The sequence below is a fragment of the Eulemur rufifrons genome, chromosome 17 (assembly GCF_041146395.1).
Source record: "Eulemur rufifrons isolate Redbay chromosome 17, OSU_ERuf_1, whole genome shotgun sequence".
Taxonomy (NCBI): domain Eukaryota; kingdom Metazoa; phylum Chordata; class Mammalia; order Primates; family Lemuridae; genus Eulemur; species Eulemur rufifrons.
This window is the reverse complement of record NC_090999.1, coordinates 88,199,844-88,344,022: the sequence shown is the minus strand read 5'-3', so window position 1 is coordinate 88,344,022 and position 144,179 is coordinate 88,199,844. Positions and strand designations below refer to the sequence as shown.

General features: G+C 42.4%; 1 protein-coding gene and 1 non-coding gene across 2 annotated transcripts; both read right to left on the bottom strand.

Moving 5' to 3' along the window:
* Positions 1 to 42,058: 42,058 nt before the first annotated feature.
* Positions 42,059 to 138,381, bottom strand: PRDM6 (PR/SET domain 6). Its single transcript, XM_069492439.1, has 7 exons — positions 137,787 to 138,381; positions 128,435 to 128,742; positions 72,968 to 73,095; positions 69,354 to 69,478; positions 57,519 to 57,861; positions 48,893 to 49,069; positions 42,059 to 42,215 (listed from the first exon to the last, which is right to left on the bottom strand). The coding sequence occupies exons 1-7, from the start codon at positions 138,379 to 138,381 to the stop codon at positions 42,101 to 42,103; spliced, it is 1,791 nt and encodes a 596-aa protein (XP_069348540.1). The 3' UTR covers positions 42,059 to 42,100.
* On the bottom strand, positions 89,878 to 89,939 carry LOC138398512 (U7 small nuclear RNA). Its single transcript, XR_011235993.1, has one exon. It is a non-coding gene; the product is annotated as a U7 small nuclear RNA (small nuclear RNA).
* Positions 138,382 to 144,179: the final 5,798 nt, after the last annotated feature.

The following is a 144,179-nucleotide window of genomic DNA, read 5'->3' as shown; positions in this document are numbered from 1 at the left end:
TGTGAGATCAAGCAGATAGATAAAAGGGTCATAATTTATAGACCAGTATGGACTTAGGATTTGTGGAAGGCAACAGCAGAGGAAAATACTCAGGCTTGGAATTGCCTGGAACTGGGTGTGGCCCTGGGAAAGAAAGAACCTCAGTTATTTAGTCTTGGTTTCCTCAGCTATAAAATAGTAATAATTATGCCTACATTCAAGGTACTCATAGGAGTTTAAATAGATCAAATACATTAAGGGCCTAGAAAATGTTAATTAATTTGCTCCAAAATGTAAAGTTCAGAGTGCATTTGTCCTAGTGTCCCATATCTTTTGGCAATACTGTGAGGCCTAAGGGGTTCTGTGGTAATAAGTAATATCCCAGGGATGCTCTGAGGTGGAATGAAAGTCAAGGGCTCGGAAGTTAGGCAAACTTGTGTTTGAATCCAAGAACTGTCTCTTGTTAACTGTTGGACCTTAGGCAAGTTAACAGCTCTAGCCTCAGTATTTACATCTGTAAGCAGGTTAGTAACAGTAGCTGTGTCTCAGTCAAGATTCTTAGTTCCAGCAATTGACATCAACTCTGGCTAATGTAAGCAGAGAGAGGTTGTGTTAAGGGTATTGAGTAGTCATAGGTTTCCCAGCTGCACAGCCAGGAACAACGTCCAAAGTCATGCCTCAGCCAGTCCCACGGAAGTGTCACGCTGCCCCCAGTGCTCACTGGCTGCTGATACCAGAACCACTTCTGCTGTTAGAACCTGGGTGTGTCTCCCTTGACCAGAGCAGGCTCCAGTCTGTCCCTATTTCTTTGTGTCATTGGCTCTCTGGTCCAGGTCTGGCTGATTGAGCATAAGTTACTTGTTTGAATCCTAGCTGCAAGGGAGGCTGAGAAAGAAGTTTCCTGCTTCTATAAAGGGAGGCAAAGAGTCTCTGCCTCCACCCATACCTCCGCCTGGGAAGCACTGTGAGAGAAAGAAAGTTCAGATGCTGATTGGCCACAAAGAATGTCCACTACACCTGTCTCAAGGATTGTTGTGAAGATAAAACGAGCTCACAGATGTGAAGCACCTAGCGCAGCGTGTAGCGTTGGGTAGGCTTTCAGAGCTCAGCTGGAAGGCTTAGTGACAGAACACAGGGGACATAAGAGTAGTTTTGGAAGAAAAACAGAACATATTCTCACCAGGAAATGGCTGGATATGTTAGTAAAGCTCTTCTTGTGCTCCTATCAGCCAACCTAACAAATGTTTGCAGAGATTCTGACTCCTAAACTCACATGTACAACATGAAGGGCCTTGAATGACTTGAAGGTTAGGGAAGAAGAAAGGAAACTGTGTTTCGCTTCCTTCTGGAGGGGACTGGACTGTGGCCGAGCCAACAGAGAGCAATCTTGTTTCCAGCACTCCCAGATCGTCAAATGGCTGTGAGGACACGGCCTTTCTGAGCACAAGGAGTAAACATTCTTTTTATTCCTGTGAGCTTTCTTTTTAAAACAGAACTTTGAGGAGTTTTATGGCTATACTTTTAGACGAAACATAGAAACTCCTGCATTTTTGTTGGTGAAAGAAATTAATTCACAGAAAAAGGCACTGATTTCCAGATGCTTTTGCTCCTGCAAATAAGCTTAACTATTACTAACACATACTCACTAGGATTTTTCACGGTCAGTTCTTCAAATGCTTCCCTACGTCATAATGAGGCAGCACATATGGGTGGCTTGAAGACTCACAGGGATTGATGATGTGGATTTTTGCAATTTTATTAAAATTTCTTGTTCCTAAATGTATCTGTTCAAATTTTCTGTAAACTCTAAGATTTATATTAGACCATAAGCAGGTTTGAGGGAGAGCAGCCATGAGTTCTATTTTCTTGTTACTTCCCCCAAAACTGGGGCAGGGTTGCAGCACCCTCAAGGCAAGTGAGCAAATATTCCTTACTCTGAGCAGTACGTGTGCAGTGTCTGGAGGGCCACGGCCAACACGCGGCCTCCGGGGCAGGCTGAGAGCCCCACACGCGCATGCCAGGAGAGTGATCATCATTAGGCAACATAATATTTATTAAATAGCCCTGTGCACGTGGTGCTGGGCTATGTAATATGTAGAACAGTTGCCGCCCACGCCCTTTGGGAGCTTACAGTATCAAACAGGACACTTGTCAGAGCCTGAAGGTGCCCTGGCGAGGCGCAGTACTGAAAGCATTCATTCACACCAGAGGGCTGGACTTTTCTCTCCGCCAGAGGTTCACTCCGTCTGGCTTCCCAGGTTCTAGGCTCAAGCTCAGCTCACTTAAAAGGTCCATTATTGGGAGAATTCACTGAAAATCCCTGTGCAAAAATAGCCCCTGCACCAGAACCTCCACAAGCCTACTCAATTCCCTTCCACAAGATCCACGGAGCCCAGTGCAGGTTACAAAGGTGAATGTCACATCGTTTCTTCTGTCCTGAAGCTTATTGGTGACCCAAGGGGGGTGAGGCCTGCCCGGTTACCCTGGATTACAGAAGCAGCCAGCAGGTATAATACAGCCCCCATAACGTGCGTCTCAATACGCAACACAGGACATGCAGATGAGCACAGGGAAGGGAAAACTGTTAATTCTGACTTGTGGGGATCCGAGAAGTCTGCAAGGAGAGGAGGGCACTTGAATTAGCTCTCAAAGTTAGATGAGAGTTTGATGGGCACAGACCAGGGCCAGGCATTCCAGACTTTTGAATGGGTCCTGGAAGCGTCCGGGGAAATGATGAATTTATCTATCAGGCTTTCAAATAATTCCTTCCCACACGGAGTCTATTTCATCTATTTCAAAAATCCTTGGATCTATAGGTTGGAAGCAGAATTGGGACGTATTCCACTTGGGGCTAGGAGCCAACCTTGTTCTCCTTCTTCCTGCTGCTACTGCTCACTCCCTGTGTTTCAGGAGCACAAGAGTGATAAGGTAAAAGAATGGCTGTAACCCAAACGTCAGCTGTGCCAGATGAGCAAAGACTTTTGGGATCCTTCAGAAATATAAAATAATCCAGCCGTCCCTGCCATTACAGATCACAGTCAAATGACTGAGAACAAGACATTCCTACACATTGTTAAACACACGTGATCCTTTTCTCCCATACTGGGAGTCAACAAAGGGACCTCCAGGGACATTTTGTCTGCCAGGTGTTTGGCAGTGGCATTGACAGGAAAAGAAGTCTTATAAAGTTTAGAGGTCAAACAGCCCTCAGTGGGTCGTACAGTCTAGCCCCTTGCCTGTAGTCTGGGGAGCACACAGGCCGCGAAGTAGAGATGGTTATTTCTCACTCAGAGGGTTTCTCAGAAATTGAGGTGTCCAGCCTGATTCTGGATGCTTCTCTCTCTCTTGAACTTCCCTCTACCCCACGACGCCTTGTTTATTTTTCTTGTTAATTTGAGTCCACACATTCAAGTGGCACCTGCCTGTTCTTCCACTCCACATTGCCACCGTTATCGTAGAAAAGGACAGCCTTAACCAAGGGTCATGGTCTTGGAAGAGGAAGCATCTGCTTCTCCCCAAACTCCTCTGCCTGTGGTGTTCTCAAATGACAGCGTACAATCATACATAAATTTTTCTATCAAAAGTAAGCTATTCTTACCTCTCTCTTTGTTTTCCTAAAGCAAAAGGCAAATGATGCCTTCATCCAAAGGATTTCACAACTTCACCTACAAACCCAGCCAAGTTTGAAAGAAAACATTTTAGCTACATATAATTAGACCTCTACCATGTGAGCAGCCAAGTTTAGAAAGGACTCACTCTTTATGTGGATGAGGTACTCGAAATTCTCCCTGGATTTGCTGGAAGCTTGTGGCCTTCTCTCGTGTGTTTACATCTTAATAAATATGACTCACAATTTTTTTTTAATGTGGTCAGTTATTAAAACCAAATATATTCTGCTTCTCTAGTGTAGTAACAAAATATGTTTGGATTACATTTGTGCATGTTTAGAAGAAAATGGATAGTTTTGTTATAAATGAAATTCCTCTGGAAGCCTAATGACTTGTACACTCTGATGCCATCTTTCTGCCTACAAAATGGGACCAGTTCTAAAGATTTTGTGACATTAAGTGAGGAGCTGTACAGAAATTACTTGAAAATTATCTGGTTAATAACAAGCAGCATTGGGGGTTTTGTTGATGTTATTGTTGTAATCTTTAGGTTTTGTTATAATTATTCTGGCTGCACTTGTTTCTTTAATCTATAAGTTAGATGTTAGATAAAGTAACCCAGATACGAATTTCTCCACCAGTGAATGTGCAATTCAGATCCATCACCTCAGACTTAAACTACCAATAAGATTTTTCTTCTTTTGAAAAATAAATGGATATTATTTAACCAGGGTAGCAGGAGGTTATTAACTTTTTACTCTTTAACTTTATAACTAAATGGAAATTTATGGCAGATGAATAGTCAAAATCATTAATCTAATTTAACAGTCAAGTACCTACCATGGATGGGTGAAGAAAGGATTAGGCTAAGATGATTCTTTGTTGAAAAATAAAGATTCTTTTCCCTTCATCATAAACATTCCACATGTATAATGTACAGGAAAGTTAAGGGGAAAACCAACCATAATCCAAACATCCAAAGAGCAACGTGATTGCAGTGTTGGTCAATTTGTCTCTGATTGTTTCTGTATTCATGGTTATTGATTTGTGAATGTTTGTGATCACACTGTATTTAAAATTTTACATTATAACATGACACCTTCCCACACTTTTATTAATTATTTGTAAACCTTATTTTAAATGGTTGAATAACATTGCATTAAGCAAATGATTTATTTAAAGGCATTAGATTGCTTTGCTCTTTCAAATAAAATTACATTGGCCTCTTTGTGCATAAAGCTTTTTCCATCTTTAGGATTAATTTCCATTGGATAAATTTTCAAAAGTGAGAGTAAAATGCTGGTATATTTGTCAGCTTTATTTACAAGACATTTGAAGTTTGTAATTTTTTCATTTAATAATTTTGTCCCTGCCGCAGGGAGCACCCCCTTGCCTGCCATGAGAGGAAATGATCTCAAGGCTGCGACGTTGAACTCCATAATTTCAGAGGATTCCCTCTTGCAAGGTCCCTGATTTTTCAGAAAAATCACATCTTAATGTCATTGCACTGTTCTTTTTCAAATTGGGGACTTCTGTGTTCAGTTTTAGAAATATTTAGGGCTTGACCCAGTATTTAGTGCAGAGAAGGGAACTCATTAAAGACCTGAAGGGAAAAAGGGGCAGGGGAGAGAGAGAGAGAGAAGGAAAGAGAGAGAGAGAAAGAGAGACACAACTTCTCTTGGCAATATTAAAACATTATTTATGTGGCGGGACCAGAGTAATTTTATTTTGTTTTTGCACCATTATGTTATATAGTTCCCGGGAAGAGTGTGACACCAGGGTATGGGAACGTCCTTGTGCACACATTTCACATCTGCGTGGCCATGTGAACGTAACTACCAGGAGCCCTGGATGTTAGTTTTCAGCATGGAAATCATGATGCTGAGCTTTAGTTCCTCAGCAACTATAAGGGAGATTCCAGAGGGGCAAGTTCAAGAATGACTTAGAAATTATAGACCAGATCACACAACTGTCATAAAGCTATCATCAGTTAATAAAACAGGGTTTTCTTTTCATTTATAATAAAAAAAAAAAAAGCTGGCTTTTCTCCTTCTTAAAAAAAAATATTGATGTTGGAGTCTTTTAGAACTTTGTCTGACCCTCTTTCTGCTGACTTTTTCATTTCCTGTTTCTTCCTTTTCATTTTTTTTTTTTTTTTTGCATATAGTTGGAGGCTCTAAAACTATCTCCCAATGTGTTAAAAACAAATATACATCCCCTAAAATTAGTGTAGCTCCAGTGTCTTTGCCCCCAGAGCCTTGCTCTGTGAGGGTACGTTGCTTCTGTGAATCGAGTGTCTCAAAAATGTGGTCTCCCGCCCCTCCCCTCCCCCCTCTGCTCCCACAGAAACTAAGATGTGGAGACGTTTGTAGGAAGAAGTCCAAGAACAAACATGAGAACATTCTGAATGAAAAGCAAGTCTCTAGTAAGGATAACTACGGCAGTGTCTGTAGAATGCTTTATAAATGAGCTTGGTTTAAATGCAAATCCTTATTTATAGTTCCATAGGGGAAAACGGGGACACAGACAAGCCAGAATAGAAAATCTCACTCACACACACACTCACACACACACTCACACACACACACACACACACTAACACACTCTCTCTCTCCCCCACCCCCCAGCCCTTTGGTGCACCAAGTCACTCAGCAGTAAGATGGCACCTTGGGGCACCCGAGGCACTGAGAAAGTGCTTAGGGAGTAGCCAGGCCCAGGCTAACCACTGGGAACAGAGTAGTGAATGAGACAGACGCCATCACCACCCTATGGACTTACAGACGTGAGCAGCACACCACCAGTGGTTGTGAGCACGAAGGCCACGGAAGGAGAAGCGCAGGTGCCCTGCGAGATCACAGAACCGGGTACCAGACCGCGCTGAGGCCGCGTTTTAGCCAGACCCGGAGCTTGCAGGGCAGTCAGCCAGCTGGGGGAAGGGCGGCGGAGAGCATTCCAGGCCCAGAACCAATATATTTGAAGACCCCAACACTGCCCAGAGTGCCTGGAGCAGGGTGGGGGGGAGATTCAGACACAGGCAGGGATGACATGATGCAGAGGCCCCCAGACCTGGAGGGACATTTGAACTTGATCCCAGGGGCAGTAGGAAGCAAGGAATGGGACAGTGACAGAGGCAGATTCGCACCTGAGTTCTGAAATAGTTTAGGTGTTTTTCCCCTCTCTGCCTTTTCTTCTTTATCTTTTTCCCTTCTCAGTGGGTAGCTGACTGTGCTCTCCTTTACTTTAGGGGAGGTGTGTGGCAGGCCAGGGCAGTGAGAAGATACACCACGTAAGAATTTCTGGCTTTTATTAATACTTGCAAAAGCCTGTGCACTTAGGGGAACTTGGAGACTTGTAAAGGAAGTAGAAGGGGTCTGGGGAGAAGAGGGGCAGAGATAGGGGCTGCCCTGCCAATTAGAAAACTAGGCTCTTTTGGAGCAGAGGAGGAGGGGAGAGTGGTCTGTGGGTCCTAGAACAGTGGGACTATGGGGACCACCTCTCAGCAGGGGCCCCGGGGGTATCGCAGACCTTGGAGCACTCCCGAGACAGACACACAGATGAGGCAATGATGCCCGCAGGCCTCCCCAGCCAACCCCCAAAGTCCGACCACACGAGACCCTGGAAGCTTAAACGCGACTCCAGGGAGCCGGGGAAACCTCGAGAACACCTGGGGAGAAAGCGTCTATCAGCCCCAGGAGGACGGGGCTTCAAATAGAGAGACAGGTGACACGTGAGAGGTGCAGAGCTGTGAAGTTTCTTGCACGGCTGCGGCTGTGGACTGCATGTCATTTGTGCATGTTGAAAGGCTTACTCTGGCTCCCGTGCGAAAAACGGATCGGAGAGAAGCATGAGGGGACGCAGGCGAAAAATAGCAGTGGCCTCTACGCGGGAGACAGAAGCGAGGATGGAAGGTAGTGGCTAGATTTGGAAAAGATTGAGAAGATAGAAGAGCAAGTACTCAGGGATGGGTCACGTGTGGCGGTGAGTGAGACGGAGTATTTGAGGCTAACTCCTGGGTTTCGGGACTGCAGTGGGCTGGGTGGCAGCGTGATCCGTGAGTCCTTTCGGACAGCGACGGCGGCGCAGCGCGGTGTGAGCAGGCTGACCTGGGGATTTCACTGGGACAGCACGTGAACACAGGGCGAGTTAGTAAACGCTCCCGAAAGCAGAAACCATAGTTATTAGCTAAGGGTACACAGTCTCGGAGTTCAACACATTGCTGGCGACATCACCAGTCGACGTCCTGTCTGTTCGCGTGGCTGGAAGTGCTCCGCAGAGCAGGGATGTCCCCGCTGGGGGACGTGACGGCAGCCTCTGCTTTGCTCTCCCGGTGCCCGGGCTCGCCATCTGTGAAGCAAGACTGTGCTTGGGAGTCATTCCGACTTACGATAAGGTTCTTGCCTTCAGTGGAAAACTGCCTCATTCACCCGCTGCTCCCAGTGCTGTCCCCGAGCTACACAGAATACATCCAGTTCCTCTTCACGTTGCATCTAGAAGCCATCATCTGTTTTCTCTCTGAGTAAAACTATACAGCGTTTCCTTCATCTGTGATTTTCACCGGACATGCAGTAGTAAGAACAGCAACTAACATGTACTGAGTGTTGTGAGCAAAGCATTTTACACACGTGTGGCCGAAGCTGCTACGAGTTCATCAAAACCCATTTCCTTTCCCTCCCGGACACAGAGAGACTACGCCCTAAGACTGGGCTCTGGCCGCAGCGTGGCCGAAGCAGATAGGCAGCAGGGGCGCCCTCCCCACTGCGGTAGGATGGCTTCGCCATCTGCCGGCTAAATGGAGCGGACTCTGAGCACCAAGAGGTGGGTGGAGGCGAAAAAGAGGGTGGGATCCTGGGCCCCCTACACAGAAGGCCACCACACTATTACATCTGCATTAGACTCTCGTGTGAATAAGAAATAAACTTTCTGCGTGAAGCCATTGAGAATTTGAAGTTTTTCTGTCACAGCAACCTATGCTGCCTTAACTAATACAGAAATGGGTAGTGGAATCGGATGCAGCCATTACAAAAACCTAAAATGTGTGGCAATGGCTTAGCAGCCAGTTCTAGAAGCTCTGGAAGTAGTAGAAAGTGCTAGAGTGACGGGGCATGTTGGCTATAGGCTGGTTTTAGCAAGGTTTACAAGAAAGAGATGAGCTCAGAAAAGAATTGGCCAAATTTCAAGCACAAAAAGTCCAGGGATCAAGCATCTTACAAAGTTGGAAGGGTCAATTGCGTCTGGACTCCACAGAGTATGAGATGCTTGTACCTCAAAGAACACAAAGAATGCTTTGGTGATAATGGCCCAATAAGACTTCTTGGTTGAACAAGGTGACTTAGTGCTGGAGCGAAAACCGGACTAAAGGTATACCTGCCCACATACTGTGACCTCAGCAAAGCTGACGTTTCATCGAGAGAGAGGATGGAGTCAAGAAGGCAAAGGAATGACGGCTTGGGAATAATATCCAAGAAAGAACTTTGTGTGTGGCACTGGCACAAACAACTGATGAAAACAAATAAAGTAGAAGCCTCCTAAGTTTCTGAGAACATTCTCTTGCTAAAGAAACCCTGAGCCTGGACCAAAAAACAAAAACAAAAACTCTATTGACCATTAAACCTTAAAACCACCTCCCCTTAACTACACCATCTGGAAGCTGGACAGCCTGCAAGGAGGGCATACCCAAAGCCCGGTGCAGGTGTATTCACGGAGGATAGTGAATAGACAAGGAAAACTTCCCAGAGGTGCAGAACAATAGAGTTTCTCATAGAAAGCAGGACCACGAGGAGTCTCTTCTAGACCTGATGGGGAAAATCATATTTCACTGAGAGATCCTGGACTTTGAGCCTGATCCTGGGTGGGATTTGGGGTTTGTCACCTTTAGGGAAGAGGTGAGTGTGGAGGAAGAAGGAAATGGGTAACTGGCGACCAGAATGCGAATGCTAGGCTATGACAGAGATTGCTGTGTGTTCATTGAAACTCATTTCCTTTTTGCCTAGGCACACAGAACATACTTCGCAGAATCTCCTACATTTAGGTACGGCCATAGGACCCAATTCTTGCCAATGGAATGTAAGTGGAAATAATGTATGTCACTTTCCTGCCAAAGAGGTTAAGAAGAAGATGGTTTTTCTCTTCATCTGCAGGTAGAGTCATTTGACAGAAGGATCGTAGGTCCCTGAATGACCACATGGAAGTTCATCTAACAAGAACACCCATGTTGGACTACGATATGGAAAAGAAATAAACTTTAATTGCATTGGGTCACTGGGTCACTGAGAAGTTAGAGTTTTATCTGTTCCAGCAATTAGTCTTACCTTAATAAATCCAATGCATTATCTCATTTAATATCTATTTAGTAGATGAAAAATTAGAGAAGTTAAATAACCAGTTCAGGATAACTCATTTAGTAGGAGGGAATGCTGATGCTAGAGCCCCGGTCTATCTGGTTCTGAAGCCATGCTTTGAATCCATGTGCTTTACTGTTTCCCAGAAGAGCAGGCTTCCAGACCTTGTAGCCTCTGGGCCTCCCTCCTTTGGATGTTCTTAGTCTGTCTACATTTTTCTCAGACTCAACATAATGATTTATGTAGTAATTTAGGGGAGGTGTGACCTAAGTTATTTCTCTTCTCTGAAATCATCATCTATGAATGCAGTCCAGGAGATCACCAGTTTTTAATATATTAGTGACCAAGCCTCTAATCAACCAACCATTGACTTTAATCAACCAGCATTTCTAGACCTTCTCACCACTGCCAAGTCCCTATTCCTAATTGGAACTTGAGTCATTATTTTAAATTGAAGGGTAGATTTTTATAAGCAATTCTGTTTAATTTCTTCTTAAATAATTTCAGCCTAGTGTTCTAGCCTGTTAACATTTTTCTTGCATCATCTAGATGACAATCCAAGTCTAGATATTCCAGTCTGGGACTATCCCATACTGGGGCTGAATCATTCCAGTGTGAAGAGTAGTATCTTTGAATTCTTACTATGACCAGTCACGATGATGAGAACTTTACATGCTTATGTCATTTACTCTTTTCCTCATCCCAACGCTACAGGTGAGGACACTAAGTTTCAGAGAGGTTAAGATCACACAGCTTGTAAATGAAGCCCATCATCAGCCCTAACTACTGGGCAACCTGAATCTGTATGTTAATATAATATGACCAATGTTTCCTCCTAAAGTGGAAGAGAACTAGTAGTTACCAAGCACATACTGTATGTAAGATGCTTTACTTGCCTTAACTGAATTAATCCTCATAACTACCCACCAGCATGGCAAAATTTAGAATAATCTTTAAAGATTTTAAATGTGAAATAGAATTATTTTGAGAGGTTCTCCATACAGTAAAAGAATCTATATAAAAAATAATGGAAGCAGAAAGAAGTAACCGATTAGATACCTTGAGCCCAAGCTCACTAGACTGTGAGTCTATAAAGCAGAGATCTTGTTTCCCCTCTAGGAACATTGCCTGGCACAAAAGAATTCTCAATAACGTTTGTGAAAATGAATAAATGAATGAATGTGGATCTTAGTGGGCAGGCACAAAACTCTACATGAGACAAAACCTTTACTCATACAACAGCATTTGTCAGGCAGCTACTACATGTGAGACACTTTTTGGGGAGTCGTGGCTTCTTCCAGGAGGAGACTTGCAAAGGGAAAGAAGAAACGATACAAAAAAAGCACATGTGCACATCAAGACATAGATATTGACTGTCTCTGACCAATTTTCTTGGGTGCTGTAGAGCTGAGCTATACCCAGGCAAGCAGCACCGTGAAGTAGATATGCAGATTACAGTTCTAGCATCTCTGTATTTAAACCCAGTACAATTACCCAGACTTTAGCCTAGTGTTGGGTATTGATCCCCTTAAATCAACATTGGTAGATATTCCACTGGATTAGCATGATTTAAGCATCAGCACCCTAGATGACAGTAGGAAGACAATCCATCAGCCTTTCTCAATGCCACGGAAAAGGTGGGATCTCCTAAGTTCCTCCTGAAACAGACACTAGATAATGGATGTCATGTAAACCAGGTGGGGAGTGGGGGCATAAGACTCTCCTAAGTGGTGGCTCTTGTCCTTAGCAGTTTTCTTCCTTCTTGCTCCTGCCTATGTCCTTTCTTACTCCCCTTCCAGTCTCCTCTGTCTCCCTCCTTCCACTATTCTATTTCCTCCTGAGTCTCTATCTCTCCTTTGACTATTTCCCTTCCTCCCTCCCCTCCTTGTTCCTTCCTCCCTCCCTCCCTCCATTCTTTCCTTCCTTCCTTCTTTCCTTTCTCCTTTCCTTCTCTACAACTTCTTTAGTTTCTATTCTCTTTTCTATCACACTGTTCTTTATATGTCTCTCTGTACAAAACAGTGGAATTTAGAAACTCCAAGGAGGAGTTAAGCACCTCCTTGTCCTTGCTTTAGAGGCTGAGATTAGAGCTGGCAGGAAACAATTAGATTGTGATTTTAGGAGCAGCCATTCACAAGCTACATCATATTTCCTGCTCACAAATCCACCAGCTGAGCTATTCACATGCTGTCATTTTAGGCAAAATTGTTTATACATCACATAATGCTAGTCTATGTTGTGTCTGTTAGAGCCCTGGCGAGAAGTCTGCCCTGGATTGGACAGTTGGACCCAGGCACATGGTCCACACAAAACACGAGAGATCCATATTTGGGCATGAGTATGCCTTGAACACTAATGGAGTTTGGCACAACTGTGGCTCTGGAAATCCAGCCCACAGATCAGCTCACACATCAGGGAAAATCAAAACAGAATTAAGTTGGCCACTTTTTCTCTGCAGAGACACGAGAGGCATTTTGAGTTAAGTCTGCGAAACCTTGTTTTTCATGGTTAAGTCAGTATTTGGGCATGGCCAAATGTTATCAGTGCCCTATTTTATACAACTTTTTCTCATACACAAATGAATAAAACCCAGATACAGACCCAAGGCATGGTTTCAGAGGCAGCACATGATCTAATCGTACTTTCTTTCCTAAAGAGCTTTGAGATCATTGGATAAACACCCATCTGCCTATGATAGTTTGCATATGTTCCTGCTCAGTGGATGAAGAAGGAACAGGGTTGGGCCCATGATCCTCAAAAGTGGAAAGACAAAGCAAAAAAAAAAAAGCTTCAGAATAAATAGAACCCAGATCACTGGCTCCCCATTATCCTGGCCTTCCACAGACTCTGAAATTTAGAAACTTTTAAGACTTATCCTCCATGATTCCTCTTAATGAGCTCAAAATCTCAACACTGGTCAACTCTTTGTTCACCTAGATCTCCTTCTGTCCAGGTCTTAGCTAGGGTGATGTTTTCTCTTTTTATTTTCACATTTCCAAACTATAGTCATCCTTCAGTCCCAGGTCATATGTTACTTCCAAATGGAAACAATCCTTCTTCTCTCTAGCCATGAGGAACTGTATGTCTCTTCAAAGGTGCTTGTCATTTTCTACTGTGTGTTCCAACGGTAACCTAAGAGAATTCTGGTGTCACTACAGGGACTGCTAGACAAAAAGAATAGAAAGTCTTTGATTCCAGAAACAGGAGTTTGTGTTTCTTGGTGCCCCCAATGTTTCCACCCCACTCCCTCATCCACTCTGCGCCACTCTTCCCTAAAACATACTTTTTCCCTCTTAGTATTTTGGAAGGAAGGGAGATACTCAGCCTACCTGGAAAGAGAAAGAAAAAGAAAATAGCAGCTAGTGGCAGCTCAGGAACAAATCTTGAGAGAGTTTTCTCCTCACCATATACGTGGACCAAGGGCTTGCCTAGTGGCCAGTTTAAGAAATAAAGTGATCAAGGCCATCAGTGAGTGAGAGACAAGTACAGATCTTAGATAAGACCAACAGCAAGGCTTTAGACATTCCAGGCAACCTGCAAAATTGGGAGCTTGTCTACACAAACACTAGGATCAGGGGCTTAAATGAGAACCCTGAGTAGGAAGCCTCCTTCACCCTCCCCAGAGATGGTGAATGATGCTGACAGACACTTAAAGTTCAAGATCTCTGACTTCCCATGTAATCCAAAGACGTAATGTCTGTCTATATCCACACATGTGTTCTTTCAGTTAAACCCATTTCTTTACCCACACTTTGGAGGTGAGGGCATGGTAAAAGGAAGGGATGGTACTTACGCAAGTCCTGTGCAATAAGGAATTTGTCTGACCTTTCTTCCTGGTTCCTGGGATGTAGCCTCTTAAACCTTTTGAATTTCCCAGTGACAGGAGTGTATTTGTTAATCATGGTGGGCCCCTCAGATCACATCTGAGTTCATGCCAATGAGATGACTCAGGATGGGGCTGGTCATGCCAGAAAGACTAAACATGTAATTAGAGCGTTGGGGCTTGGAGCTACATGATATCAGACTGATCTATTGGAGGATATTGGAGATTGAGCCATGTGGACAATGATTCAATCAGTCATGCCAACATAACGAGACCCCAACAAAAACTCTGGACATTTAAGCTTGGGCATGCTTTCCTGGTGGCATTATTCTGCATATTGTCACACACTGATGTGCTGGGAGGGTGACACATCCCTGAGGACACAGAAGCTTTGCATTTGGGACCCCTCTAGACCTCTTCTTGTGCATGTCTTCTTTTGGGCTGGTTCTGATTTATATCCTTTTGCTATATAAAACTGTAATCATAAGCATAGCACTTTCCTGTGTTCTGTGAGTCATTCTAACAAATTATCAAACCTGAAGTGGTCGTGGGAACTCTCAGAGTTGTAGCCAGTTGGACATAAGTGCTGGTGGTCTGGTGACCCCAAGCTTGCAGCTTGTCTTCTAACGTGAGGCAGTCTTGTGGAGGACTGTGCCCTCAACCTGCGAAGTCTGATTCTGGGTAGTTGGTGTCAGAAGCCATTGCAGCAGGAGAGTAGATATCTACCAGATGAGATTTGTGTTAGAAAGGTACTATTTCTAAATCCAGAGACCTAGGCTTCCTATAAAAGAATCAGGACCCAAATAAGAACTCCATGTTTACATATACCAAGGGAAGGGCTATGTCTTAAACAGCCCTGTAGTTCCCTAGATAACCAGCACAAAATTTTAATCTGTTTGTTGAATGAAATCTCACAATTAATTCTATAACTTTTACCAATTTAACATAATCAAAGTTTTATAAAAAGTCATATGCCTTCTATGCCTGAGTTAAAAAGAGTGACATTATATGCATCAAAATATCAACAGTAGTTATTTCTGAGTAGAATAGTTGAGATATTCCAAAATATATATCACTTTTTGCTTGTTGGTGTGTTTGTTTGCATTATGTTTTGCTTTTATAATCTAATTAAAAAGGTGAGTTAGAAGTGGAAATGTGACAAGCTTCTGGGAATGAAGGCTTTTCCAAAGGCTGGATAAAATGGTGGGCTGGTTCTAGACCTGCTTATGCATAACTTATATAATAATGATTTTCTCCTCCTTTTGGTGTCATTTTGGCTCTGTGATCTTGGACAAGTCATTTCACCTCAGTTTTGCCATATGTTAAACTGGAGCTTAAACAAGATGACTGCTATGATTTCTTCCCACTCTAGAAGTCTAAGTGCACATCTAAAGACTTAAGTTTATGCGGCTATATCTCAAAAACATCCACAGATGTTGGAGGTGAGGGAGAGGCGTTCTTGAATAGGTGAGCCCCTCTGGGGCTATTTGCATAAAGCTGATTTAGCAAGTGAAAAATGAACTGTGACAGATTAATGCTGGGAGGTTTGATCTACTCAGTATCTGGCCCACACAGCCTGGTCTGATCAGATCTTCAAAGTCATATGGTCCCTATTTGGTTTTACAATAAATAACTCAGACTTATGAGTTAGACACCAATTAATGAAATCATCTAGCCCAGAGGAGAGCAATCCTCCTAGGCAGTCATTTTGGAAGCACAGACCAAATTAGGTTTGCCAAGCCCAGGGCTTTTATTCCCGCTGGTGATGGAAATTATAGGATTCCTCCCAATTCCAGATGACCTTTGCTCTGAAATATAACAATAGCTGCCATGGGGGTCGGGGGGGGGGGGGGGGGGGTTGGCTCCCACAGACTTCACTAAGGACAAAGGGCAATTCGAATTCCAGTCAGAGGTTAGACTCAATGCTGGGAAGTACTTGGGGTCCATAGGTGAAGGACAAGAAACTTCTGATAAAGCCACATTTACTGATTTTTTTTTTTGTTTGTTTATACCCATCCTGAAAGGATACAGGAATGACTCCAGGTAGAACTGTTTTGGAAAGTACTTAGGGCAGCATCTTCAATCATGTTTCTGGTCGGGAAAGAAAACTATTGATGTATTCATATATATTGAGAACCAAACCCACCATGGCTGCTCAATAAATATCAAGCAATTAATCAATTTTCCAGCCACAGAGAATCTTCCTGTTCCAAACACGTAGTCGTGGAAGGGAGCTTGGCCCAGGACCTATCTCAAGCTTCCAAATGATGTGTCTCCAAACTCCAGGAAAAGTTCTGGGTGGTTTTTTTTTCCTTCATCCCACAGCAACTGATGGCACAAGCCTTGGCAACAGTGGAAACAGTGATTTCCAGATGAAGACACCAAAGCAATGAGATCCTGCCACACGGTGGTCAAACTTTTACAACTTAATGGAAAGAGAATCTTAAATGATAGCTAGGCAGCTGATTGGAAGTGGCTATACCTGTTTTCAGAAATGCTCTAAGTAAAAATTGATGTGATTTTGAAAACAGAAATCCATTGTATGGAACTCTTTAGCACTGAAAGCACTTGCTGGAAGATAGCCACACGTTGCATTTATTTGAGTCAATTTTGCATCAATCTGTGTACCTCGAAGATGACATTCTGTGTTTTTATTTAGTGATCTATACATTATAAATTTCATTTCTAAGTGTTGGGAAAGAGAACATCAAAAATACACTGTAATGGTTGACAAGCTACTACCAATTTTTAAATACAGCTACCCCTGAAGTTTGAACATTTGGAGTTACCCACTTTTCAACTTCTAATACTGAGGTTTCACCAAATGTGAAATTCACATCCAAGGGTTCCCGGTCTACATTGCCCTTTAAAATGATGCATGTTTTAATGGTTCCTTGGACACAATGATTTGCAAGAGTGTTTCAGCTGTAACTTTATAGACCTTTTGATGGACCATTTATCTTTGGCTTTTAGAGAAGGGAGCTAAAGTTATATGATCATATATATGTTTTCTATTTAATAGCCATGTATCAAATCTCTACATACTTCTTAGCGTGGTGGGATAATAATTTGATATATTAGTTATGTGAGGTTTTTTCTTTTGCATTTTTTTAGCCTTATGACCCTGTGAGCGTCTCCCATTAGGACCGTTAGATGTCTGGCCTCCACTGGAGGGCAGTTTCAGAGGGGATGGGTGAACAAAGGGACACATTATGAGTTTTTAAATTCAAAAGCTGCTTATCCTGGAGTATGACAGAAGAAGTGGTGGGAATGAGACCAAACCAATCTCCCCGGGGTTCCATCCTTCACCCGAACCCAAAATAGTGATGCTTAGAGCTGGCTAAGGGGAAGAGTTGGCTGCAAGAGTCACGAGTGGCCCTAAGATGGGGCAGACGCTTTGCCCGGGACGCGGGAAGGGTAATCAGATGGAGAGAACTGGGCCTGTTTTCCACCATGGGTACTGAGAGGCGACCAATCCCCATAGAATTCCTTTTGTCACTGTGCTTCTGAAATATAATTTAAAACTTACGAATTGTTTATCTCTGGAATTTTCCATTTAATATTTTTGGCCTGTGGTTAACCATGGGTAACTGAAGCTGTGGAAAGCGAAACCACGGGTAAGGGGGGACTACTGTAATTCTCCTTAACTGGAATATTAGGAATGGTTGTTAGTCTGACTATTTTTCGCATTATGATTTTAACCACATCTAAATCCAGTAAGTGTGGAAGGCAAGACACCTCCCCTCCCACCTTCACCAAAAATGTCAGTAAAGAAGCAAGTAGAAATCGGTATTATCCTATCTGCTTTTGCCCCAAACAATGTGTTCATCTTTATTTTACAAGGCTGATTTCTGACTCTCTATAAAACTAGTTCTTCATAACAGAAGAATATACTAAATAGATGACAACAAAGTAAATAAAAAATGCCAATCCTCTTGTGCTTCCTCTCAAGGAAAGTCAATCAGAGGCCAAGAAACTACAAGATACTGCAAAGAAATGGGACCATAAAAACCAGAACTGGGTGATGGATAAACAAACTGTGGGAGTGAAGGTATGTGAACATAGAGGAATTATTCAGCACTGGCCCCAGCGCCTGTGTGGCCCACACAGACACACGTCTGCGAGAAGAGGCCATGTGTGCATACATTTAACTTACAACAGCTCAGCCACACATCACCAGACAGAATCTATGTCTTTGTGTGCAATTAGAAATATTATAAATTGTTTCTTGCATATGTAATCTTTATTATATATTGTTTGACCATATAATTAAACTTTTATACATACATACTATTATACTTTATATGCATTACAAGGGGTTTTCAAAGATAATTGGATTACACACATTTCTTGCCTTAAATACTGACGTTGGAATCAAGTCTCCATATAAAATGGGACTTTACTACATGTCTTAATAATCACTTCTCACTAAGTTGAACAGAATTTTATTTTATTTTATTTTGACACAGAGTCTTGCTCTGTTGCCCGAGCTAGAGTGCCATGGCATAAGCCTAGCTCACAGCAACCTCAAACTCCTGGGCTCAGGCGATCCTCCTGCCTCAGCCTCCCAAGTAGCTGGGACCACAGGCACACATGCCACTATGCCTGGCTAATTTTTTTCTATGTTTAGTAGAGACAGGTTCTAGCTCTTGCTCAGGCTGGTCTCGAACTCCTGACCTCAAGTGATCCTCCTGCCTTGGCCTCCCAGAGTGCTTGGATTACAGGCATGAGCAACCATGCCCAGCCTTGAACAGAATATTAAATATGAAAGAATCATTCAACCCTCTAAGGCAGAGTCATCTGATTCATATTTACCTACCTTTGGGGATTGAGATCCAAAATAAATTCGATTCCAAATTGATCTGGAAGTGAATGTCCATGCTAGATGTACAGACCTTTAGATAAGATTTGTACCTCTTTTGCTAACCTATTCATTTCACTTACAAATGACCCAATTCCAGGACTAACACTTTCAAAATCTATAGGAACTTGGCTTCAAGAGGCACTGGCTTCACATGTGGAACAGAAGGTAAGGTGAGTCATGCATCACATGTACAACCAAGGCCTGACATGGGGCAAAGGTATCTGATTTGAAAACCAATCCATTTTAATCACATCCCAAATTATGAAGATCAACATGCAATCCTCAGGAAGGGGCATGCAGGAAGTCAGAGAATAATCTTAAATGTCCTCTTTTGCTTTTGCTAACAGTCTCTGGAGACTCAAATGAATTTTTGTTGAGAATAATTCTATAAGTCCAATGATATGAAATTATTATTGACATTTTGAATAGGCAAAATTGTGATAAAATTTGTTTTTCTGATACCTCTTAGACTGGTTACCTCTAAACACCAGCAAATTCAGGAATTAGAGAGTGATTGTAACAGGTATCTCAGCACAGGAGAGACCCTGGGAGAACGGGCACTCCACGTTCATCGTTCCTTTGGGATGTTGGTACACAGAGTCACTGCCACACTACAAGGGAGGCCTTGGAAAATGATGGCAGCCAGTAGCATTAATTCTGTTCCGAACAGCATCATTCATGGAAAAATCAAGCCTAGAAGCTGTATCTCCGGAAACGCTGAGGCCATAAGCTTCATCAGCGATGGCTCCTTTGGAACCAGTTTATTGAGAATACCTGGTCCAATGCTTTTACAGTGACTAGCTTTTTAAATTATTACCTAAAACACAAATTTCCACACTCTGTTCTATGAAGCCATAGGTGCTTCAAGGGGCAAAGAGGAGACAATGTTTTCCCCACCCCCAAAAAAATTTCCACTTTTATACATTGTGATTTTGCTTAATATTTCATTTTTTTAAAATTCCACCTAAAAAGAAGTTTAAAAATTGCTGATCTAAACTGCAGTCCTAATCATTAATTGTCTTCTACTTCACTTGACCTTAATAATACTCCCAGGCAATAAGTATCATAGGTTAATTATTCATAGACTTAAGGAGTATATCCCTGAATCAATTTTCAGTGGAAGGCTTTGACTTAATTGAGTCTGGTTTGGGCCTTGAATTATGAGAGAACAAACTGGAAACACCTGTGTGACAGTACATTACTTCAGTGTCTGTCATTCCTCCCCGGACATGTCTTATTTGGCTAAATACTATAAATTGATGTCTTCAATTGGTCTTCTTTATTATTTTCCTATCTTTATATTTTAGTTTCCTTCTAATAATAAGATAAGCCCTGTAAAATGAAAAGTTAGCCTCCTTCTTCTCATCAACCCATGAAACTCATAGGCTTCGCTCCTCTTCTTGCTGGTTGGAAACTTCTTTTCAGCCCATCCTGGGTGATGAATTAGAGCTATGAGAGCAATCTTCACATATTTTCTTGATAAAAGTAAAACCCAAATGTGTCTCTAGAGTCAGATAAAGTCACGCAGTTTTGTACTTTCCCTGGCAGCAGGAAAAGACAGGTTTTCTACGCATGCATGCATCACCCCAATACTTGGATGCTGAGGCTAACCAATTGCTGGCCAGTCTTCACACCACATTCAGCCTTCAGTGCCTAACACACAGCTCTCTGCATATGAAGAGTCATGTTCACTGTTGAGTCCCATTGTTCCACTGAGGGACCCCACAAGAGGCAGAAAACTTGACACTTGCTTTGAGAGGAAGCTTCCTATGGGGCACGCCAGCTTTCATTAAGGAAATGCTCTTTGGCTTTCGTGAGGGACTTTGGGGCTCTCCCTGAAGCTAAGCCACTGCAAAGATCCACCCACCAGTCCTGTGCAAGAGTGCTCTGTGCCAACTGCCACACACCTGGGAAAAGAGGCATATACAACTTCACCAGCAGGTCATTCTGAAGAGGAAAATGTGGTCAGGCAGGGAAGGAGGGGCACCTTCTTATCACAAAGGCTCCTTTGATAGAACCAAGCACACTCGCCTGGCTGATGAACCCCAGGCCTCCCAGGGCCAAACTCTGCACAAACCGCGCTGATTCCTGCTCTCTGAGCATTCCTGCACCCCGAGGAGCAGCTGTCTGAGAAAGCCTCGTGAAACTGGAGCTGGTAATAGCCCAACAGAGATTGCTCAAGGCCTCTGCCAGCCACGACAGTGCTCAGGACCCCTGGTACTGCAAGGGCCACAGAAGACAGGCCTCTGATCCAACAAAGCTCCAAAGGGAAATTTAAAAATAAGGCCCACAATGCTCCTCAAGACCTGGCTCCTGACCTTGTCAGAAATGGAGCTGACCAAGCTGTTTCCACCCATCACACCAAACGCAGAAAAAGTGTTTGGCTGGACGCGCTGTTGAGTTTTTCTATTGGCTTCTCAGGTTGACCCACTGACCAAACATGATACCCCACCATTGCTTGGGATTTTGCAAGTTTATAATCCATATAGAAGAAACATTGTTATATAAACCTTGCCAAGACTATAGGCCTTTTAAATTCCCAACTAAGAAGCCGAAGAAATTTATGGCAGTGTTGCTAGATGGGGAGGCCAAGTAAACTCTCAATGTTGATCTTAGGTCTGTTTAAATTTCTCTTGCCTTCTGGCGCTTTAAGCGGTAGTGGAAAGAAATCATTTACTCACAGGGGCGTTAAGCCTTTGGAAACACGAGGACCAGGGAAGAGCATTAGGAACTTAACGGATGTGACACATGTGGTCTTGGCCTGTAGTGGCCAAGGTTTCCCTCCAACACCGCAGCCATTCCTGTCACAGTGGCACAAAAACCTAACAGCACCTTCATGCAATAAACGCAGTGAATTATATGGAGGCTCAGTTTTTCTCCCAGGGAAGTCTTGGTCATTAACCAGCACGTGGTCATAACGCCATTTCCCCGTAAAAGGACACACTGCTTGGAAATGGAGCAAGTCCTCATAATGGAAGATCCAGTTGGCCTCAAGGCATGAGGACATGGCTTTCTCACGCACATGGTTTCCTCTGCTCCTTCGTCATCAGTTCCGGGTCTCACTTCTCTATTTTCTGCCTGCAGTGATTGCCGGATTAGCAACAGGAATCGCACAATTTCAGATCCTTTTAGGACTGCAGTTGAAGAAGAATGAGTTGAACCCTAAAGAGAAAAATCAGCATTTAGCACATGGTTTGGCCTGTATTTGCCAATTGCATGTCTTGGTGGGAGAATCTGGGAGTCAATCAATAACAAATACTCTCAGCAAAAGGTCGTGATCCTGCAGACCGTGTGGAGGAGTGTGAGGCCAAATGCTGCAGGAAGCTCCACTCTTGCCGAGCGTTGGAAGTGACATTGGGGAGCCTATTTTTACATGCCGGGTCACCTTGATTTAACACAAGATGAAATGCAATCTGATATGTGAAGCGGTAATGGACTAACAAATGACTCGAGTAAAAAGTCATTTTAATGTAAAGTCCTGGACATGATGTATGACCTTCCCGAGAAGCCTGCTAACTGTGCACCCCTAAGGTTCATGGCTATAGGAATTTTCTGGATGTGACGCCTAACTCTTATCTACCCTCCTCCCCGCCGTCTCCCCTTTAGTGCTCACTTGTGTGTAATCTGAGCATTTTACATAGGGAAAACTTGCTGGAGTTGAAACTGAGGGAAAATATGCCTTAATAGAATTTATAATTTAACAACCCAATAAGTCAGACTAGAATTTATTACAATAACATCTCCTAAGAACCTTCCATACCCCAACTTCCATAATCAGTGACCTAGATCTTTAAAAGAATGCCTTAGAGTTTTTTCCACACTAAAGGAAATTGAACTTATTTAAAGCCTATAGGGTTCTTTATAGCCATAGGGAATGGCGAAAGGAGAGAGAGAGAGAGAGAACGAGTGAGCAGAGGTCTTGGTTTCTAATTTCTCTGTAGCACGAATGACTTTCTTCTGTTTTCGTTCCCTCTGGTCTCCAGCCTGCTCCCACTAAGTTCTGGGATTTGTGTATCTTTAGATGCAGACACTCGCGTGCTTTCTTTACTCAGGAAATTATTCTCCTCACGCCTTGTGAGGTCTTGGAACAAAAATTAGTTGAGAAAGAAACAACTGCTGCTCCTCTGTCCAGAAAAAAAAAATCATCACACATTGCATCATGTAGCTCAAAAAAAGCGTGGGTGTTTTGGGGGAGTGGGGATGGGGAGGAGGTGGAAGGGGAGGAGAATCTCATTTCCCACATGTGTAATTTTTCTCCCTAGGAGAATACATGAGCCAACAGTCACTGTCTGCAAACATGGTCCGTCGGGGAACAGAGCAGATATGAACAGAGAGCGTTTGACTGGCTACAACCTCCTGAGTCCGAACGTGTGGTGATCGTGCCCACAAGTATTTGGCTTAAGTCTCTCTTTGTTGTCTAAGTTCTGCATGCTATTCCTGCTTCTCATTCCCACTCTCCTCACCCCACCCCAAATCCTAAGGCTTTTCTCAATAACAAACAAAAATATTTTATGAAAAGTAGGCTTTTACACTCAGAAAGTTGATTGCTTGCTCTCTTGAAGGAGGGGAAACGTGGTTTGGAAAGGCTGTTTATGGATCTATAAATCACGGTCACCACGTCTGACCCAGCCGCTCGGGGGCCTGGGGTCAAGGAACCCTTTCAGAGCTTAGGAGCTCTGAAGCTTTTCTCTTTGCAGGGCTCTTAATCAACCCTCCCGAGACAGAAAGAACGTCAAACAGCCAAGACCACGGAGAAGGCCTGGTGGGTCAAATGCCTCAACTTCTGCTTGGGAGAAAGAATTTCTTAGATTCTGCCCCACCGGAAGTGATTTTTCTGATTCTTTGGAGGCAGGTGAGAGACTGTCAGGAGAAAGAAGAGATCCTTCCAAATAATACAAATGATTTAAAGGCAAGAGCAAAGTCAGTAAATGTCACCCCTCTGACCCAGTTCCCTCCTCTTTAAAATAGAGATAGTAATAACTGCTTCCTAGCAGCCCGGAGAGGATCCGGGAGCAGAAGCCCAGCATGGTGTGACGCCCGCCCAGCCAGTCTGCCTTGTCAGATGCTGGCTCTTTGTGTCTCTACTTTTCTCATCTGTAAAGTGGTCATAATTACAGCTCCTGCCTTATAGGGTTGTTGCGAGAATTTTGTGAGAGAGGACACAGAATGTGCTTAGAATAGCTTAGCATATACTAAGTGCTCAATAAAAGCTATTATACACAAGCCCCTAGCATGGGATCTACGCCCCTGCTGAAAGCTAGTTTCCCTACTCACAGTTCTGAATTATCTGGGAAAGTGCACAATGAAGCAGCATGAAATAATTACAAGAACATGACTTGCTACTCCAATCAGACCTGGGTTCAAATCTCGACTTTCCCACTCGCTAGCTATGTGACCTTGGACAGATTACTTTCTGGGAGCCTTAGATTTTTATCTTTCATCTCTAAACTAGATCACGATGCCTATCTCACAGGGTAGCTATGAAGACAAAATCAGAGATTCTGCATAAAAAAACGTTTCATTTGATATGACGTCTTCCTTAAAAGTTGACAGAAACCAAATATGGATGCTCAGGGTTCACTGTCTGATAAAATAAGCACAAGCTGAGCTCACGGTGGGCAGGCACTTTCGTGCTAGGCACTGAAGATACAAAGGTGACCATCACACAATCCTGTCCTCAGGGAACATCAAGTCTAAGGAGGAAGACATAAGGAAACACACCGTTTTAATTCTGCGTGGCTCTTAACACTGTCAAAGCACATTCAGAGGACCAGGGAAGACTGAATAATATGCTGTTCCCTTGCCTGAGACATCTTCCTCCAACTCTTTGCCAAACTAACTCCCGTTGATCCTTTAACTTTCAGACTGGAGCTCATTTGGTCCCAAACTGTTATACACCTCAAAGACACCCCAAATTTCCCATTTTCTAACACTCGTCACGTCTACAATGGCTTGTTCATTATACTCCCTCCCATCTCAGCCCACTAGCATTTTCAGAGCAGTATTACTCCCTCACTTGGAAAACACAGAATAGGTCTTTTTCCCAGAAAGAACTGATATGCCCCCAAAGCTGTTCATGGGTGAATGAACTGACTGAGGTGAACCAAGTATTCTAGGACATGGTGGCGGCTGCAGTGTCTAGCGTTTGGTCTAAAGGAGCAGAAAGCAATTCTGTGACCATCAACACAATCCAATGAGTCAAGAATTACTTTGACAGTCCAGAAATAAATCCTCCCAGATATGGTGCCAAGACCATTCAATGGGGAACGGACAGTCTTTTCTATAAAATGGTGTTGGGAAAACTATATATCTACATATAACAGAGTGATCTTAGGCCTTTACCTTACATTGTATACAAAAATGAACTCAAAATGGATCAAAGATGTAAATGTAAGAGCTAAATCTTAAAATCTTACAAACACATATGGAAAAAGCTTCATGACATTGGATTTGGCAATGATTTCTTGGATATGACACCAAAGGCACAGGCAACAAAAAGAAAAATAAATCAAACTACATCAAACCTTAAAAGTTTTTTGCATCGAAGTACAATACCAACAGAGTGAAAAAGCAACCCATGGAATCAGAGAAAATATTTGCAAATCATGCATCTGATACAGGATTAATATCCAGAATTTATATTTTTAGAAACTCCAACAATTCAGCACCAAAAACCTAACAACTTGATTAAAAAATAGGCAAAGGACTTGAATAGATATTTTTCCAAAGAAGATATAACAAATGGCCAAAAAGCAGATGAAAAGACTAGGGAAATAAATGCAAATCAAAACCACAATGAGCTATCCCTCCACACCATTAAGATGGCTATATCAAAAGAACAGAAAATAACAGTTTGGTGAGGATGTAAAAAAACTGGAACTCTTGTGCACTGCTGATGGGAGTATAAAATGGCATAGACACTATGGAAAACAGTATGGTAGTTTCTCAAAAAATTAAAAATAGAATTATCATATGATCCAGCAACTCCATTTCTGAGTATACACCCAAAAGAATTCAAAGCAGAATCTTGATGAGATATTTACACAGTCATGTTCATAGCAGGATTATTCACAAAAGTGAAGAGGTGGGAGCAACTCGCATATTCATTGATTCATTGAATAGATAAATAAAATGTAGCACATACATACAGGGGAATACTATTAACCTTAAAAAAGAAGGAAATTCTGACACATGCTACAACATGGATGAAATTTGAAGACATTATGCTAAATGAAATAAGCCAGTCACAAAAGGAAAAATACTGTACGATTCCATCTAATGAGGTACCATGAGGAATAAAGTCAGAGAGATGGAAAGTAGAATGGTGGTTTCTAGGGGCTAGTGGGGGCGGGGAATGGGCAGTTATTGTGGAATGTGTACAGGTTTCAGCTGGGGAAGATGAGAAACTTCTGGAGATGGATGGGGGTGATGGTTGCATAACAATGTAAATGTATTTAATACCATTGAACTGTGTGCACTAAAAATGGTTAAAGTGGTAAATTTTATGTTATACATATTTTCCACAATTAAAAAATAAAAATAGGAGAATTACTTTGAACTAAAAGCATTTTGGTCACGAAAGGAGTCTAAGAATCCCAGCCCAGGTTTGAAGTCAGAAGTTGTTTTCCAAGTGGGCCAAGGCAGGTCTTTAGAGGCTGAAAAGCAATGGCAGTTCAGGCAGCCGGGGAGGAGAGCAGGCAGGATGTGGCCCGGTGGTATCTGGAGCCGGGCTGCAGTTGGAAACCCAAAGACAGTGGTCTGCATGAGCTCCACTTTCTGCTTCTTTGGACACTCGGCTTTTTCGGGGAAATGGCCTCCATCTGGTCTGAGTCATTAGCACTTTTTGAAACATTGCTTTGAAGAGCTGGTTGATGTGCAAGAAAAGCTTAGCCTCTTCTTGACTCCTTTGTTTTTAATCAAAGAGGCTCTGTGATTGGCCAGAAGACCACAAAGCAGCAAGACTCAGATTCATCTCCAAAGCTCAGGCCTGTGGAGTTTGAGCACTTTCAAAACTTGGCCCAGAGGAAGAGGGCTGCAAGGAAATGCTGCAGAATGAAAGTCGCAGAACTCTGCACACCTAAAAGTGAGCTGGGAGAAACGGTAGCACCTCGAAGCTTCTCCTGTAAAAAGCAGGAGGGTAGGAAGGCTGAGTCCAGGCCTTGCCTCATGGCTGCCTCGGTCACAGAGACACAGCCTGCCTGGGAGTAACATGCCTCACCAGGCTAGTGTTCAGGGTGCGTGAAACAACACATTCCAGGAAGGCCATCTTAAATGGGAAAAGACGCTGGAAAGCAGGAGGAAGAGCAGATGCAGGAGCATTCTCCTCGCTGTGCAAGATGGTCTTTTAAAAGAAGATGAACCCAATCTGTCCGTGATTCTTCTAGTCTTACTCTGTGAGACTCAAGGAACCCCACACTGGATCCGGCTTATCTGCCTCATTTGAGGGACTAGTGGTCTTCTTTGTTATTTGGCCAATGCACATTCATCAAAGTTGCTCCCCATCAGTAGCAATGGGAGATACCAAATATATTTGTCCCATCGACAATGTCAACTTTTAGAAAGCAAACTATTTCCAAACCTGAAAACAGATCTCATCCAGCTGTGGATTTTGGCCTGTTTCCATATGGATTCATCTAAGAACAATTTCTCTTAGAGCACTTGATTTTTGGCCTGTGTTTTGTGGATGGTGCCCTCCTATTTGGGACTCGGTGGGTCAGGTTTCTTGCTACTCCTAACGGAGGAAGACCAGTCAAGAAGCCCTTGAAGACTCATGCCAGGGAAACTCTTCACCCGGGAGGTGCCCACTGAGGGGTGCACAGTGCACGAGGGAGATACAAACAGGGTGTAGTGTGAAGAAGGAATTTTTTCCCCAAATCATGTATGGAATTCACTAGGAGAAGTAGCAGGGCCAGGGAACAGCAACGAATTTCCCACGTCTAAGGAAAGGCTGAGTCAGTCTGAGGCAGTCCGTAAGGGGAGCTATCTAAATACCCTGTGGCCACAGCACTAGTGAGATCGCCAAGCTCCCAGAGAGAGAGAGGAATGTTGCTATCCATAGTTTGTAAGAAATTTCACTGGATTCTCCTCAATCTTTCAAAATTTTAGCTGATTTCTGAGTTCTCCTTGTTCTGGCCCTGGGATATTTCTATTATGAAAGGTTCAGAATAAACCTCTATAAATGGCCCAAGGATTAAAACATTAGACTTTTAAGAAAAAATTAAAGAAGCTAGAATTGAATAACCTAGGTGTACACATCCCAGAGGAAAGTTTCTGCAGATCTTTCATAGTTACTGGAATTCCATTAAGTGGTCTGTAGCAATTTAAAAATATGGCCCCAGAATCCTTTGACATTCCTCCCATTGAGAAGTGGGGCCAATGTCCCCTCCCTTGAATCTGGGCAGGCTTCAACTAACAGAATAAAATGGGAGTGATGCTATGTAACTTCCGAGGCTGGTCCTTTTGGGATGCTTACTCTGCAGTTCTTATTCGGAATGTTCACGCAATTGCAGCCAGCAGTTGGATGGTGCTAGATCCTTTGAAGGCTTGACTGGGATGAACATCCATAGTGACTCTCCAGCGTGGCTGGCAGGTAATGCTGGATGTCAGCTGGGAGCTTAGCTGGGGCTGTTGACCTGAGGGCCTAGACATGGCTGGTCTAGTGTGTGTGTGTGTCTGTGTGTGTGTGTGTCTGTGTGTGTGTGTGTGTGTATAAGCTGGGACATGTAAACCCAACTACACGATATCTGAAAATTAGATTTTATAAAATTATCTATCCATTCACCCCTTGTCTCTAGTACATTATATGTTAGGAAACTTTGTCATATAGGGTCATGAAGCAACTCAAGCCTTTCCCTTATTTTTAAAAACAGCATTAACAACCTTCCTGATAAACCAACAGAGTTTTTCTGGAACAAGTGCAAAGTAATACTAATACTTTCTAGTAAGACATTTACAAATTGTGCTGGAAGGCATAGATGAGACCGAAAGTATAGAGGTTTCATTTAAAGTGTCCCTCTCTACGGCAAAACAAGTCACACCATTGCCACAAGCCTGTAAACCAGCTATATGTTTGCTGATTGATACCATGTTTGGGAAGAGAGCAGAAAAGCCCCCCTTTCAGACGGCACGGTGGGTTTCACGTAACAATGATGTAAGTGTAAAGGAGCAATTTCTATCACGTGTAGTGATTAAGAATGTGGACCCCAGAGCCAGAGTGCTAAATTCATACCCCAACTCTGCCGTTTTCTAGCAATGTGACCTTGGGCAAGGTATTTAACCTCTCTGTGCCTCAGTCTGCTCATATATTAATATATAACAGGGATAATAACAGGACCTACCTCAGAGCTGCTAAGATGAAGTAAATCAATACTGTAAAGCACTTAGGACGGTGCTTGGCACAGGATACCTGCTACATGAATGTTCGTCAAATAAGTAAACCAAACGTGTGAACAGATATTTCACCCTGCCGGGGGACAAAACCCCTGATGTACAGTGTACAAATTCAGCATCTGCCTGCTACACATGAAGGACAAATGTGTGATCACTTTTTGTTCTAACTAACAGTAAAAGCAAATACTACAGAAGGGAGTTTTTGTTAAGTTGATAATTATTTTGTGAGCTATGTTATAAAGAGAAAAATGAGTCAGTCTGGGTATTGATGGGATGCTAGCTATGCGTGCAGTAAGAATAAGAGTAAAATAATTTGTCCTGAAGTGTCAATCCATATCTAACTTCATTCACAAAGAACAGTAGACAGACAAAAATATGTCTCTGAAACGTAATTAAATGTTGAAAGAAATACTGAAAATTGTAAACATAATCAACTCACAGCCACTGAAAGTCTTTTCCATGGGCTACATGGAAAGGCAGTGGGAAGTACAAACACTCTGATTCTCTACGCTGAGCTCTGTTAGCTATGGTATTGATTGTCTATCACCATAGTTAGTTATTCTGGGCAACAAAGAATCGCAAAATCTTTGTGGCACACGACAATCCACGTATTGCTCATGAGGCTGGAATCACCTGGGGATTAGCTTGGTGGCACTGTGGAATCTGGCCGGGCTCACATACGTTTAAGGGTTGGCTGGCAGTCAGCTGGGTCTACTGGGGCAACTTGGGTCAGTTCCAAGTGTCTCTCATCCCCCGGCAGACTACCCCAGCCGTGTCCTCATGGCAACGAAACAGGTGCAAGAGAACAAGCAGAAACACACAAAACGTCTTGAGGCCCAGGCCCAGAACCAGCCCACCAACACTTCCACCACATTCTATTGGCCAAACAGGTCAAAAGCCAGCCCACAGTTAAGGCATGGGGAAATAGACTACACCTCTTTACTGACCCAAATCACAAGCTCACATGGTAAAGGGAATGGCTACAAAGAAAGACAAAGCAGAAGGACATTTCAATGACTCAAAATGCTGCCTTCACCCCAGATTTCTTATCCCAGGAATGCATTTTTTAAATGTACTAAAATTGGTGGGCTGTTATTTATATGAATTGCTGACAATGGGCTCTGTGGTTACCAAAGGTTAAGAACACTCTGATTTTATAATTGGTGCTAAGATATCATGATTTTTAAACTGAAACCACAATTTGTTAAGAAGAACAAACTGGAATGCAAATGTCTAACTGTCAAGCTTTTCTGGTACTTGATCATTTTTATTGTTTGTTGGAGAGAAGAAAAAACGATGTATTATTGGACAAATTTTAAAACCATAAACAAATACAACAATAAAACAGGAAGAAATACCTTCTATAGCCATATGCAAATAGAGTGGATTAGGAAACCATTTGCCTTTAACTCTCAAATTGAAATGTCAAATTTCCAACTTTGAAACTGTATATGTTCTTTAGGTTAGAGTCCAGCAGAGTGCTGAAAGTAATTTTCAGTGAAAAAATTCTCCTTAATTCCTGCGTCTATGTTTAACCTGAATGTCAACGACTCTCACAGAGCCATCAAATACCTGTCGCCATTGCCAATACCTTACAATTGGGAAGTAAGGATTTCTAAACTAAAAGAAACAAAGAAAAATAAAAGAAACTGACAAGATGAAGAAACAGATCTAGAGTTCAGGCTATCCACCATGGAGCCAGATGACCACATTACCTTTCAGGAAGATAATTTCGGGGAAGTTTACAGACACTTTCATTCCTATAGTTTATATGAAAAAGATACAATTAATTTTAAATTTTTTTATTTATTACTTTAAAACACGTAACTCTTTTAAAAATACAACTAAAATTGGTGAGCTACATATATGCTCTTTGTCGTTATATGCTCTGAAGACAAGAAAAGTTTGAAAAACAAGTAATTGTCGTCAGTGTTATGGACAGAATATTTTGTGCTCCCAAAATTCATGTTGAGGCCCCAACCCCAATATAGAGGTGGGGCAAGAAGGCAGTTATCTATAAGCTGGAAAGCAGGCCCTTTCCAGAAACCAACTCTGTCAGCAGCTTGATCTCGGACTTCCCAGCCTCCAGAACTGTGAGAAAATAAATCTGTTGTGTAAGCCACCCAGTCTGTGATATGTTGTTATAGCAGCCTGAGCTGACTAAGGTCAGCAAGTGTGTGGAAAAGAGCTTTTCCCTAAGAGTCAGCAGTATACAAATTCTGCGTAGATCCAGGTAGTTACCATCATGTTTAAGAATAGTTGTCGTTAGGGAATGTGATCATAACATTGCAAAAGCAACGTGGTAAGCCTTATTGACCAATGTAAGTCAAAGGAAATAAAATTATCTTAATGAAGAGAATTTCCTAAAGGTAAATTTGATTGAAATTTGTTAATATTAAAAACTATTGCCCGCTATTGCAAGATGCTGGGTTATGAACTACAATGGTATATGAGTTTTCTAGGGCTGCCATAACAAATTATCAGCCTAAAACAACAGAAATTTATTCTGTCACAATTCTGGAGACTCCAGGGGTCTGAATCAAGGTGTCAGCAGGATCACACTCCCTCCAAAGGCTCTAGGAAGACTCTTTCCTTGCCTCTTTCAGTCTCTGGTGGCTCCAAACATTCCTTGGCTCGTGGATGCATAACTTCGATCTCCACCTCCACCTGCACGTGTTTCCCTTCTGTGTGCCTTCTCTTCTTCTGGCTCCCACAAGGACCCCTGCCACTGGATTTAGGACCCAATTGGGTAACCCAGGGTGATTTCAAGATCCTTAACTTAGTTACATCTGCAAAGACCCTTTTTCAAAATAAGATCACATTCACAGGTTCTAAGTGAACATAACTTTTTTGTGGAGGTGGAGTGCCATTCAACCCACTGCAAATGGTAAAGACAATAAAAACTCAGAAGAGAATATAAATAATGAAATCTTGGAAGTCTTTTATTAAGAATATTAAAAATAGATTATCTCTTATAAAATGCGTGTGTACTGGCTAAGAGCAGGGAAAACTGACAGGAAGATCGTATGAGATTAGTCCTCACTTCATTTTATTGGCAAGTTTGGGACTAAAAATTCTGTTTTATCTCATAGGTGCCAAATAATTTATTTTGGCTGTGACTGGGATTCCAAATAATTAGTATTCCCTTGCAATTGCGCACATGTCATATGTAATTTCTATATATACAGGTTTGCTTTTAACTTGGGGTTGGAAAGGGAGAATAATCTGGGATGACAAGTGGGAAAAGTCTCTGCCTGGCCATGAGTTTCCCCTTTAAGTGATAACAAACTGATCTCTCTGCCTTGTGGATTTGGCCTGGTTTCCTTTCTGGGTATCTGTGGGCCTCATAGCAAGTCATAAACAAGGAGAGAAGCTCCTGCTGCCTAAGCCCCTTGCCTCTCTTGCTGTGAGAGTGGGCCAATCAACCCTCTTTGTTTTTCCATGTTAGAGTTTTCACGTAAGGGAATGAAGATGTGCATCTGCTTTTATTATCTACTAGGAGTCTTTTATTTTCACCTCCACTCAATCTTTTGAAGCTATAATTGACTACTGACTGAATGGTACCATTACAAATGTAAGATCTTAGAGTCAGGGTTCTTAACTTGGAGTGCAGGCCCCCCTCCCTGAAATTCAATGTAAAGTTTGGTGTGTTTATGAATTTTTCTGTGCAGCAATCTATTTTTCTATCACATTCCCAGAAAAGTGCATTGTCTCAAAAAGGTAAGAATATTCACAGGTTGGCTTAATGCCATGAACCATTAGTTTGCTGTTGACTTTTGACAAGTTCTTTAGTTTCTATGCACAAAATTATTATCCGTACCGGGATAATAGCAATGATAAACATTTTTTTAAATATCAGAAAAAACTTTGATTCAAATATGAGACAAACATCTCAGGGAAGGGCACACCGGGTAGCCATCAACATAGGTGGCAGATCTTCCAAATGAGCCCACGTGGACAGTTCCTTATGGTGGCCACTTAGCAAGGGGGTCAAACACTTGTCTCTGTTCAACTCACATCCCAGACGGCAACTCCTTGGATTTGCCCAAATCCTCCCTCCAGGGAGAACTGACCATTCCCTCAAATCTGTCCCCCTAGTTCTTGTATAGCCTCCTATGATCTCTATATTTTAATTGATTACATGTCTTTTCTTCACTTCCAGGTTTTATTACCCACCATGTTCTATTCATTTTTGTATATAAGCATCTTAGCACATAGTAGATTTTAAAAACATGTTTGTTACGAGGATGTATGAATGAATGGATGAATGACAAACTCTAGTTGTCTATGGGCTAGATGTCTCATCAAAGCTGCTCAGAACTGTTCCAACCAGGAGGCTGAAAACCACCAACCGCTCCCTTGGCTGGCCCTGCCTTGCTCCCATCAAGAGGCGCTGACCTGAGCCTACAGCCTGACCAGAGAAACAAGCTACACAAGGAAAAGAGTTCATGTATGTTCCCAGAGCACCCTGCCCTTAAAGGTGCTATCCAGAGGGAGACTCAGGTACCCGGTGGCTGCAGAGTGCTACAATTTCAAAAGTGCATCTTCACTCTGATGTAATATTTTTCTCAAGAAACATTTGCATGTCATTCCTGGGCAACGGAACACCCATGTAGTACAACAGGAGCAGCAAGATAAAATTCAACTTTGTGTTTGCAGGCGAGACCGAGTGCTAAGCTTGGCCACTCTTGGAAAACCAGATGGCTGCCTGCTGTGCACAATCACTTTCACGTTTGTTATATTGGAATTGTCCTGGTACTTACGAAAAAGGACAAATAACCTAAAAACTGAGTGTAAACCCCCAAACCTGAAATCTCTATCTTTCCAGTTGTTTAGACCAATACCCTGTGGAGTCATCCTTAATTCTTCTCTTTACCTAATATCCAACATCCAATCCATCAGCAAATCCTGTTGAAACTTCAGAATGTGCCCAGATTTTAACCATTTCCTGCCACCTTCACCACCACCGCCCTGGCAGGAAGCACCACCATCTCTCGCCTGTGTTGAGATCTCCTCCTACCCATCTCCTGCCTTCAGTCCATGTCCCCCTACAGTCTATTCTCAACACAGCAGCCAGAATGAGCGTTTTAAATCAGATCACATCCTGCTTCCGCTCTAAAGAGGATGTCCCACCTCACTCAGGGGAAATGCCAAGTTCTCACATGGTTCCATATGGTCCACCTACCTTCTCTCTCTGAACTTACCTCCCACAATCTCCACCCCTTTTAATCCACACCAGTCTCGGTGTCATCCTCCTTGCTGTTCCTTGAAGCTCACATATTTTTTTCTAGTCAAATGGAATTTTATTTTCCAACAGAATAAGAAAGAGATCAAACAGCTGGTTTGGGCTTTCTGACTGAGCGCCCCGTGGTGACATATATCCAGAAGGGTCACAGGCCCAGGTCACTCTCAGAGCAAGAGCTTTCTGCTCTTCTCCAAGGCTCACGGGGCTGGAGATCAAATATCAAGTCCACCTGCCACTGATTCGTGGCTGGGCCTCTGTGCTTGAGTGTCCTGGAGAGTGGACCCAACTTGGTTGAGCAAATGAGCACGTGAGCACCTGAGTGAGGAAGACAGTAATCTCGAATACATCTGGATAAACCACAGGCCTGAATTTTAATCTTTCTGCCAGCTAGGTCTACTTTGTGGTTTATGCTTCCCTACAAGAGTTTGTTGACTGCCTGCTACCTAAGCTGCACACTAGAATCAAACAGTCTGCGTTTGAGAAATGACCACTGTGGAACCGGAAAGACAAAACCTGAGGGCAGATCAAGTCATCATAGAAATATTTTATTAATCAAATATATTTACATTTCTTGGTCATTTATCTCTAAATGTGTGCCTGTTTTTCATTTAAATACAACATAATCCTGGTAGATTCTATCACAAGAATACAGCAGCATGCATGATCTCATTGGTCCTTTGTAACATCGTTTTATTTTTTTTTAAGATGTGAGTTTATTGAAGTTTAAAAAAATGTAAGCTAATTGTTTATCATTCTAACCCAGGATAATCATTCCTGTCATGCCAGTGGTTCTAACAGCGAACCGTCCACACACTCCTCACCACCCACAGTAAGCTTCTTCTCATTCTCTTAACTGACTTGTTTAAACTTTCCAATTCCCGAAAAGCAGCACTGACATGAAACACTCACCCTAACCATTTTATTTGGCGGGAAGTTGGAGAGGGACTTATTTCTATTCCAATGGGGGAACATGTACAGTAAATTTAAAATATTAGCAACATTAAGGAAATTTACACAATGTCCCGATAGCATCTAAATAGCTTACTTCTATTAGCATCCTACAAAGCTGGATGCCTCCCCCTTGATATAACAAATTAACTTGGGAACATTAGGCTTCCAAAATAACTTTGCTGATCTGAGCCAAAGTTTTCCTTAATACCTTAGTCACCACCGTGGCCTTCTCATTTGAACCTGGGGAAGCCTCTTTCATAAAGTACTTGGAACTTCCAAGGAGAAGAATTTTGCCTCTGCTTTTGCTGTTTCTTTCTCTCCAGGTTGGGAGACACTTGGGGATGTGTCTAGACCGTTCAGAGAAAGCGAGTCTCCCAGGGTTGAGTTTGTTAGCATTCGACAACGCTCGAGTGTGGGTCAACAGGACTGTGAGCTGGTGGACGCTGATCTAAAGTGGCTGCTCTCCCCTACGTGTGGCGACCCCTGCTACGGCACGATTGTTTTTAAACACGAAAGGTTCTGCTATAGAAACATATCTCCAACTTGCTGAAGTTTATATCAAGATGCTTTCAGTTGGAAGTGATGTGCCACGCCTTGGGGGAGAAAGGCAGCAAGGGGGACGTTTTGCCAGACAGGAAACCGGAAATACAATGAGAAGCCCACTATGTTTGACTGACACGGAAAACGTATGTCTCATTTTAACAAACAAACGTGCCCACTGGAATCAGAATATGGAGTCAAACAGCACACGTGGTGGTTTCAGAACCACAGTAAAGAAGTGCCTTGCAATAAAGCCAGCTCAGGAAGAAGTTCTGTAAACTTACTTTCCGAACAAACTTCACAAACAGTTTCATCTAGACTGTGCTCCAGAACTTGAACTGGTTCCTTGAGTACTTCATGCACGTCACTATATTATTTGTGCCTTTGACAAACCAAACCTATAACGACGTCAGTCTTTCTACCTCAGGGCTTTAAACCAACAGGCTAAACACATGGGCCATGTGCCCAACGCACACGCTGCATCACTACTCCACTGATGCCCGAGAAGTCCCTCACTTAGCACTCAGAACAAGGAAAGGAAAGTAGATTTCATTTAGCCCCATTTAGGATGTGTATTCACTTGTCAATAGCGTTTGAGCCTAGTTCTTCTCTTTTGGCCACTATCCAATATAAACCACCCTTCCTGCATGTTGCCATTTGTCCTAATGTGAATCACTTTTTTTCTTTTAATGTGCAATTTTAGTTGCACATTAAAAAAAACAAAAACAATGCCTGCCAGCAATCGGATATTTGAAATTCTGCTTTCCAGCAACACAGATTTGGAGATAACAAAATCAGCAACCACAATTATGCATATTCTAAGAGTATTTTAGCATTGCTTCCACAAACACATTTTATAAATAGATTATACTTGGGTTTGTTAGTTAATTTTAAGAAGGTTTTGTTCTCAAAAGGAAGCTTTGCATAGAGAAGTATTTTCTCTTTTCACCAATTACCTATTTATGGTTTTGGAGGGGGATAAAAGTAAAAAAGCTGCAAGGATAAGATTAAGTATATATGAGACAGGGATAATGATAGTATCTCTGTTATCGAGTTACTGAGCATTAAATGAGATAATCCACATTAAGCAATTAGAACAGTGCCTGACAGTAATTGCACAATATAAGTTACTATCATTATCATCCCATCAACATCTGTGGGAATAAACTCAGAATTTCCTTATTTTTCCATTAAAATTTACTCAACAGATTCTTTTCTAAGTATAAGGGTAGCATGTTCAGTATACAGAGAAGAAAACTCAATAGTTTCATGTTTTTGTCCTGTTTTCTGATATATATATTTTTTATCATTTTACATATTGATCTGAGGAAACTTCTGACACATATTACTTAGAGAAGAAACTAAATAAATATTTTAAGTGTTCAACACAACCATGGATTACAGGCTGAGCATCTGTGGCGAGGCTTCCTCACATAAAGCAATGCTCTTTTCTGTTTCGCTGCCTCGAACCGCTTGTACCTGACAGCTGATCTTTAGCTTTGCAGAATTTAATCTTGAGGAGGGCTGAAATATGTGCCTCTTCCCAGGACTCTCTGTTATTCTGTGGTAGTTGAGATAAATGCTAGTGATGGGAAAATCTCAAACTCTTGGGTGGATAAGCACCACGTATCTAGTCACTTTGTAAAAAGTCTCCAGAGCTCTTTACCTTGAAAGGATCCTGACATATGAATGACATTTCTGGAACTTACTGTTATCACTTAAAGAAGCGAGTTTCGTGGTATCTTTAAGGATTTCATGTCAGGAACTGGTAAAGGTTACGGGAAATAAAGTTACATTCACATCAAGGAAGAAAACCAGAAACTAACTTTTTACAAAATGTGTTTATTTAGTTTACTTGTTATTCCTGATCTGGTTTCCGTAGGCACGTGGAGCCTTACTATGAGAGCAGTGAATTTGCTCCCAAACACGAGACTGCGGGTGTGCTCGGAGTGACCTACTGACCCTGCTTTCCTGGAAATGCTCTCCTTGTGAGATGTGCCGTGTTTCCCACTTTAAACAACTCAAGAGATACCTGCATTTGATATTTTAAACAAGTGCCAAACAAACAGAGTAAGGATGCTACTTTTACACACTGGGCACAGGACCTGCGTTGCCAAGCCTTGTCACATATGAGGCACCTCAGATGCAGTCAGGGTCTGCAGAGTTCCTGCCCCGCACCCCCCCCCCCCAGCCACTCCAGCCCTGCTCCATTTGTTGCCTTATCATTGGACGGGGGTCATAAAAACCCAAGACCCCGGCCTTAATCCTGGTCTCTTGATATTGCTGCTAACAACCAATAGCCCAGTGGGTTAAGCAAAGACAACATGTCGTGCATGTCAGTTTGTTTTGAAATATGCCTGTCTTCTGGCCCCCAGCTGGGTTTACATCTCCCAGATTCTCCCAGTCGCAGCAATCTCTTCAACCTCACTGAGATGATGGCCTAAAGAACTAAAATACCCATGTTACTAAGCCAGCCACTTAGGAGGAGAATACTATTTTCTCACCAATAGTCACTTAAGTAGTGCTGTTTATGGGGAACACTTAAAATGAGGTCTTTATATAAAACAAACATTCAATAAATATTTGTAGAATCAATGAATGAAACAGTGAACCAATCAATTGATTAAAAAATTGATGAGTTGATAAATGTTTATAAATCTTTATATTTCTGGACAAGAATGGAGTTTTTCCAAGATATAGTCTAATAAATTATAAGCTCTGTTAGGACAGAGAGGTATCATGATCTTTTGCTGTTCTAGCTTCCCAACAAGGCTACACTTGAATGGACACTCGTTAAAAATATACTAATTGAATCAAATTATATAAATTATTCAAGATTAAGTTTTACAGCTTTAATTACCCACACAATACCTTTGCAAAAGCATATCTTCTATGAAAAAAGTCATTTTTAAAGACAAAACCGGCCGGGCGCGGTGGCTCACGCCTGTAATCCTAGCACTCTGGGAGGCCGAGGTGGGCGGATCGTTTGAGCTCAGGAGTTCGAGACCAGCCTGAGCAAGAGCGAGACCCCATCTCTACTAAAAATAGAAAGAAATTATATGGACAGCTAAAAATATATATAGAAAAAATTAGCCGGGCATGGTGGCGCATGCTTGTAGTCCCAGCTACTCGGGAGGCTGAGACAGGAGGATCGCTTGAGCTCAGGAGTTTGAGGTTGCTGTGAGCTAGGCTGACGCCACGGCACTCACTCTAGCCTGGGCAACAGAGTGAGACTCTGTCTCAAAAAAAAAAAAAAAAAAAAAAAGACAAAACCAAAATGAAAAGCACATCAGAAAAAAAAAAAAATTCAAGCACATTTCCTGGGGAAAATATTCAGCTTTGCCTTAGGTTACTGAGATTGTTCTAGAAATGTGATGGTCCGCAGCTATACCCTTCATCCTCCTGCACCTTGACTCGTACCTGGAATTACCCTTTCGCTTACACTGCTAGATAAATGAGCTTATGCTAGGATGGAAAGTCTTATTCTGGAAAAAAAAAATTCCTCTGTCCCCACTGACAGAAAAGGGTCAGGAAGGACAGCTCTGAGGGCCAAACCCTGATTCAGCTCTGACAGTCTACCATCATCATCTTAGATATCCTCTTTCCTCAGTGATTCAGAGCTTTTATTCTCTTGACTCCACTGTTAATTAGGAAGCTGCTAGTAAGGGAAACTGGGAAATCTTTATGACTGCAGTTTCTACCACCCACTCACATAATCCCAATGGATTATGTGTCCATTTTAAACAGAAAAGGCCAAAGCAATTGTTGGGAGGTTTCAAGGAGAACCCCCTCTCCAGCACATACTTTGATGCAAAGCATTTGGGACCCAAACGATCTCAGTACTTGCTTCAGGGTTCCAAGTCAATTTCCAGGGGTAGGCCTGTCTCATGGACAGATGGCCTCCTGCTGGGCTGCTAGAAGCTGGCGACAGGTCAGCAATGCGAAAACTGTGAAGGTCCCCAAATGCCCGAAAAATGGGAGTATCCAATTTTCTATCTGTTAAGCAGAAAATATCTTCTGACCAAATTTGATGGAATATATATGCCAAAAATCTCTCTTAATAATATAGGAGAAAAATAGATTTAAATGGAACAGGTCTTTTGGTGTGGAGGTTACTTCCAAAGTTTGGAAGCAGCCAGCAAAGCTGCCACAGTAGCAGAGATCATTGTCAGGGAAAGTCTTCCCACGCCAGGTTTCAAGGTAGCAGTGACGGCTTCTCGCTCTCACGGGTGGCGCTCAGGAGAACTGAGCAGGGTGCTTTGTGCTCAATTGTGAAATGAGGCAAATGGCAGAGCTGATTTTTCTTACCGAAAAAAAATATATTAGAAGCATATAGGTGAGTCCCTTATTATCATTTTCAAAAAGTTCAACCAAATGGTTCAACCTTAATAAATGAAGTAGCTTGTTTGTCTACGTAACTTATCTATCATTTTCTTGCAGGTTTCAAGTTAATATAGTTACATATTCTTTCCACCCTTCCCAACGACACATCACTGTTGGCAAACGTCTCCATCACTTAGGGCAGGGAACTGGATAATCGCATTGCTACCTACCAGACAGAAGAGTTTCAATGAGCAACAGTTGCATAGCAGCACCGATTGCTCACACTTCCATGACAAACAGAAAGAAATGGGGGAAAATTCTAGGCAAATGATTTGAGATTGGGCAACGAAAGTCAGAATTAGCCAAGTTTCTCTTTGGAGCCCACGATTCTAGCAATTATTTTCAAAGCCCCACTTTATTTCATTTTAAACGTGGCAGTTGGGTACTAAGGGATAGAGAAGCAAAATTAAAAGGAAAGGAAGATTTTCTGATAACCAAATATGTTAACGATAGATTAAACTGAACCACCCAGTATCCCTGCTTTTCAGTAGTGAGTTCATTTACATGTCTCCTATTTTTATGGAGGGAGGAAAACAGGAGAGCCCAAAGACAAGGAGTTTCTTTCAAAGCTATGTCCTGCTGTCAGGTGGCAAAGAAATTTACAGAACAGAAATTGCTGTTATTAAACACTCTAGATAAAACCGTTCAGTTTTATCTAAAGTGGCCATCGAGGTATTCAGTCTCTGAGATGCTGCTGGGAGCTAAGGGACCAACACTGGATCATTTCAGGAAATGTGACCCAGTTTCAGTGAGCACCATGGTTGGACACCGAAAGGCTAGCTGCAATTAAACTCGCTTTCCAAGCCCTTGATCAAAGAAAAGTGAAATTAATCAATCTTGAAAGAAGATAAGGTAATTCCTGTGGATGAAATTATTTGCTCCTGGGCAATCTGTTCCAAGCACAACCCTGTTCGTGCCTCCTCCTCTCAATGTTTTCTTGGAGGGGCTACTTTTACCTATTTTTGCAGAAATGCTCCTTCCACTCTCAGGAGTGAGTAGAAGGGCCTCCCAGGCTTCACCTGTCTGAGGAAGATAAAACTGCTACAAGGGCCTTGACGGTGGGGCTTGGCACTGCCGTTGCTCACATATTCGACACTTCCACAGAAACAACAACAAAAATCACTTTAAGCCTGATACCTTATATCCAGCCTCAGACCAAAGAACTTTATTTTCATTTTCATTTTTTTAAGCTAAAATGTTACTGAAAACAAAATTTTCTCAACTAACTGCTTCGGAACAATATACTGTATTATGAAGCTCCGTACATTTTAAATGTTCTTGCAATCCTGACAGGACGAAATAAGTCCCCCACTTTTCCCTTTGAATTCTGAAAGCGAAACCACCGTCTTCCTTTTCCAGGCTCCCCTGCATCAGGGCCAGGTTGCTGGGCGGAAGGAGCCGCGGGAAAAGTGCACGAGAAGGGAGCGTGGAGAACAGGGCCACGGGACGCCTCGGGCGAGGGTGGCACCGCCTCAGCGAACGCTCTTGCTTCTGCCTCGAGGTCCCCCCGGGAGGCCTCAGGCCAGGCCAAGCCGAAACAGCGGGAAGAAGGGCTGTACAGCGGGTTCCCATGAAACATGCTACTAGAAAAAGGTGCAACGAGAACCAAGTCCCTGTGCATTCTTAGTCATGACTGTGGGCAGAAGAACCCCTACGATTCCTCCCTTTGGTATTAAATAACAGTTTTTAAAAAGCTTTTTAGAAACAAAGCAAATACATGGTGGGACTGGAAATGTTAGCCATCCCAGGTTAGCTGTCCACTGAAATAAGTCTCATCCCTAGTCATAAATAAATAATCTCTTTCCTGGTCTGACTTCCACGCCAGGATCAATATCTCTTAACATCTTACTTATTTTATTACTGCTTTTGGTTTTCTGGGACTGATTGAAAGTTGCTCAGAGGAAATCTTTGGTTTTGCTTAAGTGTCCGTGACATTTAATCATGACTTTCCTTGCAGTTTAATTCCAACCAGTCAATCAGTTAATCCACTTCGATTGATTCTGGGCTCTCGGTTATTGGCTTGCACTCATTGGGCATCCGCTGGTGTCGGCTCAGCTGGGTGGCCTGCGTGAAGCTCCTCTCACACCTCTCGCACCTGGTGGAGGCAAGAGAGAAAATTGAGACCAGGGAGCGGGCCTGCAGGGTGATGGGCTTCCTCTCATCCTGCCTAATCAGAACAGACACTCCAAAGTGGCTTCAGATTTTACCGGCTCAAGAGGTTTAATTGGTGGCTCCTTCCAAGGCCTGGACGCCTGTGATGGGACAAAGCCCGTCTGATGCAGAACAGAGGGATCTGTCAATAGGCAGGGGAGGTGATTTCTCCAGAGAGCCCTGTCCTGCTGCAGCTCTGATCACTGTCAGTTCAAATAGATAAAGAACAAAAAGAGATTTTTAGGAGTGAGCCATCAAAGCGGCAGCTTGTCTGCAGTTTTCTGCTCTGTAACCCCAAAGAGAAATTGATGACAAATAGAATTTCACCTGCTGCTAACTTACAATGGGGAATTCTACTCCCCTCAGCACAGCAGCCCAAGAGCGGCCATCTCGGAACTTGGAAACTGGAGGCAGCAGGACGCGAGTCTGCAGTGACCGTGGGGGTGGGGGTGGCGGCTGTATTTGTTGCAAAAGCTGGTTACAGTGTCACAGCCTAACAATTTACGTAACTAGGGTTTGTGGTAGGGGGCTCAGAAAGAGCAGGAATCGATGGATATTTGCGTGGTTCAAGAGGTTCACCTCTCTAGAAAGTACAGTAGAAATAACAGACGTTGGGCCACAGCTAAGGGCCAGTGTGTCTGATGAGGATAAAACTGGCTTCACAGTTCAACATTATCTCTTCTTCTTGACTTAAAATAGAAAGAGCAAAAAGATTGTAATTTAGAGACCCTGGGCCTGTCCCTATCTCCCATGTCCCTATCTCCCATGCAGCCCTCCCTCACTAGCTCGGCGGGTACCCAATCTGCAGAGAACACACACGCCCAATCTAGTGGGGCCTGCAACTCTTCTGTGGTTGTCATTCCCGGCTGACTGTGTGTGACTGTGTGTGATACACGCGCGCACACAGGTGAACTGTGGCAGCAAGCGGGCAGACATTGGCTGTGTCTGCACTTCCCCGTCTGGGCTGCCGAGGGCACCGGCCCGGCACCTGGTAGGGCCCAGCAGCCTCCTCAGCCACCGCCGAATGTCCTTCCCTTGAGCCTTTGAAGGAGAAGGTATTCAGGAGGAGCTGCAGACAATTGTCCCTCTGTTACATAATGCAACCCCCAGTGCGTGGGCCCCTGCGCTACACTAAGGCAAAAGCCGCCATGGCAAGTCCCCGCTGCCCTGTCACAGGTGAGGAAGCCACCTGCCCTGTCATCTGCCAGGCATTCCTCTCTTTCTCCTCTCTAGTAAATTACAGAAAGTTCCCTGTCATGGAAATAATGACCTATAAAAATAGGCCGCATCCATCCACCATGGGGATTCCTGCATGTTTTGGACACTGGGAGGCAGGAGCCTGGGTTTTCAGGGCTCCCGCACCGGCTGAGTGTGTCGGGGGAAGAAGTCGTGTTTCTCTGATTGTCTTTCAGGGAATACTTTTAGCAGCCTGTTCCACTGTTAAAAACTGCACTGTGATCTTGACAAATGTATAATGTCAGCTTTAATGTATCAGACCTATCAGCTCAATGGAAATAACTCAGAAGTATTGACCACCTAATGATTTCTGGTGTAGTCATTAACGTCCACGGGCAGCTCTTCCCCTCTCCAAGCTCCCGGGGTGCTGATGACACGTTAGCGAACTGCTGATTGTTTATTAGAAAACTGATTAGTTACTGGATTAGTGTGTCAAAATATACTACCTTTCACTGCTTGACAAACTTTCAAATTATTATATTCCTTTTTTTTTTTTATTTTGAAGTGCTAGAATCAATTTCAAAGACAGCAGAATAGCTGGAGCAATTGTGAGGAATGACAGTTTACCTGGGTCACGCTTTTGCATTTCTAGTCTTGTGTCTTAGAATATGAGGAACTCATGAGTGGGAAGTTTAGTGCTTCATATAAGGCAAAAGTCTATGTCCATATGTAACGTTCGAACATCCTGATTGGACAAAGATATTACGAGGAGAGTTTCATTTTCCGTAAGTGTTTGCCTACATGCCTCACAGGTACTTACATGCACGGAGCAGTTTGTCGTAATAGTCAGGAAATTTGTCCAGTATATAGGGCACAAGAGATTATTCCTGAAAAATTGTCTCTAGTTCCATCTGCCCACCATGCAGAATAAAAATACATGCAGATGTGTGGAAATTACCTTCACTTAAATCCTTTTCCCAGAAATTTCCCCTTCTTGAGGAAAGTGGGCTACTAGAAATAATATCTATGTGGTTTGGGAATTGTAAGAATATAATTTATATATTTGAGGAAGAGAGCTAGATATAAAAACGCTTTCTTAAAATAAAGGAAATGCCTCAGTTTTATGTTCATCATTTGAAACTTTAGGGAAATCTCCACAAAATATTTTCCTAGCTTGATGAAACTCATCAGAAGGACAAACTCAATCCAAGTGCCTGGGTTCCTGAGATCGGAGCAAGACTTCACCTGGGTTGGGACTTAATTAACCCTGAATCACAACTCTGGGCAAGTGACTGGGCACAGGCATCTCTGAGCCTAGACTTTACAAAGTGTAACAGAATAAAAAGGAGAGAAAGAAGCAGGGACTGAGCCAGGAGGACCGACACGTTCTTGCACACAGGTCTTCACTGTGTCTTCCTAGCATGGGTGCTCACGTCACAGCCTTGAAGGGAAGGAACATCTCAGGAACGCTAAAGTGGAAAGTCTTCCAAATGTTTCAGCAAAGAGAAGGTCCCCAACATTCTGAGAGTCTTAATTAGACTTGATTTCTTTTTAGGTTTGAGATCATTCTTCACTTACTGTGGTGGTTGACTAGATTATATGCACAGGGAGCTTAACAAAACGATGTAAAGTTCTGTTACACAGAAAACCTGCGAAAAGCTTTCTGTGCTTCTACCACGCGTCCTAAGATACTTTTTTAATTGGACCAAATTTCAAGGGCTTCGTAGGCATGATATGCTCAGTGCAGATCTGCTCTTTGGATTTGCTTTGATTTTTGCCTAGATCTTGTGCAAATAATAGATGTCCTCTGGAATCTCCTTTGATTTTTAAATACTGAGCCAAACTTCCTTTTCTTGGAAGGAAAAACATGGTGATGAATATTCCCCCCGCTTCTAACAAAGATGAAGAATCCCTCCTACGGGAAGTCCTGGCCTGTTCCTGCAGTTTCTCAGGCTCAGAAGCCAGGCACCCGGCAGCCCGCACAGAGCCTCCCAGGCAGAGCGGAGAAGCCCACCTGAAAGCTTGAGAGACTGCGTTCAGTAACAGAGAAGGAGAAAGGAGTCTTCACTGCAAAGAATGATTTTTTTGACTGCTTCCTTCTTTCCTTCCTTCCTTCCTCCCTCCCTCCCTGTAATAAGGCGCTCAGACATTGCTGTGAAGTGAAATGATGTCTCTTGCTCTTGCTCTTTGCTCTCCATGACTCCCAGTATCATAGAACAAACTAAAAGCCAAGACCTTCAATATGATCCCTCTGATTCTTATTTTTCCTGTGTGCTCCTTTACCTTAGAAATTCCAAGTCTACTGCCTAGGCTGGCTGCTGACAGGCCCACCTAGAGCTTGGGGGATGCCTTCTCTCAGTGGGATTTCAGCCAAGCAGACTACGAGGCAAAGCCTAGATTGAAACTCTGACCTCTTACTACCAAATTTTCTCCAGCCTGCTTTGAATGGCAATAATCTCGATCTGCCTTCACCAACCTCTTCTCAGCAAAAGATCTTAGAAGTTAGAAAGGGCTTTCCCTTGACATGGCAGGATGAATCTCATGTCACCCCTAAGAATCCGGTGAAGGCTTCTTGAGCTCCGGGCATGTGGGGCAATGTGGAGACGGAGCCATCTGGGGCATCTATTTGGAAGCTGTCCAAGACATACAGTTTAGGGTTTTGCATCTTTATAAGATTCTTCTCCTTCTTTGTAACGTTGTTTAAGCCAACACCCATTAGTTGAAGTAGTAAAATTAACTGTTGTGGTGAGACTCATTTTATTGACTAATCTGCAACAAAAGTTTTTTTGAATGTTTGTTTTATAAGCTTGTAAAAGGAGATCGTCATAATATTTACAAATGTCCCTGGGATGGATATCCATGAGCTATGGTTGGAAGATTCCCAAAACTCCCTTGGGACAGATCAATTCTGAAAGACCTGGTTGTATATACTAAAGAATTTAACTTTCCATTTTCTAGAAGATGTTTAAATCTTGTACTTTAAAATAAGCATACACTCAGCTCTCCCCTGGGAATCTATATCTGATAAATTAAAAAAACTGTAGCATGTGGCTATCTTGATAAGAGTCGGAGCAGAAGGAACTAAAACATGCACGTTGAATCTAGTCCAACAACCCTGGTTGTTTCCTTATTTTTTTTTTTCCCAGATGAAATTAGGTATGGTCACAAAAAACCACTTTTGAAAGGAAAAAAATGTAATCACTAAAGCCCTTTAAGTATTAATCTGATGAATTAAAATTAAGTTAAAGTGGCATCTCTATTGGAAACATGCCAAAAACAGGATGTTAAAGAAAAAAAATTGGGTGAAGTCAACGAGGTTACACATAAGTAACACCTTAACATTAATAGAAATCTATTTCCCATTTTGACCCTGAAACCTCTTCAATTAATTACTAAAATCTATTTACACAGCAACGAGATAAAAATCAATCTGATTCCTGGCACCGTATCCAGCTGGCTGCCCTTTCTAATGTAAGGGGCCAGACAGATCCTCAACCCTCCTGATCCTCTGCTTTTGAAAAGCTCTCTTGCTCAGAGGCAGGGCACTGTGCCATGGTCAGCTTCCACCTCCAGAGCAGTGGTGTCAGGCCTGACGGTGATGACAAAGTCCACCAGGAAGGACATAGACACTGGGGATGGGGAACTCCTAGGACTGTGGTAGCCCAGCTGGCCCCTAGGGGGGATGAGGACAAGGTGCCCTCTCTGGGCTATTGCAGCCTCAGGGGGCACAGCCTGGTTGGCGAGCGCAGACGCAATTTTAGACCCCACGCTACCCCCTTAGCCAGATGCCTTTATGCAGTGAACAAGCTGTGCCTATGTACCCAGACAGAAATCATCACTATGTTGATTATAAATATCATAAGTTAAACCATGATGGAGAATAGTAAAGAATGATGAATACAGGTAACTAATTCCTGGGGAAGCGAGAGGAGATGACGGCCTTTTCTGAGCTCCTCCCTTCACTGCCAGACGCAGAGGTAGGTAAGACCAGACCACAGGACTCTGCCACCGTGGCAGGGCCAGAGGGAAGCCCTGGGTAGTGAGACTCTGGGGAGACTTCTTGGCTGAGACTGAGCATGGGAATCAGTCTCCTATAGCCTGAATCATTTCTTCTCTGGCTTGATCTTGTCTTATAGAAGGTAAAAAAGGCCATACTTCTATGCCCTTTTAATTTTCCTTCTCAAACAGGGAAAGCTAGTATGGCAAGTGAGTGAAGGGAGATTGAAGAGGATTGAACAGAAAAGAGTTCATCACGCAGACGGTAAAAACTCTGAGACCACCGACCAGTCATGCATGCTGGTTCACACTCCCAAGCCTTTCCATATGCTGTTTGGACTGCCAGAAATACCCTTTCCCCTTATATGTCTGGAAAACTCCTACTTATCCTTCAAAACATATCTTAAACATCATCTTCCCCAGTTAGCACTGATTAATCCATTTCTGTGCTACTCTGACACCTTGTATGTACATGTCTTATTGAGGTACTTTTTAGCCTGTAATGCTTATTAATTGGGCTTCCCCTTCGACTATGAGATCTTCAAAGATGAGGCAGGGGAAGAGGGGCTCAGTCTCATTCTCACTTGTATCTCTTGTACCTAGCAGGGTGCTAGGTGCAAAAGTAGGTGCTCAGTAAGTATTTACTGAATGGATGAACACATACATAATTGGATGAGTAAATGAATGAACAAATGAACAGATGAATGAATAGGCCACCTTGCATGATTCCGATGTCCACTGTTTTGATGACTGCGCTAAACGTAGAAACACATTCTCTTGCTCAGATGTCCTTACCTTGCCAAAGCCCTCAGAATTCAGTTCCACCTCTTTCCACATTCCCTGAATCCTCAAAAAGTCAATGTACCCTGTATTTGGTTTTGCTTTTCTTTTTTCACCAACATGGTAAATCTGATGTCCAAAGTATGTGCTGAAAAGTCACAAGTTGGCTGCTATAATAGGTTCAAACTAACACATAGGCAAAAGAAGGAAATAGTTCACCAGAATCCCAAAGGGTTTAAAGGTCTCCAAGAGGCGATTACTCAGATGTCCTAAACTTGTGGCCACCTTTATGATGGTACTTGGGCTTGCTGGTGGCCGAAAGAGCTCTGTGTGGCTCCTAGACAACATTTTAGAAGCACAGATCCTCAGGAACTGGAAAGAATATCAAAATTATTTACTCCTACCTCTTTATTTTAATAATGAGAAAATAGACCCAGAAAATTCATCTCATGTCCAAGGTTGTGAAACTTGAGCCAGGACCAGTATATAGGTTTCCTGATGTCAGTTTCCAAATGTCAGCCACTAAACAAGGAGACTCTTTTGCAGCCTGCTCATTCTAAGCAGCCTTCTCCACCACCTGGCTGAGCCAGGCGGCGCTGTGCCGACGCACCTGCCGGCTCTCGGGCAAGGCCGAGAGAAGGAGAGGGTGGAGGGCTGGCCACTACTTACTTGAAGGGCTTTTCTCCAGTGTGGGTTCGGATGTGGTTGTTGAGGGTGGTGGCCCCGGCAAAGGCACGACCACAGTAGCCGCACTTGAAAGGCCGGTCACTGGAGTGAGTGACCACGTGGTTCCTCAGTTCTGAAGGTTGGGAAAAGGACTGGGAGCAGTGACCGCATTGGTAGGGTCTGAAACAAATAAAGAGACTGCCTGGTCATTATTTCCTACGTTGGTCAGTGGAAGTCAGAATCATGACAAGGGGCCAGAACTTTTTGGTGACATTTTCTCAGTTTTTAAGACAGAGCATAGGGCTCTGGCCACTGGGTTCCCACTACTTTCCTTGTTGCCACAGGAACAAAATTTACAGAGCTGCTGAGACATGCCAATTCCCAAAAGAATATTCCTTTCTAGCATTAATCACGCTGCTTCAGGAACCCCTGCTTTCCTGTTTTTCTCTCCCCCAGGCAAATATTAGTGTGCTTTCGTGAGCACTGACAAGCACAGACTTGATTAAGCAGAATGTTACAAGAGAAAAAGATATAATTGTCTCTTAGGCTTCCATGGCCCTTTTAACTTTTCAAAGTGCTTCAAAATCAATTATCTAGTTTAATCTTCACAATAATCCTCTGGGACAGGGAAAGCAGTTGCTATGATCCCTGTCAGTTCAGAAAACTGAGGATAAACTGTCCTCACAGGACATAAGGTCTTAATGCCAAGGTCATTCCAGGGTGTCTGGACCTCATTCTAAGTACCAGGTAAGCCAGCAGGCAAGTGAGCAAGTTACACGTGTTCTATAAATACTAAACCGTCTTGGAGTCTGTCTGTAGCACCACCACTGGCCTTGCACAGGTGAACACAGATGTGCACCCAGATGTGTCTCTCTGTAAAAGAAATCCTGACTTCCACTTGCTATTCCCCCCTCCAGATATTTATCCATTGGGTCTTTTTCTTGAACCTCAGCTCTCTAGTTTAATCTGGTAGCACGGAATGATTTAGAGCGGCACAGAAATGACGGGATGTCACTATGCTTGCAGAAGGATGACTGTGATGCAAAAGCAAATGGAAGGAAGTTGTGACAAATACCTGATAATTAGCAAGATTATCAGAGCATATTCTTTCCAGCTAATGAGAAGTCAATCAATTTTTGGTTTTCATAAAATAGATTAAAATTCTGTCTTCCCTACAGAAGTTCTTCTGCTTACTTAAGCAGAATCTGGTGAGTGATATAAAACCTGGGGAGTTTTCCCTATTCGAAGCTATTTCATATCATTCCTTGACAGGGCTCTAATTTGTTTATCAAAAATTCTGTTCAGACAATTACTAATCTGTCATGAGGGATATTAACAGCATCCACTAAACCCTGGCTTGTGGGCCAGACGTTTCTGGCTGCATTTAGAAACCAACGGTGAAAACGGACTTAACTGCTCAACCTTTAACAAATGTATAAGCTTCAATGACCAGAAGCCAAAATGAAGGACCAGGAGACAACAGTGACCGAGCGTGTACAACAATTCAATTAAGTGCAAAATAAAGTGTACCCTCTCATTTGTCAAGTGAACTGCTTAATTGTGGCTATTTGCCTCACTGAACACAAATACTATTATTTTACCAGGCTTCAGTACACTGAGTTCTGATTGTAGAATTTTTTAGCTTGATTAATAGTCCAGGATTGGTCAATAACTCAATACTATACAATTTTAATTACTTACATTTAGAAATCTATCTAACTGCTCTCAAACAAGTTTCAAAGAAATACATAAAAGTCTCTGGTAAGGAGTTTATCAATCTTGACAAATTACACATGCATTTTATTACAATTGTAAAATAACACTTTTAAGCCATTAAAATTACATGTAGATGAAAATGTCCTCTTGCCAAATCTGTTCTTTGTAGTAAACATTAACCTTAAAGGGTTCTTCAACAAATAATTCTCTCAGGGGTGAGTTTTTAAAAATGTTACTGAAGATTATAAACAAAATAATATATTAATATATGCTATATTCACTGACAATCGATTTTTCTAATAGTGAAGGGACCATTAACATTTATTAGCCTCTGGTTATCTATTTTTAATAGCTATCACAATAAACAATAAGCCACTAACTAAAACCAATTAATCTTTTCTTTTTTTTTTCTACCTCTGCTGTCAAGTTGAGGTGATTTATTTCTTACAGTCAGAAGTCAATCCATCCTTTTTATGTTAGCAGTCACAGTGGCAAAGATTTATGCACAGAAGAGCAGAAATGACCACAGAGAGGCTTACGTTGAACTCTTATAACAAGGTAAAACCAAAGGAAGGAAAATAGGATTCTAAAACATCATCATCATCTCTGCCCAGCACCAGCCTGGGCGGCATGTGCTAGGGACCCAGTGAGCTATATGGCACGGTTATTCAAACTTTGCAGAATTCAGCTTGACTGAATGGAAGGGCCTAGAACAGGAGACATAAGAGAGGTGCGTCCTACTTCAGCCCCTGACCCGGATCAGCTGTGGGACTCAGACAAGCCACTCGGCTTCCCTGACCTCTGTTTTCTCATCTATCTGACAAGGAGGATGGCCTGAACACGGTGCTCTCTCGCACCTCGTCATGCTTTGTTCCTGCTCTGAGGTCACAGACAAACGTACGTTGCCCGAGTATCTGTCCAACACACAGCTCACAGGAGACGGCATCATCAATGTGATCTCAATCTTCCATCACGTGCACTGGCCAGTGCCCTGTACATGGAGCTTTCTGTGTGTGTGTGTGTGTGTGTGTGTGTGTACATGCTCGACAGAGTATGGAAAATTTAAACCTATTGGTAAAAAGCTGAGAATTCAGAGCAACAGAAATTCTAGTACCAAAATGTAGGACCAAACCTTATTTTAGTTAATCTCAACAAGCAAAGTGATATTCCTTCATTCTTAGGTGCCTCGAAAAGTAAGATCTTAGACCATCTAGTCACATCCATCTTTGCAGAGGCCGAATTTATGCAGAATTTAGAACTAAACTATGTACCTCACCTGCCATGTAACAGCAGTGTCTCGCTCAGCCTAGAAACGTGTAGAAAGCCCTCAGAAAGTACAGAAGTCACACAGCAAGTAGACAAGATTTAAATCTTCTTTTCCTGTATTTTCAATATTTCCTTCAACAATTGATAAAAAAAATGATTAAAAAGTAATTTTAAAATTGACTGTGTGCCTAGAGTTTTATCTAAGGACAAAGGAAAACCTTCAAGACAGAATTAACTCTTCAAGCCCAGGAGCAGGGCTTAGAAAGCATTATCACCACTTTGGAATCTCAGGCATCACAACTCCTTTTGGAACAGCCGGCCACAGGAGCTGGGAGTATGTGTGCATGTTTCATTTAGCGCACTCTAACTCCACACCTCTCGATTTACAGCCGAAAGGCCCCTGGGGCACAGAATTAGTTGTCATTACTCAGCTTTTTGTTCTGACACCCAACATTCCCACCAATATTTCAAGGGGTCTGGCTGAAAAGTAAAAATTTATTAAACTTTTGCATACAATCAATTTCAACTCCAAAGTTTCTGCCTCTTTTTGATGCGTCATATCAGAAGGAGTTCACAAGGATCGACATCCAGGAGTGCTGTCTGGCTTTACTCTTTCCAGGAGCAAAGCTAAACACCGCATGTCACTGCATAGCTAAACGGTAATCCCCTTTCTAAAGCGCTTTCTTCTCCCCAAATCATCATAGACATACAGCATTTCATGCTTCTCAAAGCAAAGGCAATGGGCATACCTCACAAAGGGATAACATCTCACAATCACAGGCATCTCATGGCTTTTTGCCACTTGAGGCCTCTAACAAGCAGTGTTGACCAGTCATGGAGGTGTTCTGTACCTGAGCTACCCAGCACGAGGAGCCACCGGCCACAAATAGCTGTGGAGCACTTGAAATGTGGCTAGAGCACCCGAGAAAGTGAGTCCTATTTTACTTAATTTTGATTAATTTAAATTTAAAGAGCCTCGTGTGGCTAGTTCCAACACAGAAATATCTGGCTTCATGGAAAACTAGAAGGTACTCCTTACTCAGCAAAGGAATAGGGAAGAACAGGCAGAGCCGGGGTCGACCGGGTTAGCATGCATCAGCGCTGGTAAGCGTTCCAGCAGAAACAGGCAGACAGACGACTGTGTGCAGGCCCCGCCACGCTCCGTCACCGGCAGCTGCTCTGCCAGAGATTACTCCAGTAAAATGTGCAATTCATTTGCTTTGAATCTACAATTGGTTTGGTGTAAACACAGGAAAAGGAGGAAACATTTAAAAAAATTAAGTGTGGTTTGGTTTAAAATTATTAATCCTTCTTTGATTTTTCTCTCGTGGCCTCCAGGATGAAAGTTGTTCAGTTGGGGCCACGTTCTCTCCTTGCTCCGCGTCAGCCAGCCCAAGTCCAAATCTCCCAAGACTTCAAAGGGAGACGACTTAGGTCACTGCTGGCCGTGTGGAGTGAGAAGAGAACTTAGCCCTATGTAAGGAGGAAAATATTTTAGGACAGTGACAAAAGTGCAGAACCAAAGGGCCTGGAGAACATCAGAGCTAGAAAGAAGATAACCTTCACACTTGGGGGTAGGGGGAAGAAACAGCACAACACAAGGACGCTGCTGCATTCTACGAAACTACTGTGCTGATGGACTGTCTCCAGGCTCTTCCCACCAAATAGCACCTTCCTAAGGTCATTTTTTCCTCTGGTCTCACCACAGCCCACTGCAAACAAGAATTCTGAAAGCACCCATGTGGACGGACGGTGTGCCCTGGAGGCTGAAGGCAGACCTTCCCTATGTGGCATACTCAAAAAGGAGAAAGGAAAAGAAAAAAGATGCAAAATAAAGATAGGCATTATAAAGACACTTTCTGCAGAAAATAAAAGAGAATGTATTCATCAGAAAATAATCCACTGTGATTGAAGGCTTTGCTTACCCCTTTCTGGACGCCCCCCGCCCCAGTGAGAGTGTTGAGAGTTTCTGCAGCAGAAAAACAGAAGAGAAAAGGGATTTCTAACTTCTCATTCAAGCAAAAGTGAGTCAAGCTGCCCTGGCCTAAGCAATAAGTTTATGCAAAAACCAAAATGTTAATGAAGTCCCTACATAAAATCTTGCTTGGTCTAGATTCTAAAGCTTCTTTCCTTTGAAATCACTCAGAAAAAGTCAGTAACCTGGGAAAAAGGAAGAAGAGATTTTTGGTTTTGTTTGTTTCATAGTAACAGAACAAAATCAAGAAATAACAGTTCTGTGGCTCCTGGACCCTCATGGGTGTGTTTTTATCTTCAGTGCTTATTTCTACTTTGAGAGGTCAGACAGAAGTCCTTTCTGTGTTCAATGTGAGTAACGCAGTGGTGGAAAACAGAAATGCTGGCAGCCCACGGCATCCACCGATCTCGTTCCTTTATATTGAGGCATAGCCTTTTGATGGTACCTCACATGAAAAAGCTCATGATTATAGACAAAGTCTCTTTGATGAAGGTTCAACTATCTGGGGTTTCATGGTCAAATATTCAGCCCATTGAATGAAAACTCTTTTGGACCTCAGATTCAGGGGCCTATTTCAAATTTGGACCTGTTTGAAACTCTAACCTGTTCATCTTCTGACTTTGTCTTCTATGTCTCCCTTTCTTGCCTCTGGTTCTAGCAAGATTTTCCTATCAAAATATAAGCATTTGAGTTTTTCAAACAAGGGAAATGCTTTCTGACTTTTAAGCTTTTCCACTGTACATGGCTGAATGGGTACACACTGCCAAAGACTAAAAACTGACTGATTTATGGAGTCAGTCACTAAAGAGTATACGTATACAGGTTGAGCATCCCAAACGCAAAAATCAAAAAATCCAAAATCCAAAACTTTTGAGCACCAAAATGACACTCAAAGGAAATGGCCATTGGAGCATTTCAGATTTGAGGTTTTTGTATTTGACATGCTGAACCCATAAGTATAATGCAAATATTCCAAAATCTAAAAAAAATCCAAAATTCAAAACACTTCTGGTTCCAAACATTTTAGATAAGGGATACTCAACCTGTACTCAGCAGTTGTAAGTCTCTGCATAGATAACAAAAAAGATTCCAAATTTAGCAACTACCTTGAACAAATTTGACATTCCATTGTAGTTCTGCATATTTCTCCCATTTAGCAATTCACCTATGTGATTAAGAATCATAGAGAATATCTTTTATTTCCAAATTTTCTGATACAAAGAGAGCATCCTGAGCTCTGGCACATAAAAGTCATTCCAGTCCTATATACTAAAAGAAAATTATGTATCTAGACTAAAACTAGTCAGCCAAAGTGACAAGGCCCTCTAGTCCTCTTATCTCCAATAATCAACCCAGACGTGATGGTGTAATGCAAGCATCTCCCCATTGTTACTAAGAAACATTGTACTTTATTACTTTGCCTATAAAGGGACTGATTTGTTTTAAATCATAATTTTTAATTTTAACTTACTCATGAATGATGGTGGTCACCTCTCCAGTCTTCAGCAACAAAGTGCAGGGAAGGGAGAAGCAGGAACCCACTGCTTGAGGAACTCGATCCTACTCCGGCTGTTTCCCAGACACCAAGCACCCACTGCTTCCCCTTATCTGGGAATGCCGGCCACACCACACCCGGGCGTCTGAGTCAACTAAGCCCACCGGGGTCTAGCACAGGACAGGAGTCTCAGGCCACCTAGGTTTTTGCCAATGACTCTAAATTAGCTTGGAACCAGCACTGATCTAACGAATCTCTCTTGGAAGTGTATTTTGTACATATAAGGGTTTTCTTTAGATATTTTTCTGATAGGATACATAGATGTATTATAAATCATGACACTATTATTTTACAAGACAGACTTCACAGGGACATACTACATACATATGATTTTCTAAGTTTAACTATGATCAGACAAAACAGTCTGTCTCAGTATCTTTCTGTTTACCATGAAATAGTTTCATTGGTTTATATGACATTCAGCATGAACTCATATCCTCAAAGCTAGGCTTTGAGTTCCAGTATCCAGAAACTTTAAACTATTATTTCATGTTACCTGGCACGATTAGTTATTATGACTACAATGAGCCTTTGCAAATAATAGATCTGTAAATCTGAACTCACTCAATTTAAAAAGCAAGTTTATAATGATAAGCTTTTAATGTCATCTTTCATATTTAAAAAAACTACTAAAATGCATGGTAAACTTGGAGAAGATATATCTTGAGGTTACATGTATACTTGCAAGGAAGGCAAACTTTAAAAAAAATCCTTTCTGAATGAGGAAAACATTTTCAAACTTTTGTATCACCTCTACAACCAACAGTACTAAGATGTGTAGAAGTTTGCTGATATTTTTACTAAAGGGGTTCTCCTATTAAAAATAAAAGATTGTGAAGATACAGCTGCCTTCACAGCCCTAATGTAAATGTTTCAACATTAATTAATTGCAGCAGTGCTTGAAGCTAAGCAAGTGGTTTCTAGAAAAGCACAAATAAAAATGTATACACATGTAAATGTGTGTATGTACCCTATAACTGATGATTATTATTTTAGAAAATATCCGTGCCCTGTCCACCACACCTGCATCCTCCCTGCACTTGCTTGGGTTTTCTAGGCACACTGTTGTATCCTGCAGATCTGGGAGGGAAGAGCTGGGTGTATATTATTAGGCAAGAAAAGCCAAATGGCTTGCTTAAGGTTAGTAAGTGGCAAAATTAAAAGAAGAATTCTAGAGTCCTGCTTTTAAGTCTCCTAGTTTCAAAAATTATTTTCTGCTTTTATATTCAAGGTGCATTTTAATGGTCTTCTTAGATATTTTGGTTTTAATCAAGTTTTCATAGGACATGAAGGAGAGATAAAACACCAGCAATGCTTTCTTATTGAATTAATTTGATTTTTGTCTTTTGCGCTCCCGGCTATCAAGACTGTCCAATAAACCAGTTTTGATTCATAAATAATAGTTCCATTATATCTACTGTGCCACTCGTCAGAGTACCTGAAATTTTAATTCACTTGTTCAGCTAAATTTCATCCTCAGTTCATGGCCATAAAATTCTTTATTGACAAACTTTCAAACCAACTTTGACTCTGAGGTATCTAGTCAACATTTTTCTTCTGTGTGGATATTAGTTTATTGAATAAGTGGCATCTGTTTTCCTCCACATCACTAGCAGAGTAGGTATTTCCTTTTGACAGCTTTGCAGGATTTATAGGTTTGCATGCTCTGAAGAAAAATAGTACTAAGCAAAAAATTCCAATTCATTACCTCTTAGTACTTAATTAAGTTCATACCCACTGCACACTGGAGGTGAACCCTGAAATGACTGCAACAGCAGCACAGCAGCCAGCTCCATTATCTTTGGAAGACAGAGAGGATTCTGATTATCCTGACCTCATTTTTCTATCTATGATATTCATAAAGGTTCCTTCCATTTTGCTCCCTTTTAAACTGAGACAGAATTGTCTGGGAAGCAAGTGCAGACTCCTCTCGGCAGCCACCAGGCTGACTGTGCAGCCCCTAGAAGCAATAAAGCCAAGCAGTGGCCTAACATTACTCTCCAACCTTCCAGAACGCAGAGGCCTCCTGCCCTGCGCCGGCGATCGGCAGCTGGCAGGAAGGCAGGCAGTGGGTCTCACTAGGCAAACACACCGTGAGCAGCGAGGGTCGGGGTTACCTGTCGGGGTTCTGCGTGCACACGTGCATCTGTAGGAGGATCCGCTGGGTGAAAGTCTTAAAGCACTGCCCACATTTCCAAAGATGCCAGTCACTGAACTCCGAGTGGAGCTGGCTCGTGGAAGTCGGGCTCGCAAGGACTCGCTGGTTTTTCACGTTGATTTGATTAAATCCTGACTCGATGGGCCCAGACTTATCCAGCAGAGCGAAGTTCCTGCTGCACGGGGTCTGTGGGAACACGACGGAGCGCTGCTGGGTGGCCGGGGCGAGTTTGCTGCTCTTGCTGAAGGGCTGCAGGGCGTCCTGTCTGCACATGGCTTCCATTACCGTCGAAGGGACATTTACTAGGAGAACAGCAACGGTTTAGAAGATCAGTTTTACTAGCTCTTAAAACAAGCACAACACGTACTTTTAAAAAGTCCTATAAATCAACATTTTAAAATTTTGTTTTTCTGGACTCAGAATTAACATCATAGCAAACAATTTGATTTGAGGGGGAAGGCACTCTTATTACAGATTGGTAACTCATCCAATGTCTGTTTATTAAGCAACTACTCTTATATATGCTCAGGATTGTTCTTACATGGTCTTTGCCCTCATGGATTTCGCTTATGACTTGACACACACAAGACTCCGTAATGAGGCTCCACACTGCACCCCACGTCTGGAGGGAGTTCAGACAGGAGGCTCAGCAGGGGAGAGGGGAGGGGGTGGAGCGGTGCTGCCCAGAAAGGGTAGCCGCGGCCAGTGCAGAGAAAGCGGATTCAGCTTGACTGATGGAGAATTTCAGGCCTTCCACCAGACCTTGCCAGCACAGGACAGGCATCCAGGAAAAGCTGATTGAAGAGATGAAGGGAACAAGATGAAGGAAGCTGGGGTCAGGAGAGTCCTGGTGCGCTGGTGGGATGGCAAGGAGGACAGGCTGACTGAGCAGGGCATGGGTTCTGGGCGCTGCAGGAATAAGGGTTGGGGGTTGGGAGAGACCTCAGAGGGCCTCAAATAAATAAAGAAAAAACTTCAGACCTAGGAGATAGACACAGGCTGCTTCTGAGCAGAGGAATAGCCAGAGAAAAGTACCAGTGTGCAGGGAGAGCTTGAGTGAGGCCTGACTTACAGACAGGTGCACAGGGGACAAGGTAAGAGTGGGAGGCAACAGAGTGAGGTGCGTGCAACTCAAGCTTTGGAATCTGACAGCCCTAGATTCCAATCTTGACTTTGCCTTTTGTTAGCTTGGTGATCTTAGGAAAATTATGAAATTGCTCTGTGCCTCAGTTTCCCCATCTGTAAATGAGGACAATGGTAGTAATCAATACTCCTAAAAATAACAGCAGCATGGTGCATGGTGGGTGAGATGGCCTCGATTTTAACTCCACTATTTACTAGCCTTGGGCAAGGATGGAACATCTAAATCCATGATCTGGTCCCTGGTAAAATGTAAAACAGTCACTCTAAGGACTGAATGAGACAACGCAGAGATAGCATCTACTAAAGAGCTTGACCCCAGGCTGACACACCATAGGTGTTAGGCTCTGTGAGCCCTGTTTCCTCCTCTTGGAGCCCCCTTTCCTGAGGTTTAGATGAGACAATGCAAGTCCTCATCACAGGCCCCCCTCAACAGCAGCTGCCACTCCTCTTATCCCAGAAGGGGAGGAGACTGGCATGAGAGCGATGGCCTCAGCGCTGGGGGAGGGGCGTGGGGGAAGAACTAGAAGTAAGAAACACTGTTGAGGAAGGAAACCTAACACATTTGAAATTCACTTTTCCTTTTAAAAACATTATATTGTGGTAATATTTATCAAGGATTGTCTGGTCATTCCATAGGTCCAGAGGTGATTAGAATTTAATAGGCTTAAAAAATTATTCTTTTTTAAAGTAACTACTGTATTTATTGGTCCTTTCAGGGGGTCAAAGAGATTAAAAATTACAGGGTAGTCAAGAGAGTGAAATTAGAGACCAAAAAGTTTGAAAAGGATGATTAGCAAAACGACTGGTGACAGCAAGTAACAAAATCACGCCAACTATGGCCGTTGGCCGCTGGTTCAAGGCCACAGGGAAGGAAACACGTGAACGGGGAGCTTTCATTGCACCCTGCCACAGACCACCACTGAGATTCCTGCGTGGCAGGAGGACTCAAGCGTCCTCAAGTAGAGGTTGCCATGAGGCTCTGTGCTTGCGTGGACAGGTAGGCACTGTGTGAGGACAGAAAGGGGGATGTGTGCTGCCTAAGGGTTCTTCAGCTCAGAGTGTTCCGCAGAATCACATGTTAAACAAATCCGACAAGAGGAATACCTCTGTCTGCAGGGCTCTGGTCAGCATGGCCCAGCCTGTCTTAGGAAGGGAAAATAAAGCAAGAGACTTGCAGACCTGGAGAGAGCCTAGAGCTTGTCTGATTGGCAGTTCTTACCCCTGGCTACTTCACATTAGACTCAAAGAAGAGAAACGTTAAAAATTAAATCAGGCCAAGTGCAGTGGCTCATGCCTGTAATCCTAGCACTTTAGGAGGCCAAGGAGGGAGGATTGCTAGAGCCCAGGAGTTCAAGGCTCTAGTGAGCTATGATCGTGCCACTGAACTCTACCCTGGGTGAAAGAGTGAGACCTTGTCTCTAAATAAATCAATAAATCAGAATATCTCAATAGGGCTCAGGCTACATTTTTAAAGTTTCCTAAGTGCTTCTAGTGTGAAATCAGGGCTGAGAATCACTGATCGAATCCGACCTCTCCTGTTACAAATGACAAAAGCTGAGTCCCAAGGAGGTCCAATAACTTGCCCAGAGTCACACATTCAGCTAAGGACACATCTAGGCTGCAAGCTTTAGCTTTCTGACTTCCAGGAAATGTTTTTTCTGACCGTATACCCATACCATCTCTGCTCATTAGCTGTGTTTCGAAAATCAAAAGGACAATTTACAGCTAGTACAGTGCTTTGTGTGTGTATCATATACATAAACATATATGTTATATATACAAGTAAGTTATATATATCTATATACACATACATATGTATGCATATATGTCTATGTTCCATATATAAATATTTATGTATCATTTGAACTTCTGAGGCAAAGGAGTATAATCCATAAGGAATTTATGGACCTTTTTTACACTTTGAAAAATCGTTTTTGGCACACAGATTGTTACTTTGTAAGCAGGCTTTGAAAAATAAGAAGGTATGTTTTACCATGTTTTGGTACTTTTTTAATAAAAAATAAAAACATCAGCACTGCCAGAGATCAGGGTAAAACCATCTTGTTTAGCCCATTCATTACTAATCTAAAGGAAGCAAAACACAGGGAAACCCACAAGGTTTCAGGCAACACCAAGCTCTTGCAGGCCAGGAAATTTTAGACTAACAGGAAGGGACGCATGGCGGGAAGACTGTGGAATAAAGATGTCATCAACATGCAGGAGAGCGGGAAAATTGGCCAGAAGTGTCCCTGTTGGAAAGAGGAATATAATGCCTTCAGGGAGAAATAATACAAATAGTACTCTAAGTATCGATGATGGATGCTGGCTTCTCACTCACACTCCTAGAAAGTAACCTAATCGAACAATTTTTTAAAATTCTTAAGGTCACATAACCTTTATATTAAAACAAAAGAATTTGTGGGCCAATGAATTTTTGTAAGTTTTGTAAGTTTACTGATCAATGTCAAATGATAATAATGAAAAATTTATATTTATATATCTAAAAGTTTGCATAATAATCTAAGATGTGTGGGATCTGAGTGAATGATAATAGCATTTAAGCAAAAAGAGTAGAAATGGCTGGAATAGAATTATTCTCCATTTTATTATTTCCTTTTCTAGGACACCCCAAAACAAATATAATATGTTTTCCAGCTATAGGTGGCAACACTTGCACTCTACTTTTGAAACGGTCCTTTACCGTACTTATGAATAAATTCAAGCCCACAGAATGAAAGTGAGCACATAATTTAAAGAAAAGAAAAAATAAGGATAGGAATCAATAATTTCACAGAATCAACTATATTTGATCTTAAGCTGCCCACAGGGTTCCTGTACACTTCCACAGGACCCTAGAAGTCTAAAAGGTATAATGTTTTTCAAAGCAGAACTTTTTTGAAGACACAGAAAATTATTCTTCTTAAATGTCAGCCTCACTGGCTATAACAAGCAAAAGTTTAACATAGGAAATTATCCGAAAAAGGACAGGACATGAAGCAGAAAACACTATCTCATCCCAACTCAAGAAAGATAATACAGACAACTGGGAAAGTTGCAGAGATGGCTAGCTAGCATGACCAGAAAGATTAAGTGGTTTCTGCATGAAGCAACATTGAGCTAGCAAATCCTTTCAGGCTATAAAGGCAAACATTAAGAGAAAGAGGACAACTCTCAAAGCTTTGAAGGATACAGTCAAAGAAGAATGTGAATTCATCAATAAAATATCGAAGCTGGGCATAGTGGCTCACGCCTGTAATCCTAACACTCTGAGAGGCCGAGGCAGGAAGATCACTTGAGGTCGGGAGTTCGAGACCAGTCTGGGCAAGAGCAAGACCCCATGTCTACAAAAAATAGAAAAAATCAGCTGGGCGTGGTGGCACACACCTGTAGTCCAGCTATTCAGGAGGCTGAGGCAGGAGGATCACTTGAGCCCAGGAGTTTGAGGTTGAAGTGAGCTATGATGAGGCCACTGCACTCTAGCCTGGGTGACAAAGTGAGACTCTGTCTCAAAACAAACAAACAAACAATAACAACAACAACAACAAAATAAACACTAAGGGAGGCAAATTCAGGATCCATAAAACCAAGTCCTACTTTACTCCTCTGTCCATTCGGTCAGTCCACAAATGCTTATTGAGCACATGTGACATGCCTGGCACTGTGCTAGGTCCGTGGATATCGGGGATCAAGAAAGCCACAGTCCTGCCCTCATGGTACATGAACTCTAGTGGGAAAGACAGACATAAGCTGATGTTTTTACAGATAAGTAGTTACTCACTTCCATCAACTCTATCATTCCAGTAATTTCACCATTATAATTGTCAGTCACCATTAAATTACAAGACACCTACCAGTTTCAGCAAGATTAAGATGTGAAAAATATACAAATTTTAGAATCGACAAAATATAGAACCACAAGTGTGGCACGTGCTAGGAGAGAGAAGAAAGGGATGGCAGGAAATGGTAAATCAGAGATGGCTAAACTTGGCGTCGGAGGGTCCCCGAGTCCTGAAGGGTGCACGGGCGCCAGACAGGGAGGCAAAGGCTACGCAGGGAGACGGAGCATCAGCAACTCCGCGGTGGGGTCCGTGTGCCACGCGTAGGCGGGAAGGAGCTCAGGGCGCCGAAGGAGCTGAAGGAGAGCCAATGGCGCCCGAGAGAGAAGGGGAGATGGGCTGCAGCCGAGGCTGGAGAGGAAGGCAGCGCAGTCGCCAGTGCCCGTGGGAGCCGGACGGGCCATGGAAATACGTGACGGGGTGGGGAGCCAGGGAGCACAACAAAGGACTGCAGGGCTGCAGCAAACCCAACAGGGCAGGGCCAGTCCAAAGACACTTGGATTCCGACCCTGTGACACACTATGTGGGCCACGCAAAATGTCTCTGGAGACCGAATGCGGCCCACAAGCTACCCTATCAAGGAACTGGGCATTTAGCACAAGAGTAATGGCAAGACAAAAAAGGGTTTTAAGCTATGTTGTTAGATGATCAAACTTAAGCTTTAAATGCATCATCACTCTATATTGATAAACGAAAAAGCAAAGTGCAGAACAATGTATAAACAGTATGCTCTTATCTGCATAAAAAGGGGAGCGGGGGAGTGAGAGTCAGAAAAGGAAAGGGAGAATATACTTGGATGCTTGAACTGGCAGAAATTATCTCTGGAAAGAATGCCTGAGAACCTGTCAAGATTATGAATCGCCTTTTGGAAGGAGACCTGTGTGTCCACAGCACTTTCTGGGCTTTGATCTATGGGACCCAGCCCCCTATGTAACAAGCGAATAAACTGAAACAATAAAATCAGCAAGTCAATGAAACTTCACTCTGGCTGCCATGATACTAAAGCGGCAAAATGCGGAGACCTTGGGAGGAGTCTGCCGCAGGGGACAAGCCCGAGTGGACGGTGACACTGATCACGCAGTTGTAGCAGAGATGAGGAGAAGAAATGCATTAAGAATACGTAGTCAACAGGACCTGGTGAATGAATGGACAGAAGGGCCGGCACGAGTGAGGTGCTGAGGCTTCCAGCAAGAGCACCCAGGTGAACGAGAGTGAGAAGTGCTGGGCTGGAGTGAGGCAGTCTGTGGGAGTGAACAGAATGGGGTCAGTGGCACATACGCTCCGTTTGAGGTGCCTGTGAGACACGCAAGTGAAGATGTTGCAGACACGGTTGGACAGGAGTCTGGGGCCCAGTAAAGAGGTCAGCACTGAAGACATAAATCTGGGAGTACCTATCTTAAGTCAGGTCACCTGGGAGGCAGACTCTGAAATGGAGATTTGGGGTTTGGGGTTTGCGCTTGGCATCCACACCTGTTGGGGAGGACTAGGCTGAAAGGAGCTTAACAGCTCAGGGCTGGGAAAGTCCTCCAGAGTTGTCCCGCCTTGAGGCAAGGGGGCTAGTCCCACAGTGAGCAGTCATGGGACATGGGCTACCACTGGGAGGAAGGATGGCCAAGGGTGAGGTCGCTCTCTTGGGCTGAAGGTGACTCCTAGAGACAAACTCCTCTCAGAGACGTCAGCCATGAGCCTGGAGAATGAGAACCTCTATCCTGTAGCAAGGATGGAGACAGCAAACCACAACATCCTACAGTCCCAGAAAGTCAAATCTCTCATGACAGTGACATCCCTGAGTCTTCTGCCATGTTTCTCTGTGATCACATTTTCAGTGTGTTGCCTCTCATTGGCATCCCATGCAAACACATTGCTACCCTCTGGCTCCTCCTCTGCTTCATCTGGGAACCTACAGGTTTCAACAGTTCTAGACCAAATTGTATATCGGTTTCTTGGCCCAGGGTTGCCATACCTGGCAGGTGGTGCAAAATCAAGCCTCACACCATCCTACAGCCAGGGCTAATTTTTCTAGTGTGCCTGTTTTCACCAATGGCCCAAGATGGACAGTTCATTGGCTTGAGGGCAACATATTTCCAGTCCCCATTCAGGGACAGGATAGTACCCTCTGGTTCCTGGTTTACACAAGGAGTCCAATTTCCACTTCAAATGGTACACAAAGGGCTGGGAACCTTGACTTCTTCCAACTGCATTAACAGTCGGCCTGGCTCAGGCTTGGTGCTGTGGCCATCTCACGCCCCGTTGTGTTTTCCATTGTAGCTGTGTGCTTATGTGCCTTCTTCTACACTGAATTCCTCTAACATAGGGCCTGGGTTTTTGCACGCATCACAACACCTCCTGCAGGGCCCTGCACACAGGTCGTCTCACGGGCTGAATTACACTGTGATCTTCTGAAGGCTGCAGGCGAGGGCTTGAGCAGGGCCTCCTTTACCCTGCCCCTGCTCTCACTGTTGGTTGACTAGGGGTGGGAGGAGAGGGGCACTGTGCAGAGGGCTCCCTTTTTGTTTTCTGCTCTTTAAAATCAAAGGAACCAGGCTGGCCTCCTCCAGGCAGGGTTTATCCAGTGCGGCAACTCCCGCATCGCCTTCGAGTTTCACATTCTGCTACCTCAGCTTCATGTGCCCGGGCAGAAAAAGCAGCAGGAAGACTTGTTTAACATTTATTCCCAGGTTTTTTTTAAATTTCCTCTGAAACGAATATGAATACACTACGGTCTTTGGACTCTGCAGGAGCTAATCCCCCTGGAAGCCTTGGGGAGCCTCACTCCTCCTCGCGGATGCGATCTGTCGACACAGGCGGCCTCCGGGCTCTCTTGAAAGCCCGCAGTGGCCGGGGCGGCTCTGTCTTTGGGGCTCTATTACATTTATAACCATGACTTTTTAAAAAAGAAAATAACATAGGAATTGCTTCCAGAACCCAAATGCCTGTGTGAAATGCTCTCTTCTCTTTGAGTCAAGCCGGCTTTCAATGGCCCGTCGGGCGGTAAGCGTGCCACGGCCGCCCCCTGCTCCGGCTGCGACAGAGGGGGCCTTGCAGAGCCTGGGCCCCCGCACACGCTCCGTGGGAAATGTGTACTCTCAGTGTTGAAAGAACCATGGGAAGAAAATTATATTTTTATAAATGAAAGTGCTTAATAAGTATTATTCACTAAGTAAAATCATATTTCCCTGAATATCTTGGTCCAGGTACCAATTTCACTAACAAAGAAAAATCCAGTGAAAACATTTAATCCCTTCTAATAATGGCAATAAAAATTCTCAATATTTATCCAGTGAGCATTTATTAATTGTTTACTGTGTGCCTAGAACTATAAGGAGGCTCTGTGGAGGTATTCTATCTAATAAGTCTTTGATCTCAAGCTTCTTTCTAAGGTACCTAATTTATTCTGTGTTTATCTCAGTGGGATAAAAATTGTCTTAGAATTGCTAATCTGGTGGAGATGATTTAAATTACTCAGGCCTGTGGAAGGCTATCTGTTAAATTATTCTGTCCATGCCCTTTCACACATTTGTGCTTTAAATCACAGAGTATTTTCTCAGCACGGAATAAGGAATCCTCATTATACAGCATTCCCAGGTCTCTCCGTTCATCACATGCAGTGAGGATCCATCTCAGGGCAGAGGCAGAGTCATATATCTCCCCACACTATCTGATGGAGGCTTCTGCTGGTTTCCTGGGTGGCCAATCACATGACAGATATATGAATCTGAAACAGGAACTGAAATAAAATTCCTGTAATACTCTCAGGGGAAAGGAGGATTGTCCCTGTTGAGCATTTTAGTTGATGGCTTAATTCCCTTTAAACTTCCCTCCATGCTTACTTAGTGCTCTGAACTGAACCCAAAAGAGCTGGTTGGTTTTCCTACTGAGTCCACGATACTTCACGTTCCTGTGGCTTCGGCAATTTTCTTTCAAGGATTTCAGGTGCTAAATGATATAACATACACCCTGGTAGAATTTATTCAATACTCTAATCATCACCCTCAAGGATGCTTCACACAGGTTGGACTATAACAGAAAAAAGGCCTGAAAGCAAACCATGCATTGTTTCCAGAAAGTACATTTCTGGCACTATTGCACTGAACCTGAAGACCAGGTGGGACACTCTTTGACACCCACTGTCAGGTGCTGTGACCCCAGAATGCTCCACCCCAACCTCTCAGTCCCTCCTGTCCGTGTAACAGCATCGAGAGGGAGAAGCAACGTGAGGATGTGAGTGTCCCACTCACAGGTCCGTGTCAAAGGTGAGAAACGCATTCCCTAAGTGGTCAAGCCACGGTTTCCATTTCTGCCTGCGATCCTCAGACCAAAAGCCTCAGAGTCAATCCTCAACTCCTCTTTTTTTCTCACTCGGCATCTAATGTGTCAGAAAATGCTGCTGGCTTTGCTTTCAGAATATATCCAGAATCCAGCTACCTCTCAGCACCTCCACCTCCACCACACTGCTCCAAACCGCCATCATCTTCCCCTGGATTCCTGCGAGGGCCTCTAGCCGGACTCCCCGCTCCCCCCGCACCCTTACTGTCCAGTCTCCACTCAGCAGACAGGGCGACCCTGTTAAAACTCCCGTCAGGTCACTCTGCTGCCCAAAACTCTACAACAGGCCACTTCGCCACTGGGCTTACACAGAGGCAAAGCCAGGGTCCTGACGATGGCCTCCAGAGTCCTCCAAGGTCCCTGCCCCTGCACCCACCCACGTCTAAGTTAACTTCTCCCTACCCTGCTCACTCTGCCTCACCCATGCTGACCTCTGTGATGCTCTTCCAACACGCCAGGAACATTTCAGTCTTGGGGCCTTTGCACTTCTAGTCTGGCTGCCTGGAATGCTCTTCCCCCCATTAACACACAGTTTGTCCCTCCACCTCCTTAAGTCTCTGCCCAAAGGCCACCTTGCCATGGGGCCTAGCCTGATCACTCTCTGAAATGGTAACTCCCAACTCCTGGCACCCCTGACCCCTTTTCTGCTTTATCCAGTCCTACTACACTTATCACCCTCTGACAAACTATGTGTTCACTTACATACTTGCTGATAATCTGCCTTTGTCCACTAGAATGTAAGCTCCATGAGGGTGGGAATTCTTGCCTGCTTTGTCCACTCTGTATTTGCAGCACCCAGCAACGGCACTGGCTCATGGTAAAATATCTGAGCAATGACTGAATGAATGAATGGGTGACTATTTGGACTATGTGCTATGTACTTTGGAACTCTAGGCCTTGATATGTTTACTCCTAGACATTCCTCGACACACACACCACACATCTTCAGGGCATATAGCAGGTTGTATTAAAGGAGGAGACAGAGGACCTCAAAGGATTTCTGGAATCCTTTTGGATCAAATTCCACACTTTAGAAGGTGAGGTTATGTCAAGGTTCCAACACACAGACAAGCCCATGTCAGCAGATTAGGGGGCTGAAGTTGGTGTTTTTCTGTGTGTGGACCTAGATCTAGTTTCAGGAGGGTTTCAGGAATGGAGCAATTCTGGGCAAACCAGAGCACAGTGGCCTCCATGTCCACATCTGCCTCTGACTCCAACCACATACTCATGTCCAACACTGAGATTTTCTCCTATGAAAACAGACACTCCCTCAAACAGCAGTATCACTGTAGAAAAGAAACTTTCCAATGGAAACTTGGGAAGTAAGAGGAATGTACTATAGGTCCAAAGATTCATTTTTTGATTTGAGATTGGTTTGGGGTTAGGGTAAAATAGAAAAGGAACGTTGATAGTAATAGGCTTTTCGAGGATTTTACTTTTGATAAAGAAATTTAAGCCAATATGGGAAAAAAATATCTGATCAGAAGTAATATGAACATTTCTAAATCAAGTTCACGTGTGTGTGTGTGTGAGAGAGAGAGAGAGAGAGAGAGAAAGTGGAGAAGAAAAAAGGAAAATTATACTTTTTTCCGAAATGAAGTTTCTTATCCAATAACAAAATATATCTGTTATCTTTGTTTCTTTTGGTAGCATAATATCAAATTATCAGTTCACAAATTAGTCAATTTGGTGACAAGAAAACACAGCATCACTGAAACCAGTGTTTCTCACTGAAGCACATTAGAATTACATAATTCTGTTCCCAAAACTGGAAATTATTTAATAATACTTTCCAAAGAATTGATAAAACAAAAATATGAAGTTTAAGTGAAAGTTGCTGCAAGCTCACATTTGTCTACATGTTAAATTATTTTTTTAAAGATAATGGTTAGCATGATTATAAAGATGTAAGAAAATTACCTGGTTCTAGACACGATTTTAGACAAAAAATTTAGAAAGACACAAATTCCTCAGTCACATATCTACAGTTTTTACTATCACTTCTCATTCCAGTGACTTCATAGGAGGAAGCATGTACCCAATTGACTGCAGGGGTTCTTACCCCTGATCAAACGGCATTGTTTTCTTATTATTTCATTTTTGCATACAGTATAGCTCCAAGAGGACTGTGGATCCCTTCAGAGCAGAAGTCGTATCTTTCACTGCTCTTCTAACCTTCTAAGGTGGCAAGCATAGAACCAGGCACATAGTAGGTGCTCAGTGGCTTAACTTTGCCACCAGCTATTATTTAAAACTCGGCAGTCTTTGAAATTGTGAACAGGGAAGAAGAATCGGCCTGCGCAGACTAAGGTGCCCGGTGAGAAAGCAAGCGACATACAGGGAAAAGAAAACGATGGAACAGATTTGCGCATGTTTGCGTTACACATCATAGCAAACCATGTTTCAGGAGTTTCAGAAAACACTCTTAAAAAGTTAGCTTTGAAAGAGGTATTTTGAGATGTGAATTCAGAGCTAAAATAAATTCTTACAGTTTTCATCCTGGGCAATGCATTGTAAGGGGATCCCAAAGAAAGACGTATAGCTGTCATTGTACCACACCAGAAGCTCGGTGCCCCTGGGGATATCTACACAGGCTCGGTAGAATATATTCGACCTATGCAAAACAAAAGAAAACCCAGCTTAGTGATACATAGGACTCATGTATCCCCATCCACATTTTTATTGCCCCCCAAAAGTTCTGCCCAGCTCCACCTAAACAGTTTCTGTTTGTGATAAATCTACACCTACCTTTTTGTCCCCAGCAAGCAATTAGAGCCCATAACTCAGTACGATAAACAGTGCACAGTTTATTTCCACAGTGTCCCTCCATAGCACGTCTTGGCTAAAGAGACAGATATTTGGCCCAAGAGACAGCAGAAAGGAAGAGTTCATTTTTTAAAAAAAATTCCATCTCACACTAATGAGAAAATTCTCTCTCTTGGCAAATTGCAAAGACACTGGTGCCCCAATCTCATATATAAATACATACTATTGATTTCTTATTTGAAGGAAAAGCATTAAGTGTATTCTTGCAATTTGGCATGGGGAGTTCCCGAATTTGTAATAAAATTAAGCAGCTTTGTGATATAAGGACTAAGAGAAATAAAAATCCTCTTCACTGCCTTTCTTGTAAAGTTTGATACAGGAGAAGAGAAAAACTCTCTTATTTGAAATGAATGGAAATTCAATAAATACAAGACGAGCACTTTACTCTGGCTGAAAGATTACACTCTGAAATGATACAGTGAAGGAACCAAGAAATAAACATTTTTTATAACAGCTTTGGTACTGTAAAGAAAAATCTTCAGATTAAAAAAAAATGAGGAGAGTGCGACTGGTTTTCTCAATGAAGAATTGCTACAAATATTAGCCTCAAGTTCAAGATAAAAGTGTGTAGGGTTGGTGGGCCTTAAATTTCTCCTTTCTGTAAGGAATTGGCTGTAGCAGGGCAATTTGTTCCTTGTATAACAGTGCAGACATAAGGCAAACCCTTCTCCACATTTTTCATGGCAGTGAGATATGCACTTGTCAACATATTTTGTCACCACAAAGTGGCTCTTGGCAATAGGATCATAAAGATCAATAAAAAAGTGCAGATTCTCAATATTTTACTTGCAGCTGCAAAAATTTCATTTATCTTGTTATTTTCCTTACTTGCTGCCATTCTGTCTCACGAGGGCACTGCTAGCTAAGCAGAATGTTTTTCCCAACATTCTATGAATATCTGACAAAAACTCCAGCCAGTTGTCCGACCCCGCTACCCTTCCTCCCTCTGCATCTCGAAGAGCTGTGCATTTTATTAATTCTTTCCACTGCTACATAAAAAAATCAAAATTGGAGCCGGGCTATAAATCACTGGCATCTCCTAACTTGAGAAAAATTGAGTCTACTTTGTACTTCACCCTTGTAACATTTCATCTCTCGGTTTGGCTTCCCTTAATATAAACACAGCGCCCGGCAAATGAATGTGCTAAAACCAAATGACACACTTTGCCGCTGAAAGAGCAGAACTGTTTTCGAGCAATGGGTGGTCTTCTGAGACACAGAGTAGGCCGAAAGGGGGAAAAAAATGTGTAAGCATACACCGTTCCTTACAAGCGGGCAGAGCTTCCAAAACTCGCAGAAATCTCTGCATGTTGAAGCACATCAAAGGGATTTTTCCCTTTTCAGATAATATTTCCTTTGCTGACATGTATTTAGTATTGTGGTTGGATGACTCATAAAGATAGCTTCATGGCGTCCCAACGCAGTTGAAGCAGAACACATGCCAACAAACATTATTGTCAGCCTCAAAATAAAAACAAAACGTTCAGCTAAGGGTCAATCAATCAAGGGTGCTTTGAAGAAAATTCCATTTAGATATTACAAATCATAACAGAATGAATTTAAACCAGCTGACTTTTTGTGAAGAGGACATTCATGTACAATAAAAATTAGGCTGGCTCTTCAGGGTCCAACTTTTCTATTTTCTTACTCTTGGACTTGGTCACTGGTGATGGATGCCAGTTTTTAAAATTGTGTTTTTGTAGTTCATTTTATAAAGATCTGAAGTAATCGAAAACAGATTGGCAGAGAGAGCTCGTAGTTTAAGCACCATCATGAAAGGGGAGTTGTAAAATCCACTTTAATATTGACAGATAGGCGATGACTTACTCGTGCCCACCTTCCTCGAACGGGTTTCTTGTTTTCCCAAATTCGGAGTTCACCCCAAGTGTACCCTGGGTACTCACAACGGAGCCAGCCAAACTATCTCTGGCTGAATGGACAAGTACAATCTCTACTAATTGTCTAGCTCAGAGTTTTATAAAAACCTCAGGACAGAAATGCAGCTGTAATAAAGGTGGGCAAAGCCCCTATACAACAGTGTAACAGAATACCGTCTTGCACTGCTTCATTTAAACCATCATTTAATGAAATAAAACTGCAGTGGAAACCAAGGCAGTGAGTCGCACGCTCCCCAAATATGTTTCTTTTGAACCGGAGACCTTCAGAGAGCAAGCCAGATTTGAGTAGCCTTTAACCTATAAGGGGAAGACGATAAAAAAAAAAAAAAAAAGCTTCATTTTCTTTTTTTTTTAAAAAAAAAGGAAAGGAAAATAAATAGCCATAGGCAGGACTCCAAGTTGCCGAGCGCAGAGCCCTCCGCTTTGATGTGTCCGTGGTGCCTAATAAAGCTAAACAGTTGCTTCTGATTCTAAAGGGAACACGGCTGTTTATAACTGAGGTCATATATTTATACGGCACATGTTTTCGAGGGATTTTGAGAAAAGAAGGCTCAGTGGTAGGGATTTTTTCCTATTTGATTTGTTTCTGCCCTCTCGTTTCTACCGCAGCCTTCTCCAGCACTACGTGGAGGCGCCTGGGCGCAGGTGCGCTGAGAGCGGCTTAGCAGGGGGAGAGCGCACCTTGGTCCCAGCGCCCCGAGGCCTCCCCGAGGAACTCCCTGCGGGAAATGGGGAGGGCTCCGCCTCGCCTCCATCACCCTTGGGGCTTTGCCCATACATCTCAGGAAACCGGGGCTTCTCTACACTCTGGAAGCGCCTTATCATCTGCAACGTACCCTACATCATCAAAGGGCCAAACCCAAAGCTCTGGCACCTTTTAGGGAGAGCACGAGAGTTACTCCAGCTCCGCCATGGCCGCTAAGCATAACGGTTTTGGAAGGGTGGCCTTGGGAAGGTAGAGAGTTCTTGCTTTCCCATGCCTTTGTGCAAATGAAACTGTTCCCCTTGGGGAGACAGCCTGAAGGAGACTGAAAGCAAGGGGCCCGGAGCTGAATCTCTGAATTCCCACTTATCTGCGTACACATCTGCTGGGGGAAACCACCCACGCCAGTGGGTTTGCGGGACTCATTTAGGCCACCGTGCAAGTTCAGACAGTGACGTGGAAGTAACGTTACCATGTGCACTGAGTGAAGGAAGTTGTCTACTGGCACTTTGAATCCGAATGCTCATGAAAGTACTGTGATAAGAACCTACCAAACAGTGTCTGCCAGGCCCTGCAGAGGTCTGCAGGATTTTTCCAACCACTAGCGGCAAGCCTGAATTTGCATATGCAAGCCAAGGCTTCAGCTCTATAGGTGGTAAATCAAGATATACGTTACCTGTACTGAACTACTGTTAGATTCTGCTCTCCGCAGTGCCTTGCACATCGGATATACCTCATCCAGCTCGACTTACTAGGTTCCCCACCATCAATAAAGTGCTGTAGTGTCCCATCCTGGTCATATATCTGGAGAAGAGGTCAGAAGGTCAAGTAGTTAGAACGAATCATCAGCAATCATTTTCCCTGCTTCCCTTGGTGTCTTTATGTGTCTGCTGCACAAATTTATTGCCCTTAGGTTTGCTGGTGCTTATTGATGCTTGTAGAAACTCAACCAGAATAACAGGAAAATATTTTTTGGTGAAGCAAGTCGATCATGTTTTTCTTATCAAGCCAATCTTCCCTGTATTAAACATATTTGTGGTATCTCGAGGATGTGACCGTATTTCCCAAAGAATATTTAACCTATTTTGACAGGCTAGTCTTAAGTAATGAGCTGCCGGATAAACAAAGCAAGCTGAAGGAAGAGGCCACACTGACATGGTTGGAACATCCACATTAAGAGGCCCCGTCTCCAACACACAACTGCTTGAAGGCATTTAGGAGGCAGTAACTGTTCAACAAGCTGGGTGACACCTAGCAGAAGGCAGACTCGGCTGTAAGGAACTGGTAAATCAGAACCTGATTCAGATGAAATAAATGGACTCTCACCTCGCAGAAGATGTAGGACTTCTTCTGCTGTCAGGACCTGAAACTATTAGGAGAGGAGTCATCAAAAAAGAGAGACCCTCAAAAAGGAAAAGAAAAAAATAACTGTTTCCTATCCTATGGATTTTAAATTTCTTAACTGAAGTTGGTCTAATAATTATTGCCTTAGATCAGCTCAAGCAGATTTTATTTCAAGATCACATTCAAGAAAATGAAATCCACTTCAAACCATGCAATAGGCATGGGACAAAATGTCTTATGCAAAACAACTAGCTAGCCAAGCAATCACGGAGTTAGTGCCGACAGCAGAGACAATAGCTCATTCTTCCAGAAACCACTTCAGATCCAGGGCACTTTGGGGGGATGTGGTTTCTAGGGGAGCAGGAGATGAGAAGGTTACATGTCCACAGCAGTTCTAGACAGTCATTTCAGTCCCAGTGGCATCCAGGAAATAAGGGGCAGTTAAAAGAGTTTCTTAGGGGTACAGTTCTCAGAAGGACCATTGTACAATTGGACCTTTTCAAATGAAATCAACAGTGGGATCCTTCTTCTGGTAGCTACTGAGGTGTTCCCCAGAGTAGCCTGAGAAATCGTGTCTCTTACGCTGGCTAGTCAGCCCTTCTGCTTTTCCTTCCCAAACAGACACGGAGAATAAGTCTTACAGAGAGCCTCACTGGTTACATTCAGGCCCCCAAATTAGTATAATCATTCATATTAATTTAGCTCAGTATTTCTATTCTGGGGGCACCAAAGGGCTTAGTGATGACAGTTTCTTTTTCCTATCACCATTTTAAAACAGCTGAGATTTGTGGGTTTTTTTTTTCTTTTCTTGAACTCATTCCTCTCCACACCGAACCTTTCCACTAACTCCCACAAATAAAAGACAAACATTAATCTAATAAAAATAATTGTTTGAGAAGTTATGACTTGGTAAACGCACCAGAGTGATCACAGCTGATGATAAGTTTAGCCTGAGGAGAATGAAGAGATTCTTGGATTACATTTAAGGCTAATGACTTCTTTTTCGTAGTTTTTGGACAATGGAAAACATTTCATGTGTTAGATACATCTGCTACATGAGCAATCTAATTACAAATAATATATTTAGGTTAGATGATACTGCAGTTGTTTCTGTTTTTATTGTTTTCTTTTTCTTTCGTTTTTGTTTTTTAAGAAGCTGGTTAAAATTCAAATCTCAACTCTGAGTCTGCTGTTGACAGACAATGCAATATTGAACAAAGCCATCGGTCCCTTAATGCCCCTATTCATCTTTAATGGAGTAAAAAATGTTGATGGCCAAACGCCTGCCCTACCCTTCCCCCATAAATAGACCTTCCATAAGGACTGCTGGTGAAAAGTGCCACGAAGCATTTTGAGAAGTACATGTAATTATCCTCCTGTGTGTTTCCAGCCAATGTCCTCAACTGCAAGTAAAATGCTCTAACATTGACATGTAGTAGGGGCCATCTTAACTGTTAGCTCATTTGAACACTAGCCACTAACTAACCAGTCCATCTTGAAGATGAGTATAAAACATGTTTCCTCCTACACTCTTGTTTCAGCAATAACTTTCCTCACTAAGTATACTGTGACTACAAGGAAAACTACAATTTTTGCTTGCCTAATGTAAATTGCTACTTGCCTTGAGGAAAAGTAGAATGCCATTTGTCGGGCTTTTCCCAGCTATCACACAATGTAGCAAATGGCATGCAGCTGGGCTTCTCTGGCTTCAGCTAATACTGCTATGATAATATTTCACACGAACCTGTGACGTGAATCCCATGCACCTACTTAAATCCCATAACTGCATATCCAGAGTTGAGGAAACTCATTCTACCGTGATACTGCTCTTTCCCTCAGCCCCCGAGCCCAGCCATCGCCAGATCCAATTGAATTTGCCTCCTACGTACTTTTCATGTGCATCCACCTCAGCCTCTCCACTGTTACCATCTTAGCCCACGAGCTTCCTTCTCACGGGAATACAGCAAGAGCCTCTTAGCCGATCTCCCGCAGCCTCTCCAGGCCCCCTCCCGGCCATTCTCTAAACCGTAGCCAAAGGGATCTTTCAAAACACACATCTGATTACATTCATTTCACTCAACTTCCCCAAAAAACAAAAGTTTCATAAATGTTATAAATGTCAAGTCGTAACAACACATATTTATAGCATGTGAGGTTTCCTCAAGGAGGCTCAGCTTGCTAATATGACCAGCACCTCCTACCAAGGTTATTTAGAGAGGCCGAAACACAGTGCCTTTGTATTTGGCTCAAGACAATTCCCAGCTCTTTCTGGTCTGCCTTGTGAAGAGTTTTATAGTAAAACTCAGTGTTCCTTGAAAGAGCAGCAATGGGTCAGAGGCTCTGATGCCTGTTTCTGTTCATTCCTTTAGTATAATGAGAATAAAATGTTTAAAAAGCAGGATACCTGAATGTGAATGCTAAACAGGAACTAAAAACAACTTCTCAAAAGAGTTCCAGATACTTATTGGGGCCCTATCATTAGTCTCTACCATTAGCTCAACTTTGTTACCACTTAAGAGCTCAGTTTAAAAACATTTCTGTAAGTACCTGAACTTCCAGACTGGGGCTGACACTCTTCCTGGTAGGAGCAAAGGAACTACAGGGGGAAATGTTTCAACAGGTTTCAGTCTAGATTTGCAGCAACAGTTTTGGGTTCAGGAAGTTGTTCTTGGAGGTTGCATTAACATCTACATTTGTGTGACACTAAAATGAAATTTTAAGTTAGATATCTGATAGGTCTAAAAAACTCAAGGAATTTAAGGAGATGAACTAATGCCAACATCAAGAGTTATTTTGTTTTTATTACCTTTCAAAAGATTTAAAATAGAAAAATAGCAAAAATTATGCACAAAGTGTTCAGACAACCCCCCCCAGGCCCTGTGAAAATGTGGAAAAGGTCAGAAATATTATTCATTTAAACAGTGAGAATGGAGGAAAGAGAGTTAAATTTAGATTAAGGAAAAGATTCTGAAAGAACACCTGAATACAGCAAAATTTTGCTAAAAATTGTGTTCATTATTCTGAATGAACACGAACAACAAAGTTTTGCTATTTGTTCTGTACTTTCTAAGAAAGCCAAACAAATGAACCTTTGAAGGTGGGGGAAATATTAATACATGTGAAGAAACATACAGGACGCTTGGGAAAAAGGTTAAATTTCACAGTGCAAAACCCTCAAAATTATAGAAAGTATACTTGGCATATTTGTTTTAGAAAACTAGTTCCAGCATTGCTAAAAAAGAGTGTAACTTGGCATGGCCATGTGAGGGAACAATTTGGCAATACCTAAATAAAGTTGATAATGCATATATCTTATGGCCCAGCAATTTCATTCCTAGGAAATTACCCCAGTGAAACTCTGATTCATGTGCGTAAGGAGACAAGTTCAAGGGCACTCACTGCAGCACTACTTGCAACAGCAAACAATTAGATGTAACAGAAATATCCGTTATCAAATAAGTAAACAGTGACTTATCTATTCAATAAAATAGTGTAAAACACAATTAATGAACTAGACCTATTTGTATTATATCTTGTTGATATAAATATCAAAATATAATTTTTATTGAGAAAATCAAGTTCTAGATTGTTGATTATGATGCCATTTGTTAAAATTTCAAAATATACAAAATAACATTCTAAATAGTATATTTTATAGTAGCATATATTGTAATATATATATATAGAGAGAGAGAGAGAAAGTGCAAAATTTTGAAGACACACTAGAAGGATTTCTGACAATTTCCTCAGAGTGGCAGCCTTTGAAAACAAGGGAATGGAAAGAAAACAAAGGAACTTATATTTTATCTGAAATGCTTCATTTCTTTAAAAAAACATTCTCACACAAACATGTCAAAGTGCTAATACTCATTCACTTTTTCTGGGCCCTGTATGTGGGTACCTGTGTATTATACTTTGCGCTTTTCTGATTTTTTCCCCCCCCCAAAAAAATGTAAGAAAAATAAATGAAAAGAAAATCCAGCCCCTCCACCCCGCCTTTTTTGTGATGCAGTTTTGCATGCATTGGTTAAACAGAGAAGCTCTGTTACACAAGGTTAAAATCTATATCTGTGTTATCTTCCTGGGAAAATATGTGCAATAGGTATCACTACATTATCAGCCTCTGATTCTGTGATTGTTGTTGCTGCTATTTTCAAACTATTGCTTTCGGTCTGTACTTTCTCTTTTATCAGTGGGAGTAGCAGGATAAGCAAGGGGGAGAGCTAATTCTCACCTTGTAAAGGGGATTTTAACCATTCTCAATCCAGTTGTATTTATTGGGACACCATACATATGGTTGAAATAATACCACACAAATTCTCGTTCACTGCAAACCGTGCATGGAACTCACTAAAAACCACCAGAAGAAAGGAGTTTTATTGTGATCTTGGATTTGGGGAAGCACCACTCTCTTCCATGATCTTATTTCCCTTGAACAAAATCTACTTTAAATGAGAACAGCAGGAGTAAAATAGTGTTGTGTGTTACAACAACTGGTCGTCGGTGGCTTGTCCCCGGCTTTGTCATTTATGAAGGCCGCCAGTCAATATTAGCAATAATAATCCTAGAAACAATGCAAGCCAGTGACTGATTTAAACCCATTCTAACATAATAGCAAGAAAACCAAATTCTGGATGATAAGAATTTGTGTGTATTGGTCATTCTGCGCAAAGGGTTTCTCCAAAGCAAGATCTGCAAACTAGTGGATCTCAGGCTAAATTCAGGCAATAGAAAAACTTTGTTTTTCCCTCACAGTGTATTAATTTTTTTTTAAATTCCAGAATATTACAGGGGTACAAGCGTTTTGGTTACATACATTGCTTTTGTACCGTACGTGAGTCAAAGTTGTAAGTGCGCCCTTCACCCAGATAGTGTGCATTGTGCCTGTGAGGTGTGAATTTACCATTTTACCTGATTTAGATTTCTAAATTCTCCTGAAAAATCAAAAGATGAGTACCCAATCTTTGGCAATAATCCACTGAAGCTGAGAAAAGGTGGCCCCCTTTAGGCTGGGCAGGTGCTTTTCCAGTTCCCTAGTCCCCACCACCCCCTATTGTCTTACGTGCTACTGACTTCACCAACTGACTTCCCCGCTTGGCCTCGCTAAGCATTTACATCTGTAACCCTAGCTGCAAAGGAATTACTGCAACCACTGAAAATCAGTCTGTTACGGCTGGGGACACTTTCAAAGAAAACTATTTGAAGTAACAGCTTAGAAACACTGCAAACATTCATCACTCCTGTGCTGCCCAGAAGACATCATCTGACCCAAGATCCAGGCTCTCTGTTCTGTAGTTTTCCAGTGAAGGGGAGTGCAGGGTTCTTTTTTTTTTTTTTTTTTTTCATTTTTACCATCACAGGCTTTCAAAGATCTTTCTTAGCAAAGGACACCTTTTAATACAAGGAAGTCTTAAATACAATTCCACTAAAAAAACAGATGACAGTCTTTGCCCTAGTTAAAGACGGAGGGGTTGGTGGAAGTCCCTCACCAGCACAACTGCTCTTTGAGACAGTTCCCGGGACATATCTAGGGACCCGCAGTGAACTGGGGGACCCTGTGTGAAAACCACAGCAGAGCATGTCCTCCAGCAGATAAGGCCCCCGTGAATATTTCAGTCATCAATTCTTCTACTAGAACGCTGAGTGCCGTGGCTAAATTTAGAGCCCAGGAATATCAGATTTGGAAGGGACCTCAGAGACCATCTGTTGCAACCCGGTTAGTTTACACATAAGGAAATTGGGGTCTCCAAAAGAGAGTGACTTCAGCAAAGTGAGACTACCAGTCCCTGACAGCATCAGGCCTTGTCTCCAGGCCTTCTCCCGTGCTCTCCACCTCTCTGCCTCTCGGCCTGGGAATGTGCTGAGGCCTCCCTCTCCCAGTTTAGTGCTGTGAATGCCCTGAAGACAGCCAATGACCTTAAACAAAAGGAACTTGAATTACAACTCACACCGGAATCTGTTCCTCCCAGAACGTGGGTCCCTAAATTTTGGCATGGTGATAGGGTAGGGAGATCCAAAGGTTTCATGTAAAAAGGATTGGCCAATTCACAGGGAGTGGGGAGGCATTTCAGACTCCCTCTCCTATGTTCCCAGTCTTGGCATACCCCTGTGCCAAGGCTCCAGACACCGGCATTTGGTTGTGTGTTGAAGTGCCAGCCTCCTTCGGTTTTTGCCAAGCAGCTGAGGTGAAGGAGCATATTTTATGCCCAAACATCTAACACAGGGCCCAGAACGGAGGAGGAACTCAATACTTGCTGAAGTGAACTGAAGTGAATTCTCACAATAATTCTATAGGTTCTTAAAGATCTTGGACTTTACTCAAAGCTTAGAAGAAATTACCATTAAATGCAATTAAACTTTGATTCTAAGTACTAACAACTAGGGTTTAAAGGAAAAAATTACAGCCTCCTTGAAGCCGACCTCTTTCAATTCTATGAAATCAAAGGTGAATTTCACCTGATGATTAAAAATGTAATAAACAATTACTACAGAAAAGGGCCAGGTCATTGAAGTTTTCTAGTTTAGACCTGTGAACTCAGCCCTATTTAAAATCCTTGCACAGCTCATGGAGGATCCAAGGAAGAAGAGATAAAAAAAAAAACAAAAACGGTTTCTCAGAGCTCCTCTACCTATTTTCCACACACTGCCTTTATGCAGCTCCATGGTTCTATAAAATTCAGAAAATTGGGGTTCAATAGTCAAGTATATTAGTAATTTGAGAAACACAACTGAAAAACCAACTGTGTGCCCAGGTGAGATTCCTCTGTGTGTCAGGAGGTACAAGCATAATATTTTGTAGTCCATGGACAGCTCTACAACCATTTACTTAAAAGAACAATTCTTGCTGGGCACAATGGATCATGCCTGTAATTCCAGCACTTTGGGAGGCTGAGGTGGGAGGATCCCTTGAGGTCAGGAGTTTGAGACCAGCCTAGGCAACATAGTGAGACACCCATCTCTACAAAAAATAAAAAGTTAGCCAGGCATGGTGGTGTACATCTGTAATCCCAACTACTTGGGAGGCTAAGGCAGGAGGATTGCTTGAGCCCAGGAGTTCAAGGCTGCAGTAAACGTAAGATGTAGAGGCGTATGATGATGCCACTACACTACAGCCTGGGCAACAGAGCACGACACTGTGTCTTTAAAAACAAAAAAGTGTGAAAAGTGTAATTATTTGAGGAGAACTTCTTAAGTATTATCAGTGAAAACACACAATATAAGCCACTACAATTATGGGATACCATAGGGGTAGAGTGCACAAGGTCAGTTTCAATGTGCGTGGGTTACAACTGTAGCTCTGCCATGAGTGGTGAGTGGCAATGTGGCTTTGGGAAGATATTTAACCTCTTGAGGAAGACACCTTCTTTAAAAAAAAAAAAATGGTGCTAATGATAGTCCCTACCTCAAAGGGCTGATTTGAGAATCAAATAAGCAAGTACAGGTAAAGGACTTAAAATAGTGCTAGGCACCAGTAAGAGCTCAAAGAACATTAGCTATCCTTAGTAGATGAGAAATGTCGGCCCAGCCATGATCCACCAGCCTGCTCCTGGACACTGGCCACAATACAATATGTATAGTGTATACAAATAAATCATTGCTAAGGCTACTAGACCATAAGCTCATGGAGGGCAGGCATACATTTTAATCCTTTTTAAAATTTCACTCATAGGCACTTTACACAAGGCTTTGTACACACCAGGAAATAAACTTTTGTTGAAAGAGAAAGAGGGAGAGAAAAGAAAGAAAAAGACTTGGGAAGACATCAAGGGGGTATAACAGTAAAACAGTCGTTTATACTTTTACCTCCCACATGAATCTTTTTTAAAAAACAAAATATAACAAACAAACAACACCATATAAATGTAACTACTGTCCAGAAAACACTAAGGAATTTCCTACAATTTCCAGTTCGTACATTTAATCAGTTTACAGTTTAATGCAGTGTCCCTTTGTCATCCAAAAAGCACAGGCAGCTGCCACGCCTTAAGAACATCTCTGGAGCACGCTGGAAACTGACAGCATTTATCACACGTGTTTGAGTTAGTTGTGGCTCAGGACCCCAGTCGTCCTCTCGCTGAACATCACCTGCCATGCGGGATTGCCTGACCTCCAACGTCACTGACGTTTTTGGCCAAAGGAAGCCCCAGTGAGGTGCCTCCTTTCCACATGAACACGCCACGTGCTCAGATGAAGGGCAGGGCCTTCTAACCGCTTTGTTTTTAAAGTTTCAAATCAAGCTAAATCAAGACTTGAGGAGAGAGATCACAAAGCAAAACTTTCAAAAGGAGCGAAAGCATCTGCCTCCACCTGAACACAAAGAGAGAACAGCTGTTCACAAGCGTGTCATACACACAGATGTGGCGCTTGAGTTTATAAAATGCTTTCACAGGCTTGTCTGAGTCTTATAACTGCCCCTGTGGGAGGCGGGGAATATTGCTGTTTTACAGATAAGAACCCACGGGCTGAGAGAGGTGAGGTGACTTGCCTGCAGGTACTGCCATACATTGGGTAAATGTAAAATCCTCCGGAATCATAGGCTACCATGTTACTGCTTTTTTTCATCACATTCCATTTGTCCTATCAGGGAGAAACAGAGCTCTTGCTTTAAAAGCATCCGAAATTCTCCAAATGAGAGTCATAAAAATGTTCATAATGACTAATAATGTCATTTATCAAACAAATTCCTATTTTCAGAGCAAATGTCAATTTGGTGTGAATTACTTAATCTGTTAATAAAATTTACACAACCAGCAACCACGCAATGGATAAAGGCACAAATCTCCCGTTCTAGGTAAAGCCTCTCTCCGCGCACTGGCAATGGGCCATAATGACCAGGAACATCATAAAACAGGCAATGCCTAAGACTATGGATGCAGATGCTTATTTTATAATAAAAGCTTTCTCATTAAAGCAAACAGTGGCAGCGTGCCCATATGATTTGTGTTCAGTTTTTCAATTTTTTCACAAATATACGATACTATAGGTTTTTTCATTTTGATAATTTATTCCTCCTCCTTTAGAATTAACTTATTCTGGTTTTGCTTCTAGTAACAAAATCCTGTCTCCTCACTCTGGTTTGGAATATTTTGGAATGTCCGGAATGTGAAGATTCTAAAACAAGGCTTCAAGGGTCAAGTAATAAATGCCCCATAAAATAAATGAGTAATGGTTATATACACCGTTGCTGTATTTTCAGTAATGCTGATATAAAGCTATATACTGTACTTAGTCAATTCACATTCATCAAGTTCCAGAAATATTAGAAAATCATTAGAGGTTTATGTTGAGTCTGCAGATAATACTAACATATAAGTCAAGACTGAAATATGGTAATCAGAAAAACAGTTGAAAAGTGTCAATAAACTGTAAAACACCCGTAGTGGCGTCTGCAGAGCCTTCATCAGAACTGGCCATGTGAAGAAATGGAAATGGGTATTTTGGTCACACTGTGGGTCAGCTGCTGCTAAGAGTCAGGTTAGCAGAGGAGAGCTGGTGACTCTGAGGATTACGACACGATTCAGGAGCTCCTGGGAACTGCTGAGCAGGGGGTGAACCCCACTTATCTCTGAGGATGGACTGGCCGTCTGTACGAAGCCTGCCATCCATCAATCTGGAGTCTTCCTCAGACATCCTCCGTCTGTTGATCAGAGGAAGACTTTGGGGAATTAGGCTTCCCCTATCAGGATTTTGTCTGTGATCTGAACAAGCCACTGAACCTTTAACTTTTCACTTGGCAAAAGCATATATGCTGGAAAAGTCCTGACAGTTCATTCATTTTGCTCCATCCTGGAGCCAGCTGATGTCTGACTGGTGAGACCCGCCCTCTTTGATGTTGTACTCTTTTGAGAGTGCCCTGCTGTGAAAAAATTTTATCCATCCAAATTAAAGAGAAATAGTTCTGCATCCAGCTGTTAGCTGTGACATGTTTGCCATTTTTCAGGGCACTGGCTTGGTGCCATCCACAGGCACTGCTGCAAACCTATCTTTTTCTCTCTCCTCCGTTGCAGCCATACTATCCACAGTGCACAACTGTCTCCAGTGTCCACACAACATCAACACTAAAAAGGAAAAAAATGGTAGACTGACATTGCTAAGAATAACCTTGGAAATATTCGCATGCAGCAATTTCTTTTTCATTTCTATTCTTTTCTTTCTCTTTCTTTAGTATCAGTGTTAATGCATATCACAAACTTAAAATTCTTTGTCACAATCTACCCATTTAAAAATTGCTTAAATCCAGTTTTTTTTAAAACCCAGTTTAAATTAAAGCAACCAAGTCCTAGCCTCTACTAAATACACTTACAAATGAAATGAATTTCGCTCCTGTGAAAACTTGGTTCACCCGTACTGTGCCCACATTACAAAAACGGACATTTGATCATTCTTTCTGTGCAGAGAACTCTGTGTGATTGAAGAAAAACTCTTAAGAAAGCTTGAGTAAACATTTAACTCTAAATAATCAAGAAAATCTGTACCTTATATTTATTAAATGCCGTTGGGGGCTTGTAAAGATCGCTGCCATGCATTGTGTGTACCGGAAACAAAAGGCAGCTTTCATTGTTACCACGTTTTTCTCCATATACTGAGATGAATGAGCGAAACACCACAGTTTCCAGCTCCCCTCCCATTCTGGCCTTTCTCGCGCTTCTCTCGTTTTCACTTTTGCTGAGATGGAAGCAATGATCTCAGCCCCGGCATCAGAGAATGCTGCTTGCAGCTGATCTCAGACTATGACGAGCAAACGTGAATAGCTGCTCACCATCCTTTCTCGACTAAGTGAAAGGTAGATTTTGAAAAAATAAACAACAAAAACATTCTATATGTGAGAAAGTATCAGTTTTATAAAGTAAACCACAGAGAAATTTTAATTTGCATCCTCCTCCTCTTGGAAAAACAAAGCCTTCGTTATCTACCAAACAGAAAAGGGGACCATTATTTTCTTAAAATAATCCTAGAAATAATAGCGGTGTGAACTGATGGGATTTGTATGTCACCTATAATGGTATGCCACACAGTTCTGCACTTGAGAACTGGGAAATAACACGCTCAAGTTAATGCACACGTGGTGACGCACTTAAAATCGTCATATGGCCTGTGCAACACATCTTCGGGAGAACTATTTAACTCTTTGTTGTAGTGGAAACTTTTGGTTTATATAATCTAGCGGGTGCAATACCGAATAGACCTTGGTGGAAACTGTCACTGATTTTATACCTCAGCACAGTAGCTACTGAAGAATATGATTTCCAAGAGGCAGCTTAAACCAAAGCCTAGGTGCAAACTCCTATTGTTAGCCAGCAATCATATTAAATACTTACATTGTACTAAGTGGGAAATGTCTGTAAAAGGAACGTCCTTTAAAAATCAGAGACACTACTTCCATGTATGTGTAGACACTCACACATCATGCCCTAGAGCTCACCCGCTGTTTTTAGTAAGAACTTTCTAAGGACACGGAATGTTTGTCCCAATGAAGTAATGGTTTCCTATGGTTTTACTTCGATTCGGAGCCGTCTACAGCTTTATTTCTTTGCTGAAATGTGTCACTCTTTAAATTATTATGTTTTTCTAAGTCTACGACATTCTTTGCCTAACCACACCAATGAAGTGTGATTGTCAGGCATGCTTTATTAAGGGGCAAATGACCATCTGCTGAGGATGGAAAACGTATTTGCAGATCTTAAATAATTTAGAGGACATTCCTTATGTCAAGTCAGGACAGTGCTGAACATGCACTCAATTCCCAATGTCTACCATCCTGCCCTGGATCGTAAGACAGTGGCAGAGAGGAAGCCAACCCTCCGATTCAGGGCACTCAAGAAAGAGTTCGAGAGCCCCCACTGGCCAAGATCAAACACCTTTGCTTGCCATAGGTCTCCTCCACATCAAGATCCAGGAGATGAGGCACCAAGGATAGAAGGTGATGACAGCAAGAATGAGTCTCAAATTTAGACTTTTGACCTCCTAGACAGCATTCTTTCAACAAACATTTAGCGAGCAGCCACTATGTGCCAGCCACAGTGCGTGGTGTAGGGCATTAAAAACATAAGTGTCTTTGGCCAGGCGAGGTGGGTCACGCCTGTAATCCTAGCACTCTGGGAGGCTGAGGTGGGAGGATTGCTTGAGCTCAGGAGTTCAAGACCAGCCTGAGCAAGAGTGAGACTCCATCTCTACTAAAAACAGAAAATTAGCTGGGCATCATGGTGCATACATACAGTCACAGCTACTGGGGAAGCTGAGACAGGACGATCGCTTGAGCCCAGGAGTTCGAGGTTGCTGTGAGCTAGGCTGATGCCACAGCACTCTACTCAGAGCAAAAGAGTGAGACTCTGTCTCCAAAAACAAACAAACAAACAAACATAAGACCCAGTCCCTGCTCTCAAGTAATTTACAATGTAATAGTGAGAGAGACACAAAACAAATCATTAGATATTTATTCTGGCACCAAAATATATAGATTTTCCCATCCAATCTTTGAACATTTGTTGTCTAGAATGGAATTCTTAAGGTATGGAAAGGGTAATCCCTTACAACTTTCAGAAAGGACATCAGGACTTAAGAAGAGAGAGTCAAAGCCAATTATTTAAAACAATTCTGGACTTTCAAAGTAGCATTAAACCAACAGTCGATTAAAATCTGTCAGACTATAACCTCAATGAGGACAAGGATAAAATTGGCCTTGTTCGCCATGGTGTCCGTAGTTTTTAACATAGTGCTTAGAACACCATAGCGCCTGGTGTTCGGTAAACGTCTGTCCGTTGGTTGGTTGCTTGGATGGATGGGCGGATGAATGGATGGACAGTCAGGTGGATATGGATGAAAGGGTAGGATGTCTCTAGGTACCCAAGTACTAGGGGCTGGACCATGTCTCCCCACTCTCTGGGAGGGCCAAAACAGCTACAGCAGAGTTGAATATCCAACTGGAGAATTTTATGGAGTGCAATGTTATTTTTAAAAGTGTGCCTTGCCTCCCTGACTAAAATTAACACTTCCTTAAAAAATACCCAGCAATATCTGCAGAGCGGGCAGCTGGATAAGACTTCAGTCAGTGGACAGGCCAGTGGCTCCCCAGAGCCTAGCATGGACCTGCCTCTCTCCAAACGTCCCATGCTGAGATCACTGTTACCACCCCCAGCCTTTCCTTTCCGTGACTCTTTCTCAACACTCCGTCATGCTTCGTCATGCTTCGTCACGTTCCAGTGCCTCCCTTCTGGGCCCAGGGCTCTCCTAAGGGTCCTGGCAGCTGCGACTTACACCTGGTTGTGCAGGTGGCTCAAGGGGCTACTCCTGAAGAGAACACTGCATGTTGAGCTTTGTCCTTAAGTGAAGCTTCAAAGGGGACAATGACCTTTTAAAGGAATTTGAAAGACCATAGTAAGGGCTGAGGTTATCTGTCATCGGGGAGGACAAATGACCATTCCCGGGACCCTTCCTATCTCACAGATGGCTGTTCTGGTCCTTACAAAGACGCAGGGGAAGGCCACGCACTGTGCCGCTGCAACCCCGGGACAGGAGCACAGGCTCCCCGTCAGGGCGGCAGCTCCCGGAGAAGGGAAGGGATTCAGGTGACAGGGGCAACCCCACGTTGTCCTCAGAAACGCTGTCTGCACTTCCTCTCCAGGGGACCAGTAGGGCCATTCAGCCCCCCTTTCACCAAGAGCCTCGAATTTAGACCTTTGAAGTCATTTCCAACTGAGGTTACACATACGAGCCCAGAGGCCGGCTGACAGGGTGAGAGGAGGCGGCCTTCACAGCTCTGCACTTGGGTCCTGGGACAGGACCACACTCCCTGCAGCAAACCACAAATTAACATTTTATAAATCCTGCAATTAATTGATGAATAGCACAAGTCTATGTTTCTGGTATTAAAAGCATTAAGTTGTTAAAGGTAAACACTTAAAGTACACCACTGTTTTTGTAACCCTCTTTTGGCATTTTTTCATTTTTCAATGTATCAAGAGTCTCAAGAAATGGAAGTGGCCCAGGCCTCTAAACAGCCCTGGTCGGGGCTTGTTAATAAAGCTCCTTTACACAGTTGGGCCAGAGGCCTGGCAAGGGTGCCGCCGGCACCGGGACGCCACGGTTTCCCACAGAGAGACAGCCCTGTGTCTCTGGATAGGTGTTCGAGTCCACACGGTGTGATTCCCCGGAAATCTGACCAAGAGATCCAGTAAACCTGAATGTCTGGGACACAAGGTTTACCAACGCTTTGGTTAGCAGAAGTTATGACTAACGTCAACACCCAAAGAAAAGCAGCCATCTAATTACTGGATTGTTATGACCTGTACACTTCCTAATTTTTAGATGAAACTTGAGATTGCCTTCTTTCCACAGGAAACGTCTGTGGGGTGAAAGGAAAGAATGAAAAGGAATCTCTTACATTGGGGTCCATAGAGAGGTTTCAAGCAAGACTACAAATACCTTGAAACTTCAACAAAACAGTGTATGGTATATGAGTAATCTTCTGGGAAGAAGGTTCATAGTTTTTATTAGATTCTCAAAGGGTGTGTGTATACACACACACATGTTAAAAACTACTGCCAAAGCCCACACTTTCAGATAAAAGGAGAGTACCGAATGGAGAAATAGAAATGAGAACATCTGTGGATGAGTTAGAATTCTTGGGGTGTTTTATGTACTTTCGAGGAGGTTCTCTTCAAAGACTGACAGGTTTCTTTGGTCTCTGAAGTACTCGATCGCACTCATTTCCTCCTTTCCTGGGCTGCAGACCCTGGGCTTCCTGTGTTCCTTTCACTGCACTTTCGCTTTGTATTTCATTGCAATTGTGTTTTGATGTACTGGTTTTACCTAAATCTCTGACCGCATTTATAGGACCACTAAAAAAGTAAACTGGCACAGAGTCCTCTGGTTGGTTGATTTCATAAGACAGATATTTTTAGGTTAGAAATCATGTGAATGGGCCAGATTACACTGGGCAGCTCTGTGTTTTAGCTCTGTGAACGTTTAGTGCAGCTTATTGCTGGATTTAGTGAGTCAATGGTTATTAAAACACCAAAGCAGTCCCTTTCAGCTTTGATAAATCCTCTGATGCCACCATTTTTCCTATTAAAAAGAAAACATAAAAATCACATTAAATTAGCCCACCCAATAGAATCATTTGCCTGTAAAGTTTTTATAAATTAAGACATTGTTTATTTTCCTCTGGCCTATGCTCTCATATTTTCTAGTTAATTAGTTGGTAGATGAACTACAAACTAGGAATCCTGGGTTCTAATTCTCACTCTGGCAGTACTAACTTTGTGACCTAGTAAATCACTTAACCTGACTCTTCATATCCTCCAGTGTGAAGCACAGACACTAAATCTGGTATCTCTGGGTTCTTCCAGCCAACATCTATGATCCCACGAATTGATGACTACGTAAATGTGTCTTAAATATAAGTACTTGCCTGCCGGCACCTAGAAGGATAAAAGCCATAATGTAACCATTTCAAGTATATTTAAAAAATATTTCAATACCCAATAAGGGGGAGGTAGGATAACATAACCCTAAGTCACATAATCTTTTATTAGGCCTATGCAAATTCAATCATAATTTATGCCTTCCAAGCTGTAGAGTATAACTAGCTCATGAATAAACTGTTAAAAAGTTATATTTCCTTAAAATTCCATACAACTGAAAGTGAATTCAATTATATAAATGTATAATCTATACACTTAGATTTAAATGGAAAGGAGGCATGGTAGTAGAGTGAATCAGATAGCCTGGGCCTGACTCTTAGATTCAGTAAAACATGTAACTCATTTAGAAGATGAGGAAGATCTTAATATCAACTTCAAAGGGTTCTGTGAGGATGAGATAAGAGAATCCATATACGTGCCTGACACATAGTAAGTGCTCAGTAAACAGCACCACTGTCATTATTTTTTACTGGTGGGTTTCAATTTTCCTTTCCAAAACAAATTTCCTTCTGCTTCAATATTTCGGAAAAACTAAGTATCAAAGAAAATGTCAGAGAATTTTGGACCCTCAAGTATTGTGTGTTAAGTGGAATTGGGCACAGCAGGAATCAGCCCTCAGCTGTGTGATTTTAGACAAGTTACTTAGTTTCTCCACACTCATTTTCTCATGTATAAAAACAGAGTATCAGCAACTCTACAGGGTGTGTAAGGATTAAGATAAATATGGCATATTAAGTGCTGAGAACAGTGCCTGCTATACAACTACAAAAGGGAATTCCTAGAAAAATAAAAATTACTTTTTCTTTTTTTTTTTTTTGGAGGGGGTTTTCCGGTAAGGACTGGAAAACCTGCTAGACAAATTCTAAAAGAACTGTAACACTAAAAAAAATTAGTTTTTCTATAATTCAGTGACTCCCATTACTGTATAGACTAAAAGTTCCTTTCACAAGTCATAACAAATTCTGAAAAACTTTAATACAATCATTTTAATTGTACAATGAATTAAAAATATAAATAGCAAAGTATCAAATAATGTTTCATTAATTGAGGCATATTCAAACTTGAAAATCCTTTTTCAAATTTCTAAATCATCTCAAATTTTTCTCGTTGGATCATGCCATATTTTTTAAGTTAAAATAATATTTTAAAGAGGGAAAATAATTTTACTCCCATATCCTCAATCAGAATTTGATGTATTCATTTACAGAACAATTTTGAACATGAGATAGAATTACTCAAAACTGGGTTTATAAACCAAGAAATCATAATCATGATAAACTGCCCAAGGTTTATATTTTCTAAGTTTAGTTTCTACAATCACCCTTGTAACAGTGACGAGGATTGACCCTTAAAAATAATTGACTTCATTAAAAAAAAAAATTTAACTTAGAATCTGAGGTTCATTTTAAAAGGGGGACATGTCTGATGAAAGAATAGGCTAATAAACAACTTTAAAAACAATAATATCTATAATTATAATTTATTTAAGAATTAACAACTTGCCTCTTCTTTATCAGCAAGCCATTTACAAACCTAAGTCTCAGCAAGAGTAAATATGTAAAACAATTCCATGCACCAGAGAGAAGGCTGAATACAAAGATTCTGTCTTATTCATGAAACATATTTCTCAGAACTCTGCTTTGTAATAATTTCATCAGGAAGTAAAAATATATAGCCTTACCAAGATATGTGCCATTTTTTTATCAGGTAATATTTTTTTCTATAAGCCATCTTTGCATTTCTTTTGCCATAAATTAAATACATGTCAATTTTTAAATGGTATAATTAAAACCCAGCAAATATCTTTTTTTCTCCTTGAAATTGAATAATTTTGTCCTGCTGAGAAGCTGCATAAATCTTTGCTAGTTTGTACATTTTTACTTTCAAAGATGTAATGTAACCATCAGAACTGTTACATCATGTAAATAAATTTCAAAGATGGTATTAATATAAAAACTATATCACATAACCCTAAAAATTTAATATATCTGCCATGGCAATAACCAGATCATTTTTCCAAACAAATATATATTCCATCATGTCATTTTGAACTTTTTCTGACCTTTTTTTTTTTTTTTTGAAGAAAGAAAACTACAATTGAGACCAAATGTTTTGTGAAAGAAAATACAGGCAAGCTGATTTGGCCAAGTACAGTTAATTTCAGATTAAAGATGTTATTATATATTAGAACCTAACCCATTTTTTCATAAGCTGGAGTAATTGTGATATAATCACGATATCACTTAGGAAGTCTATGAGCTTGCGATAGTGCTTAGAGTGTGTTTTTTGAATGGTTTGATATAAACTATGACTACCAATTACACAATTTCTTTTTTTAAACAAATCAAATGCAAGGTTTACTGCAGTTTGAATAAGGGCTACAACTATGTCAGCATCTTTTCACAAATTATAAAAACATTTATATCAAATGGAGACCGTTCCTGCAGCATCCTTTGTGCCACCCATCCTTGCCCCTTCCAGGGCATCCGTCCACATCACCCAGCCCATCTCTCATGCTCCTCTCTCTTATTTAGTTCAACCTCATCTTGGTTCCAGAGTCTCTGGCTTCTTTCAATTCAACTCTGCACCTGTAATAAACCCAAAGTCCCCAAGTCCCCACATTTTAAGCACTGGTTGGATCAGTCAAAGGAATCTAAACAGTAGATGCAGTGACTCTATAGAAATAAAGTCACGAGGGGCCAGCACAACCTGTACACTGTGAGTGAAGCCTGTGTGCCTGAGGACTGGGTCAGCATACAACAGTAAAGAAATGATTCTCTAAAGACCCTTTCAAGAATGGCAAAATCCTACGAACCACACCATCCACATCCTCCGCTCTCTGGAGCTCACCATGCTGAACTACACACAAACACACACATACATACACACACATATATTAAAAACATGGATGCAAAACCTAACTTTCCCTGAATATCATCTGTAAATTATACCTGTGCCTCTTCTGAATGTTCCCATGAGGAGATCAGTTCATAGACTACCTCATAAAGGACATAATTCCTACTATGGGATTTACTGAGAGATTCTGTACTATATTTAATACTTTAAAGCTCATTTCAGCCAAGTGAACACATTAACTGCCATTAGAGTTGTATTTAACTCACTCTAGTTTGGACCCTGGGGCCACGGGAAGCATATATAATGTCTTGTTGACGTTCTTATTATTACAATTAACGTCGACAATTTAATTCTAAAAACATGGATTAAATGAATGGAAGTCAATAAATTTTGTTTTTCTATTTTTGTTTACCTTTAAATTACACTTGAGGTTTTTATTCTATTTTCATAATAAAACACTGTGGCCCCAAGGAAAAGTTTCTGGTTTTTCTGTGTGGCAGCCAATGTGTTAAACCTCTAGTTTGAGGGATAATAAACTTCTCCTCTTTCTTATTTGCCAAAGAACTGTGAATTTAATAATAAAATTTTCATTCATTTAAAAAATGACCTAGTGCACTTTAAATGGGGGCGGGGGGGAAGCGCAGCTTAACCAGGGTTAGGACGGGCCAGGCGGCTGCTCTCCACCAGACCAGCTGACATCCCCAGTAGCTTCTTTCCATGCTTCAAAAACAAACAGCAAAGAGCACAAACTGAAACAAAACCAAACGCTTGTCATCTTAATAACTCAGATATTGAATGTTCTATGATTATGTCTGCTTTGCTTTAAAAAAATGTGGCATATAAAAATTCAAATTTACAAAAGAGATAAAGGAATAATTTTGCTTGACAAAAAACTTTTCCTTAGAACATCCAACTTCTCCAGAGCCCTAAAGTATGACTCAAATAAAAAAAAAATTCAGAGCATAATATTTCAAAAATATAGCTGCTGCATCAAATAGGGTTTACCTGTGTATACACACAGATAAAGAGAAGAGATGACATAGGAACTTAACAATCTTTGCTGAAAGCAAATGGGTAAATGCTCATATGCATGTGATAAGATAACCTGCTATCAGAACCATTCCTGACATTTTGGTTTTCATATCTGCCTTTTCCTTCTAAAGTACGTTTGACACTTTCCTCAGCTTGGTGCAATTGCCAACAGCTTCTGCTCCTCTTTGCACTTAGGATTCCAGAACAGTATGTCATATGGTTAACCAATATTCACTCATGAGCTTATTTTTTTTAAGTTATTAGAATAAGAAACTCCACAGGCGTAAGAAGTTACCTATCTTTGGGCACAAAATCATGAATGAAAAAAGAATCTTGCCCCAAAGAAAATCATGTGGGCTGTCACATAATCCTGGCCTCTGTCCATATCTGAAAGGGAGGGGGGTGAACCTGGAGTAGGCAGGGTTTCCCACACCTCAGCACCAGCATTCGTGGTTTGTGCTATATCTTTACACTGCCTGTACCATTACGCACTTAGCACTTAATACTCTTCTGAAATGACTTTAAATCAATGTGTTCATAGTACTTAGACTCACCTTAAGCAATACTATTTGTAAAGTAGTGGATGTGATGTACAAGATATATCAAAAACATTTTTCTGTATATTATCTAAAATTACTTTGACTACCACAACATGCCACATGCTGGAAAATGCTGGCTTAAAAAGCAAGAACACTGCACTGGCTTCCGTGGCCAGCTCTGCCCTAGCTACGTGTGCCATAGGGTGAGTCGTTTTAAGCTCTGGGGATCTCCTGGTTTGCTCATCCATAAGTAAAATGCCAGGATAACCTCAAAAGTTTCTAAATCCTAAAATTTGATGATCCCGAGACTCCGAGAGTGATTTGTACAGTCACCTTGCACAGTAAATCAAAGCAGAATCACACACAGGCCTTGGGATTCTTAACTCCCAATTTAATGCTTTAATTTCATCTTCCACATCCTAACGTGCACACAAATGTGCGCGGAATTTGGAAATACTGGGAAATGACAGCAAGCACGTATCTAGTGCTTATCTTGTGTCAGGGACAGTTCCAAGAATGCAACATACATTATTTCACTTCATCTTCACAACCATCTGATAACCTATTTCACAGATAGGAAACTGAGGCACGAAGAGGAGCAGTACTTTGTACAAGATTATGGGGTTAGGAAGAGATGTAGCTGGGAGTTGAAGGCCTGGGAACTTGGCTACAGTGCGGGCTTTTGCCACCAAACAACACTACAAATTTGGGGTGCCTCTCAGCCGCTGAGGGCCCATGCAGGCATTGCTAGCAGGACTTTAGAATGAGGACAGCAGTGGGAGAGACAGAGAGAAAAAACACCAAAAATAATATGGGAAGTAAATGACAGTTGGAAAATGATATGGAAACAGAGAAGAAATACACTGCAACATGTATTCTTTTGTCTAAATTCAGCATAAATAAAATCAGCAACATAAAACCTTTTTCTAGCACAAAGAGCAAATAATAAAAATCTGAATAACATTACATCTCCAGCCCTTTATGCCCAAAAAAGGATGATTAAAATCAAAAAGAAAAATTATGGTCAAACGGCTCTCCAAAATAAAGTCAAATGTGCTAAAATATATATGAAATCTCTTAAATTTACTGGCTACTTAAAAACAACTTCTAATTGGGTATTTTTTCTTTTTATATTTTCATTCTTTCTACAAAAGAAAAGGAAATAATAACAATGAGAACACTTGAACTGGCCTCTTGGGTATTCACTTTGTAAAGCAGTCTATTGGGTGAATAATGTCGTGTATCTCACTGCGGTTCTCAGCCACCATGAACCCTGTAAACACATGAAAACGGCCAGAGCAGAAATCAAATAGAAGTGATGTGGGTCACCATGGAACATGCTGAAGAATACATTCAAAGTTAGAGTCACGATCATAGTCTTAAAACTCATAAATGGAATGATTTCTAAAAGGAGATAAAGGTCTAATTTCAGAGTTGGATGGGGCTGAAAATATAACCTTATAATTGAAATCGTCCTCGAAACTCTCACGAGAAATCTGGTCACTCTCACTTCAAAGAGGCCTCTGCAAAAACCAACAGAACAGTGAGAGTTGGCCTAGGAAGAAAGTTTCATTTCTCCTGTAAGATCTTAGACCATCTGCAAATATAATTTTAATACTTTAATTTCCTTTACTTTAGTGAGAGTGAAAAAGTAATAAAATTTTTTCTTAAATATCCCAAGGCAGTGTGACAGTTAACAAAACAAACTAATGAAACTTTAAAGTAATTATGTTGAACTCTGCTGTCCAAGTGGATTGGTCTGGTTATTTTAATATTTGTGTATCATGGATAAATATGTGGGGGTGAGGGGTAAGTGTGTATGAATAGATTCTCAGGAATTTAGAAATTCATCCAAAATTCAGCAGTTTGAGATGACTTAATGAGTTTGATAATAGGATACAGAAACTTTAATTCTTAAATCATTTGTTTTGTTTCAAAGCAGTCAGGGTTGATTAATCAGCTTTAGTAATAGTTGAGTGGCTGAGATATAGTTCCTGGGGTTCTGGTAGGGAGTTGTGGGGGAGGTCGTGCTGCATTACCAACTTCCTATCTACAGCAACCATTAATGGACACACTCTCAAGTTTTATTAAATCCACAGGTTTTTAATACCAAGCTGAGCTTAGCCCTCGGACATGTGTACAGAGTGGAGCCACCTCGGTAGAGAAATTTCTGCATTCATTCTTGTAGCCAGTGATGCCTTTCTGTTTTATTTTATTTTGTTTTATTTTTGTTTTGGGGAACAGCTTTAGTTATTTCGGAGCAGTGAATTTCACAAGTCTTACGCAGCCTTAAAGGTGTTCCACTACCACTTTTGTCTGAGTTGCTGATTTCTAAACATCTCTCTGATAGGACGAGTAAAATGTTTTAAATGCACATAGGTAAAGGTAGCTTTGTTCATATGACCACACTTCGCACTTGTGTAGGACTTTATTGTTTTCAAAATATTTTCATATATTTTACCTCGTTATGGTTTCCAGCCTGTGTAAACCATCTAATAATTACTAACTCTGGGATGATCATGATCTTTTAAATCAAGACAATCAGAGATCATTTGTTTTCAACAAAAGTTTTAATCGCTTAAGGAGTGTGGGATCAGTGAGTTGTTCTATTTTTTTGTTTTTTTCCAAAGAATACCTCTGCTCCTTTTAAGCATTATTTTGATAAGATCTGGTTGTCCTTATTGCCTGTGGAGGCTGAATGTGTCAACCACTGCAGGTTAAACGTCCCCGCATTGCGATGTGATTAGCTTCTTAAAACACTGATGTCTTACATAACACTCCACTGCACATCTCTGCCTGCAGAGTGGTAACTTGAGATGATCCAATTTATTGAAACGTACTCAAAGAATTAATTCCTGGGAGCTAAACCACATACTATTTAGCAGAAATTCTCTGTTAAAAATGATTGGTAGAGATATGAGGTTAATAGTTTTTGTGTTTGCTTACAGTTATTCTGGCTTAATTTCATTTAATTAAACCATTTTATGACAAACACATGAAAAAACTCAGTACCTTTTAAAAACGAAATCAAATATGCCCATAAATTAGCTTTCTGTGTGTGCTACTGTAATTTAAAATACATAAAAATTTTAATGCTTTCTAAATAGATCAAGGGGATCTAATATCTGAATCTATCTTCTTATATCTATTCATATTTGGTTAACAGACCAAACCAATTCTCATCACTAAAATAAATTTAATATACTTTAATTGTGCATGAAGTTAACATGTACAATTTTTACTCAGTTTTTTCTAGATGCTAGTTTCAGGCACTAAAATAAATATCTCTACTGAAAAGCTTAATTGACTTTTCATGCATCCACATTCTTTTTGATGTTACATTTTGGGGTTAAGGTCTCCAATAATTAAAGCCATTGCAATTATTAGGAAAAAGACAACAAGGAACCCAAATGTAGTAGGAAAATCATGCTGGGAAAAATATTATTTAAATCCCACATTTATCGTCCAGACACATTTTGAGTTTTTATAAGGGGAAAAGAAGTACAACTTGGCTAACAATTAGAGAAAGATATTTAGTAAAAGAATATGACTTTGAGTTTTTGGCACTATTTACAAAGAAGTAACCCAAAAGTTTGTAAACTGACCCTTAACTGGTTTGATTAAAAGAAGGTAATTAATAAATGACAAGACAGAATGAAAAGTTCATTGTGGCATTTGATAAACCACCCAAGAAGTTAAATCAATGCTTTTCTGTTTAATTTCACTATTTGTTTTTCCATTTGAGCTGCCAACTTTCTAACACGCTACAGAAGAGGCGACTTTCCTTTTTTTTTTTTGATTGATAAACATCACATATTTTTGTTTCAAATCAATTGAACTTTTTCAAGATGATCCTTGCATTTGCTGTCACACTTGTGGTGAAGCCATTATTCCATCAAAACTCTTAAAATAGCCCCCCCTTTTGTAGCTACTTTGACAAGAACACCATAACAGTTCACATCACCCTTGACCTTCAGGGTGTATATCATCTTGTCAACATATAAACAAACACACTATTGGTTGTATTTTAATAGATTTTTGGTAAATATCAAGATCCAATTTATCAAAAGGTTCACCCTAAGTGACAGCTCTGAAGTTCTGGATTGCATTTGCAATGCTAATTCTGACTTTTAATAAAAAAAGATATTTGGGTTATGTTTTTTCTTTTGTCTTTTTTTTTCAGCAAAATGTAGTACACTACTACAACCTTTTTTTTTATTCTTTCTATGATGGAAGCTTTTACTCATTCAGTTACAAAAGGCTAAGATTACTAGTACTATCAAAGGTGGTTTTGTTCTCTCAGTTATAGGGGAAACAAATGTTTGCACAGGAAGAATTTATGTGAGATTCTTAGTACTGTCCCCCTAGCTTGCAAAATGCATAACCTAGGATAATAAGAAGACTTTATTTTAAATGGAAAAGGAGATGATAACAAAGATGACTAACACTATTTCTGCAATCAATTAACTATTTCCTTTTTACTTTCATATTCACAGCCCTCTCGCACTGGGTGTTGCTGACTTTGTATCTTCTTTTAAAAACACAAAATGTGTTACCAATATTAATGTGCCCTCTCTCCTTACAATGCCTTGACTAGAGAGATAACCATAGGAATGTTGTACACTTTGTGGACTAGGAGAATTGGATGGACAAAATGTACAGGGAATAGCCTTCAAGATAAAATACGTTAAACATAACATGTAAGAGTTTACAGACCATGGATTACAGGCTTATGCCTGTAATCCTCCTCCAAGGCAGGAGGATCACTTGAGCTCGGTAGGTAGAGACCAGCCTGAGAAGAGCGAGACCCTGTCTCTACTAAAAGTAGAAAAATTAGCCAGGCGTCATAGCGCACGCACACCTGTAGTCCCAGCTATTTTGGAGACTGAGGCAGGAGGATCGCTTGAGCCCAGGAGTTTGAGGTTGTAGTGAGCTATGATGATGCCACTGCACTCTACTTGGGGTGAAAGAGTGAGACTCTACTCAAAAAAAAAAGTTTATCAAATTTCAACAACTGTAAAGATATATTATCTACATGCTGACAAAATAGAAAAACAATATCAAAAAGCTAGTATATCTGGGAAAGAAAATTTTTTAATAATTAAGACCTCTAAAATAACAATATTAAGAAAAAGACAGGGCCTCTAAAAGATATTGACTACATCCACACACACGTGTACAACTGTAGTTCTATCATGTCAGAAATCATACTTGGAAACTACCTTGTGTAGGCACAATTTCTTTGAGTCTGTGCCAACCACTCAGCAGAAAACACCGATGTATTTAGAAACATTCAAAGCTTCCTGCAATGTCAACACACTTTGAGAGTGCTTCACCAGTGATGTGGGGATGATATACCTACTCTTGTGAAAACTAAACAAGGAAACCCATTAGAAGGTACTTGCAGAAAATCCAAGATTTGAAAACTTCTCTTTGATAAGTTAGAAAGAGGAAACGCTCACGTGTACACACACACACACACACACAAATCTCCACATAACTCACTGTTGGAGGAAATGGTTTACCCTTTTTATGTGAAAAGCGATCATTCTAATTTAATTGGAATAGCAATAATTCTAATTTTGAAAGGCCTTAGATGTTTCTCCATATTTATGCACCCATGTGTTAACGGATGGGATTCTTAGCACTAAAAAAACTAGAAATGCAGCTAGTAATAGTAAAGGAAGTTTGGATCTCTCTACATAAACATATTTAAGTATGACCTCAAGAAGGATAGGTGTTATAAGAAGGGCACATACTTCAGAATGAGAAATGCCCAGGTTAGAAATAAAGACAGTTAATATTCGTAGGCTGCTCACTCTGTGAAGCACTGTTCTAAATGCATTATATATGGTTAACTCATTTCAGCCTCAAACTGCCTTATGGAAAAGATACTATTATTATGTCCATTTTATCTCTGAGGCACTCAAGGCACAGAAAGGCTAAACAACTAAATCAAGGACTCACTTCTAGTAGAGAACAGCTGAGATGCAACCCTGTCTTAGATGCAAAACATCTGGCACTGTACTAAGTATATAATAAGCATTCAATATCAATAAATAACTCTTATCATCATTGTTCATTCAGCAAATATCAAAACTTGAGGATATACATTTGAGTCAGACAGGACCTTTGACCTCAAGTTGTTTTTATTCAATCTACTAAGACAGATATTAAAATGTATGACTATAATGCATCATGATGTTAAGATAGACATAGTTTTTCAGGGCTTCAGCTTTTCATGTATTAAAAGGGAATAATTAAACCACCCTCAAAAGGATGATTCAAGGTGGATAATGTGTGCAAAGTGCACAGAACAATGCCTGACACACGGTAAATGCTGTTAATATTAATAATAACTTTAAATTTTTTTAATTTTTATAGATACATAACAGTTGTACATATTTATGGGGTACATGTGATATTTTGATACAATTATACAATGTGTAATGATCAAATTTGGGCAGCTGGGATATCCATGACCCCAAACATTTATCATTTCTTTGTGTTGGGAACATTCCAAATCTATTTTAGCTATTTTGAAATATACAATAAATTGTTGTTAGGCCGGAGCAGTGGCTCACGCCTGTAATCCTAGCACTCTGGGAGGCCGAGGCAGGTGGATCGCTCAAGGTCAAGAGTTCGAGACTAGCCTGAGCAAGAGTGAGACTGCCCCCCCCACCCCCCGCCGCCCCGTCTCTACTAAAAAAAAACAGAAAGAAATTATCTGGCCAACTAAAAATATATATAGAAAAAAAAAATGACCCGGGCATGGTGGCGCATGCCTGTATTCCCAGCTACTCGGGAGGCTGAGGCAGGAGGATTGCTTGAGCCCAGGAGTTTGAGGTTGCTGTGAGCTAGGCTGACACCACGGCACTCACTCTAGCCCAGGCAACAGAGCGAAACTCTGTCTCAAAAAAAAAAAAAAAAAAATTGTTGTTAACTATAGTCACCCTACTGTGCTACCAAACACTAGATCTTATTCTTTCTCTCTAGCTGTATTCCCCCCCATTAACCATTCCCTCTTTACGCCCCCGCCACTACTCTTCCCAGCCTCTGGTAACCGTCATTCTATTCACTACCTCTATAAGATCAATTTATTTTAGCTCCCACATATGAGTGAGAACGTGTGACATAATTTTTTAATGTAAGAAAGGAGTATAGTAGCAGAGAATACTGTGCGCTATTAAGAATAAAGAAATACAAGCAGAATTGCAGCTGCACCAAATTCTCAGGCCATCTCTTGAGAGAATTAGTAACTGCTTATCGGCTATCGTTTGGCTCAAATGCAATTTTTAATCTCTTAATACCATAAACACATTAATGACACATGGCCTTTATTGTTTGAAAAGAATTCCTAAATAAATGACAGAATTTAAGTAAAGTCACTACAAAAGAGATCCTCAGTGCCTGATTCTAATAAAAAAAATATGTGCACTAAGAAATTAGTTAATCCTCATGCTTGAGGATTTCTTGATACTTTAAGATGTGTTTCAGAGTTAACTACTATTGAGAAAGAGATAAAGAAAGAAGGAGGAGGGGAGGAAAAATGGGGGAGGGAAGGAAGGAAGGGAAGGAGGGAGAGAGAGAGGGAGGAAAGAAAGAAGGCAGGCGGGCGGGCAGGAGCCAGTTGAGGTGCTATTTTTATAAACAGGAACCATTTAGGTATGAAATACTAGATTTTCTGATTCTCCCTAGCTTAGATACTAACTGGACAGAACTTCACACTCATTTAGAGATGTGATTATATGATAAGCAGTGTGCTATGAAATTTATATAACTCAATTTTATTTAATTCTTATCTAAGTTAGGTGAGATTGATAATCCCCCATTTTACAAATGAGAAAACTGAAGTTAAGAAAAGTTAAAAGTGACTTGCCCAAAGTCACACAAAGTAGAGTCAGGAGTTGAACCAGCCTGCATGATTCTAAGGCCTATTCATCGTATTATCCCATCCAGCTCCTTTAACATAAAGGTTCACTCCTTGTATGACACTGGAAGGAAGAAGAATGCTTGGAAAGATCACAAACAGCCTTTATTTAATGTCCTCAGACTCTGTGCTTATTTACATTGCAAGATATTTCACACACACCTTAATTCAGTGGGCTTTAGGGTAATCCTACACGTTAGTGAGTACCTCAGGAGATTTTTACTGGACTTAGAATTTGAAGATGTTCCTTATTAATGATAATCTATACATTAAGTCTTGGATTTGGGATGGTTTCATAGTTACATACTACCCCTTCCCTTTCTTCTTGCCCTTCCCCATGAGGAATCTCTTAGAATAGCATTTTTCTAAAAGGATCAAAATCATTTTTTGCTTTATTTTCATCCATAGATAGTTCCAGGCATAGATTGAAAAGTTAACAATCCTTGAAAAGGATTAAGTCTCATAACAATGCTTTAACTTTTTCAACCCCAAATAAATAGTCACTTCTCCATTTACTTCTCTTGACAATGATGCATACAAAGACTGAAGTCATAGGTCTAAGGATTAGAATTGAGAACTTCCCAACCTCTTGATTTTTTTTTCTTCCTCCTCAACTGTCAGATTTTCCCAATGCTTCTGGTGAACAGGAGGAAAAGAAAGTGTTGGGAGTGGGGTGGGTCTTTGCCTAAATTTTTGGAGTCAGGGTTTTCAGTTACATTTACTGGTAAACCATTTGTACCAAAACAACAATAGTGAACATTTATCAAACTTTCCTTACCCCAAAAGAAAAAACTATTTTGTGTCACATTATAAAAGCACAAAAAGTTTATTAAGGGAGCTAGGACCAGGTGAATAGCTTGAAAGTTTCTTTCTTGGAAACAAAGGTAGAGACAGGTGTAAAACCTTTAGAATTTTATTTATTTATTTATTTATTTATTTTGAGACAAAGTCTTGCTCTGTTGCCCTGGCCTGGCTAGAGTGCAGTGGTGTCATGATGTTCACTGCAACCTCAAACTCCTGGGCTCAAGGGATCCTCCTGCCTCAGCCTCCTAAGTAGCTGGGACTAGAGGCATGCGCCACCACTTGTGGCTAATTTTTTCTATTTTTTTTTTTTTTTTTTTGGTAGGGACAGGATTTCGCTCTTGCTCAGCGTGGTCTCAAGCTCCTGATCTCAAGCAATCATGCTGGGCTGGAAATTCTTATTGGCTAAGAATAGTCTCCTTAAAATTAATCTTATTACCTACATTCTAAGAAAATGTAGGAATATGTATTATCTGTTCTGCAGGAGATATATCTTGCTTAAACAGACAAAACTTGGAATCCAAGAAACTAGTGGCATCTTAAAAAGGACTGGGCTGGTTCTGAGAGCATTTCAGAACCCAGGTTTGTAGGTGGCTGGCACAAGAGTATGCCCATAACTAATTAGCTAAGCCCAGAGAAAAGGTTCATCTCAAATAGTACCGGTCTGATGGTCATTGCTGGGGTCCTGGCCCTCTATTATGATGGAGATGCTACACTAATTTCACCAGAAAAATCATGATCAATTAGGGTCAACAGCTCCCTGCTTTCAGACTTTTAAGTAGTCACCACCTCCTCTGACATTTCATGCAAAGCAAAAGAGATATAGTGATCACCACAAGTGTGACATAAATCATGGCAGCCCTTGGTTCCTCTTTCTGACCCCACTGATACTGCTCTGCATTCTTCTCAGTTTAATGAGGAAGATTGGGCCTAGTTATGCATGAACAAGAGCGACAAGCTGAAATGAATTTATAAGAACACCTTGCAGGTTGTTTCCTCATTCCCAGAACTTGGTTGTTATACCAACTTGGTTCCTACTTCCTGGCTATTAAAATGTAAGTAATTAAGACCTTAAAGCAATCTCTGTCCAGCTGTAGATGAACTACTCCATCTTCTACTCTCCCATCCCACACACAGGCACAGGCACAACAGAGTAAACACAGACAGACAGGGACAAAGACCCTGTAAAGTTCTCACAGTTAGCATATAGTTGTTCTCCAAGATCTCTAAGAAAGAACTTACTACGGTTTCTCTCCGGCACCTGCACACTGGGACTCGTCTTTCAGAGCATGAAACTAACTCTTTCTTCAATGATACCACGCAGGGAAACTATCTCTTCTGCAGATTTCTGAAACCAAAAATAATTTTTTCCCCCAACTTTCAAATTTCTTCTATCGGAAGTCACAAAAAAGACCAAAGAAATGGAGGAGGAAGTGCCATTCCGAATACCAGGGAACTTCTTCCCAAGCCTAATTATAATTTCCCCCAACCAAGAATATTCATCTTGCTTATATTTTTGCCTTGAACCTATTAAGCACATAGGAGGAGTAAGATTGGAGGAGGGGCCTGTCAAGTAGACTTTGAATTTCTGGCAAATGGCTCACTGTATATTTCATTTCAAAGGCCTAATTATGTCTGCATAAATAAACTGTGCTACGCAGCTTGATGCATGACCATTTGTCATATTAAAACAATGGCATCCAAAGTAAATCTCCATTAACATTGTTTAACTTTAATGCTTTGGAGTGTTTGCTACTCAAATGATTTTAAAAAATGGAGTGATTTATGATACCACAATTTAAATGAGGCAACATAACAAATAGACTATGAGTCACCAAGACTTAAAATGTACTATAAGCCCAGCTGGGTTAGCAGTGCAAAAGGCACCCACAGCTGAAGAGTCCCTAGGCTCTATGGGGCTTCTGCCACGTGTGTGTGTGTGTGTGTGTGTGTGTGCGCGCGCGCATGTGTAATTATATGGAATGAACAGGGTACTGGGAGAATTTTCAGGAAAATGTAACACAAGATTTCAAAAAAACTCAACTTGCCAACAGTCAGTCTCCAGGGTAATGATGAAGTCCTGGCATCAAACCTTTGGGATACACAAAATGGAAACAGAGAAAAAGTAAAATATTTTTCACATCGCTGGATGCAACATCATGGACTATTCTTTCCTTTAGTTTACTTTGTTATTTTAGAAAACTGTATGTAGAATCTTTATTTTACAAGTAGAAAAAACATACAGAGCTCGAAGACATATCCTTTCAGAGGTCATAGATCAGTCTTCTAAAGTAAAAACATCTTACATAGGCCAATAAATTAATAAATGGCAGAGCTGTCCAACTTTCCAGACTTCTCTGGTCTCTTAACCATAAATTTTCTGGATGCAACAGTATCTTGGTTTTCACTGCTGTCAAACTTGTCTACTTTCCTCCTGGGTAGAACCATTTTAATCCCTGATCCCTGTCCCACCTAAATCAAGGCAACGTGATTGCCAAAAATAGCAAAGTTTCTGAATTAGACACTATATCTGTTAAAGACCAGAATAATCTCATTTAATGCCAGCTCTAAGTTAAGCTATTGTCTTAAAGAGCAGATTTGGGTAAACACATTTACCAATGGAGCAATAATATTTTTGTCTTAGGCCTTGAGAACCAAACTTCCTGTGTGTTTTCCATAAAAATACTTTGAGGTCTTTTAAAACAAGGCACCATATGAAGTGTGTCTAAACAGCACAAGAGTAAACTGCAATTTGGCAACAACATTCATTCTACCAATGTGAGTGGCTAAATTGGACAATTTGAGATAAAATCATTTCCATTGGAGTCTGAATTATCCGTCTGGCCATCTACACTGAAATAATTATTTAGAAAACCACCAGATTGGTTTTTCCTGTTGCACTGCATAAACAGTTACAAATGCAAAGAATTTTGGTGTGGTTGCCCTGTTGCAGGACAATCGCAGCACGAAATAGAGATGCACAACTTGACTTCTGCACAGAGGGAGCAGCTGCTCAGCCTGGCAGGTCAGTCTCTAAGGCTGGCCTGCCCTGGACCAGGTTGAAGTTTAGCAGGGATCCTGTCTTCCCTGGCCCTGCTCATGTTCCTCTGGTGAGCTTTGTTTAAAGGCTGTAACCCACTTCAAGCCATGGATTTCTCCAGTCTTTCAAAATTTCAAATATCTGAGCTCTCCCTTTCTCTACCCAAACTTCAGCTCTCTGCTTTTCTTCTCGTTTTCCTTTTTCAGGCACCCTCTAATGAGAGCCCATAGGGCTCCATCTGATATAAGAGACCAGACTGAGGCAGCTAGAAAAGCCAGATAAGAAATCAGGGCACATCTAAGGGTTTATATTAAACAGGCCTAAAGTTTCAAATGTTATCAGAGTGGTATAGAGTATGCATGAGAGGAGAGATCAAGCCTATTTAGAGCATCAGTATAAATGTAAGAAGAGAACGAAGGGCAATACAAATGAAAATAATACAACCAATTCTAAAATATTTTTCCTGCAAACTTGGATGCCAAAGATCCCAAAGATAATTGAGAAGGTGCATTTATTTTGGATTCATTTTAAAGCCTACTGCTGAAATGCAGCCACCTCCAGAACCAGGACATTTTATTCTTTCTGCCACAATGTAGTATCTAAAAGCAATCAACAAAATGAAAAAACTCAATAGCCAGCCACATGGTTCCAAGCATCCCTAATCCCTGTAATAAGAGCTAAAGGCTTTGGACTGACCACAGGTGGCTTCCCAGAGCTCCAAAATGTGTTTTCCTAATACTCAAGAGTCAAAAGAGCCAAATACTAAATCCTCAGGTGTGATGTGCCTCGAAAGCACCTAACTGAGGTCCTCTATCAAAAACCACTAATATGAAAGACATACGAATGGTTTTTAATAGAAAAAGGCCACAGTGTAGACAAGGAATCAGGGAAACAAATACTTTCCCACCCAATCAGGGGAGTGTAAACTGATACAACCCTTCCAAAGGCAAATTGGGCAAAATTAAAAGCTTTTAAGACATAGAAGTATTTTAATTCAGAAATATAAAAATGTATACCAAGAAAACAGTCATAGCTATGCAAAAAAAAAAAAAAAAATCATAAGGATTCAAATAAGGACTTCCATACTGGGGATAAAATTTAAGCCAATCAAATATCCAAAATTAGTCTGTATCCATATGCTAAAATACTGGCCAGCCATTAAACTTTAGTAAAGAATGTTTAGTCATTTAAAATTTTGTATAATATATGTTTTAAAAGTTACAAAAATGTTTGTGGTAGGATTTTAAACTTTGGTTTTTAAAAAGTTTATTGTCACAGGAAAAAACTACAATGAAATACAGTGAAAATACTAACAGTGATTATCTCTAAGTAGAGACTTTATAGGTCATTTTTATTTTCTTCTTACTTCCCTACATATTCCCAGTTTTCTAAAACAATTATCCTCTGTAGTCAGAAAAAAAATTTTTTGCAAAGAAAAGACAGATAACTATAGATATGATGCAAACGGATTGGGGAATTTAAGTAAAGAGTGCTCAGGAGAAAGCAGTAAAAACACCCTTAACAAGAAATGATCACCGGGAGAAAAGAAGCAATCACAGAAAGAAGCCATAAGTCACCTCAATCATCATCCATATAAGTGAGTCCCACTTTGGGGAAATCCAATAAATAAAGGGTTTGCATTTAGGCTAGGGAACGAGAGGATAATTATATTTCAAAAAGTTTACTACTTTACTAAAAAGTTCATTCCAAAGGTGTCTTAAATTTGCTCCTTTATACAGAGGTTCTCAAAGCTATTTGTTCATCACAATCCCCACTCGAGCTTTTATAAAATGCAAATCATCACACCACATCCCTGATGATTCCAATCCAGTAGGTTATAAATGAGGCTCAAGAATTGTTATTAAAAAATAAAAAACTCTCCAACTGTTACAGATTAAAAGATAAACAAGAAATATTTCAACAAAATGCAATGTGAAGATTTTGTTTTGAATGTTATTCAAAAAAACCAACTACAAAAAGGTATTTGGGAGAAAACGAAGGTACCTGGAAATTAGATGATATTAAGACATTATTGCTAATATCATCAGGTGTGAGGCTGGTATTGTGGTTATGTGGTGTTTTCAGAATCCATGTCTTTTAGATGCTAAAAAGATAATTTACTAAAATATTTGTAGGTAAAATGTTACGGTGATTGAGATTTCCATTAAAATATTCCAACAAAAAAAATACAAAACAAAATAAAAACAAAGTATAAAAAGCTGGAGCAAACAGTGGAGACAAGCATGGAAAGAAAAATTATTCAAAATGGATACTGGGTGCAAGAGGATTTATTATGCTATTTCTCTCTCCTTTTGGGCATGTTTGAAATTTCTATAAAAACTCAAGAGAAAAAAATTCTTCCCAGTGGCTTGGGAACCACTGCCCTAGTGGTTTAAAGGTATTCATTTTTCAGTCTGCAAAACTGGACCTAAAGCAACTTTTCAGGACTTTTGTATAAAGTAAGAAATTTTATATTTTTGAAATGATGATTTTCAAAACAGTGAGTTATCATTTTCAAAACATCAACTCACAGATCCTTAAAACAGCCCTATTAAGCCCAAGGGTAAGGAAACAACAGGGTTCATATTTACTAGGCACCTACTATTGATCACATATTACTTTATTCAGTACTGTCAAGAACCCTGTAAGAGAGAAATAATTCCCAATATAAAGAAGTCAAATCTATGGCTCCAAAAGATTAAGTAACATGTCTAAATATATACACTAAAATAATGAAAAACTACTAACAACCTAGATGCTAAATGATTAACGATAAAGAAACAGTTAAGCATATTCTGACTCACTCATTTGAAACATAATATTTTAAATATAATGATTACAAAGAATATTAATAACCCTAGGGCATGTTTAGGTAATAATTTTAAGTAAAAAAGTTTTTCAGTATAATACAAAGCCATAGGCACATACAAAATTTTCCAGAAAATAAATACATTTAAAATTTTAGAGCTTGTCTCCAGGTGGTGAGCTATGAGAATTTAAATATTTTTCTGTATTTTTTGAATTTTTGGTAATGAACATCAATTATTTTTTTAATAATGAAAAAGCCCTTAATAAAGAAATCCAGCATCAGCTAGTTAGCCACACCCCACAGACCAAGCCTGCCCAATTCCACACCTTCCACCTTGCCCACTGTGTGAGGTTGCTGCCAGAGGATGGGGCAGAACATGACAGCATGGTCACACCATGGCCGTTCAGCAAACAAACAAACAAGAGAATTCCTGGAGTAGGACTACATCAGGTAACTGTGTCGAAACAACACTATTTGGCTCCAACACAGTTACCATCAACACAGCATCTACAATATTTTTAAATTATGCACATTTGTTTCCATTTAAACTTTTCCATTTTCAACTTCTGAAAACATTTACCCATCTCTAAACTTCAACTTTCTAAGTTCCACTTTAAATCTTTCTGGAACAAGGTGAATTGAGGATAAATAAACACCCTTAATAAAGTGAGAAATATTCAAAATTGACCAGTAATTCTTTACAAGATATCTAAGGTATATTGGGCATTGTAGGAGGGATACTAAGGGGAAAAAAACCTTAAAAAATTTTTTTTTAAACTCAACTTAAAATTTTTGAGTTAAAAAGAAGTTGAAATAGAAATGAAAATATAATTTTTTAACCTTATTTGAAGCACTGGAATAAAACTGACTTGGCTTAACTTGGTAGTATAACCATGAATATATTTTAATTGAAAATGTCTCCACTGAGCTTGCCTGCGTGAATTCCTTTCTGTTGCTTAATTTCCAAACAAGAGATATTACTGCTAGTCTTAAATGGCTGAATCATCTGAGAAGGGTCTCTCTGACACCACTGACAATGTAGTTCTAAAAACAGAAAATTATAGATTATCAGAGAAGGAAGTTTAGAAGTATCAGCTTAGGGTCTGAAGCATGTCTTGTGAGGCCACCCAAAAAGACAGCTTTCCTCATAGTACTGACCCTGGGCTCTAATCTCCAGCCCACAAACAGATGCATTCCTCTAATTCCAAGAGGGGGCAGGGCCAGGCCTCACCGGCAGAAGCTTCTGGTCACTGCAGCAGGAGTGTGGATGTTACAGCCAGGAAGCAGCGCAGGGCCCTGACGGTGGCAGAACCGCAAACCCCATCTCCAACAGGCACCTGAGTGCCAGCTGCTCGCAGCACCTGTCTGCCCTTGAACTTCTTCACCGTCTCAGAGACTTCCATCCCTTTGCCCATGTCCTCCTCTTCCTCTCAAGTCCTAACCTTTATCACCCATTTTGTTCTTGTTCCCTCAGGTTTTAAATCTCTCGTCTAATCTCTATTCACTTAAAAAATTGCATTCCTGGTTTCCTTGTTAGTTTGGAAGTTGGTTTAGGTTAGTTTCTCTCTTTTGTGTTTCTCAGTATGTAGGAAATAACAATAGTTGGTGCTACGTGCCACACATTAGCCACTCCAGTGCATTATCAGACATTCTCTAGAAGTACTACATGAACACCACCACCCCCATCTTTCAACTCTGAGCTCCTATACGGGGTGGGATCTTTGTTTTTTGTTTGTTCGTTTCCTCCATTTTTGAGCACAGCTCGGTGTCATTTATGGAAGGAATGCATAAGGGCAGAGACACTTAGATCCTGAATCTAGCAAGATGCATTCATTTGTCACAAAACATGACATTCCTCCCTGTTCCAGCAAAAGACTATATACTTGTGTGTGACTCTACCACAGTCACCATCAGAAGAAAAAAACTTCCAATGTCGAAAATTGCTCTTAGCGGCCGGGCGCGGTGGCTCACGCCTGTAATCCTAGCACTCTGGGAGGCCGAGGTGGGCAGATCGTTTGAGCTCAGGAGTTCGAGACCAGCCTGAGCAAGAGCGAGACCCCATCTCTACTAAAAATAGAAAGAAATTATATGGACAGCTAAAAATATATATAGAAAAAATTAGCCGGGCATGGTGGTGCATGCCTGTAGTCCCAGCTACTCGGGAGGCTGAGACAGGAGGATCGCTTGAGCTCAGGAGTTTGAGGTTGCTGTGAGCTAGGCTGACGCCACGGCACTCACTCTAGCCTGGGCAACAGAGTGAGACTCTGTCTCAAAAAAAAAAAAAAAAAAGAAAATTGCTCTTAGGGAGACTCCTTTTCCCCACTTAAGCACAATTCTACTCATACTTGTTTCCCCTCTACTCTTTGTCCATCTAATTAGAATGCCAGTTTGAGTTACATCCCCAACCCAAGACACTACAATGTTCAAAAGTGCCCTAAAAGAGCCATGAACTCTGACTTACGGCTCCGTGGAAGACAGACTGTGCTTTGGTCGTTGAAGTTCACGGGGGCTCAGGATGTCCCTAGCTTTATCATGATCTTTACTGGGCCAAATGAAGGGAAGAGCTCAGATGTCAGTGAAACTTCCACTACCTGCAGTTCTACCAGGTGAAACCTTATCTGTCAAACCGTGTCCTCTTCATCTGTAACCCACCCTCTTCAGGTTTCCCTCCTAAAGATTACGTTGTAGTTTCCTATTTGCACCTCAAATCTCAACTGTCTAACCAGCTCTCAAGAAGTCCATTGATGTGGTTTTCTGAGTCATCACTCTTATTTTTTATTATCAACCTGTTGAGAGAGACCCACTCGCCAAGTCAACAGAACAACCTGCTTACTCCTCTTGGCTTTTGCACTTGCTATTCGTCCCATCTTCAATTCCATCTCTCTTCTTGGCTACGATTCCATGTACACTAATCCTGAAAAGCCTGACTGCAAACTAACCTCCAGAGGAGGCTTTAGATGACTCACCTCCCCAAGGGGTCCTTCATTTGCCGCCTCAGTTATCCTGCTGGATTTTCACAATCGGGTGCTTTACTGTACTCACTTTGACTTATTTATTTCACTTAAATATCTTCCTCGGGATCTCATGTCTTCCCCATAGACTGCAAGCTACTCCTGGGCACCGACTGAGTTTAATACAACACTATCCCCCACAACCCTGTACCGTGGCTGGCACACAGAGAAGCTTGTCAAACATATGTTGAACAACTGAATGGCATACCCCAGTCACACTGTCAGCTCGTCCAAATTAAGAAGCGCCTCTGTTAACACCTTACTCACCTTCACAATTTCTGGTCCAGCTCTTGGTATGATAGCCACGGTGCATGCAAACTAATGAGCAACTGCTCTTTAGGTCTTCACATTCATCCTGTGTGACACACTCCACAGTCGCTTTGAATGAAACTCCCTGCTCTGGCAACTTCAGCACGATTAAACAGAATTTCCATCGTTAGAGACCTTACGCCAGCAGGGTGAATCTGAGGAAAACCCATCGGTGACTCTCACCAAAGAGGAAAGGTGATGGGGACACCAAAAGGAAATCCACCTTACTTCCTGCTGGTTATCTAGTCCTTTCTACTGTGCCACTAAAACACTCGTTTTTAACTTTCCAGACACAAACCTGCTGTGATCCAAAGTCAGGAGCATGAAAATTTCCATCATGCCAGGCCACTGAACAGTTTTCAGAAGTAGAAGTCACTGCCACTCCTCTCCCTTGGCTAGGGGAAAAAACATGCCAGAAACCAAAGGTAATTCGAATGACCCGCTGCCTTCTAGGCCAGGCCAACTGTGGCTCTAACTCTTTTAGCCATGAGGGCCCGAGCAGAGACGGCCTGGGTACGGTATGTTTACTGCCTTCTCCCCAGACCCAAGCCCCTCCTTGCTGGGAGCTCTAGACTGTTAAAATTGCATAACTCAGAGTTACTCTGGACCTGGCTCCAAATTTAAATGAACTGTTGGGTTGCTGGGCAGCCCTGGAGGCCCCCTGGGAAAAGTCACCAGAAAGTCCAAAGCCCTTTCAGGGCTCCAGGGCTCACTGTCAGGGACCAATAAGCAGGAGACGAGACTGAAGTCTCACAACAGAACTTGGTAGCTGGAGAGCCAGTTTATTCGAGGTCCGGAACACAGGAATTTGCCAGCTACAGAGAAGTGAAGTAAATTAGGAAGAACAAGGAAATTACTGGCTGGGAAACAGAATTATTATGGAAAACTGATTTCACTGCCCAAAAATTTAGCCTGCATTTATTCTCAAAATTATCCAAATATTTCAGCAATTATCTATTTATATGGTTGTTTTCTGGACATTTCCTTACTGTTTCTCTCCAGTCTTTTATACAGTGCAAAATAATTTGCTTTTGAAATCATGTTTTCACTTTCCTCAAGCCTGCAGAGCCTAGTCTCTCTGCCCCTCTAGGTTCCAAAAGGTCTGGACTTGGAAAAGGTTTTCAGCTGGCGCAGCGCAAAATGCCCTGTAACAGAAAAAAATTTTTTTCACTTGTACTACATAATCGAGTTTGATTTCCATGTTTATCCCCTCCAATAACCACTGTGGACATTAATCAAATTTGTTTTTAAAAGATGTTTCAGTTTTCTTTGACAACTCCAGATCTGGAGCACAAGATGTATAATAATATGAAACTACTTTCTTAATTTGAAACCAGTTCAATATCACCTTGGCTATATATAGTTTGCAAACCAACTTCCCTCTGTTTTGTACATTTTAGAAAGCAAAGCTCATAATAATGAGTGCATGAGTCATTCACATGGAGGTGACTTATAATTCAAATTGAATTAACTGTAAATGCAAGCAATTTGAAAAAAATTAAGGCCTTATGTTCAGTGTTGTCACTACATTTGTTAGGGATTTCATCACTGTGTGGAGGCATTTAGTTCCAGGCTAACATTTGGACAGATGGAAAGCTCCCCTGGAGCACGCAGGTCAAAGGAGCCAGCTCCACCCGACCTTCCCCTTCCGAGAGGAACGGGACGGAGCAGGCAGCCTCCGGGATCCACAGCTTCCCCATCTCACTCGCACCCGCAGGACCGGGCGCTCCCTGCATTCGAGAGGGTGCAGCAGCAAAACCAGCCAACTGGTTATGAAATCTCTTGTAAATTAAAAAGTAATGGACAAATGTTCACTGTTGTTCTTAGCATTATTGTTGTTAGTACAGAGGGAGTTTCTCTGTGTTTTTTCCTGCAGGTATTTTGGCAAGCACACTGCAACACACTCAAGATAACAAATGATTGGTGACATTTTCAAAGTGAGGAGAAAGAGAGAGAGCAGACAGAGAAAGAAGAAAAAAAGGAAGGATGGGAGAAAAGGAGGAAAAGAGGGAAGGGGGAAGAACCAACACAAATGTTCAGCAATTGGATTCAACCATATTAAGAGTATAAAGCCAATAAAAATTACGTTCACAAAAAATTTTCAGTATGGGGGAAATCTTATGATTTTATAAGAGACAGACAGCATGTATTCATGTATATATTTAAAGAAAATACTAACCACAGTAAGAATTATACCAAATTAATTTTTCTCATTTTTCTTTCTTTTTAAAATCTTTTTCAGCATTTTCCAAATCCCCTTTTAAAAGTATTTGCAGGCCGGGCTCGGTGGCTCATGCCTGTAATCCTAGCACTCTGGGAGGCTGAGGCCGGTGGATCGCTTAAAGTCAGGAGTTCGAAACCAGCCTGAGCAAGAGCGAGACCCCATCTCTACTAAAAATAGAAAGAAATTATCTGGCCAACTAAAATATATATAGAAAAAAATTAGCCGGGCATGGTGGCACATGCCTGTAGTCCCAGCTACTCGGGAGGCTGAGGCAGGAGGATCGCTTGAGCTCAGGAGTTTGAGGTTGCTGTGAGCTAGGCTGACGCCACGGCACTCACTCTAGCCAGGGCAACAAAGCGAGACTCTGTCAAAAAAAAAAAAAAGTATTTGCAGCCTTTATAATCATAAAACATAACCAAAGTGACAACAAGAAATATTATGAAAAGTTCACGAGGACAGTGTGTGTGCATGTGTATGTCCATGTATACCCACATAATACATGCGGAGCTAGCTCTCCTCTCTAGACTAGAGAGGGAAATGAGATTTTTGGTACAACATTTAGTTAAGTCAGATTAAGCAGCCTTCCATTTGGGGAAGGATTTTGGTATAGACCTTAGCTGGAACACACAATGGCCCCGTGTCACAGAGTCCAATACATTTAGGAGTGACAATATCATTCTGAAGTCACTGTACTGCTGCCTCACTGTCTTGTCAACCATGGAGGCAAAAGTAAGGGCTCTTCCCATTGTTGGCAGAGGAGGGGAATAAGATGAAGCATCCACAAGTATATCTAACCACATGGTTATTAGCTCACATTCAACCTGCAGATCCAGTTCACACAAGTTTATAGAACTACCGACATCTTGGTCCTCCTCTAGTCCAAGCTCTGCCTACCCTCACTCTCCAGTGCCCCTGAAGCAGTCCTGTGGCTTATAACAGCAGCTATACGCTTGCAGCTCCTGATTTCTCTCTCCAGCCACATCCTGTCCGCTGAGCACCTCCTAACAGCATCCACTACAGACTGTTTTCCACACAGCACCCAGAGAGGGCCTTTTAAGACATAAGTCAGTTTGTACTACTGCTGGCTCAAAAGCTACTTCACTCACAATAAAATGCAAAGTCTCTCTGGGGTCTAATTCATCTGACCCCGGCTACCTTGTCCTTATCTCCCACTACACTCTTCCAAACTCACCTGGCTTCTGGCACACTGGCCTCCCCAAACAATCACTAGATTCTTCCCTTTTTCCATCAGGTCTCCCCTCAATTGTCACCTTAATCTTAAATCAGCATGGTCAGATTCAGCAAATAAAAATGCAGAACACCCAGTCAATGTTGAATTATAAATAAACAACAAATAATTTTTTAGTGTGACTATTTCCCAAATATGAGCTTCTCAAACTTACTGAGGCAACAAGCAATATCAGGAGAAAAACCAAAACCTCAACAACTCTCAGGGGAATGGATAAAGGAGGGAGAAGGTGGAAAGGGTGATGGAGCCCCAGGAATTCTTGAGAGTCGTGACTCTAAAACAGTAAACTATATGGGTTGACCAGAATAGGGAGAGCCTTCTAGGTGAAGAAACAGCATAGGCAAGATCACAGCGAGACCCTGGTAAAGAACCGAGCAGTTTGATTAGTGCGAGTGAAGCAGCTGGCAGAGGAAGCAGAGCTGGGCTTGGGAAGATGGTGGAGCCCCAGCAAGGAGCAGCCGACATTCTCCCAGGAGTTTCTTTCCTCCCAATCTCTCGCGCTCTGTGAATTAGCCATCTCTGCCCTCCAGGCCAAATTCTCCCTCCTTCCCTCACCGTCCAGCAGGAAGGCACCACTGCCTCCTCTGTGCACCCCAAAAAGCACTTTTTACACACTGCTTTCAACTGGCATTACTCATGGTCCTACCACTTCACAGTTCTTGAAGGCAGAATTGGTTTTTTCCATCTTTGTGACATGCGCAATGCCTCATGCGCACAGGTTCTCCACAAATGTGTTTCTCTGGAGGGAGTTTAAACTTTCAGGAAAAGTAAATATGGAGCCCATGGTTCTGGAACACAAGGTGGACAACCAGGCAAAGAGCCTGAGCCCCAGGGTCTCCCTGCAGCCGCGGCTGGACTGTCTGAGAAGGCACTGCAGTGTCCACCCAGGACGGAAAGCCCACAGGCGGGTCCAGAGGCCGGGGGCAGCTGGACGCAGGCACCTGCGGCACAGACTGGGCCCACAGTTTAATGGGAGTGCAGGTCTGACAGCGGGAAGGGCAGGCAGCAAAGCGCAGACCGGTGAAGATGAAGGACTCTGTGGTCCACCGCACCTCCATGGAAATCCTACCTTCACTACACACAACCTTGGGCAAGTTACTTAAGCTCTCTGTAACCTCATCTGAAAAGACTCTTCATCTGAAACAGGAGTGGAGTCCTTACCTTATTGGGTTATTCTGAGGATAAATTAAAATGACTCCTGTAAAGCCGTTAGTGTGTCTGGCACATAGTGTCAGCACAAGCATGTTAGCTCTGGTTATTGCTATCAGAGCAAAGGTATTTATTAAGTGCCTTCTGTATGCAGAATACTCTTAGCTCCTGGGAATACAAACATTAAAAAAGCCATTACAATTAACTCCAAAATGTTGGGCTCATAGGCTAAAAAGGACTATGAGAGAACTGCAAGTTAAAGGTAAGGAGACACCTATTTGGAGAGATGTGAGGTAGGGTCAGTTAGTGAACTCAATTTGAAACAATGTCCAGACTTCCAAATTGAGATGTCACACAGACAAGTGAGGATACAGGATTTAGGAGCTATCAATGCAGGATATGGAATCTGAGAGCCATCCCTCAGAGGGAGTAATTGAGACAAGAAGAACAGGTGAGCTCTCTGGGTGTGAGAAGGTAGGATCAGAAAGCAGGCTGCATGCTCAGACTACTTCCACCAACAGGCAGCAATGGGAAGCTGAGGAGGAAGACAGAAAAAGATCAGCAAATCAGCAGTTGCAGTTGGCATACGGGAAATTTACAGACTGCAAATCACACATGTCATGCGAGGAACATATGGCCTCTCCATGTGACACAGAACTGCACAGAAGGGGCTGGCAGGAGAAGCAGAAAGGACAGTGTTGCTGGATGCGGCACTGGGAGAGCTTAGGGCCTTAAGGTGTCCTGCAAGTGGTCACATAGCTCAGACCCCATGAGAGCTGGAACTCAGGCCCTTTGTACACCACCAAAGGCCTTCCAGTGGGCCACCTCCTCCTGAAGTACACCTGGATTGCTCAGGCACCAATTACATACTGCAGTTTACACAAAGTATAAAGCTTTCTGCCATTGTGGCTGCTTCCTTATGCCTAGCCAGGTGGAGTTTCAAAATACAGAAAGATGGAAGTCATGGGAGTTCATGTTGCCTTTAGTAGTTCTTTAATATTTATAGGTATCTTTATCTATCTGTATCTATCTATCATCTGTTTATTTATACCTGGGGAAAAGGGGAGGGGTGATAAGGGAGGAGATCGGAAATGTCCAAAGGAGATTAGCCAAGGTGGAGCAGGGTGAAAGCAAGGTTGAGACTAGAATTAACACGGGAACAGGACTAGACCAGGTGTGGGACTGAAGCAGATGAGGACAGGTGAGCTCAAGAGTAGCAAAGACAAGGGAGAGGCAGGGAGGGAGGCTAACACAGGGCAAGGAAAAGTGAAGCCTGGCATTTTGTTTCTTAAAGGGAGTTCCAAGACCACTCAGGGCATCTGTTAAAAAAGTAGATTCCTGAGCCCCAATCCAGGCCTATTGAGTCAGAATCATTTCGGGGAAGGTCCCGAGATTGCACTGTGCTTCACTCCCCGCTCCTGGAGACTCTTATGTACGCCAGAGCCTGAGAACTACTGAGCTGTGAAAAGTCACTAAAAATGTAGATTTTTTTTAAATTGTGGCAAAATACACCTATCATAAAACTTTCCATTGTAACCATTTAAGTGTACAGTTTAGTAACGTTAAGTATATTCTCATTGTTGTGCAACCAATCTCCAAAACGTTTTCATCATGCAAAACTAAAACTCTACCCATGATATAGATTATTATTCTCACTCTTTGTTTAATAGTTTTGCTAAAGCTTGGCCAGCGATTCTGGATTCCGAGCTGAAATGCAGGCCATGGGGCACAGATACCACTGCTGGCATCTGGGATTATGGGTCAGGGTCTAAGCTGGAGTGGTGGTGATATATTTGAATATCACCCCTGCTTAGGTTGCCGTAAAAGTAAAAACTCCAGGTGCCATAATGGAAATGATTAATATGAAATCAATATATATTAGGAAAAATGAATTTTAGTCTAAAATTTTGTTCTTTATGGCATGTTTTAGCATTTATGTTTAGTTTTTCATCTAAAATTTCTAACCACAGACTGTCACTTGGAATTCTTGCTTTTCATAGGGGCATCATCGACACATATGCAGAATTTGTACGATGTCCTGTTTTGTCGTATTCACTGTACAGACACAGCTGCACACACATTTTTATGGACAGTGGCAAATGTGCCACTATGTTGATTTGTTGTCATTTAATGTTTATTGACAAGTCACAATATGCTGGACATTGAGATGTTTTTCTACCCAGAATTCAATATCCAGTGTCAAACCCACCTAATGAATTGCTGCTGATTTGAGGGCGGTGGACAAAAGGCCTTCACGCTTTAGGGCTTCCTTATGATTTTTCTAGATGTTACTAAATAATTCTCTTTCCATTTTCATATTGTAAGTCAGTTCTTTGTTGTCAGGATTTTGAGTTAGCATTTGACTTACTGAAATCATGCACATCTAAGAAATCTTCTTTCTGTGACCAACATTTGTAGTTATTCTTGTTGCTCTCCATTAAAAATACAGTTTTAAAAATTAAAGCCATCTAGTGATTTTCTTTGTATCCATTTTGAATAGTATCCCTTTAATACATCATCCTTTCCTTGTAAGCAGTGCTAAATAAATTGGCATTGAAATATTATTTAAACTTGATTTTGTATTAATAGTAATTAAATCCAAACCATATCATGGTATACTATATACAATCTTTCATCAGATAAGTAAATAGTGATTTTTTAAATATTTGTGTACAGAGTCCAATAGAGACTTAAAATTTACTATTAAAATCCCACTGGATAAGGCGGGGAAATCTCACTGCTTACAAAAAAGTAATAAATAATTTCTCTCTAATTTGCGTAACAGTCCAACATTACTCTTCTTCACACATGGAGAAAAGAGGTACAAAGAAATGAAGTAGTTTCTCTAAAGTCTCACTCACAGCTAGATAAATTAATATCTTCCTACTTTAAAAGCATTTCAAGGAGACATAATCCTTTATTGTTAACATCTTTATGTATAAGAAAGAAAACAGAAATTTCTCTATCCTTCTCTGAGGACCATTACACAATCTCCTTATAGACCCCAGGAAGACTCCGGTTTTATTAAAGACATGTGCTATAAAACATGAAAATATCAGAATTGTTTCTATAATCTATCAGTAGGGTCTTCAGACTGTTAATGAAATTTCCCACAAGGAAAGAAACAAAGAGGGGAGGACGAGACTAGACACAAAATCAAAATCTATTCATGGATGAGCCAAATTTAAACATTTGCAGGAGACCCTATGGAAACAGTGCCATCAGCTGCTGCTTTAAAAATGTGTTTTACAAGGCTGGGTGCGGTGGCTCATGCAGTGGCTCATGCAGAAACAGAGTGAAACCCTGTCTCAAAAAAGATATCAAGGAGATAGTGCAAATACATTTTACCAAAACCTGTGACTCAATTAAATAAATGTGTTATTATATAATCATCCCTCAAAAGCCATTATGAAAACCGTTAAAAATGGTTACCATTGGTTTATACTTTTATATAATTTGAATTTGTTATGATATATATCAATTACTTGTTTTTTGTTTTTGTTTTTGTTTCTGTTTGAGACAGGGTCCCATTCTCTTGCCCAGGCTAGAGTGCAATGGCGTCACAATAGCTCACTGCAACCTCAAACTCCTGGGCTCAAGCGATCCTCCTGCCTCAGCCTCCAGAGTAGCTGGGACTACAGGCGTGTGCCACCACGCCCAGCTGATTTTTCTATTTTTTGTAGAGACCAGGTCTCCCTATGTTGCCTACGTTGCCCAAGCTCGTCTTGAACTTCTGGCTTCAAGCAATCATCCTGCCTTGCCCTCAGAAAGTACTAGGATTACAGGTGTGAGCCACTGTGCCTGGCCTACGCATTAATTACTTTTAATATAAAAATTCATTTCTATTATCTTAAAGCTTAATAATGATATTTTCCACTTTGTGGATTATCTGGGTCAAAATTAAATTGCAATTAACTGCAATAAATTGAAATTAAATGTTTTCCTTAGCAGCCCAATATTTTTCAAGACTCTTTCCCCCAGGAATTATGTGTATTTTTTATATGACAAATGAATTTTAACATTAGTTTGGGACAAACATAAGAGGTTCCGAAAGCACTGTATTCTAAGGTAGAATTTATTTAGGAGCGATCTACCATTTTGAAGTATGCATGGAAATCTGAGAATTTAATGCTGTTACTTTTGTGATAAACATTAATATTCCCAAGTGTGCTAGCAACACTTAGCTCTTGGTGCTTTACAAGACACTGAAAACATGACTTGATTACATTTAATTTGATTCCAATTAAAAAGCACTTAAGAAGTTTCTACTGAATTAGATTATACTGAATGTTTCTATAGAAGACACTTCATTATCTTAGGCACCTTTAATTTGAAATGATCACAGGGAGTGAAAAACACTCTTCATTTTAATAAAATGGGCTTAATCCCGTATCATTATTTCACAATTGCATACCATGGATTTTGGTTTATTAAATAAATGTACAGGGGCACTGGGAAAAGCATTTGTAACACTGAGCACCTCGTTCACAGTTCACCCAAGAAGGAACTAGTCACATGGCTTTTAAGGCTTAACAGAAACCAGAAATGCAGTTAAAAAAATTATTTAAATAAAAATGAGATAATATCAGGGTACTGGTGAAAATATTGCCTTTTTACTGAATTTTTAAGCAGTGAGTTTTAGAACTAGCTAAAAATGAAAATGAACTTCCGAGTTATTAGGCAACAATAGCCAAATTAATGCAAGGTACCACCAAGTCACTCGACTTCCTGGAATATAACATTTCCCGTTTTAAACAAAGAACTACCTTGAGATCAAATTATTATACATTCACAATCAGGACAAAAATTTTTTGTCTTCCCAACACTGTGTTAAACAATTTTCTAAAGTGTTATTATTTTACAAGCCCCAGTTGGTGTTAAAGTTTCAAAAGGGGAAAATGATGATTAAAAAAATGATGATTGAAAACAAATGTCCTAAAGTTAGTTATTTTGCACTAAGCACAAACGGCATGGCTAGCTTTCCCTGGACAGAGCCCCGCAGATACATTTGGCATGCCCATCTCTGATACCTCAAGAATAAAGGCAACTTTGTGGTTTGTGGTTAGTGATTAAGCACACAGTGAACTTGTGTGTGTTCTTGTATAGGAAAATCTGCAGCATTTTGAGTATTTCACATTTGTAACAATATCTTCATTATGCCTTCCAGAATTAATTGACCTAAAATCCAGTGACTCTACGATATATCTATTGGATAATTAGAACTCTAAGGACCAACAAATAAAACACATTATTGACCTTTAGATGTTCATTCAAACAAATATTTACAGACGCAATTTGCAAAAATTATTTCCTTTTATATTGGCATCATATCAAAATCTGTGCCACTGATCTGAAGCATATCAGTATCATCAATACCCTCCCTCAAAATTATTAATAGAATTAAAATCTAAGAACAGTACTATAACCTTTAGAACAACCTGCACCTACTCTCAGCCTAGATGGGTCTCCTCTGAAGGCAAAGGAAACTTCATAATTGTAAGCTTCTTCGAAAGTCTCCCTGACCTTGAGACCAAGCACAGCAGGGTGGGGGAAATAGTGACCTGGTTTAGTGACCAGTAGCTATAGATATCAGAGAATGTGCTTGTTGTCAATGATCATTGCTGAAATCTGTCTATACCACACTGGAACAATCAATTTTGTAAATGATTGCAATAATCAAGGAAATTGCCTAATTTATAAATCCTTGCATACAGCATTTTAATGGATTCCTCCATTTTAATGCTGATGCCTTCAGAGCTAAATGAATTGTTGTCCAGGCTGTCATTACACAAAATGATAAAAACATTCCGGCTGGTGGGGAAACCACATCTCATGGATATTCAGACCCTCACCCCATAATCACTCATTAGTGACTTCCATGAAAGTTTCGCACCGCTGAGCCTCAGGAAGAGTAAGAGAGCAGGTGTGTTTGTGTCTGCGCCTTTGTGGAGATCCCTGTTACAGTTTTGGAATTTGAACAAATTTCCTTTTACTGAACCGCAGTGCGCTGGATGTGTCCCCCAGTTCTGACAGCCCCGTACTGAAATAGTTTTTCTCTCTCCTTTTTGTCTGCCGCTGCATCATTTTTTACCACCAAGCCTCGGAGGCAGCAGGCTCAGCCACTCTGAACTCCCAGATCGTGAATCACATCAACACGGATGACGCTGGATGCGCTGAAGCAAATGTGTGATGTCCCAACCCTTACGCTCCCACTAACAGGTAAATCTACAAAGTCCACCTGGAAAGCCAGGCTGCACACTTAGCTCTCTCCCTAAGTCTGCCACACGTAGATTGCTCTTCTCAGTTAAACCCTGGCCAATTGATTCCAGCCAATAGTGTGCTGTCAGTGCTTTACTTACTGCTCAATCTCACTAACCTGACATTTATGGTGCACTGATTGGCCTCTGTCAGTGGTGCTGGTTGTAAATTCACTTTGAAAAGCTTTGTGTTAACAGCCTTCAACCAGGCTCCAAGAAGAGTACGAACAGGCAGCCTGACAATTGCTCGACCTCCTGCCCTTATTATAGTGAGTAAATCAGGGTTTGAGCCATTAGGCTGGAGCCTGGGGCCTACACAAAAAGGATTGACATGACGAAAGGTCAACCTCTGTCACACATGTGTAACAATTTGGATAATGGAATTCTGTAACTTATCTGAGTGAGGTGGCAAATGCTTACAAGGAAAAGTATATTCTGCTCTGGCTTCTCTGGCTTTTATGCTAAGTACTTACACCAAAGCCTGTACTTCTTGTATAAATACACAAGGAATGTCTGATCTCATGAAATCTTGGAGTATATATGATTCTATAAAAGAAAGAAAGAAAAAGAAAAAGAGCGGGGGGTGGGGGGAGGCTCATAGTCATTCTACACACAGTGTTCTTTAGAAAGGCAAAAGGTTTTCCCCACATTACCAGTGTATTACATCCATCCGCCGAGAAGAGAGGACTTTGAGATTGTGGGCATGATTCCCCAGCTAAGTAATTTGCAGTTTTTCATAGTCAAAAAAAATTTTAAATCTATAATATTACACCACAGATGTAAGTGATTCCTGGGTAACGTCATTTTCTCAAATAATTAAAACTGCTTTAATTTACGCAATGAAATAAGAAGGCTCCCCGCGGGTTTCTCAGGACCAGTAGTATCATATCAGATCACTTGCTGCAGTGATTGAGGAGGGCGGATTTCATCTATCCGGTAACCTCTGAGATTCTGATTTTACTTTCTATGCCCTACTTTTAAGCCAATGTGGAAGAAGAAAAACATTACATGATGTAAGAAAACATGCCTTTATGGACTTGTGAATTACTTCTTCACACAGACAAAATGCTATCAATAAAAGAAGCAATTTGTAAACAATAGATAAACTGAACTAATGAGAAAAATAGTCCTGTGGATACAGAATACATCAGTCTTTTTAAAGTATTTGCAGCTAAAGCAATGTAGTGTCACATGCATGTTTGGATTAAACCTCACTGATGTGAGAATTTCCAAATGGCTGTTGTAATTTTTTTTAAGCAGAATCATTTTCAGACTTAGAAAACCAAGGGTGGCACTGTGTAGCGTGACACATAAAGCAAAAGGACCGGGACTTTAAACGGACCTTCAAAGCCAGCTTAAAGTACCAAGTTTTGATTTTTAACACAATGCTGGAAACCATTCCAAGAGGTGGCAGATGGTTTTACAGTTTATGTAAAACTACAAAATGCTCACACTCTATCAAATGGGCACCACGATAAAAGACATCTTCAAATCAAATGAGGCAAAGCCAGAGAGATACACCAGCTGTTACTCTGCATAATTTAAAACATAATAGTAGCATTACTATGGTTTATTTTTAAGGAGAAATTATTTGAATTTCACAAAATTGACATATTCAAAACCAAGCTGACAGGCAGACTCGTATATTAAATGATAAATTGCTGAGAAACACAATTTTTACTTCAATGTAACTGTGACAGCCACATAATTCCATCCCCTGGTGTTTTGGTGAATCAGGCCAAAATGAGTCAAAGTCAAAATACGGAGAATATAATTACAGGATTATCATTGGAACAACTTTTAAATTATTTTAACGTAATCTAAAATGATTAATTTAAAATGATTTTTTCAACATCCAAATACATGCAAATAGGTACAGTACTATACATATGGAATTGGGTCATTATAGAAACATACATACAACACTTAAAATATGAAATCAATTCATTTTCTTCTAGTACCAATTACCTATGATGGTTTTGAAATATAAGGATTTAGCAATGTGTAATATATTTTTAATATTGGTTTTCATTAATATCTTTTGACCTAAGCTAAATAGTAATGATGAAAAATAGACCATTTGCTTAAAAGCAAAACTCTTATTAAATCTAAAATATTACGGCACGAAATCAAACCACAAAAAGGTCCACATTATGTATCCCCCTTGATTTTCTAAAGAAAAATAATGACGGTTTCCACATAGGGCAAATGAAAATGAGACAAATTTACTCAGGCAAAGAGAAGACAGTTTCTGTAAAATTAAGTCTCTTTCTAGTACCTTTCCTGTAATCCTAACAAGTCACTACATTATTTCAATTAGCAGGATAATTTTTCTAGGGTGAAAATAAGTACAATTTATTTTGTCATTGTTGCTAAAATTTCTTGTCAAATCAGACTTTGAGTTGAAAGGCCTGAGTAATATTAGCCTATCTTAAACCGTAGCTTTATTTTAAACTTCCGTATTTTATTCCAGTAGAGTTTTAAGTATACACTGGTTACATTCCTCAGGTCCAGTCATATTAAATTCTGATGTTAAGCAGAAAGGGGAAACCATGTGCAACTAGATTAATTTATCTCAAGGGGAAAACGGCACATTAATAATTGAGATAATGTTTTCATAAATGTTGGACTCAAATGTGCCTTTTCATTCCTTTATTAGAAAACATATTAGGATAAAATTATCTCACTCTCATCAATAAGACCTAATTGCTGAGAAAGATTCTGTTTTCTTTGCAAAACATTCAGAAAGATTTTTTTCCCATTACGTTAAATAGCTAGAAATGTATCATGCATCCAAGTCTTGTTTGAATAAATGTATATAACCAAGGCGAGTGATTGTCTAATGTACCCTGTATGTAATGTTTTGTTTTGAAAGTATCTGAATTTATGTATTTTTTTTAAAACACATTAAAATTCTGATTCTAAAAGAAACTGGCAAAAAATATGACTAACAATTTGGCTTTCAGCTTGCTAATCTCCTTAAACTACAAAAAAAATTACCTTGGCTTATTGCTTAAAAAAGAAAAATACTTGGAATTTCCCATAAACACTCAAAATAGTCAAAACATATTGAATGGAATGGAATATTTAACTTTCTTTAAATTGCTGTATTTTTAAGAACCGAGATTATACACAAAGAGAATATTAACTAAAAAATGATAATATGCTTATAAACCAAACAAGCTCTCCAAAGCTGATGTATATTAAATATTAAAAAATCATTTTTTTACAAAGAAAATAGAGCTTTTAATGATTAAAGAATAGGAATAACTAAGGTGAATCTGACTGTTTCTGTAATAAGCCTTCTTGTGTATAATAAAGTACAGCCATACTAAAAACAATGAACTGTAAACTGAAACAAAAATCCATCATCTACTTGGAAACAGTGACGGGAAAAGATTAGCAATCCATTTATTGTACTGAAATAAAGATAAGTAACCCAGTAAGATCCATCAGGACCTGAGTATTGAACTCTAAATATAAAGACATTTCTTCATCAGCAAATGACTTAAAAAAATGTGAGAAAGAGAAATGATTACAGTTGACTTTTAAAATGAAATAGTCATGATTCAACTGCTTTTAACTTTTTTAAAATTTGCTTTATGTTGATCTGATATGTTGGAAGACATTTAATAAGAATATGTTTTTGAAATGGATAATTATTATATGAGTCATTAAACAATTATTGCCAAATGTTTCCTATAGACCTACAGTGTATACTAATCACTGATTCTTTCTCATATAAATAATATAATGATCTAAAAAAATCTCACAATACAATTTAGGTTTGAAAGGAAGAACTAAAATTTAAGGAAACTTCTAACATTTAGACTCTTCTGTTATAAATGTAACTTAATTCAAATAGTCATGTTTCATAAAAATAATAAAGCTTAAAAATTAAAAAATTTAAAACCTATTTTGTAAAGTATTTTATCTTAGAAGTGGACATCAGACTAAGTTACCTGGCCCCAATTAGTCACATTTTATATGATCTCCCTGAAGACTGATATATTTTACATGGCTGAAGTTTTAATATCCCTTCAATTCCCCAAATGTATGTTATTCTAATTCTTGTTACAGATGATAAAAATAAATAGAATAATTATGCCTTAAGTTTAGGAGGAGGGGACCTGTAGGTCATCCAAGCATACACCCAGCAGGTCTTTTCTGTAACACAGAACCGGCTCTATGTACCCCACACACACTCTCAACTCACATGCCCCAAACAACAGATAACATTCACTTTACATCTACTGAAGTGGCAAGGAAAAGAAAAACACCAATTAAATCCCCCAGTCTCTTTACTACAACAGAATTTTAACTTCATCAAGTACAAGTAAAGGTATAAAAGAAAGGTTGCATCATTTTTAGTGTTTATATATTATGTTCTATATATGTAGTGGCCTCCTGCCAACATCCCAATCATAAAAGCCTTCCAGGAAACACACACACACACACACACACACACACACACACTAAACAATGGGAATCTTTTCATGTTTATGGCTTTTTCTCCTGGCATTCTAAAAATAGACAGGCATCAGAAGGCAATATAATAGTGTTCAGTTTTAACATTTTCAGATAGAGCAAATCTGTACGATGAGTAACTGCTGTATGATTTCCTTGGAAAAGTATTGGCAGACTTTTAACTATATGATATCAGAGTTCCTAATAACACACTAGAACATGAAAAGTGTCTATAAGTGTTTTATAAACTTTAAACCACATTGGAGGTTACAACTAATTAGTCAGAAACAAAAACCAACTAGGAAATGTTTCAAAACCAGATGCTTTGAGCCTGTGCACAGCCTGCCAGCAAGTTACTATGGAATGGATAGCCCATTGGCTGCCATGTTCTCATCTTGGGCTGCTGGGCTGTGGGCTCATACATTCAGCTCTTCCTCCATCAAAGGAGGCTTTGCAGCCCCAGGCCTCAGCACCCCATCCCCAATAGTCATGTGAGGGTTCTGGATACCAGTTTTGTTTCTCACAACCCTGTATCTCCAGGGCCGGAGTGGGGGCTCAGCAAAAATTTAAGTGGTTTATTGAGTCCCGTGAGTTTTATTTAGTGAATATGAGGCAACTCACAGTGAAAATGATCATTTTGACAGGCCAGTCATCAAAGTGTGAGGGGCAAACTGTGGCAGAAACAACCCATTAATGGAGCCCAGAGGTCCATGTCAACTTGGCCCCTGGCATTTAAGAAACTTTCTTTCCCAGATATTCACACTTAATCACCTGCCACAGGTAGTCAGATTTACATATTGCCTAAGTGTATGACTTCTAGCATCTTGTATTTTATATATAACTCTCCATAGGTGGAGGTGGCTAAAACAGGTGGGAGGATTATCTACTGATAAGTGTCTGTCCCTTCAGGAGTGAACCTCAATAATCAACCAGGAAGCTTCTGGAGAAATCTCAGGTTGACATTTTTTCAAATAGGTTATTTTTAAATAATAGCATCAGGTAAGATTGTGCCATAAAGTATTATCATCAATTGGGTTATGCCAAAGTGCTGAGGTTTCCCATGTTTTGATTTTCTATCTTGAGGAAGATTACATAATTTCACATTGTCAGAGAAGAAGCAAAATTTGTAATTTCTGACTCCCAATAAAATTTGCTTACTTTGGGCACTTTGCAAGTTGTGAAACATGTTGCAGTCTCTCACATCCAGCATTTACAAAATTGTTTTTCATCTGTGAAAATAAGCCTGACTCTCCTTCCTCCCCTCTATGCTTCTGTACCCACCTGCCCAGTGCACTGAAACACATTGGAAGAGCTTAGAATGGGACATAAAAGTCACCCAGCCCTCACCCTAATGCCTAACCCCCTCTGCTCCATCTCCTCAGCTGTTTTCTCTTTTTCTTAAGATTTAGAAAGACCAAAGGCAAATCCATTCCAGCTGGAACACAGGCAGGTTAAGGTGACTGTCTTCAGAAACCTGTAGGCCCTGTCCTCTTGGCCACGTTGCTATTGTGGCAGACTCCATCTCTGCCGCCTCCTTACAGCAGGTGCTTCAGACACCAGGCATTTACAGGGATGCCAGAGAAATCTATTCTCCGCTACCCTCTGGGGACCAAGGGAGGCTCTCTCTGAAGTTGCCACACGCCAAGGGCCAGGCTCTGTGCCGGCCAAGGCTGGGTGGCGAGGTATTGGGCACGGGCCACTTACCTCCCAGAGATGCTGCGTGTTCCTCACGGCACCCGCCTGCACCTTCTCTGGGGGCAGGAGCACGCCCTGGAAGGGCCCAATCCAGGTGCCCTGTTGGATCCTCTGCGCCGCGCAGATGCCGTAAGCCAGGCCAGGCACGGTGCTGGTGCACAGGCACACCTCCCGCGGCAGGTCCCGCAGCCACTCCGGCAGCTCCGGCGGGGGCGCAGCGGCTGCGGCGCTGCTGGTGCCCACGAGCCGGCGCAGCGAGTGCAGAGGCCCGTGCATGGGGCACTCACCGTTGCGGTTGTCTGCGCACATGTCGCAACCTGTGGGAGACACGCAGAAGGAGGGAAGGGAAAGGGTTAACCTGGCCGCTCAGAACGGCCCATCCTAGGGTAAATCCCCCAGACAACAGTATCCCTGCCCGCCAGGGTAAGCCATCATGGAAGGAGGTGACGCCGTTGGGACGCAGAGGCTACTCAGAGTAGGAGAGAGGCCAACCCGCGCCGCCCCCTTGGAATTTACTGCACCCAAATCTGCCTGGTACCGGGTACAGACCCTGGGCTCCCTAAAACGCCTTCGGAGCTGTGTGCGGATTGCCTCGTCCTCTCCCCGCAACCGCAACCGACGGCTCTTGGCGGCATCTCCTCCTGGTTTCCGTCTCTCTGCACCTCTCCCTCTCTCTCTCTCCCACTTCCCTTCTGTCTCTGTTCCTTCTGACCCTCTGCTCATTCTGGCAGTTTCTCTCTATCCGGTGCTGCAGGGTGTATATTTCCTCGTACCACGAAAAAAGCCCATCTTTTCCCCAATCTGATATCTCGGAGAAATTCTACACTGGTCGCCTACGCATTTGATTTTCCTCCTTTTACAATTACATAGGAGACGTTTTTACAATCACCAGGGCACGTGGGCTGCCAGTCTGGCGTGGGGCGCCTTTCGCACTCCCCTCGACCCGGGAACTCAGAGGCTTCCTCCACCGCCTCCCGGGCGTCCGCGAGATGGATCAGAGCAAGCCTGGAGTTCCGTGGAGCCCGAGTCGCAGCCTCAGGAAGCCGCGGGCTCGCCCATGCTGGGGTCCCTGTCAGCGCCCACTCTAGGCACTCCAGCCAGGCGGGGACATGCGGAGACCGGGGGGCTGTTCCGGAGGGTTTGTGTGCAAGCTTTTCCCTGACTCGGAAAAGAAACGAATAGCAATTTTAACGATCAGGGTAATGGGTCTCTAATGATCAGGGTAATGGTTCAATGGAGAGGGCCCCAACTACTGCCCCATGGTTGATCCCGAGCCTTAATGCGATTATCTTGTGCTGTAAACTGAGCGAAGCTGTTGATGAAGCTGTCTCTCTCCGACACTTCCCAGAGCAGCGGGCGCGGAGGGGACCCCCACCCTTCGGGCCGGGCAGTAGTGGGCGCCCAGTGTCCCTCGACTGGAACTGGGTGGGAAGGGGCCGGACGGCAGCGGGAAGCAGGGCCTGTGGCGACCGTGCTGTCGGATCGCAGCGCCCTCCGGGTTATTAATGGGCCTGGCGGAGCCGCCGTGTCTGCGCCCTGGCGCGGCGAGCCTGCCCGAGGAGGTGGCCTCGGCGCCCGCCGGCGCGACCCAGCCTCCCTGGCCCAGCTTCCCTGGGGAGCCACCGCAGCTCCGCGCAAGTGTCCGGCCTATGACACTGGGCCTGACACCTGGCGAGTCTGCCTGGCGGAGACGGTGAAAGCCAAGCACCAGCGTATGGGCCGGTGCTGGGAGATCCGCCCTAGGGGCTTCTGGGCACCAGCGCCTGGCCTTGATAGCAACTCGGCCTGGTGGGTCACCCTGGATGTGCACTACCTGTGCTGAAATAGCCTAAACGCCCAAGGAACTTGTGAGTCAGCGAGAAACTTTCGAGGAACACAGAACCCAGCATGGTGAGGGAACCCTCCTTTTGTCATTTGCCTCACAGCAAGGGCAGGTTGACATCTGAGCATCCTATCACAGTGGAATCTGGATCCGGCCAGCTGTGCCTTCCCCTCAGTCAGCAGTTACTCCTCCACTCCTCCCAAGAGAGCACAGGGAATGAGGGGACCTTCTGACTGCCCCTTCTTAGAGGTGTCCCCAGGCCTCTCAGGTGAAAAGCAACAACCTGTTTTCACAGCTAGTGAAATGTCCATGCTTCTGAGCCTCTCTCACAAAAAGGTCCTCCCCTGCCTCCCTCTGCCAGCAACACAAATGTTCAAATTATTCAAGGCTCCATTTTCTAACCCAGGGCCTAGATGGGCGTAGTCTCATGCTTATCCATATGTCAACCCCTCTGAAGCACACATACTGTACACACCCTCTAGAGCTTTTGATTGTGAAAATTAAAACACTTCAAGACATTTTGGGAATGGGAAGAAAGTCAATAAACACTCATATTTACCAAATGCCTAACTATGTTCCAGGCACCTGTCTTGAACCAAACAACCACCATATTATCTGAGAATCATCATTCTCACTTTGCAGATGAGGCAACTGAGGATTTGCAGCACTGTAACTTGATCGAGGATCAGAAGCAAGAAGGTGGGTGGCAGAGAAAGGATTCAGTCAGGTCTGCCTCATTCCAAAGCTTCCAAACCCAGAGATTTGGGAAGACTAATGAAAGCTGGGAGACATTTATATCCAAAGTCATGACTCAATCAACAGAATTGAAATATTTCACTGAAATAACTATTTTGGGGCCACAAAAATTGCTGTAACATGATTGAGTTACAGAGGTTTCTCTGCTTCCCACACTCTTGGGTTTGGGGACATTAAAGAAAGAGAATGAAAAGGAAAGTAAATAGATAATGTCCATAATTTTGAATGTTAGTGTCTGACTTCAGAGATGGCCTTTCAGCACCTTAGCAAAAATAGCTAAAAACAAATGACAATAAGCAAAGGCAATATGCCCATGAAAATAAAAATAAATCACTTCAGGAAGTTGCTTAACTGAGATTTTTCCTTTCTGGTTGACTCAATGAAGCAAAGCATGAGAAGAAAGAGTGTTTAGTATTCATTCCCCCAACAGCCTGTATCAGAGATCCTGTTAACTTCCAACATCACCACACGTAATGTCACATAGACTACATCAGTAATAAAATAAAGAGCAAAAGTAGCAACCCCAGCCACTACCCCACAGACAAAAAGCACACAGCTGATATTTGTCATACCTGATAATAAAACTATGGCCGAGTTCTTTCTCCAAGAAGTCCTCTAAAGCCCTTTTTAACTTATTGTTTCATTGGTCTCCACAAGGTGTTGAAAAAACTTAACGGTAGCATTTGGCAGAGTGAAAAACTGAGGCTCCTCCAGTACCTACAAGACTGTGTGTATGTTAGGTCCACAGCAGAGTAGAGAAGGCCAATCCATTTTAATTATTCTACCCAACAGGAATCTTCTGAATTTGTGAACCACCTCATGTTATATCAAAATATTCTAACAGAAAAGTTGACCAACTGCCATCAAAATACACATTCCATTCTAATTTTTTTAATACACAAAATCTCCCCAACTGAAAACATTTGGGCGCTAACCTGTGCCTCAGAGACCCAGGGGAGCTTGAGGATATTAAAAACAAGTAACATTTCTTGGGGTTGACAAATATGGCGCAAGTAGACAAACATTCTAAGCAAAGTATTTTCTCGATATGAACACCTACATGAAAAGGTTTGGGAGAGAAGCCGGCTACATGCCCAAACTACCTACAAATACATATAATATACAATGTGCATCATAATATCTTATACATGCACACATACACACAGCATTCCAGGCCAAGCAATATATGAGTCTATTTGTATTTGTAAAGAGGAAACAAATGTTCCTTTCTCTTAAAATCAAGGAAAGAGTTTTTGTACATGTTCATAATTGTTATTCATAAAGAATTTTCTATATTTCTGAGAGATAGTCTCTTATTTTCTAAGAAAGATACTTTGAAATACCATTTTAGCATTCGAGAATATAAGAGATGATGGTTCCTTTTCTAACTTGAATAGATTTGTTAGTGCTCCTGTCTATGGGTCCCCGAGTAAGGGAAAGGGCTGTCATCAGGTTCCAGACTTGTTCACCTACTGCCTTCAGAAGGCCTGGCCAAGTGAAGTGAAAAGCAGACTCTCACTCTTTATTTTATATCCTTCTGTATTGTTTGAATGTCTTTACAAGTAACGTACTACTTTTATAATTTTAAATGCATCTATTTTAAGGTAAAGGGGGCAAAGCAGGCCAAGGTTTTCTTTTCTGGAATGTCATTCTAGGAAAGGTGAAATAGAAAACGCTTCAGGGCTTTGGTGTCTGGAAAGGCCGACAGGCGTGTGTGCGCGCGTGGGGAGTGCCCCCCACACCGGGTCTTCACTCCCCACTGCTTCTCCAGCGCCTTCTCCGGCCCTCACCCGCCTCTGCTAAGGGAACCAGGGAGTAGCTGAAAAGCCTACTTCCTGGCCGAGCAGCGAGACCCGCTCAGGCTGTAAATCCTCCTCGACTGCTGCGGAGGTCGCCGCCCTCAGTCCCGCAGGTCAAGCCCTGCGGGGCCGGCGCCCATCGATTCCAGCCCAGCTATGCCGCCACCGGAGTGCCGCCTGCTGGCAGCGCGGGGCAGGGGGCTGGGCTGATGGGCAGAGGACGGTTAGAGCACCCAGCCCGGAGCCTCTGCACCGGAGTTCAAGCCCCCAGGGGCTCCCACCCGCGCTCGTCCCCTGCCTTCCCGCGCTAGGTGTAGTGGGGGCAGAAGTGGTGATGCGCGGTGTGGGGCACCCTGACCTCGGCCGGCAGGCGGCCTCCGCACCTAAGGCTGTGTTTTGAAGGCCTCATCCCGCTTCTGCCCCTTCTCTTCCAGCACCGGGCGTGGCCGCCGACGCCACCCACCCAGCCCTCCTCATTCCCCGCCAGGAAGAGGTCTTCCAAGATCCCAGAGGTGGTCTACAGGCAGATCCAAAGGCGACGCGGTTTAGCCCGGCCACCGGGAAGGGGAGCAGATTGTGGTCGTGCCCAGCTCACGCGGAATCTTCTCGGAGCCCTTCCCTCTACGCGAGTTTAAAGCTCTCCGAGAGCCCCAGAAGCGCTGGGCTTTCTCTGCCCGGCCTGGCTACCGGCTTCGGCCTGGGACCAAGAGGGAGAGACAAAAGGGGGAGGGAAAAGAGGGAGGGAGAAAACGTGGGTTTTATTTGTCTCCCGATGACTGTATTCATAAATTAAATGGGAGCGCCAGTGTGTGAGGGTGAGAGAATATTGCGCGGAGATAAACCTCGCCGGCCCCTGCCCCTGCGAGGCCGCCATATACAATGCGGAGATGATGAATAGGAGCCGCGAGAGGAGATCGAAGCCGGTCTGGGCTGGCTCCACTCTCTCCTACAAAACTATAGGGCAATTAATTGTGGCTTGTCCCCTCATCCTTCATCTCCTGGTGGCACATATCGATGGAGATTACTGCTGATGGACCATTTTATCACCTTAAATAAACAGTCGCCACCTCTTCTAACCTCAATCTAATATATGGCTGTATGTTCAGTTTCAGGGCGCTAGATAACGAAAGATGTAAAATAGCTAAATCATGTGTGTTACTGGATGGGGCGGGGTCTGCACACAAAAAGAGAGAAAAGAGAAAAAGAAACAGAACAATACAAAAACCCACACACCGACGCGAGGCTCCCTCCCCCCGGACCAGGTCTGAAATCTAAGTCGCTGGCTGGTCACTGACAGCTGGGACGCTGGGCAGTAGGGGCAGGGATGCAGCGGATGTGCCTCAGTGGCACTGGGCTCGAAGCTCCCCAAACAGGATTTGTGTCTTCCAACTGGGTGGGAAGAGATTAGGGCAAAGTCAGGAAACACTCACCCTCCTTTATCTCTTTCCCTAACCCCATAGCACGCACCCCACAACCAGACAAATCAGTGTTGGACCCAGATTTCCTTCTCTCTCCCCAGCCCTTCTCCCCAAACCCTTGAAAAGCTTGGCGCTACCAATAAGGGAGCCTCAGGTCCAGCTCCTAAACCCATACACGCACCAGGGCAGTTCTCCACGCTGTTCCCTGCGCAGGAGGGCTTCTGTAAGTCGAAAGGAGACAGGGATCCACCCCCCTAGCTGGGAAAGTTACAGGGTGGCCCAGCTCTCCCCTGAGACACCCAAACTGCTCAACTCCCACCTCCCTACCAGGTACTATCGAAGAACATCTTCACAAAAGGGTATGAAAAATCAATTGGCTTTGCCAAGAGCAGACCCGGGAATTCTCCATACAAACCTCAGGCGCGCCTAGTCACTGCCTCTCGCTACCTTGCAAGAGTAGTGACACGGTCTCGGACAACGCACCAGCTCCCAGAACCTGAGGTGAGGCCCCTGCCATGGAGCCTGACCGAATCAATGGCTTCAGGCAACCAAGCAGCAAATATGGGCAGTAACACAAGAAGGGGAAGGAAGGGCCCCATCCCTCATTTATATTACAACTCGCACCACTTGACTTTTAAGAGAAGAAAGCAGCAGCAGCTAAGCATTCAGAGCTTCAGTGGAAAGTGTACTTCAGTCACAGAATAAATTGATACAGAGTTAGATAACACATATTCTGGAAGCGCTCCCTGGGGCTAGCTTGCACGGTTTCTGCTGTTTTAAAATCCTTTTGTGTTTAAGAGAGCTAAAGCCCCTTCTGTAGTATTTGCCATAGATACCAATAAAGTTTCAAGGTGAAACTAGTGTTACTGAGTTCTTTTCTTACAGAGCAATGATGTCATGTCTTGCTGATCACTTTGTCAAAGGGAAGGGAGAGGTAAAGAAGCGCCCCCCCCCCACTTTTTTGCCTTGTAAGAAAAAGAGAAAATGACTCAATACCCTTTTCAGTACAAAGTGATAAAAAAGAAGCAATGTTGAGTTCACTTCACAGTGTTTCTTTTAGAGGTAGATGGCCAAAAAAACTAAAAGGAAAACTAGGGAAATCTACATGTGATAGATTAATAGGAGTCTCCCTTCTGCCTCCACCCTGCCTCTAACCTCACCCCCATTCACATACAACTCAGGAATGAGGCTTCTGTTTTTCAGTCTTTCAAGTTAACCACTGTACCAAGCTCTCCTGTGAAGGGAGAAAAGTTTCCCAACCTTTGCATTTCTGAATTGTTCTAAGCCCCTAGTTAGAGTAAACGCAATCACTTTTCATCTTTATAAAACACATCCCATGGTTTCAAAGGAGTGCCTAAGCCTTGCTTGCCGGGAGAAGTTCCTGGAAGAATGGGAGACCTGGTTCACCAGCATTACACAGCGCTACCTCAGCTTTCTATTTTCTTTCTCAATTGCCCTTTAATTAGTGAGCAGCAGAGTGCAACTCTAATAGGATAATCTAACTTCCTTTCCCTCTGTCTTTTCCCCTGTACACTGAAGCAGTCCAGTCAACTCAAAAGGAGATACCAGGAGATTAACACAAATAGGAATAATTTAAATAAATTCATAATTCATTTCCTCCAACTAGAGAAAAAAGTTACCTAGGCAATAAACTGGTTCAATAGCCACATATTAGTTAGGAATCTATCCTAATTCTTTTTCTGATTAGTCTAAGTTTTCTCTAGTTAAAATGTATTAAATCTCAATACTGCATTGTAAAGAGTTTAGGGAGCTCAGCATACAGCTAGGGCTTTGGGGTGTGTTGCTGGTGTCTTTCCCAGCACGAATTTGATTCAGAAGAGAAACTGCAAGTTAATGAAGCACCCCCAGTCTGCAATAACTATAGTTTACTAAGCAGTAAGAAATGCCTTTTCCAAAGGCTTTTTTTTATCTTTTTATTTCACATTTTAAAAAAGAACTGCTTTGAAAACTACACATTCAAGAAATTCAGTAGGAAATAAGTATTTTTTAAAGATCCATTAAGACAATATAATTTTGTGAAATTTTTGGAAACTCTGAAATACGATAGTCTTCTTAACTGCACAGCAAAAATCAAAACCCCCATTTTAAACCAGCACTTTACCCTCAGACTCTATAAAGGAAAAAAGTAAATACAACTGCTCCATGAAAATTATCTCCAACATTAAGAAAATATTAATAACACCTCAATCACTAGGCTGATGCCCAGTGTTTTTTCATCAAAGCAATGACTTTGGGAATTCTTTAAATGGCTATAACTGAAGTTATTTTGCTTTTACAATGAATTAAGAAGTTCACGGAGTGGTAGACATTCTGCCAGGAGCAACTCATTCAAAATAGAATAAAAAGAAATGTTTACGATCAACTTTTCTCATACAGAAGCCAGATGAAGGAACAAGATGAAGAAAATAGCTAAATGAACGCTAATCTTTCAAATCCTGTATTGCTTTCAATCTGACTCCCTTAACTTGTTTTGATGCTATCTCCAGAAGCCTCTGACAGTCTATTTTACACTTACCCCAAACGTTAGGTGTAAACATATTAGAACTTCTGAAACTAGCAAAAAGAAGCAGATATAAAGCAATACACATTCTTGATCTTCACTTAGAGTTTTGCTTTAAAACCTAAAAATGGAACTGTATTTGTGATAAGCCTTTGAAATTGTGAATATAGGAAGGAAGCTAGAGAGTCCTGATGTTTAGTTAGGCATTTGCTATTTACTTGGGGGAAGAAGGAAGTAAGGTTCTTTTACTAAATTACCGTCACCCGAATTTCTAAAAATAAATAAATAAACCAACACGGATTGCACACGTTTGCAGGCTGGTCAAGAGTGCGCGGAGAATGCGGGATCAGTAGCGAACAACCCTGACCTAAGTCGGAAATTTTCTTCACAGTAAGTAGCGGCAGTTTTTTCTTTTCCTTCTTTTTTAAATAAAGAGTAGACCTAAGAATAATGCCTGCTTTAAGGGAGAGACAGACTCAGTGTCATCCAAAACTACTCCAGCGAGGCCCCTACAGGCAGCAGCTCCCGGCCCGTCCCCCCACAACCCATGGCCCGAAAATGACCTGGTTGCAGTTAACTTCAGAGATGGAGTAGAAAGTAGAAGTAAGCCCTGGTCTCCACGTTCCCCAAAACACTGAGAGTCCCTCCCTTGTCCCCGCTAAGGCCCGCAAACTGTCGACTCCTTATCGCGCGCTGCCAGTACCCACCCGGCCCGGGCAGTGTCCAGCGGGAGGGCGGAAGTCTGTATTGCCCGGTTGACGGGCAACTCCAGTCCCAAATACTTGGGGCAGTGAAGCACGAGATGAGAGAAGGAAAAGGGAGGCAATCCCAAAGTGCCACCCGGCCATCCCGTATGTTCTCCTTTCTTCTCCAACGCCTGAAAACTTTTGCCCCAGTGGTCTGGGAGGCGCAGGCCAGAGGCCTGGACCAGTTGCTCCCCCCGCCCCGGTGTCACCCTCATCCGACCCGCCTCCCCGACAGGCGCCCGCGCTCGCTCGCCGGCGCCAGCGCCCTGGGAGTGAGCGCGCGGGCTGCGGCTACGTACGGTTGTTGGGGTCGCTGGTGTGCTGGTTGAGCGGGATGATCTCCATGCGCTGCTGGCCGTACAGGTAATAGTCCAGCTCCTCCGCGCTGCAGCGGAAGCGCGGGGCGCCCCGGCCATCCCCGCCACCGCCACCGCCGCATTTGGCGGGCCCCGGGCCCGAGGAGGCGCCGAGGCACAGTTCCTTGGGGGGCAGCGGCTCGGCGGCGACGGCAGCGGCGGCTAGAGGCGCGAACACCGGCAGCTGCGACACTGGCAGAGCCGAGAGACCTGCCAGTGCGGCGGCAGCGGCCGCAGCAGCGCAGGAGGAGGCAGAAGAGGCCGAGGTGGAGGAGGAAGCTGGGGTGGACGAGGCGGAGGAGAGAGAGGCGGGCCGCGGGCGCAGGCTGTCGGGTGGAGGCTCGGCGCGCTCCGGTGGCGGCGGCGGTGGCGGCGGCGGCGGCGGCTGAAGGGGCTGCGGCGCGCCCAGGGGACCCGCGGCGCCGCCGCCCTTAAGCGGGCCGCCGCCGCCGTGCGGGAAGAGTTGCTGCCAGTGCTGCAGGTAGGCTGGGTCCACTTTGAGGAAGGCCGAGCCACCAGGGTCTCCCGGCTTCAGCATGTCTGATGCCTCGAGCTGGGGGCAGAGGGCAGGGAGGAGGGTGCGCGTGAGCTGGACTCAGGGCCTGGGCGGGAAGGGCGGGGAGAAGGGCCGCTGGGACCCTGGAACGGGCGCCAGAGCCAGTGGCTCTGCCAGCTGCAGCCTGGTTCGGCAGCTCCCTCTTCCCAACTCCTCCAGGGCACAAAGTTTACTCCGAAGCCGCGGCGCCGCGCAGAGGGAGCTCTGCCCAAGTCTGCCCGCGCTCCCGCGCTCCCGCGCTCGCGGCGGGGCTGCTCTCGCTCCTTCCGCCGGCCTCCACGTCCCTCGCTCGCAGGCCAGGTGCACCCGCCTCTGCCCCCCAGCCCGCGGCTCCCAGCTCCCACCCTGCAAGGCTGGAACCCAGCTGGAGGGCGCTTCGCCACAGAACTCAGCTGCAGGACGTAGCCCCCGCCCTCAGCCAGCGTCGGGAGCCGACCCGAGCCTGAGTGGCGCAGCGCCCGAGCCGCGTTGGCCTCAGGCGCCAGGAGGCGGGACAGTCTCGCCCCCCGCCCCCAGCCTAGGACCTCCAACCTCCCTACCCACCCTGCCCTAGACCCTCAGCCCGTGACGAGCCTCACCTTACTCGAAAACTCGGAGCTGCTGGTGAGTACGTGCGTGAGTTTCGGCGAGCGTGCGGGAGAGTGTGCGTCCCGAGTGCGCTACATGCCTATGGGCAGCGCGGGAGGAGAACCCTGGAGATCGGGAACCCTCGTGGCCTGCGAGCGAGGGCCGTGGAGGCCCGCGGAGGGCGCGAGAGCAGCCCGGCCGAGGGCGCGGGGGCGCCGGCGGACCTGGGCGCCGAACCGAGCCGCTGTGGGCTGCTGTGCTCGGTCGCCACCGCGTCCCAGCTCCTTGGCTCCACGCTCTGGCAGCCTCCCGGCTGGACACGTGGGTTTTACGACAGCACAAAATACAAGTGTGTGTGTCTGTGTGTGTGTGTGTGTATGTGTGTGAGGTTGCGGGGGAGGGGGCAGTGTTGGGGGGAGAAGAGAGAGAGAGAGAGAGAGAGAGAAAGGGGGGAGGGAGCGGGACGGGAGGCAGGCCAGAAGAACGAAGGGGAGGGGAGAGGGAAGAAGGAAGTTCTAACTCGGGCCGACCCACACAGCCCGCGCGCCTCTCCCGCACAAATACCTCCTCCACCCTCCCACCCCTCATTTTTTGGCGTGACGTGTCTTGCCCGCCTGTTGTCTGTTTCTGTCTGTGATATGTCTTTTCTCGGTGCCAGCTCAGTGCCCTGATCCTGAAAGCAGTGGAAACGCAGAAACCGGAACGCATCTTCGCACGCGCTCGAATGTCCGCGCTACAGCAAGCGCGCGCCGCCAGAACCGGTTTGCGCTTTTGCCCAGCTCTGTTTTTCCTGGAGTGCTGATGGGTGCCTGAGTCGCCTCGCCTGCCACGCAACCTCTAAGATAAATCCTCCGGGGAGAAAAGTTTGGGGTGGGGCGCGGGGCGTTACGCAATGGAAAGAGACCCTCAGTCTGCAGCCAAGGAGGCGGGCTTGGTGCAGGGAGACTTGGGACCGAGAGTCTCAAGAGCAGCTGGTTCTGGTGGGACTCAAGCCTGGTGAAGGGGCTAGGAGGCGGCTGCAATGGAGTCTCCACAGTGCCAAGCGCTCAGCCGACCCTCTCTCTGGTTGTGTTCCTGGAGGGCTCCCTCCCTCTCCTTGTTGGCTTCCCAAGGCAAGTATCCAGAGCTACATCTGGTGGCACGACTGCTCCTGGACACTGGCGAGGCTGTTTGACTTCGGCTGTCCAGGGCTGCCCTAGGAGGTCACGTACAGGTTTCTCTCCCCAAAACCTGAGATGCAGGGTAGGAGCTCAGCCCTGCCTCCACTATGCTTTCTCCCCGGGCTTTGGCCCACAGTCGCTCTTCATAGGCAATCTCTCATTCCTGAATTAGGCACTTGCCCCCAGCTCTTTCTGGCATTCCTGGGACTCGGTGGTAGAGGGCACCGACAGGGTGTGCAAAATTGACCAACTCAGGCATTTCCCCGTCGCAGGAGTTCTGTCCATACCGCAAAGAAATGGCATTTATCTTTCCCCAAACAACCCAATTTATTTAGCACTTGTCACTCTGAATAATTAATAACCATTTTTTTTTTCCTGATTTCTGCTTGTTTCTTTTTGTCTTCCCATCACTCATTTTGTCCGAGCCTGGGAAATGCGCTGTTAAGACTTTGTCCGAGTTTCACGCAGGATACCTCGATGCTGGTTGGAACAGAGTTGGACCAAAAATGTTTTGACTGGCTCATTATGACAAGGCAATCCGTCATGCTTGGATAGATTGATAGCAACCAAGTTCAATGCAAACACCAGGAGGGAAAACCCACACATCTCTGTGGACCCCGAGGCTAACCAGGCAGTCTCCGCAGACTTTGAACAACCCCATCAGGAGGAGAGAATGAAGTTCCAGGCCCGTTTCAATTAATCTGCTCGCAAAACTGCAGAAGAGTGCCTGTCGGGCTAAGAAAGGAGAAAACTCTCATACACTCTCCCGGGTTCATTGCTGAGAAACCAGGACACTTAACTCTTCCCTGGGAGCTCTGGGGATGGAGGTCCGGACATTGCGACAGCAGCCCCGCCGCCCAGCTTCTTGTTTCTGTCCAAAGATTGCTATTCCCAGGCGCTTGGTCCCCAGGACTCCAGGTCCCAAAGAATCTACCTACTTCCCACCCTCCCCTCACTAGAAAGTCTCAAGATTTTAAGATGCTAGCTGTAGCAACGGCTTCAGAGCCCTCTGCCACCTACACTCTGGGAAGCAGGGGAGGGAGGATTCCCGTTGTAATAAGATTTGACCCGTTAATGATATGCCAAGCGCGGGTAGGTGATTTATGTATATTTAGTCCACCTAGCAGTTGTGCGGAAAAGGCATTATTATTCCTCCATATTACAGATGCGGACCACTGAGGCTCAGAAAGATTAAGTGAGTTGCATAAGGTCATGCCATTAATGAGTAATGGAGACGGATTCCAAACACTGGTCAGTGATGTGCCAAGTGCATCTCCTGTCCATTCTGGTCAAACCTCTACCCACTCTATCCAGACTGAGGCCAGATTGGGTTGGGGGTACCTTGGGAGAGATTTGGCTCCCCTGCTGTGGGGGCCAGAGGGAGAAGCGTAAGTAACGAAGGCCCCTCCCACTATGCCTGCCAGTGGTGTACCTGACCTGTCTGATTCAAGCTCCCCCACAGGGCCCCACGGGGCCGGGCACGTGTCAGTCGCGAGGCAACGGAACTCTAGGGCCCAGACGGCACAGGAACCTCGCTCGAAGGAGGCAGGGAAAAGTCTGAAGCAGCGCTCAGAAAGCCCGGGAGCGAACCAGAATGTCTCCAGGGAAATGTATCCGCAGTCTGGACATCCCCTGCGCCTCCTCGGCAGGCCCACGGCGCGGGCGGGGCCCCTGCTTGCCCCCGCCGCTCGCGGGACCAAGCGAGCGCCACCGACACCGAGAGCCGGGCACAGGCGGGACGCCGAGCCCTACGCGCTGCGGGGGTTGCTTCCCCCTCGCACAACTGACCCTGGGTCCGCTCCGTCACGGTCACCCTCGCGCGCTCCGGGGGTTTTTAGAAAGTGATCCCACAGGACGCAGGGACGTGCACCCCTCAAATTCACTCCCCTCCTCCTCGTTACTCAGAGCGGAAACAAATCACTTCGACCACTTAGGAAGCAATCAAACCTTTATAAAAATCCATCGCTCCCAAATCGATGGGTGAATATTTGCTGGGAATTTGTTCCAGAGGAATAAATAAGGAGCGTGAGTGTATTAAATGCAAACGGGGGGACACAGTGGTGTTTTTCTTCATTGATTAATGACCTCTAAAATAAAACAAGTGGGAAGAGGAGTCAAGATCGATAAATTAACTGCCCAAATTCATCATTTTCTCTAACATTTTTCGCCCGAAAATTATCCTTAGGAAGCCCATTGTAGCCTTAATGGGGAGGGGAAGATGCAGCCAGAGGCCCGAGTAGGGAGGGAGAGGCCGGAATGGGCAGGAAAACGAGAAGGGAATTCTGTAGGAGAGACCCTCTATCTGATTTCGTTTGACATACAATTAAAAAGTTTGCCTTTCATATTAATTATTTCTTCCTGGTGGGGGAGGGGAACAAATGGTAGGCTGCCTTTGACAGGACTCCGATAAAGGATTCAGCAGCTCTCCTCTCTGCCCTGGGTGCTCCGCTTCTAGGTTTAAGGTCACGGGTGGCTGAGTTAATAATTCATTAATATAGACATTTATTCAGAAGGGTTCTCTGAGATCCACTCTCCCTGCCTCCTCCCAGAGATTTATTTTCCTGTGAAATGGATGGAGGGGGTGTCAGGCTGCAGGTGAAAGGAGGGGGAAGGAGAAAAAAATGGAGGAGAGGCTAGCTACAGCTAGGAGGAATCTTTGCTTAGCCGTATTAGCAGACAGGTCCCTTTAGCTTGCAATCAAAAACTTGGTTGAAAATGTGGCATCCAAACAGCACAGGGACTCTGACCTCTGGTGGCCCTTTCCCCTGCTTCTATACCTGTTCATTCATGTGTTCAGAAAGCTCCTTTCCTCAATGTTTTAGGATCTGGGAAGAGGCAACTGAGGACCTTGGAATGCAGTCAAAGTAGGAAAACTCTGGAAAAAGAGCATCCCACCCCCATCCCTGTGAGGGTCCCAAAGGAGGAGCTTTGAAACTTGCCCAGACCTGAAATCTAAAGGAATTTCCTCTCCTAAGGGCACAGGCAACTTCTGGTGGACACTCCACCCCTGGGAAATAGGACCATGGGAGCATTATAAAACAGACCAAACAGCTGGTTCCTCCAGTGTACATTCTAGGGGTGTGGAGACTACAAGTAATCAATAGAGGAGTAAATTGTAAGATGGTAATAAGTGCTATGGAGAACAATAAAGAAAGGATAAAATGAAGAGAGTGCACATTGGTGGACCGTGTTACTATTTTACATATAGTGGTCAGGGAAGGCTTCTCTTACAGGGTGAAATTTGAATAGAGACTTTCAAAGCAAGAATATGCCAGTTTTGTGTCCGGAGTGGGGCATTCCCTGCCCTAACCTATAACCAGCAGCTAAAGCAATGGAAAGGGCCTCCCCTGAGGAACTGTTAAAGCCCTGGGTAAGGATTCTGCCCTCTCAGCTACTGGCCACACATGCTGCCCTTAAGATGCTGTGATTTACTCCATATCCTTTCAATACACCCAAGCACTATTCACATCAGTTGGAGTTGCCTCTGTTGCTGGTGACTTAGACCCTGACACAGTGACCCACCTCAGACTGTCTGAGCTTCAATTTCTTCAACAGCCAAACGAAGAGGTGGGACAAATGCAGCTTTCTATTCTAAGCTTTTAGGAAGCAGCTACCAGATTCTGACCTCCCTCTCTACTACAAACTTGAAACCCCGCCTCCTGGATGCTGTAAGTCTAATGTGTGTCGGGTTAAAACCTATTGAGAAACTGAAAACAAGAAAACCCACAACGTTAGTTTAATCACTGCAGTCTTCCCACTGATCCCTTTGCATCTTCCCTTGTTTGTCCTGACTCAGTAACAGAAAACAGTGCTGTTACCATTGAAAAGAAAGGGTGTGAGGAGTGAGGCCATGAGGAGGGAGGCAGTGGGAAGCTCAGCTCACAGAAGTCTTTCCTCAGATGACGCTGCATGACCCTCCACTCAGCTGACACACCCTCCTCCTCTTCGGAGGCCTGAGCAGTTTAGACATGTGTCCTTCCCTGAGCTTCCCTCCTGTCCCAGCAGTGCTTGAAAGGCCAGCTCCTCACGTTGCCAGGTCAAAGATGGCCTCTG

Excerpts from the sequence above, each read along its gene's own strand:
- PRDM6 (XM_069492439.1), bottom strand. The coding sequence starts at position 138,381 with ATGCTGAAGCCGGGAGACCCTGGTGGCTCGGCCTTCCTCAAAGTGGAC. Across the intron at positions 57,862-69,353 it reads CATTGCCCAGGATGAAAACT|TAAATGTCCCTTCGACGGTA; the intron begins GTAAGAATTTAT and ends CTGTTCTCCTAG. Across the intron at positions 42,216-48,892 it reads ACTGGAGAAAAGCCCTTCAA|GTGCGAGAGGTGTGAGAGGA; the intron begins GTAAGTAGTGGC and ends TGCCTCCACCAG.